At 40.2% G+C, this 144,179-nt stretch overlaps 2 long non-coding RNA genes across 3 annotated transcripts; one reads left to right on the top strand and one right to left on the bottom strand.

Moving 5' to 3' along the window:
- Positions 1 to 44,569: 44,569 nt before the first annotated feature.
- On the bottom strand, positions 44,570 to 46,086 carry LOC137841859 (uncharacterized). 2 transcript variants are annotated; one of them, XR_011088802.1, is made up of 4 exons: positions 45,970 to 46,086; positions 45,627 to 45,694; positions 45,113 to 45,270; positions 44,570 to 44,749 (listed from the first exon to the last, which is right to left on the bottom strand). It is a non-coding gene; the product is annotated as an uncharacterized lncRNA (long non-coding RNA). The 2 variants fall into 2 exon arrangements; XR_011088803.1 differs by having other exon boundaries at positions 46,045 to 46,083.
- A 90-nt stretch (positions 46,087 to 46,176) lies between these two features.
- Positions 46,177 to 103,953, top strand: LOC137841858 (uncharacterized). Its single transcript, XR_011088801.1, has 3 exons — positions 46,177 to 46,321; positions 61,210 to 61,355; positions 101,699 to 103,953. It is a non-coding gene; the product is annotated as an uncharacterized lncRNA (long non-coding RNA).
- The last annotated feature ends 40,226 nt before the right edge of the window (positions 103,954 to 144,179 follow it).

The raw sequence follows: 144,179 nt of genomic DNA, 5'->3' as shown, positions 1-144,179 counted from the left end.
TTATTAGCGGTTAAAAGGGGAGAAGCTGTAATATTGGAGTCTGATGTGGTCCCACTTGTTCCTAAAGAGGGTTAATTTTTTTTTTCTTTTTTTTTTTTTTTAATCGTAAAGTGTAAAAAGCAACTTGCAGCTTTCTTTCTCTTTCTGACAAATCATAAAGATCTTTAGTGCCCTCTACAGCCACATTGAATTCATTCATATCCAGAGCAGTCAGCTCACTTTTTGTATTCTTGATCTTCTTTCTGTTTCTCAAGTGAGCTGCAATGTACAGTCCTTTAAACGAGCTTTCAGCACTGCATTAATCACACGCCTTAATGGGCAAATTCAGCTTTTTTCTTGCTAATATATTTGCATGTTCTTTACGTAACAGAAAGCTAAAAAGTACAGTCTGTGCAGCTGGAGAACTACAAGATTATTTCATTTCCAAACCAACTATGCTGCATGTGGTTTATATACCGAAAAGAGAAACAGAAGGCACAATTTTCCTCCCTGTGCACCGACACTCCATCTCTTCTGCTTGTAGCCAACTGCCTCCGATTGTGGACAACGCATGGAAAAGTCTTGCAAACCCCAAATTACTTCACAGCCTCATACATTTACTGTGAGTGATTTACACAAAGTGTAATGGACCTGTGTGCTGTTTTAGAAAATAAAAATAAAAAAGATGAAGGCATCTTGACTGAGCTTACGTAGTAGTTTCCGCGGCCAAAGAGCCAAAGACTGATCAAGCTCTCAGGCCGGAGTAAATCAGGATGCTATGGTGTGATCTGCAAGTTTATGCCGAACCTGGCCGTAATCGTAACATCATCTCACCCAGCATTTCATCCACATTCTTCTGTAGCAAACACGACATCTCTTCTTAGGTGGCTTGCCTTTAACCGCAAACCGAGGTTTTGTGTATTTAGCTTTGCCCCACGGACAGCTGCGCTGCTTCCCACCCAGGAGCAGCTTCCACATGTCTCCTGTAAATACAGCCCACATCTGCTGACCTGCCGAGGAGGGTTTGCCTAGTGAGGCCATGAACTGTCACAGCCTTTTAAATGGTGCTGCTCTGTCATTCAGGGTGTCCCAGCGCCTCAGCCTGGAGGCGTGAGCCTGACATTTTGGTTAGCAAAGCAGCCCTGAGGAGCAGCTGGTGCTGGAAGATGGCCTTGGGCCACCTTGTATTCGCCCACACAGATCCTTGCGGGTCATGCTCCAGCTTGACCCAAGTCACTTTAAAATTAGCTCAGGTGTGCCGCATATTTATACAAGCTGCCAAAGTGTTCCTGGATCACGGAGGAGACAAAATGGCAGGAACAAGGACAGCATCACTTGGAGGCTCTGCCATAAGCAAAGGGCTCAGTACGGTGCTCAGTGCCACACTGCTGGCCACTGACCACAGCAGTTCACACAGGCCATAAGGAAAAGGGCAGCTGCCCCACCCCAGATGAACTTAGGGGCTGTGAGAGGGGTTTTCCAATTACATGCACTGTTTGCTAATGGCAGAAACATTGTCCTTTCATTACTTTGTTAGCACAGCCAATATCTCCAAAGTACCATCTGTAGGAAAAGTTAACTGATAGGAGCTGAGCTATTACTTCATCAGCAACCCTATGACCTGGAGAACTGTTAAAAACCTAGATAATCACAAACCTTTTATTTATAACTAGTAAATTATGCCCATATGTTTCTGAGCAGATACTTTTCTCAGCAGATGAATTAACATGCCAGAAATAATCCATGTTAATGCACATATTTTTCAGCAACCCCTGATACTTAATATGGCTAACAACCCTTTGGTTTCATTATGTTTCACCCTCGCTTCTCAACTTCAGATTTTCCTGGAAAACCCACTTATTTATTTATTGGGGGTGGGTGTAGGTGCAAAAATAAAAATTTCCAATTGAAAATATCATTCCCCTGTGGTGTTTTCATTTCAAAATATGTTTTGATTTCATGTGTGTGTGGATATAAAATAATATATTGAAATGAAAACCTGTGTTTCATTTTGAAATGTCAGACTGAAAAAGAAAAGCATGTTCAGCTTAAGATGTCATTTTATTCCTATATTTAAAAATATAAAAATAAGACCCCATGTTTAAGTGCTTTGATATTTTATCATATAACTTCTTTCCCTCATTGCTGACTCTTATCTCCTCTGTATTCCCCAACCATCCTTTTTTATATTGGAAAAAGACAGAAAAGGCAATAAAGTAGTAAAATATGGTAGAAATATTATTTCACTTTTTTATTATTCTTTTTTTTTTTCCAGATAACATAACTTTGAATATTTTTTTCAGTTTATAAAAAAATGACAATTTAAAAAATAGGATATTTTTACTTTTTAATGTTTTCTGACATTTTCAGTTTTTACTATCTAGAATTAAGACCTCAGTTTTGAAAAGTTATAAGGAAGACAATCCCAAAATAAAAAATAAAGAAGAAAACTGAATAATCTCACAGTATTTCAGAAGAAAAACCTGGTCAACACTCAAGTTGAAATCAAAATTTGAAATAAATAATGGAAAGAAACCATGTGTTTTATACTGACATCTTGTTTAAGAAAACTACATCTTCCTTTTAAACTTTCCAGTTTGATTTGCAAATAAATTAATCAGCAGAAAACTTCTGAAATCTGCAGAGGACAACAAAGCAATACAAAACAAAACAAAATCACCTAATTTAGTAAAACTCTGCTTTCTCATCAGAAGCTTTTCATCCTTCCAGAGTCAGGCTCGGCAGGGGTCTGACAAACTAAATACAGAGATGCTCCTCCCCAAGGGTAATGTTGCACGAGGTTTTGCTGCGCGAGGGGAAGGAAGGGGCGAGCATCCAGCGACATCAAACGCTGCGCTGCCCCCTCGCAACGTTCACACGCACCCTTAACCCAGGGTGAAAAAACCTGAACTCAGAATGAGATGCACGCTCAAGAAGGGGTTCCTGGGAGGCAGCACGTGCTGCCTGGGCTCCCGCAAGCCTGAGCGAGTCCTCCGGGACCTCACGTTCACAGGGAGGTAATGCAGCTGTGAGGTCCGGGCTAGGAGAGATGCTGGTGGGCACTCCATTTGCCAATAAAGCAAGCCACTAACACCTTCAACCGTCCTCGCTTGGATAACAGCACTGTTTGTCTAAGGCTGGGCAAACTCCTGGAAAAAAAATATTCACCCCGTTAAATGCTGTGGGCTGAGAATATCAGCCACACGAAAGCACTAACATTCAGGATATTTCCAGTTGCAAGCTGGCTCAGGGCATGCAGTGTGTGTTGTGTGTTGTGAAGGAGCACAGTCTGTTACCATTTACAGGTTTATGCCGCACACACACAGGCACACACAAATTATGATAAAGGATACAAGTGTAGAGTAGCTGATGACAATAAAATAGGATTAGACTGGAGCCTTGTCTTCACTTAGGGATAGAAAGGGAAAATCTCAAAAAAAGACAAGTTTAATCCAGCTGTGAAATGCTTTGGGGGCTCTTAGACACATATCATGCACTGAGTAAAGAATAACAGAAACAATAAACCCATGATAGACACATGCGAGTGCTTTGAGCGGCTGTATAATCACTTTATAGTTTTTAGATGAGATGCTGATTTTATATTTCTGTTACTTCACATGCACCATGAAAGCAAACAGCAAATCCAGATTGATTTGAGAAGAGAGATCACCAGGAGAGAAGTGTTAGACTTCAGATTAGTTTTCTACCCCATAAAGTCAGCTTTTCCATGCTTCTGTGTTCTTTGTCCAGTTCTACACACCCGCCCCATCTAAATGTTCTCTTGCAGAAATAAGAAATGCATTGCTCTTGGTAATGCTTCTCATTTTCCGTCCAGTTCTTAAAATATAAACATATTCTTCAATTTTGCGTAATTGATCTGCTCGGCTAGAAGCTGTTTTCGTACAGTGAGAGCAGCTAACTCCGAGCTAACCTAGCTGTTTGACACAGGGACTGAACCCAGCTACAAGGAGACATGCTGCAGAATTATAGACAAATTTAGGACAGAAAGTGCTGATGGTAAAGATGAAAGGCTGTTTTTAACAATTAACATTATCTGGAAGCTTAACTCATGTTCTTTTTTTTTTTTTCAGCTTCTCTTTTGGAGTGGATAACGCTGGATGGATGATTGCTTTTATCTACTCAGCTTTTGCTATGCTACTACAGAAACTGTACAGAAGCTGTGAGCAGTGGGTATGGTGAAACCAGGAGGAGAAAGTTCAGTTGCTCAAGGATGCAGCTCGGTATCAGAATTGTATTTTTTTGTCTTTGTGAAAAACTCCTTTACTCCCCCATCCCCGATCAGATTGCTGCTTCTAGGAGGCAACGTACATGAAATCCATGCAAGCTCCCCCACTGTGCTGAAGAGTGAACAAGTTTCCAAATCTCAGGAAAACATTTGCAGTGCAGATGAGAAGTGGGGAGTTGCTGGATGTTATCGGGCAGACCCAAGGACGTCATTTTCTGTGGAAAAAGTAGGCAGAGGAAAGAAAATTAAAGGAGAAGCTTGGAGCTCTAAACTTAGCCTAGGTGAACCAGGGAGGATTTCTGTTTTAATAATCATTAGTCTATCATTTTGCAGATAGTGAAATGACTCCATAATTCATTTATTTTGTGCAGTTTGCACCAGTCCAGTTTCCTGTCTCTACCTCTGGCTATTGCTTTTAGTTGCTGCTGACTCGGTTTAACCAACCTTGACACTTTAAGGCCAAAAATTAATCTTCCAAGTAAAAGATGGCCAAGATTACTAAATTATGTGCCTCTTCATTATCTTTAGGTACCTCCTTAGGACAGATGAATTGCCTCAAAGTCAGGAAAAAAAATCCTACAGGGAGAAAGCAAAGAATAATGTGCAAATACTGAATGAGAAAATGAATCTGCACCAAAGGAAAAAGGGAAAAACACACATGCAATTTTTTTTCCCCCACTCATTCTGTTTCCTTTATGTTCACTGGTTCAGGGCCGCTGGTAGAAGATGGAGACATATATTAATTCTCCATGCAGAAAAGTAAATAGTGATCTCCGTCCTCTGGGATTCAGACGTCTGGTCTCAGCTTCCCGGAGGAATCTTCCTCCATTGCCTAATGGTCTCTGACCATAGCAGATCCATTTAAGGGATACCATATCATTTTCTAAAGCCTCATTTAGACTCATACACACACACACACAAAAACATCACCCTGTCACATTGAAACGATTTCAACCCTGTAAACCTCCTTTTTCTTTATTTCTCGTAACTAATTTAAAATGCAGGGATGTATTTAAGAAAGAAAAGGAGAGGTAGAGGAAGGAAGGAAAGGATATGGCACAGGAGTTAACTTTCCAAAATTGCATTAAATGATGGATTTTAAAAGTCCATTTTGAAGAAAGTTGTGTAACTTTTTTAGAACAAGTGCCTGCCATAAAAGAGAAAGAGGGGAAAAAGACATTATCTGGTCTAGTAGTTTTCAGGAAGTTGTGGTCCCAATTCCCTAAAAATAAAATTTCTTTATTATCATCATTTTATTTATTACTTCTCTTAGAGTAGCACCCTGAAAACCTTAGCAGCACTAGGATCCTATTATAAAAACAGATTACTGGTGAGGAGATTTAATGTTTGACGAAATTTTTAAAAGCAGCATTAGTGTAAATACAGAAATTTCCTCTGGAAAAATTTGGATTCTGATGAAAAATGCATACATCATTGTTATTTGTGAACGCAACTATTTAAGAAATATTTATTTTGACTTTATGGAAATTTTGCACTGTGACAAAAGCAAACATTTTATTTTGACAAGCCTGTGTCATTTCAAGCTACACATTAAAACAGAAATCACAGCAATAAAAAAATTTGCCATGAATGATTTGACAGAATCAATACATGTCTGTGAACCTTTCTGGTTAACATGAGAGGGCATTTCCTGGTGGAAAACCTTTCTGTATGAAACTTTTCAACCAAATCAAGTCAGATTGGAAACTGCCCCAGGACAGACAAGACTTTAATGGAAGCTCATAAAATAGGAAGAGACTTGCTAAAGGGCATCTTGTCAGCAGGGCCAGGAGCAGAATGAAATCTCCAGCGTCCTTATTCACAGTGTAGTTTCATCTTTAACTGTACATGAATTTATTCCTGTGCAGCAGTCCTATCCAGCACACCTCACAATTGCCAGCATGGGGAGAAAAATCAGCCCATCTTTCTAGCAAATGACTGATTTCATGGACCATTCTGGTAATGCTATTAAAGACGATATTTTTGAACAATAAGTAATCTGTTCTCTGGGATATTTCTACACTGGAATTCCTTTCTGTGTCCTATTTTTTATTTTTATTTTTTTAACAAAGAAAACTAAATTGCTATAGGTAATCTAAAACTATCCCAAACAGTTTTTGGTAGGAAATGTGGTTGGTAGAGAACCCATCTCAGAGAATTCTAATTTTGGGGGGTCAGAAATTTGGTAAAACTTAGCACAGTTCTGAAATCAGCAGAGTGAAAATCTGGCCTTATAGCTTCAGGAACAATGAAATACTTTATAGTGTATCAAACACTTTTGATACCTTCAGCTAAAATGAGTGGAGTCAATCTGGGTCTCTCTTAAATGACAGTTTATCGGATGCTACCATCTCAAGGCTTGCTACACATCAATATCATCAACTGCTTCGTTAACCAGACGATTTTCATGCTTTATGGTCTGACTGGAATGAGATATTGGGGTCCTGCTTGGCCCCACAGCACCAGATGACCTGGGCTGAACTGACCATCCTCCTCTCTCCCAGCCCCAAATCCACGGCGAGCAGCATAGTGTGTTAACGCAGTGCCCTCTGCTGGGAAAATTACACCTTTTTACCCAAATTTCAGGAGCCTTTAGGTCATACAGACTAGGAATTTTGGAGTGGAGCAATCTATATTTTGCCCCTGTTGTTGCTGTAGCTTTGGGGAGGCGATTCTGCATACTGGGAGGCTTGGGCAGCTGTTGTGTTTCATTGGATTTGTTATTCATTTTCTCAAGTTTCCTACAAAAGGTTTTAAACCCTTTCTACAGATTGTAGTTGGAGCTCCTTGCTGGAGATAGAGCATTTCAGACTCTTTTCAAAGGACATACAATAAATAAACAACCCTGTAGCTTAGAAGAAAGGCTATGGAAAAAATAGCTACATCACATGTGTACTTCTACTCTGTAGCTGTATGGTTCCAATTTGTTCCCTCTCTATTGCTCTGGAAGGCAGATCCCTGGCTGAAGCTGCCATGAACTTTGGGGATATGCTCATCTGTGATCATTTGTCAAGAAAACAAGACAAGAAAAACAACAAGAAAAAAAAAAATGTTGCTAGTGATATAATCTTCCTGCATGATCTAGAAGTGTAGGATACCTAAAATGAAGATAAAGACCTTTCTTAGAGTACATTTAGCTACCTCAGATACATAGCAGAAAGGGCATACCAGGACATTTTTCCAGCTCCAGTCAGGAGACAGACCAAAAAAGCTACCTGTTCAGCCACGTTATCCTACATATAATACAAAGTTTTGCCTTGCATCTCTGGCTCAGCACTGATCTGTGGCTTCAGCACTTTCTGCACTGTGTTGGGCATCCACCCCTCCAAGTGGGTGTTGTCCTTCCGGTAGGAGACATTCAACCGCTGGCAGTAAAAGGATCAATCTGTCAGACCTCAGAGGAAGAGGCAGTTTGGGGAACAAGTCTTTTGGATGCTCAGCCAAAACTGAAACAGCACTTCAGTCTTTTCGGGCTTTACTCGTTCCTGTGTCAATGTGTTTGCTTGCTGGAACATGACTGACAGAGGATTTGGTCTCATTTAAACTAAGGTGCATAAGGTAATTTATAAAGTTATTAAACTTCTTGTCTTAACAAAACAGATACGTGCAGTGCACATCCTTTGATTTTGTTTAACTATATGTAACAACTATAGCTTGTATTTCCGGATTTGTTTTAGTGCAAGTTACTCTTTTACATTTGTTGAGACCTTTAGAGGCAAAGGGATCTCAATCTACATGAAATGGATTCTCAATCTATGTGAAGTGACCTGATACGTATTTCCTTCTCAGCTCTTAAGTCAGCCCTACATACTGTCTCTTTAGAAAATAAATAAATAAATAAAATAAAAACTGAAAATGCCAATCAAGCTATAATTTCCATCCAGTTAGCTGCCAGGTGCGACCTGGTACATACTGAGTCTAAGCCTTCAAATGAGAATAACACTACCATACAAAACCCCATTAGAAGACTTGTGGCCCATTATCACCACAGTCTCTTTATGGAAAAGCCAAACTTACAGGCCTAGAAGCAACAATAACATCTTACATATACCTTTTTGAATGTAAATGAGTTGAGATCTAAAACTCAAATAGCTGTTAATTTCAGAAAATTCAAGCTTAGAAGAAGGAATCTTTTCCTCTTGGATGGCCTGTGTTTATTTTAACCGTACTCCAGTCTGTCTGATTAGTGCAGCTTTCTTGCACAGGATATGGGGAATTGCAAATGTTAATTTTTCTGACACACTATAATTACTGTGGACATCAACTGTTTTTATGCACTTCTCCAAAAATATGGTCAATAGTGTTTGCACAGGAAATTCTGGCTTGCAGGGAACGCCCTGGATTTCATCCATTCTTGCTCGTAACTCAATCTCTTTGAAAAATCAGAAAATACCTGGTTTTACTTGTTTAATTTGTAAGTTGCATGAAACCTTGGTTTTTGGTCTAGACATTGCTGCTATATCCATGCTGACTATACAAGTTTTTCAGAAATATCTTCTTTACATCTTTCAAAATGTTCCTAGCATTCTACTCAAACTAAGAATATATTTGCAGATCATTTTTGCTGCCTTTTTTTGGTATGAATAGGGAATCAAAAGAAAGTCACAGGCTAGTATGTTGGAGAGGGAGAATCAGGACACTTGGACTCTAAGCCCTCTTGTAATGATTTTCCATCACTGTACCGCCACATCTGTAATTAGTGGTGGATTTGAAAGCAGTAGAGGATACTCATGGATCACAGTTTTATGCAGCACTACTCAATATTTTGCAAACCACATTTCAGCACTAATCACTGGGCAGATGCCACTTGTCCACCACTTTTGTTCATAGTGCAGTATTTATGGCAAGGCAAAAAGCAGGATGGAGCAGGCGCACATTGTGCCTACAGTGATTATGTTGTCTCGTTGTGCTCTGCAGTGATTATGTTTTCAACCTGCCTTACTGTAACTGTATAGACAGTGCAGAATTTGGTCAAACTGAACACTGGAATCTCTTTTGTCTAGACATCCAACACCAAGAATGTCTTGATTTTCATCTAAAAAAGGAAAGGGAAAGAGAAGAAAAAAGGCAATGCAACAGCAGCCATATCTAATGAGATTCCATCATTTTGCAGCATATCTATCCCATCTCGACACGTCTTTCTGTAGTGGTGTCTTTCCCTTATGGAGAAGACAGGCAGCTTTCACAATGGATATGCCTGAGTCTTTTCTTACCGTGTCATCCAATGAAAGATGTTTTAAGAAGGACTGCATATACCCAGACCCTGTAGCCTGTGTGTTCATGTCATTGTTGGACGCAAGCCCACATCTTGTTATTTAAGACCAGATGCATCACTGCTACCAGCTGAGCATTTATGTCTGTGGAGTAACAAGACCTTAAGTCAAGATAAAAATGAGAACAGCTCAATTTCTCAGGCAACCTTTACCCAAATATCAAATTCAGTGTACCATGAGTAGTTCACAAATATTTGTGATCCTGATCTGGCCTAGAGGCAAGAATACTACTTACACAGAAAATAGCTGCACTGCACATAACTTTTATGAGATGCTATCCTGCCAATTACTGCCTCCGGAAACATATATTTGCATGCTGAATATGTTGGTTGTGGAGAGATTTTTGTTTGCTTGCTTTGTTTGTTGTTGTTGTTTTGTATGTGCAATGTTGGGGAGTTGTTTCCCTTTGCACGTGTGTATCTATAGGATTGCTATAGATACCTATAGATATATTATATATCCTTTGGATTGTTTGGAGTAGCTAGACCAACTGTGGATTACATTTGTCTGGAAAATAACACATATCTAGTGCACTTGGACTGAAAAAAAAAAAAAGAAAAGGAAAAAATAATAAAAAAAAAGGAAACAGAACTAGCTTAATGGATCTTACCTTAAGCACTTCTCTAGCTCTCCACCTAATATCTGGTTACCTCTCAAATGGGAATTCTTCAACACAACATACTTTCATTTTAAAAAGAAAGATGGCTTGTTGAAAGCAAATGTTTTTGTGGAAACGGATCAACTCTGACAAATTTTTTTAGAAGAATTTCTTGTGTGTAGTTAACAAGAGATTGCCAGAGTAGCCTGGGTAGCTAACAATCCCTTGCAATGTGTATTGACCTCAAGCTCTATCAGAAAGATGTAACTTCCAATGACAATTGTATGAAAATCAATGTCCTATGTCATGTAGAAGTCATCTTTAAAATTTCAGCTTTAGATCCTCAAGAATATACATACATGTAGGAAAAAAATTAAAGCCAGAGGAACATCAGTCTGCCTGTTCTCATGACAAAATGGAGGAAATCTTCCTACAATTCAAAGCAGTATTTTGTGACTAAGAAAAGGTGAAAATGAATGAATAAATTCTGTCAATATCAGAAGGTACATGGTGCACACCTTTGAGGAAAGAATGCTGAATGATAAACAGTTCCAGAGAAAAGGAAAAAATAATAATAATAAAAAAGGTGTTTAACTCAATCTAATTTTGTGGAAAAGCAACAGTTGATGACAGCCAGCCAGTCAGGGCACATTGCAGAAGGTGTTTTTCATGGCTGTAATCTAATGTCATAGTTTTTGCAGAAGTGGAATTAAAAATCTTCAATTCTTTGTGGTGAAGACAGACAGATGCTTTCCTGCTTTAATTCCTGAGTGGCCATAACACGTTCGTTGACATTTCAACTTGATGTTTTAATTGGCTGATTTGAATAAAACTCAGACAGGTTATGTTGCTCAGTTTTATTTTGTGTCTCCCAGCCCAGAAGCCAACAAAAAGAAGACAGCAGGACCAGGAGGGGCAGTGACTTTTCACCTCTCTGATTCTCTCAGTGTTTTGTTTAGCTCTTAATATATTTAAATTCATGCCTTGTTAAATTAGAACTGCATCCTGGAGGGATTGAAGTCAGCCACTGCCGCCCAAAGAAAGGGTCCCCGACATTCCTCCCAATTGTCCAGGAGAATGTTTTCTTTAAATATTATTATTATTTTTCTAATGGAGCCATTTGCAGCTCTAAAAACATACACTTTGCATACTTCACCACACATCTCATGGGCGTGCTGCAACCCTGGAGCCAGAGGAGGTGGTTCCTTAATTTTTCCAAATTGTGGAGGCCACTTGCTGGGGTGGACCACACCTCCCCATTCCTGCTGCCCAAAAGGGAAAGACAATATCTTCTCTAGAAAGTGTCTCTCTAAAGGCTCACAGACTGCTCAAAAATTCACTTTAACCCATCAGGAAAATGGAGCCATAAAGAAAAGAGCACCGTGACCTTGCTAACATGGATGCCTGCAGAAACCAATCCAGCCCTGGGCAATTCCTTACTAGGAAGGTAAGTCAAGAGGGAAAGAGGAAGACCAGGAAAGCAAGTGCTTAGTGCACAGGCTGGTTTAGCTGGGGTTTCTCATCTAAGACTTGTTCAGGACCCGCCTATAAATCACTGTTCCTTGAACACTAAAAAATTAGGTGGAAATCTACTCACTCTTTATATCTGGTGAATACCTTATTACAAATCTTCACTGGCATCAGTGGTAGTTGCTTTCACCCCTTATTTTTTCTCTTACTTGAGAAAAGTGGCCTATGGCCTATACTAATATTTTGTTTCTCTATACATACATAAATGTGGGTCACATAATATGCATTTATGCAGTTTCTGTCTTTTCTATCAGCTTTCCTATGTAAACAAATGCTACACTTTGGTGAGCAATTAGAGCCCAAGATTAGTACCTGCAGAAACAATGCAGCTTCTTATCCAAATATTCCTGCTGATTATAACTGTGCATGTGTGTGCACACATGCATGTGCTCAGGCTCAGTGATTAGCCTTTGCCAAGGAGATGATGATGGGTGGAAAATGAGGTGTTTGGTGTATTAAGCAGCAGGTAGCTCAGGTACCATGGATGAAACCCAAATCCAAGTAGGAAGAGGGTTTGCTCGTCCCAGGTTAGTGCTTGAGGTGGAAACCCACAGCACAAAGCCGCCACAGCCCATTAGCAGAGCTGGGCATCCATCTCTGTCAAGGGGAAGGTCAGGGCTCAGTTAGCATGGAATCTGAATTGCCTTCACCCTGGAGAACCAGGCGCACTCGGGTGGGACTGAGGTCACTGCCAGGGCAGCAGCGGACTGCTGCCTTCCAAAAAGGGATTTCAGCCTCATCTTTATCACCGTCTTTGCCCCCAAAGAAACTTGTATTCTCCTTCCGTAAATTCTCCTGTTTCTCAGCATAGAACTGTCCCATTGCCCCTATTCATGTTCCTGTTCTCCACGTACACCCCACATAGACCCGATGTCTGCTTAGTCTGCCTGAAACTCTACTTCAGATGCCAGAAATAATCCAGTAGTAATAAATCATTGTCTCATCTCACTGCGGTAAAGAGTGCCTTGATTATGGTGAGCAAAGTTTTATTGACACAAAGGTAACTTTGCTGAAAAAGAGCAAATCAAAGTAAAGTTTACAAAATTTAAAAGAGAATCAAAATTTGTGGAGCAAATCCTGAGCACCTGACATCAGCCATGTTTCCATCACAACTAGTTCTTTCATGATTACATAAACTCAGACTAGGCGCAGGCATCAGCTCAGAAAAGAACTTGGTCCTTCATTTCTTTTAGCTATCTATCTGCTACCCTTGAGTGCTGTCAGCATGTAGGAGGCTCCAGATGTGACATATCCTTGTGCGTAAAGGGACTGGCAGTCCTTTGCTGGGAAGCACTCTTGGGAGGGACGAGCCAGTTCTCATTGACATCTGCAGGTGCTCACACCTGGCTGGGCTCTCATCCAGATGAATCTTTGCCTGCTTTTATTAAGAACTGCCCAAAGCCCAACTAAAAATATCATTTTTAATTTGATCTTTGGCTAAAAAAGCAAGGAATATGAAGAAAAGCAGTAGAATTAAAAGGCTCTACATGCTGACCTTGATAAATTTTGGTTTTGGATGAATGTTATTCAGAAAGCTTTGCTTCACTTGTCTTCAATTCAAAATTCATCCCCCCACACAAAAATCTCATCAGCTTTGGTACGAACATCATATGTGTGCCTATGGACAGAATTGGAACATGTGGGCTGATACTTTGCAAAAAAAAAGAGACATTTCATTCATGTAGCAGAAAGGAAATTGTGCTTTACTGTATTGTTTACTCTTCCCAGTACTTTAATTTTCCCTTTGTTTAATATTTCAGCAGAAGCCATTTATCTTCCCTGATGATCAAATAAACTGGGTGGTAAAATAACGGATATGCAATTCATTGGGAGAGGGAGTATGGTATTATAAGGTAGACCAAAGGGATATAGTTTGGAAATCCAGTAATGTGTGATTTGCTACCTCATGCTTGCCACAGTGCCCGAGGGAAAATATTGTTTCCTCGTACTGAGCAAAGATATGGGTTATTTTTTAACAGCACTGCAGCACAGGAGCTTGCAGCTCTGAAAGCTGATACCTGACTGCTTAAAAGAACCACAACTGATTCAAAGCAAGATCTTTCTCCTCCACAAAGATAACGGGCAATGAAGGTAGCTATCAAAATTTGGTTTTCTAGGAGCAGGAATTGGGAAAATCCTAATTGGGAAAGAGCCCATGAGGATGAACTCCAGCTGCCAGGAGGCTAAAGTGCCAAGAAGAAAATGACACTGCCTGAAAGACAGAAATTTTTCTTTGGTGCTCCAAGACCTTGATCCAAGGCCAGCAGAAGTCTTTCTACTGGCTTCAAGGGGATTTCCAATGCAGAAGACCCAACTGAACCTGACCCCCAGTATGGCCCTATAACAAATGGGCTTCACTGCCAAGTCAGCTCTGTGAGATATTTCACCACTATGGAGACTCGCTACCAGAAGACAGGAAATTTTAGACTATTACTCTTGATGAATCTTTTTTTTTTTTTTTTTTTTTTTTTTTTTTTTTAGAGGCAGATGGCCAGGATTCACTTGACTTATCTTTCCATCAGTAGTCTGTGGAGTGGAAATGCTTATCGGCCTTTTTCTGCTATGACAGTCACTTAAACAAAAGGCATTAACATTTCCTGTAAACACAGAGTATGGCTTTGTGAAAGAAAGAGAACTGAAGAACTTCCTGATATCATTTTCAAGGTTTATAGAGGGGAGAAATAGGAATCCAATAGCCTGATGTCTTGTAACAGGGAGCTATTTGATTGTAAATAACATAGGAAAATTCACCTGTTCTTTTTAATCCAATTCCTATTCAATTTTTTTCTTGTGAGTTCTGTGTTTGGTTTTCAAGACACGCAGGTTTTAGATAACACTGTCAACAGGAAAACAGACAAATTATATAGAGTAGTTATTTCATACTTATTTTTTCAAGATAAATTGCTAAAAGAAAATTAATTAAGAATCTGCTATGAGTATTAAAGTTCTTATAAAAACACATTCTTTTTTTCTCTGATCTAAATTTTTTTGCTTAAAGATGGATTAACCAAATTAAGAACAGGAAAACACAACATGACATGCCTTTGAGGACCAACCTTAATTTTTCCAGCATATCTCATCTAACCACATGAATATTTTTTCCTGTGAAGTAGTATTTAAATATTTATTTTAAAATGCTGAAGTGCTTTCATATAAAGACACAAATAATTGCTTTATTTGGCAGACTAAAGATCAAATAAAATACTTAAATGTGGTTCAGATACTGACATTTATTATTTTTTATGAGAAAAAAAAAATTACCCTGAAAGAAGTCCTCAAAATACTTGATTATTTTAGGGATCAGACTGTGGGTCAAAATATTTTATTATTTTTTTATTGCTATGTTATATTTAAAAAAAATAATAGGTAAAGTAGACAAATATTCAAAAGCATATGCATGGTCATATATTAGATATAGTCTCTTTTTTTTTTTTTTAATCTTAATAGACTCAAAGACTTGTGATGTTGCTTATAGTTAGGGGAACATGAAATTCTGCTTATATCAGTTTTATAAGTACAGTGACTGAAGCATCAGTTTTCGTTCAATCTTTAGTACACTTTCAATTGAGGAATTTTTTTTTTCTCCTTGATATCTCTGGAACCTAATAATGGTGTCAAGATCCCATTGTCATCTTGGCCTTAAGTGGTGTCATGTATTTTGGTATCTCTGCTATTTTTTCATTTTCATAAAATAAAATAAAACAAAATAAAATATAGCATCATATCTAGGACTTCTACAGCTAGTAAAAAATGTGCAGAATGTTAAAAAAAAATATTGTAGGCAAATGGATCCACCTGCATGCAGATGCATACACAGACTGTAATTATTTCCTAAGTAAACTGAGCTAAAAAAAAATGTTGAGAAGAATCAAAGGCAAAAATAACATATTTGATTCTCACAGAAGTGATCTAGCCAGGTTGAATCCAAATTGTGCGACCTCAAGTTCTTTTCCAGGAACTGAAGGGTGACTTTTTTCCTGGTATTCATAAGAAAAAAAGTGACTTTTTCCTCATTCTCTCCTTGATTCTTTGTAGCAGAAAGGATAAAATTTCTGTTATAAGATCAAGTCTTTCTGTTTGCTAAGTTTTGGTTTTGGTTGAATTATTACTCCTTTATTTTTATTATTAAAGGACCCTTTTAAAAATATGTATATTTTGTTTTGAGAAAAATTCTAGACTAAATCAAAAGACAGCTACACTGAACTCTACAAGCATTATCAAGGCATTGAATGTATATTTATATTTAACATTTTTTTTAATTTGACATCTTTAATTTAATAGATATGACAAACACAGACTCCACTACAAATGCTTTCTCTATGTGTAATTTCCAAGCTTGTTATGATGGAAATTTCTGTGGTTTTCTATCCTACGTGAAGTGCCTAGGAGAAACCTGCTACTAATGAAGAAGGGATGAAGAGTGGAGGTGACCTGGAGGAACTTTATCACAGAGTCCGGGAGGTAGGGGAGCACATTTTCACCAGTGAAGCTGAAGCTTTCCCACCTGGGCTTACTGTAAAGCCTCCTATACAGGATTACTGAAGGAGACTGCAGTGTCCTGGCCTTTCACAAGTTCTGGATGAAGTCACAGTGAAACAGCATGACCAAGTAGTACAGCTGACTCTTCCACTCAGTTTGGATCAGTATTCATTGACTCAAAAAGCTGCAGGTTTCTGACAGGATAGTACTGAGAAACCTTCCAGCACTACCGTTATTTTGTCTTGCTGAGAAAGGTGAAGCTCCAAAGGATCTCATTTCAAAGCCTGGGCTGTGTTTCCATCATGTTTTCTGCATGTGGTTAAATCCTACCTTTGACTTTAGGCTGGGTTGATTCCAACAAATCTGGCAGCAAACACTGCATAAAGGCGATGTGCACACCGAGACATAAATTAGATTGCATGAGATGGAGCTGGTAGATATGCCAGAAGTAAGATGGCAGTCAAGCTGAACTAAACACTACAGCTTCATTAACAGCCAAGAAGCCTAACTGAACTGTCTCTGCACAATAAAACATTCTGCATTTCTGAGTTCAGGAAGGAAAACAATTTATAACATTAATCCCACATAACTAGAGCAATTCCTAATGATGCCAGCCTGCCCAGGCATGCTCCAGAGAAAAGTGTTCTCTCAGTACTGCCAGATTTATTGTCTATTCATTGCTCCTCTGAAGTAGAAGAAGGAACATTCAATGACAACTTGTTGATCTGATGGACTGTAAATGTTATCACAGAGAAATTATTTATATTTAGAAACCTTAAAAAAAATCAAAGATGACATTGTACAGAGATCAGTTGCATAGGTGACGTTGTCACTTAGGAGTATTCATTCATATTTATCAATATGAGCACATAAAAGAAGATAGAGATTATATTGATGCAGGCTGCTATGAAAATTTGCTCTGAAATAAAGGATGTTTATCTGGTAGAATACCTTATGCCATGTTCCTTTACTAAGATTTTTCATTCAGTAATAAAGGTCCATTCTGAAAAAGAAAACAAACAAAAATTTAAAAAGGCAAGTTACATACACAATAGGCCACTATTTGCTAACAATGCCTGACAGGGAAAGCAAATATGGCTTTCAGAGCGTTTGTTGCAATGAGTGGGGCAGTGAGCAGAGGACTTGGAGCCAGGCACTGGAAACACGTCCACAACATGCCCGGTATGATTGATGAAGCAGTTGTTGACTTGGACAGATTCTGCTCAGAGGGAGGTGGCAAATCAAGGAATTTATCATAGAAAGCTGTAAAGCAGGACATTAAAACAGACATTGGGTTTAAATATACAACAAAAAAGAGGTTAATTTGTTTTCATCTGCTGGTTACATTCCAAAAGGTGAAGTTTGTTTTTTCCTCTTGAACTAGCTTTAGAGAGGAGATACGCACCATATGCCACCGGTTTCTCTTGCAGACAGAGCTGAAGCAAGATGTTTGCCAGAGGTTTGAACTCTGGTGAGCATGGCCTTTCCCTCCCAACATTCATTTCCAGCTGTTTATTTGAATGTGACTTCAGGCTGGTGAAAACGTGCTGGATTAACAGGCCTTAAAAATTAAAGGCTTCTGAGCCAGGCAGCAGGTAAAGCAGAGGCAGCTGTCTCTCTGGCATCCTAAGGTGGTAAATATTTGGAGGCCAGTGGGTGACCATGGTTCGTAACACATTTGAGGCATTTTTGCCTGGCTTTTGTTGTAGAAACTTGCACACAGTGTACATTCCCATGTAAGAAAGACAACAAAATATTTCCACATTCAAAGATTTGTGCAAGTCAGGGCCAGAGGGAGCATGGTGTTAATGTAGTTAAGCCTCTGACACCTATACAGGCCAGACAATTTAACTCGATGCCTTCTTCAGGGAAGGTATTTGTTCAGTCTCTGGCAGCAGCAGAACCCTGAGTACACAAAAACGTGCCTGAAGGAGACCAGGCACCCTGTAAAACCATGCCTTGTTTTTAAACTATTGGGATCCTTGACATCTTTATGAGTTCAAAAGCTCCAGAGATGTAGTCACTCCGATGCTGGTGGGGATGCAGTCAAACTTGTCAAAGACTGCCTGCTTGAAGAGGAAGCCAAATCTGAACAGGACAATACCGCAAAACATAGCACGGACGTGTGCAGCAAGGCTGGGTCTGTCACTCTCTATCAGTCAATATGTACAATCGCTCAACTGCCCCTTTACTGCTTTGTGTTTTCTAATATGTCCCACTCTGAATTCCACCAATAGGCATAAAACTTCCTATCATACCAGTCACAGAGACAATTATATAAGAAAGTTTTGTTTTGTTCTCTCCCTCTCTCTTGATTTCAGTTTAGAGAAACAAAGAGGTCCATTCATTCAATTTGCAGCTGAGTCTCTCAGGTTATGTAAATTGTTAAATCATCCATGGTCTTTCTTTTTAACCATATTGCAAGCAGCGAATTTCCATACGCAGTTTAAACTTCAATTGATCTATCCCAGCAAACACAGAGTGAGAGAGATTCATTTTTTCCCCTTCCTTTCTTCTTGTTAAGCAATATGTTATACTTCTACTGAGAATAATAAAAAGAAATCTAAAGTCTTTCATGAAAACTAAGTGGAATAAAACATTGTGATATAATTAGAAGATGCCTGTGGACTTCCTTTTAGTTTTATTCATTTACATCAAGGCTTAATCTAGAGCAGAATGTTCAAAGCACAGCCAAGCTCCTATTCGTCCTTGAGTATTTTGTTTTAATTATTACAATTTTTACCTTATAATTTAAATTAAATTGAAGTTTCAGATTATGATATCCCTGGGAAAGCTGCTTCTTCTGCTCAGGTATTGATACTTACATTGACTTGTTAAGATTGTTGTAGGATTTCTCTTCAGCAGGAAATTATAGTAATATTAGAATTACTCTTCCTCACTTAATGGAAGCATTTTGTGCACACCTCAGTTCCCCCAGAACTTTCTGTAGCTCATTTTCAAAAAGGAAAAGAAATCAGCCCAAGATGCAGAACATTTATACTTAGCTTTTGGCCAGGGAGCACACCTATTTGCACAGGATCAGCAAGCTTTCCTGTCCTCCTGGCTAAGCAAAGTTCTGGTCCTCTGCATTGCTGAGACTCTACCCTTTGACTTCTAAAGGCCTGGCCGAGAAGTAGGCCAAATGGCTCTGCACTGAGGCTTCTGTTAAGGAAAACACACATATCTAGTGTAGCTAATAAAAGAACGTAGTTCTTATCTCTTCACAATAGTTATAGATAAGTTTCATCTCAACTGGCTTTATATAGAGATTTCTTCTGGTTAAAAAAAATCAATGTCTACCTGCACAGATGAAAAAGGCAATAGCTAAATAATAGGAAGCAAGGTGCAGAGTTAGGCAGACAACTGATGGGAAGTACATAAACACCTAGACTAAAAAACAGTGTAGAAAATAATCCCATTAGTGCCCATGCAACTTCTGCCTTTGGTGAGACAGAAGCACTGAAGCCTGAACACATTAAAACAAGGACTCTGGCATTGCATACTCTGGGTGGGCTTGAGAAGCCTGGTATCCATTAAGGCCCAACATTCTGCCGAACCAAAAGATTAATTCTCTTGCAGGGACCTGGGCAAACCAATAGCAGCAGAAAGTTAATCAAGCACTGATCCTCCCAATCCACTTAATCACAGCCAGCTGCTACTTAAAGCCCATGAAGAGCAACATCCCCAGGGCAGCCCTTCTGGGGGGAGGGGGGAAACACTGTGGGGAGAGCACCCTGGACTGGAGAAGGGCATTAGAAAGTTAATAAAATAAAAGTTAATTCCCTCAATCAAGGACCTAGAGAATAGTTCTGGGAAGTTCTAAAGCTTCCTATATTAATTTCTTCCCACCTTCCCAGCTGCTTATCCCTGGAAGGCATTTGATTTGTACTAAAATATTTGCTCATAACCCAAGTTTCCTCCTGGAGTATACGCAGACTGTGCAATGCCTGAGACTTGGCTGTGTTTTTTTTCCCTCTTTCATTCCAAGTGTCTCTAAAATCTTAAAAACACGCACCATGCCAATACGGTTTACATTGGCTGGATAATCTTGTCTTCATTTTCTTTTGAGGTATGTATGGTCTCTTGGCCATGTCATCCTCTTAATATAAAATTTTGCCTGTTTTAACAAATGTGTTATTCCCCATTTGAACTTTATTGGACTGGAACATTTTGAGGGGTTCTGACAGGATTTTAGGTGTTTAAGCTTCCATATAGGAAATCCCTAAGTACATCGTAGAGGCCTCTTTGCAAAACACTTGAACACTTCATATGATGTAAGAAAATGCTTTTCTTCCTGAATTCACATTGGGGAATCTGAGATACTGATGGATTAAGTGACCTGATAAAATCACCTGGCGTGTCTGTGACAGAGTTTAATTCACCATCTCTGAGTACAGGGTTGAAGCCAGTGCAGCGTTGAGGCCCTGTATCCCAGTCAAAGATCGTGACACTTAATGGTGGAGTCAAGAGAGCATTTTACAGTCTAAGCTTGTGGAAAGTCATTTCATTAAGAAGAAAACTGCATTAAAATTTCAGTTTGGTCGAACAAGAATGTAGGAAGCCAATGCACTGAAAACAGAATTTGAAGACTGTCTACCTGATTATTAAGATAGTTTTTTGAGTGATATAAATGTAATATGATTAAAAAACAAAACAAAAAACAAAACAAAACCAAAAAAAAAAAAAAAAAAAAAAAAACAGCCTTTGGCAGTAATAAAGTTGTTTTGTCCAGAAGCTGGAACTTTACTGGACAAGTGCACAGTCCTGCATCCATAAGAGCTCTCACACTAGAAAGAGCTGATGTACCTGTGTCCTGGAGGACACACATGGGCATGTGATGGTGTTAGCATGGACATCAGCACCCCCAGTGTCCACAGCAGGAATGGACTAAGCAACTTGATAAAATGACCTGGGGTGCACTGTCTTCAGGCTCTCCGTGTGGATGGCAATCCTGGCTCAGCATGGCAAAGCCTGGGGCAAATTACAGCTGTTGGCAAATTTCCTGTGTAATTACAGTATGAAACAAAACCCCCCTTGGTTCACCATTTTCACTTGAGTCTGCTATAACTGGGTTGTTTTTTGTAAGGAAAGAAAGTTGTCATCAAAAGGAGCTCCATTTAGTTTCACTGGTTTCCCTCTTTTTCATGAATCTGCACAACATTTTTAAAATGCGAAGTATTGGTCAGCAGTTTCATAATGTTGGTTATTATCTTTGCCATGGCAAATACATTCCATAATTCTTCCCCTAATATTTAGTTTTCTGAAAAGTTTTCCACCAGAGAAATATTCCTGCATAATAAAAACACAGCATACTGGACATACCACAGACTTTCACTTTTTTTCTTAGAACAGGAAATGTCAAAATTTTAAACAAATATTTATGTGTATATATATATACACATTCACATGCACAAACACACATATGAAATCTCAGTGTACCCTGATAAGAAAAAAACAACCTGGAAATTCCATCAGCATCCTGTTAAAAAAGCATTGCTCTTTTGAAGGTACATAGCTCACCTTATAAAAATCAGTTGGAATTTGTGTTCTATTCTAAAGACATTTCCATCACTTCTGAATTTTTTTGGTAAGCCATCAGCAAATATTCCCACTCTCCTGTTTGCAAAATAATTTAACTAGAACAATCTTTGGTGGTATGAAGGTCTCCACTAATTTCTGCAATTTTCTGTAATATAACTTGACTGACGTTTTTAAGTTAATGCAGATAGAATTTTCCATGTGGCTAAAGAAAAAATTATTTAAAGTAGGGATTTCTGTGTATTGTTTTTATGTTTAGCAATTGCTGTCTAATAAATGTGCTTTCAAATTATTTTGTTTTGTTGCCACTGGTTACGTTGCTGCCCTCCCCAGCTGTGTGCTCTGCAGTAGTTCTGTGCTCCAGATGTGCTGTGCTCAGCATCCCCTGCAAGCTCACTCCCAGAGGGGCTCATTTCCAGCAGTTGGACACCAGTGAGGGACAGCACAGTGAAAAGGCAGTCTGGATTTCTGAGGAGAAGTTCTGTCATCAGTCACCAAACACCAGGATTCTCCCCCATCATTAAAAGCCAAATGGAAGAGAACAGTTTCAAGGAGCTGAATAGAGTTTTCATACATCATTAATGAGATGATTTAGGTTGAGGAACATTAAGGAGATCGAGCGATGCTCAGGAGAGACCTCAAACATTAATGGATGCAGCTTAATTTAAAACTCCCTTCCTAAGGCCATTTCAAAAGTGATTTATTATCATCAGACACCTGAAAGTGTCTGCAAGGCATTGCGTTCCTGTAGCCAGATTCAGAAAAGCCATTAAGCACATGCTCAAATAAACTCATTAACCCAGCACTGCCTAACTCTTTGAGCAGGGGAATCATTAATGAATCCCCCACGCTATTTTAAACCTGGCTGTGTTTTCTGTAGCAATACTCACTCCAGCCCTCATATTATCCATTTTCTGCCTCCATCTTCTTGCATATACCTGCAATTAGTAAACAACTCCAACCCAAAGTGGTGAAGAAAGTTTGTGGACTATTTTTAAAATAGTCCTTTGATGGAATTACTAAAATCAATAATGACTGTTGGCCTGGGAGGGGTAGCAGAAGCAACTTGCACATCAGGTAGTGGACAAGCCCCAGCTGCAGTGTGTTTCTGGTGCTCGGTGAAGGAGGTGCCAGCAGGGACATGGACCCCTGGGATCCCCAGAGTGGGAGCCTGAGGTCTTAGCCAAGGAGGGCAGCCCCATCCCTCGTGGCGATGACATCGTTCTGCAGTGTGAGAGCTCCGTGAGATCAGATGGAAAAGTTTAACACTACCCTTGCAAGGTTTTGGTGCATGAAGGATGGAAAAAAAACCCCTGAAGAACATCCTTAAAATGTAAAACATCTTGCTCCTTTAATAATCCCATGCGGTATGTTTTCACTTTAGCAATAATTGTATTTTCTTTTTGCGTATTTTATTTAACAACATTGCAGGGCCCAGCTAATCTGTTCCATCTGGTGAGGGAGCTAACAATGTGCTGAGCACAGAAACCACTGCCTTTATCAGGCTGCCATGGTTTGCAGAAGCAATCTAACACCCTGAATTATTCCCCAGGAGAACTCGCACTCTCACCTACTGTGGACACTGCCCTCGTTGCTGCTATCAGTTACCAAGTGCACCAAGTGCAGGTGTTACAGAGGTTCAGAAGTGTTTGGTTATAACACATCAGTGTAACAGCAATTGCATGGAGATAGATGCAAGTCCTGCAATGAAAAAAAAAAAAAAGTGGCTTTTCTAAAGCTGATGTGAAGATTTCTAGTGGCATGCTTGTACTTTATATTCCAATTTTCAAATCAAACAAAGCATCCTAACCAGATTAGGAGGTGTGACAGCTAACATTTAACAGTCACGCTGTAGCATCTTCCTCAATCCATCAGGTGTGTGATGCTAAACAGGGAAAGAAATACAGCAGCAGAAAAAAATCCTGTGTTCTACTGCACGTCTTGATTCATCTCAGAGCAATTCTCTCATGGCAAGATCCCTCCTGGCTACCTCCACCGTGCAAAGGATGGTGTCAAAGTGACTGGTCCCTCTGCAGCCCGCAGACAGGGAATGAGCCCAGCTTGGTGCTGTGCTGGGATGAGCTGGATCCTCCTGGGCAGTTGCTTTGATCCTGCAGAGAGGACGTGGTGCCCACCGAGCCCACCCGGCTAGCCCTACCTTGGCAGAGCCAGCCCAGGATGCTCTGGTCCTTCTGCAGTGTCAGCGATAGAAAGCAGCTGTCAAACAACCTGTTCAATTAGCTTAAAAGCTGCTTGCTATTTCCTGAGCGGTACAAACCAGCCCAGGTGTGAATCCAGCTTTCACGAGTGTGCCTCCAAACTTCTCTGAGCCCTGTGAAGCTCCACGGGAAAAGTAAAAGTCGCTGATGAAATGCAGCACTTTCTGGAAAGGATCATCCCCCGCTGTTTACTGTGCAGTGACACAGGGGCTTAGCACAAATATGTGGAGATAAAATCTGGGACGGTGGGAGCCAGACAAACAGGAGAGATGGAGCTGCCCCAGCTGACGGGCAGCCCTCCGAGCTGAGCAGTCGCGGGCAGTCTCAGGCTTCAGACCACAGCTTTTAGCTGACAATGATGCAAAACCGAGCTTGGACTGTTGTGTGCCTCAGGAGAATTTGGGGGTGGAAAAGGAGCAGAAAAATCAAATATTTACAGGAGAAAAGAGGAGACTCTTATAGTAGCAACTTAATTTTAAATCATCCTGCAGCTTGAATGCAAGCAGCAGACAGTATTATTGCAGCAAGTCCAGGGAGGGGGGGCTGTTGTGGGAGAGTGCTAGTGAGGCATTCATGTTCAGTGTTATTTCATTTATGATATTGTTTGGCAGTTTATTCCTAGAATATCTCATCTGCATACACAGTATAGATATGTCACTCTTCTTTTTCCCTGGCATATCTAAAGTATCATGTTTGATTTCCTCTTCTTTATCTTTTTTGTGTAACTGCAGAATTCCCACACTTCACATCAGAAGTAACTTGAATAAAAAGAAAAAAAGAAAAAAAAATTGAAAAGAAAACAACCATACACGGAAGCCACAGCTTTGGACACGATCAAGTTCTCGGTCTCTGCTGACGCCTGCAGAGCAGCTCACATTTATTTGGGGTAAGGACACACTGTTTGGTGTGTAGTGTTTGTTTCTCCACCAAAAGCCTTTCTGATGTTCCAGCGTGGACCATTTGGAGGGGAGTAGTGAGGTGGTGATACAGCCAGTGCCAAAGACAGAAAGTTGAGCACCAAACTCTGATGACTGGAGCACAGGGAAGAGAAGGCCCCCTTTCACCCCCAGCTACACATCTGGCCTTGGGCAACCTTGTTCCTACAGAAGAATGGCCATTCTGTCCTATATACTGAGGCAGATCGAGAGGCACATATAGAGATCCTTCTGAACATACATGGGAAAAAAAGTGCCAACTTGGACAAATGCAGAAGAGAAGTGTGGTTTTCTTCAACAAGCTAAATAAAATGGTGAAAAAATGTATTGCTGGGCATGCCTGCAACCATGACAAAATCCACCTACTCTCTCCCTACCCGGCCCCCCGAGAGAAGAAATTGATTTCATATCACATTTCACACTTCATTTATTCTGCCTCCCCCAGAGAAAGGCCCCCACACAATGACACAAAAGACATCAGTTTTATTTACTGCCCATCTACTTGTGTCTTTGTGTCCCGTTGAGTTGCAGGAAAGCAAACCAGTGTGGGAACCTGGAGGATTGAGATTGTTCAATGAAGCTTGCCCAGTGGATGCTAGCACAGTAAATCATGCCTGACAGACTATTGTTGTAAGGGGGGCTTTTGTTTTGTTTTGTTTTTCTGGAGTGGTGTTGGTTTTTCCCTAGGATGGCTTTGTAGTCCTGGAGCAAGGGTGGGTGCTGGGGCTGGGAGAGGGGCACGGGAGGCATGTGCACTGCAGCGTGGGGGGGAAGCCCTGGCACAGGGCCCGCCGCATGACAAAGTGCTTTGAATGTTCACATTCCCTTTTTTGTTTTCCTTTCTGATTATCCTCTGGCTCTAAATATGCTAATGAGTTTGGCATCTCCTTCAGTATGACTCAGTAGGGCAAGAGCTAAGATAGCTCGTGGGCCTCCAGCTCACCCAGAAACCTTTACAGAGGAGCTTCTGAAGGGTCCTTCATCTAGGTTCCTCCTTGGGTGTTCCTGTATGTGGCCCACTGCCCTGGGCTCCCCCATGTCTCATGCACACATCATTTAGGGCAAAACTCGGACCTCATAATTTAACCGTTGAAAGATCTGGGCTTGGTAACAGTAAACTGGTACACCACGTCAGAAAGAAAAAGAGTTATCCATAGAAAGAAATGCTCTAAGAAATTATTTGATACCTAGGAAGAGACGGATTGTAACTCCTTTTGTTGTGTGTCAGGTCTTCCTGAAGTTATACAATGACAATATTATACAATGACAATGAAGTTATACAATTCTACTTCACAAAGTTAATACACTTACCCCACTAAGGCAGAAAAAGCATCTCTCATAAGAGAGCCGGCACACATTTGTGTCCTGCAGATCTTATTCAGCTTTGAGTGGTTCTCATACATGTCAGGCTATTCACTGCTACATTGAAATTCAAATATTATAAAGTTTTTAAATGGCAAAAAATATTAAGTATATATGGTCATAATAAAATCACAATACTTTAAAGGAAAAAAAAAAACAAAAAAAAAAAAAAAAAAAAAAAAGAAAACTAGGATAGACAAATATTATGAAGTCTTGTGCAGCAATGTTCCAGAGGTGGATGCATCTCTGGAGATTTAAAATGGCTGCTTAGCAGTACAAAAAGCAGGTTACAGAATGACAAATAACTATTAAATGCAGGGAATAAACACCATTAACTGGTGGAATAAAAGAAACTGCATAAATGTGCCCTTCCTGTGTGGGATCATTATCTATGACCATAAGTGTTGCAATAACTGTACTGGTGCTGAAGTAAAGGAATTTAGCATTGCTCCCACAGGAGATGGGGTAGATAGCAGACACTACTGGAAAATGACTGTGTGTAATAGTGGGAAAAGATGAGGGAAGGGTCAATTAAATAATAGAAAAAGATGTTCAGACACCAAAAAACATTACCAAGAAAAGCTGTGGGATCTCCATCCTCAGGCTTATTCAAAATTCAACTGGATATGACCCAGAGAAACATGATTTAGCTTTGAAGCTGCATGTGACCGATGATGTCTGTGCCTGAAGGTGCAGGCAGAGCAGACAGACTCTCCCGACCAACATTATTCAACAGTTCTGTGGTCTCTCCAAGTTTGACTGAATGGGCTTTTTGCACATGGGTTGTCTTTCTCTGACCTATATATCACCATCTGAATGTTAGAGTGAGGATCACAAAACTGTTTTGCTAGGTCTCAGTACCTTCCTTGTAGAAATGTCTGAATCAGCCGGCAAAAAATTTCAAAATCTTTGCTGAGAGTGAGGGATGAATGACTGTCTTTTAGCAGGAATGTTTAATGGATATAATCAGAATTAATCTGCATCCCAGCCTATGAACTCAGATCCCTAAGATACAGCTGAATTCAACTAGAAATCCCAGATGGAAATTCCTCTGTGTTAAACAGCACTGTCCTTTATGAAGGAACAAGCTGAAACCCTACTTCCAGAGTGCCTGGCTGCCCTGGACAGGTTGGTCCCTTGACTTCCCATGCCCACTGAGTCTGCTCGATTCCACTCCTCATCTAGATTACCACATGTACTTTCACCCCACAATGAAAGCTTTCCTTTTTTAGTCACCAGACTCACAAAACCAACCCGTTTCTATGAATGGGTTCTGTTTTGATGAATCAGCATTTCCCAGCAGTAAGCTTTGAAAATTCCTGGCTGTCCTGAGCCAGACGTCTGATCCCAATATTTTTCACTGTTCCTCAGAGCCCATGGGGAACTCTGAGGCAGTGGTTTGCCTACTTCCCCCCAGCCAGAACAATTCAGCAGTGACACAAAACAGAGTGCCCAGCAAACACAGCCCATTGCAGCTGTCACCTACTGTCACTTCTTTTTATTCTCTCACATAAAGGCAAATTCTTCTGAGCAGGGAAAACATTGGAGATTTAGAAACAACTGTTATGAGGTAATGCCTGGAAACACACTTACAGGGCAGGATTCTTCCTGCAAGTATTTGTTCAAGCAAAAAAGCCTGGCTGACAATACCGTGCTTAGCAGTTGGGTCGACAGGCATGGAAAGTCAGTGATCCTGTGAAACAGCAAGGTGCCAAACATGCCACTTAGACAACCCATTGTCTTTTTGGCCTGAAAGAGAAAGGTCTGCCACTTGAAGCATGGACAGAAGCAATGCTCCACCAGCCAACTGAGCACACTCTTTGTAGTGCCTTCTCAGTTTGAAGGGTCCAAGGTCTTGGCTTTCTTTTTTTCTTCACTGTCTTTGTCTGCATCCCATCTGATACAGGTTTTTCTTGCCTGCTCTCTTGGCTTAGATCTCTTTGCTTCAGCTGTGTGTCCTTCCTCTAGGCCTGATGCCAAAGTCACAGATGTGCAAGATGGGAGAGGAAGACCAGGACATGGAGAAGCTTGTGATTGAATTTATCAACAAGCACTTGACATCCCCATGGTGCTGTTTATTTCACTAAAATCCCACCTGTGCACTGGAGATCTTTCAGCCAAGCCCAGCTGGGAGTAAAGCCAACAGCTGAGGAGAGCTGTGCAGGCTTTTACACCTTTCAAGTGTTCCTCTGTAATTACAGCCTGACATAAACAAATGTATTTGTTTCTCTTTCTTTTTTATGATCTTCTACGTGAGACAGTCACAAGGTATTTGAAGCTGATGGGTAGTAGGTCTGCATTGTCTGCCCAATAAACTGAAGAAGCTCAAGAGATATTAGGAGATCACAAAGAAGACCAAAGTAGTAAAGCTTTGATAGCATGGATGTGCTTTTTCATGTGGCATTTTGTGTCCTCTTGGGACTTCTTCCAATGTCAAATCACCCCCAAGCATGCAAATCTTATCTCTCAGGGGTGAAACTGAGCAAATATTTAGGTACGTGAAATGCACATGAAGAGCTAAATAAACTGCTGATTTTCAGCTGATGATAGTTAGAGTTTCTGCAGATGTAAAAACAATCCACCTGTGTCCTTTCCAAAAGTAAGTCATTTTTCAGGATTTCCCACGTTCATGATGGGAAAGAAAAGCAACAGATTGCATAGCAAGTTGGTATCTGCAAAAAAAAGAAGCCTAAATTTTCTTTTTGTTTTTGACAGGAAAATTTCTCTGTCTAGAGAACCAATAGTACAGCCTGTCTCCTGCAGTTTTTCTGGTAAAGCATCACCAAATCCAAAGAGATACCCAAGAGCTTTGCTTTCTCAAGGAAACATTTGTTAGTGGCTGAAGACCAGGCCTTAAGTAAATAGCACCTAAGCCCTAACAGACATTTAATGGCCATGTTCTGCTAGTAGTTACGGTAGTAGAAATGTAAAACAATGACATACAATGACATTAAATAGATTTGTATGATTTTTTTTTGATTCTTTTAATTGTCTGTAGTAGTGTGACAAATACAAGAGTGCTCCAATATAAATTAGATGCTGCCCATAAAACTAATACTTATTTAAGGCTATTTCTTTGTATTATAATACTTGCCAGAAAAGCCACCAGTTGTTCCAGGTATGTCCTTTTACAGCTATGGATGATAGGGCATTGCCTTTAGGAAGTAACACGAAGGAAAACTTACGGAGTATTATCAGTGAGGAACAGAGAAAAATAATGAGTTATAATAAAATAAAGACAAGAAGAAATTAAGCCTCTGTGGTGGGCTGTGCAAAATATTTCCAGCCTTCTTTCTTGAACAGGAAAAAAATAGCTTTTCAATCAGCTGAAATTGTTTATGAATGCCTACAAACAAAATTTGTTTTGTTTCCTCCTGCTTTTATTTATTTTTATTAAAAAAAAAAAAAAGAGGTTAAAATGTCAACTAAAAGATAACAAACTATTCACAATCGTCATATTCTATTTTCAGCAACAACAAGAATTATGGCTTTGTGACAGCAGATCAGTTATTTCATGGAGAAAAAATACAAAGTACAGGCAAAACATTCTGACCATCCTTGGCATGAACAAGCATAGACCATGCTCAGAGTCTCACTGTGGGAACAACAGTCTTGGACAAGCCATATCTGTCTGCAGTCATCAGTTTCCTTCTTGTCAAAACAAATGTGTTTATCTCCTTTGTAAATGCTTTGAAACATGCTGTATAAGAAATTTTATATGCAAGGCTAAAATCACACAAATCTAATCACTTACATTTTTACTGAAACAGAAAGACAAGAAAAATGTACATCAAGTAAAATTTTTGTTCAGCTGGATTTTTTGAAGGGGGAGCAAAACAAAGCATTTGGTAGCAATTAATATGCCCCCTACATTTGCAGTTTTAATTCCTGTGCAGATGCGTAGTGTTGTTATTCTAATAACTTCCTGTGGTGCTCCCTTTCTCTGTAAACCTCAACGCCAATTAAAATGTGATCCATCACCGAATGCTTCCGAAACAAAAGGGAATGTCCAACTTTCTGATACAGCCATGAAAAATCCCAGTCAGTCAAAAGAAGACCCATAAAAAAAAAAAAAAAAGCATTCAAGTCTTCCCATTTCTGTAAGAAAGAGTGGAAGAAAATGTTCTTTTGTGTAAGTCTTGTAATAGAAACAGACTGAGGGATTTAGACTATACTAGGAGAGGCCAGCCAGACTTCCACTCAGCAAAAAAGGTTGATTAATAAATGCATCCAGATTCTTGTGCTGAAATGACAATGTCTGGATATTCACCCTCTGGGGGAAACCTCCGGGATTGGATGGTACAAGCAGATGTATCTATGGTTTCGCGAATAGCTGAAGGCAGCTTTCAGGCAGGAGCAAGTGAATGCCTTCCCTTCTTTGTCTGCAATGAGGAGAGGCAATGTTGTAATTGTGCAGAGATACACAATTGTGCCGCCAAATAGAGGCTCAGAGCCTTACAGTAAATAAAAGGTGGGCAGCTCGTTGGTGGCTCACTAGCTTATTAAAAAGGTCTGACTTGCTTTTTCTTTCCACCCTCAATGTTGCAGCTTCCTCTGTAATGCAAATCAGCATCAAACAGAGGCTCTGAGCACTCCTGTTTGTATGCAGGACACAGCTTTGCCACCAAAGACAGTATTTTTTTCATGGTTCACATTGCCAGGCTGCATCCCAACATATTCTATGGTCAACATTAAGTAGGATTTGCTCAAAGGGCCTAACCTGGCTTCTCCATGGAAATGCTGAGACCTTTCTTGTCCCCTTTACTGCTCTAAGAGCACGAGTCACCACCTCAGGATGGACACTCAGTACCTTGAGAGACACTTGGTGTTCTCCAGCAACACTCTCACTGACTGCTACATCAGTGCTGCACCGTGTAGTATAGAGTTTGTTAATTTTAGCTTTGAGTTATACCAGCTGTAGAAGTCTTCTTCTGGTTCTCCAAGAGGATTCTCAGCAGCTGTGGAGAACATATTCCATCATATTTAGTTGCATGTATAAACACTAGGGAAATGTAAGTTTAGGGTGCATGGTATTTCTGGTCTATACTCAGAAACCTGGAGCTTGACTCTAAAATAAAAGACAAAGAATCAATTTCCAATGGAAACACATTCTCATTCACACCTGAGTTTTGCAGTTTAATCCTGAGACTTTAATTCAGAGGGTATGGCAGAATGAACATCTCCCCTTTGCAGAGCTGCTGAGTGCATGCTCTGCCCCCCATTCAGGAGCAGGACTGTAATAAAGAGATGTAAATGATTTGCCTTTCTCAGCATGAAATGAAGAAGTCACCACAGCCAAATTGCAAAGGACCAGACAGATGTCCTCCTGGAGTTCAAGGCAGAGGAGGGACTGAAGAAGGAAAGGAAGGTTTTTGTTGATTTGTTTATACCTTCTCTGAGCCTATTTTCTCCAGGCAAGGATCCTTGCCAAGTCTGTTTACAAAGTTCAGCCTGGGGATCGTGAGAATTGCAGCTTGAATGCAGCTCGCGGTCCGGTGCTCTGCATCCGCCCTGCCCCAGATGTGCTCTTCTCCCTTCTGCTCTGCACTGGACCTCTAATCCCATTTCAGGGGAGGGAGGCAAGGATAAGGAGGACACAGGAAGAATATATAGTAGTGAAAATATGTGCTAGTAAAAGTATGCTAAAAACTTAGTGTCTTAATTGCTGCTTGTCATTCAGATTCCAACAATGTATTTCTTATCCTTTATGTATTTATTCACGTGAAAATTCATATAATTTACAGATTTGAACAGTAAACTCTTTCTGAGGGCCATGGACATGAATCTAAATTACTGTTTTGCCTTAAAAGCACTGTTTTTCTGGCTATGATACCTGTTTCTATGTTTCACTGTCATCTTGCTGGCATCAAACTGTAGTTCATGAACCAGATCTGGAAGCAACATAAAATGATGCAGCTCTGAGGACCTCACAAGAAATATGCTACTTAATCCTGTTTAAATCTGCCATATATATGCTCATTAGCTGGTTAGCCAGGAGTGTGAGAAGTCTAAATTGTCTTTCAGGAAGGCCTTTGAAATTAGTGGTTTAATTTTAATGTAATCCAGGCATGAATTATTGGGAGACCAAACTCATGATCTCTTTGCAGGAAAAACTACGTCATCTTTCTCCTTTGTGATTTAAATATACTTTTTAGTGTGAATGTTAATTTAGAAACAAGAATGGTATTCCTTAATCATCCCAGTATGTTTGGATATGCTGTTCTCTCAGACATGGTAGAGGTTTTTTCCTTGATCTGATTCATTGGGGTAGGTCCTCTGCTATTTATCAAGAGCTGCAGACTTTGAAATCTCTGATGAGGGAAATCTTAAATGCATCAAGGCTCCTAGCAGTCTCAAGGATGACTTAAGTGGCTAAATATGCATGTGACTAAGATGGCAGCGATGAAAGTAACCTTTAATGTTAATGATTGTGTTGATTTTTGATATTGTACCATTATTGAAGACTAGAGGACAACCATTACTCAGCTATACCACACTATGTCTCATAGGCATTTAGGCACAAAGAGATTTCCTCTTGATGGATGACAGTAGTGGAGATGAGCACCCAGCTACTACCTAGGGCTTCTCAGAGACCAGCATAAACCAACCCAACATTGTAGTGCTCACAGCTATGGGAATAAGACACACCTGGCAGCACCGGAGGCATTTATGGCACGACTTCAGCAGTGATATTGGCATAGTGTTGAGGAAATGAAACGCGACAATCAACACTAACAGAAAAAAAGGATGCTTGGTGGTTTCCTATCATTTTCCCTTCCTGATCTCTTCTTCCCACTGAATGAAGCAGGTGCTTAGCTCCAGTTAACACTTAGCTGTCACTGACTTGTACTGAAACACAAAACAGCACAAAACAAGAAATGGCAACCCCCACGTCTGATACACTCCGCAAGAAGTAGTGTGGCAAACTTGTGGGAACAATAAATTACTCCAGTCTGTACTGGCAGGATCTTTTTGAAAAGACACATCTGAAAAGTCTTACACTACCTATATCACCCCATCTATGTGGTCATAGAAATGGAATAGAAACAAAACATTTCTTACATATACAAAGAGCTCCTTCGTCAGCCTTACATCAATCAACATCTTAGATCTGGATATCTATTCCTGTAACACTATTTTGGAGCAATACTAATGCTCCAAAATTATTCTCAATCAGACATGTATTCCCTGTTTTTACCATATTCTTTTCTTCATGTTATTATAGGTAAAAAAAAAATTATGGTTCTGGTCGCCTCTAAAAGTAGTGGAGCATTTGTGCATATAGACAGAAGAAGGAATTTATATTCATTCTTGTTCATTCACAATAAATTATTTATAGAAACATCATGTCAGAGTCTCCCACATGTGGGTTAGGAGATTTATTGTGCAAAAACAAATCCTGAACTTATTGTGTTAGGGTACATGACATGGAAGTGTCATCAGCAGAAGATGAGAAAAATGCTAGCAGTTTGTGTAACATTTTTGCCCTAGTTATCCTTCGGTGTCATGTCTTTTATTCCTCTCTAGAACTGTCATCCTGATTTACTAAGGAAATACCTTATTAAATCCTCTTTCTTAGAGGAAGATGGTGTGCTTCCCTCAGATTCTGTATCTGGTACAAGATGGAGCTTTGAACACAAGAATTGATTTTCCTCTTGACATAGGACAAGTTGAGAACAACAATTTCTTCATGCAAATATTAGGGGGGCTTCTAAAATGTGTTTCTTGAGGAATCAGTCCAAATCCATCACACGGGACTTACAAATAAGTTGATTTTTTTTCAACATCTGATCATGAATCACTCAGAAGTCATTCTCAAGAATATTCTTCAGTACACAGAAGAGCAAAATTTCTTGCCCCAGACAAAGAAGAAAATGCTTTCTTCTGTCTAAGGAGATAAAGCAGAGCTTCAAGGATTTGCAACAAGTCCCTTCTGAAATCTCCCCCAAGGTCCTGTAAAAATCACCCCTCCCCAGTAAAAAGCAAAACCAAGGGGATTCTGGGGAACTGTCGAATTGGCTAATTTACCCTGGTGTATACACCATGAAAATATAACTAACCTAAGAAAAGGCCTTTCACAGAATCCATTTACAGGCACAACATGAGGTCAAGTTGTAAATTGTTCGGCCGGGTTTGTTTAGCACAGCCTTGATGGATCAGGAATTGCTGACGTTTTCTGCAAGGTCCGTATTTGCTCAGATGGTTCTGGAAAGGTAAGCAGTGATTTCCATTGCAAAGGGAAAGGTTTTAAAGGGTATGGCTGCTTGGGCTTATCCGTCCGAGCGAGGAGCACAGGCATGCATGCGCTGCCTACCCCGGGAACGTTAAGTGAACCTGAAAGCCTCCCAACATCTGGCTGCAGCTTGCCTTTGTTTGCTTTAGGCTTTCCACACAGACGACCACCCTGGCTGAGAGCACAGGGATGAACAGGGCGTCTTCACGCATGGCTGGCGAGATGTGTGGAGTTTGTGTACCAGCCATGTCTTTGGGGATGGGAGAGAGGCTCCAGCTTCAGAGCTTGTGCGCACGTTATCCTTCCAAAACGTGTTCCTGGCTGTGTGAGGCAGCTGCTCTCAAGGTGATTTATCTCCCTCTTTCTCTAGGGGGTCACCTGCCCTGACACACTTCAGGGTGCATTAAGGTTACTTAAGGACCCTTCCAGATACACCATGACCTTCAGATATCAGGGTTCTCCTTGGACATTTCAGCTGGAAATGAACTTTTATGTCCCAAAGCCATTTGCTTGAATTTGGAAGATGTTGCCAGGAAGGAATCTCCTTGTCTCATTTCAGGAATTCTGCTTCTAGGTTTGGTTGAGAAGGGAGACAGGGAGAGAAAAGGAAAAATAAATAAATAAATAAATAAGTTGTTTCAAAATTAGACTACCAAACACCAGCTGGTTTCTGGAAAGCAGTATCTGTTCCTCCGAGATTTGGTGCTGTTAGTTTCTATCTCATCTTGTGATTCAGATTAATATAAAATTTAGGTTTGGCAGCTGTTATTTTATTTGGTTGTTTGTTTGGAAAAAAAGATGTTCAATGGTATTTTGTTTGTTATCTTAATGCTCCATGGAAATAGATAACATCAAGGAGCTGCACAAACGATGAAGCCACCTAACTTCTACTAATAACAAGGCCCTGCCATTTGGGACTCTCCAGATTCTCTTTATGCCATGTAAAACATTTGTGAGAAGTAGTATCTATTATTATACCCTGATATGGGTTGTAGGAAAAAAACCCTTTCAGAGTCTCAGCAGAAGCCTTTTCCAGGTATAATATAAAAGTAGCAACCTTCAAGATTTGTGCAAGGTTTTACCTACCCCAAGATTTCCCCCCTTCCCCTTAATCTCTATTACTTGTGCTAAAAACTATCTTGTAAGCTTAGTATATATCATGCAAACTTTGTGTATACCTTTAGGTGATTGTAGCTGTAACTGTGTCCTAACTTCTTTTCCCATAGACAAATGTCCTTATCATGCTGGCACCAAGGCTACCCAGTGGATGGTTGAGAATTTAAGATGGCATAATACCAAAATATGAATTTATGTTGCTTCCCCTTGTGTTCTTTCTGACTGAGATGCACTTTTCACTGTAATAATGGCATTTTAAGCAGTTTCTATTAATGTTAACAGAGCTCCCTCATGTGGATGAAGAGGAGCCTTTGCTTCATGCTCCAGCTCAGGGGCAGCTTTCGTTGTCCTTCAACAGGTCCGCTCCTGTGAGTACTTCCCAAATGGCTGACTGGATGATAAACAGAAGGGAAACAAGAAAAAAAGTAATTTAATTTAATGCTTACCTACCGACCTTTTTTCATGTTATATTACAGCATGCATCTTTTGTTCAAATATCTTTCAGATCACCTCAGTGTTGGGAAGTCAGCTTACTCCTTTCACTTGGAAGGTCACCTTCACTGATGACAAAGGAAATATTCTCATTTTCCAAGGATGTGCTCTGCCATATAATAATTTACACAAGTTTCAATTCCAGATGCTTGACAGTCTGCATGAACTAATATTGCATCATATGACAGAAACCTGTTCTGCTCACAGGTAGAGAGCATAACCTCCCTTTGCAGGTGACATTTCCCTCTGCTTGGGCCTCCCTCATCTGAAATGGTCTGTGCCAAATGCAACAAGTATATTCAGGGGTGTTACATGTTGTTCAAGCTCCACAAGAGATAAACAAAATTCACAGGATGCTTTGGGATAGAGTCAAATTTTCCATCACAAATTCTTTCTTTTAAAGCAGAAAAGACATATAATGTCTTTAACTTACTATAAATGCAAAATAGTGGCTTTTTGGTGTGTGCCCATGCATGAATCCTATTATACACTTGCTGAAAGTGAGCTCCATTCACAACTTTGAATGAAAACTTGACTTGAGAACTAGTCTGGAAATTCGTGTGACAATATGATGGCATTTTCTCAGGTTGTTTTATAAAGAGTGATATAGAAAAGCATAAATCCTTACTTCATTTCAATACAAAAATTAAACCTATCCCTGGAGGATAAAATAAAATAAAATAAAATAAAATAAAATAAAATAAAATAAAATAAAATAAAATAAAATAAAATAAAATAAAATAAAATAAAATAAAATAAAATAAAATAAAATAAAATTAAATAAAATATAAATAAAATAATAGACAACTTGGATCCAGGGCCAGAGAGGAAATAGAGCACCCTGAGGTCATTGCCCCTGTGCATGCCTCTTCCAACAGCTCCGAGGACAACAAGGGTTCGTGCAAACCCAGCTGGCAAAAGGCACTTTAGAGCAGGATCCAGGTATGCCAGGACCTGGTTCGACGCATGGTGGCAGTAAGGGACTGGCTCTGCGAGGGCTGCGAACCCCAGCACAGGGCAGCGCTGCCCTCAGCACAAGGACACGGGGCCTCCTGAAGGAGAAAAAAAGAAAAAGAAAAAAAAAAAGTTTTCCTTTTTACATAAGATCACGGAGCAAAGATGTTCTGTTCTGAGATGTGACTCTGCAGAATGGCATCCCAGCAATGTCCCTTTTCTCTCCCATGCCCTCAGCTCTGCGGGCCTGGCTAACGCCTTTCCTTTTTATGCTGTACCAGCACTTGTGGAGCTGGGGGCTGCTTCACAGGTTGTTCTGTCTTCAAACTCATTTGAGTAGCCCCAGTGCTGGAAAATCAGCTCTTGTACATTCTCACAGAGTGCCTGTGCTTTCTCTGTATTAAGCACTTGAACTATGAAAGGACAGAGTTATATAATCCATGGGTGTTAAGCTGTATCCTTGGAAATGTTCCTGTCTTACATGAGAATCCGTATCACAAGGCTAGGTCACCAGTTTGCACCTGCTCAGTCCCCTTAGCTCAAGGACTGCTATATTATGATTTCTGAAGTGCAACAACATCATCATGAAATACAGCTCAGTGCTACGACATTGCCCTGGTGCTGCTGGTACAGATGAACCCCATGAGGCAGCAGGAAGGATGCAGAAATGGGCATGGTGACATGCAACCCATGACAGGGGCAGGGCACGGCCAACTGCTGTGTTCAAAAAGAACAAAGTCACCACACCCTGCTTTTAAAGGGGAAAAAAAGAGAGAGAGAAAGGGGAAAAAAAAAGCAGCAGATGACACCAAGGGGAAGGACGTGAGTGCTGCTCTGAGGCAGGTGTTTAAATCCCCAAGGTATGGCCATCTCAGCAGCATTTCCTCTTGGTTAGCCTAGATAGTGCTACACAGCGGCTGTGGGATGCTCCCCTGGAGAAACAGAGGACGAATGCCAGGAGGTGACACCTCAGAACATGGTGTGGTGATGGTAAAATTCACAATTTGTATGAGGCTCCAACCAAAGGCAGTCCTCCTTTGATACCCATGGGTGGTATTTACCCAGTAACATATAATTCCTTTACCCTACTACTGCAGATGGGAGTTGAATCAATCAGTTTTTTATTCCCTCCACATCATGCTTTAAAGACTATAAAATAGTTTCACTTTTTATCCTAATTTCTGCATTGCTTTCACCAACATTTTATGTGAATATGTTGCTCCAATTTATAATTGCTAATTGAAAATTAATGTAAAATACTTCTGGTAGCTCACACTCCACTTATCTTCCTTTAACCAGTTCTGCCTTGCTTGCAACAGCCACCACATATCCAGAGAAAGAGTGGAAATCCTCACTTTAATCAAAGAGAAAATAAAATAAAATAAAATAAAATAAAATAAAATAAAATAAAATAAAATAAAATAAAATAAAATAAAATAAAATAAAATAAAATAAAATAAAATAAGGCTTTTTTGTTTGTTTGTTTTTACAGTCCAGTGGGATGTGGACACATTTTTTTCCAAAATCACCAAATGCCTTTAAGTACAGTCCCAGTAATTAACAGGTGATTCCAGCTCCCACAGAACAAATCTTCTGATTCAGAAAGCCAGCCAAAGTCATGGCAGTAGTGTAGGAACCTGAAGGTTTCTGTTCTCAGGTGTTTAGTGCCACTTCTCAGTATTTCTTTATTTGATTGCTCAGCCCAGCATGCATTCCAGACCTGTCTGTGTTGTCATGACCAGAACTGCTGAGCTTGGGCCAAAATTTTGGGAGAAGCCAGGCAGAGAGGTGAAGGAGTCATTCACATTAATTATCTTCAGACCACCTTCACTTTCCCCATCAGCAGCAGCCACCACCAGCCCCTGCTAAGCCAGGAGAGGACATGTGGCCAGAACAAACAGCAGACAACTTTGGCTTACTCTGGGACTGAGGTTTCCATGTCCTCTCTTGCATGCTCCTCACCCAACAGCCCTTTCAGCCACAGAAAATCCAAGCCCATCTCCTGCCTGCCCTTCAGGAAGACACAATATCCTTAAGCCCAAGTGCTGCGCCCCTGTCAGCTGTCATATAAGACAGCCCAAGGCAGCCCTGGCAAAAGGTCACTGGATAAATATGTTTTTCTCTGCTGTTTCCAGGACACAACCCAGGCACCTTTTGAAGTCAGTGCTCTGGCATGTGCTCCACCGGTCCTTAAGGAGTTGGGTTACCCGAAGCCTTGGTGGCCCTTCTAAGAGTGCTGCCAAGCTGAAATGGAGCACTGCGACCTCAGCTCCTCGTGGTCCCATGATGAGCGAGACAGGTGGCAGATGACGGGAGATACAAGCGCAAATCAGGCAGCCCAGAGCATGTTGAGCACATTTCACAATTTCACAACCCGCTTGATTAAGGTTAATGAATACCTGCCTGTTTCCAGTCAGGAATCTGCAGCCACAAAAATACCAAAACCCTCCTTTACTTTTCATAATAAGGGTTGGCTGGCTGCCACTGGAGGGAAATGTCAGTAGTTCAGTAAATGAGGAAGACAGATCTACGCACCACCCAGTTACCTAATGGAAACGAGCAAACAAGAAACTGATCTCTGATTAATACACTCATTAGCTCACAGAAAGGACAACCAAGAGCCAGACGGATTTAAATTTTGTCCGAAGACCATCTGTGCGTTTGCCTGACTTCCTCCAATTTGGATAATCATTTGGGAGGTGCCAGTTAAACATGAGCCATCACTCAGTGCGAGCAATGATGCTGGCTGTTTAGCCCCTGATTTCACTAGGCATGAAATGAAACTGTCTTGGGTGAGATTTTGTTTGTTCCAACAAAGGAAAGCCATGCTCATATTAGCATCTGGTATAAATACTCATGGCACAAGCTTCTTTTCTACAATGGCTTCTAGCAATCTGGGAAGTCACATGATTATTTCATATTTATCACATTGTAAGACAAAAATAATTATCTCAATAAAAATGTAACAACTGCTTTTTTATTTTTATTTTTATTTTTTTTTTTTAAGAAATATAGTGTAACACTCAAAAACTTTGGATTTAAGACCTTGTTTACAGGAATATTTCAGGCACAACATCTGTTAGTCATGGGTAAGCACATCTCCCTTGCACGTATTTCCATTTAGGGCAGCAGAAAGATTTATCTGAAATTAAAAAGCCAAATTTAGCTATAACTGAATAAAAGAGCCAGCTAATATTTTGTGTATTTATGGAAGAAAATAGGGAAATGAGGCTAAAGATTACTTCAGACAAAAACAAACAATAATAACGATAGTGAGTTTGAACTAAATCATCTCTGTCCTAGGGTATTCCATTATTTTTATATTGCTGTGGTTTAATGAGGCCTGTATCTTATAGTACAACTATACATTTTTGTATTTTAACTTATATGAGGACCTTTCCCCAGTGTCTGTCCCCATGCACTACTGTGCCCATATACAGTAGAAGACTTGCTAAGATAAATTAAATTAGTTTCAGCACAGGGCAAGATCTCATTGAATGGGGCTAGAATGCATTTCTGAAAGTGATCTAGTTCGTCCCATTTCCTAACATCTGTTTGCAAAGGCTCATAGGACCTATTGGGCATCATTAGTGCTTCCTGATTTCCAACAGATGTGTTTTTGGTTTCTGTTTGCTTGTTTGATTCATATTATGTGGTTAAACACAGTTTATTAGAAAGAATATGAAAAGAAACAGTTTTGATGCCCATTGACAGCTAGACACTTTTCCAGACCACCAACAAAACAGGTTTGTAAGAGAGAAGTAGGTTTTGTGAGTGGGTTGATCATTTACACAAGGCTTGCACAGGCCAACTCTGGGCATGCTCTGCTATCAAGGAGAAAAAATAATAGAAATTATCTCATACAGGTGTCAATGAATGGGATAATGAATAAATTAAAGCTGCAGCAAATCATGCAAGGAATGGATTCTGGTGTTGCTGGTGGTCCCAAATAAATACGTCAACCCCAAAGAACTCTTCATCTCTTTGAAGTTCAGGTGCAAACCTTAGTAGCTCTGGATTATGTCCAACACTCCTTGCAAGTAGCTGAGATTTAGATTACCTGGACTTTGCTTGGGGTTGGCTGTCAGATAAGAACTCTTGGTTCCTGCAGTTTTGCTAGGCTTAAAATAAAAAAAAAAAAAAAAAAAAGGCAAATAGTGCTCTCAGCCTTTTGTGCAATTGGGTCTTCATACTTTGGTCCCTAATAAAAGACGTTCTTTCTCAGCTCTGTAAACACTCTACTCTCAGCCTTTTATTGTTCTGTAGAAAGAGAAATGTGGCATAAAATGTGCGTAGGCAGGGTATCAATTTCCTTGTATTGATTTTTGAATAAAAGAATTGTTCATTTAATATTTTTGTTTGATTGCTTTATTAAATGTATTGATTTGCAGCACAAGCTTACAGAAGAAATAGGATGCCCATGGCTCACAGATATTCTTCAGCAAGAATCCCCATTAGATAATACATTATATGAAGAATTACAGCTGCTGAGGCTTAATTGTGATTAATTCATTCCCTCCCTTAGAGTGGATTAAATTTTAAATTTGCAAGTGTTTTAATCCTTTCTTGATAAAACAACTCTGAGCCGTCTGGAGTATGGCTATGTTATATATTATGGTAGGAATACATCTGTTTTGCTAAGGTTATGTTATAAATGACAGGAAGAGATTACTGTCAAGTAGTAGATTAATGTTTCAGAACTGTATATGCTATTATGGGATATGGAAGTGAAAACAGTCCTGCAACCAAATCAACACAAGTACTTTTGGAAAAGAAAATCAATATTATTACATCTAGTCAGCAGACAAAGAAACAAGTAGAGAAACGAACATCTTGGAGACTGTGAGTGCCAGAATTTGGACCCTTCATCAGTTTGCTCTCCCCTTATCTCTGCCTTATTGCATATACTAGTGCTGGGGCACGAGCAGAACCACCCAGATGTCCGTGCAGAGATGGTCCCTCTATGTACAAACAAGCACAGATGGCACTGTAATTTTCCTGATCCAAACCTATGGATCAGAAAATGAGAAGCTTTGACACAATAGAGATGTTGGTGGCTTTGATGTTTGTAGTGGTAAACCTGACGTCACATGGGATAACAAAACATGGAAAAAGGTAGCTCTTTAAAACAACTTGATCAGTTTGCAGAGCAGAGTATATGCCAGTGTTTAAAATAGGAGGAAATTTGATTTAGATTGCTAAAGAAACTCTCCCAGTCCTCTGTTCTCACACTCTTCATTAAAATACTGAAGTAGAATTTGAGTTACACTAACACCTACTTCTCTAGTGTTCTTAATTAAAAGCCTTGGGGGAAAGAAGGAAAAGTAATAAATAAATATTGCCTGAATCCAAGGATCATCCAGCTTCAGCCTTGCATCTAAATTTTAGCCTTTATGACCTTCATCCAGAATTAGGGGCCAGCCAACAAATGGAGGAATTCACAGCTATTTCTGCAATGTACAGAGGTGGGCAGAGAGTGGGTAGAGTTAAAAATTACAAGCAGAATTTGTACTTTAGGAAGCCACATTGTTTGGGCATTTTCCACCAATTTATGCTGAAAACAGTTCTCTACATGAATATCTTAAGGCAGATTTTTTTTCTGCTTCTGCTATTTAAAATGCATTTAATTGCTAAAAATGTTTCTAAAATGTTGAATAAGAGAATACTGCTGGTATAAATAGGTAATTCAAGCAGAAGTTTCAAAAATCAGTACAGTATAAAAATCCTGAAAATTGAACCTATATTTTACCATGTTTATTGAAGAATGAAACGTGCACAAACCACAGTACAATATTCATTTATAATTACGTTAATAAATCTAATAAATGGACTTAGGAGAAGCAGAGAAGAGAGCAATAAGAGGGGGGTCAATAATAAAATCAAACACTTCAGTTGAAGAGTACCTCAACAAGACTATTTAGTGCCATTCACACAATCACGTACATTTCTAAGCACCAGGGTACTCCAGCTCTGTTAGAAGGCACAAAGAGCCCCAGCAAGGACACTGGACTTGCAGAGCCCAGTTACAAACCTACTTCTAACAACACAAGAGCCATTTTTACAACTGCAGGTCACTCAGGGATATCTCTCAGTGCTTTCTGAGGCTTGTCCCAAGCTCTTTTTCAAGATCAGGTTGCATACATGGGCACTGAACCAGCAAGCCTGTCTTTGGGAGGGGTAAATATTACCCTGGGGCGCAGGGGTCCTGCATACCCAAGGCTGATTAGCACAGGGCCAGCCACAGTGGGCTGGTCACAGGCAGCTCCTGTCATCTGCTCCGAGAGCAGAAGGTGGGATATTTGCAGGAGCTCCTGCCAAAACCCTGCTCAAGACACCCAGTGTGGCTGTGTTCGAATACTTCCTTCCACACCGTTCTTGTCCGTGTGATCTTTCCCTCAGTTGCCTTGCTATCACTAAATCAACACCCAGCTTTTGGTGAAAAGGTAGTGAAAAATTGTGATTTTGCAGCGGGCGATGTAATTCGGAGCTCAGGGGTCCGGCATTGACATGCAGAGCAGGACCAGCTGCCACGAGCTGCAGGTGCTTGCTGAGGCTGGCGCCCCTGCAAAGATGACTCATTTTCTTTTCCGCAAAATTTTTGATTTCTAGGGAATGATCTATTCACTTGCCTTTTATACAACCTGTAGACAATTTGCTTTGTGTCCTGTCTATTTTTGGTCCATTTGTTTTCTTTCCATCTGTCCCTACCCCAGGACCTGATCTAAAAATAGAAAAGGAGTTAGTGTCCTCTAACAGGGGAGAAGGATCCTGACAAATGTTTCCATAGCTGTAGTAAAACAGTATGCGACCATCAGCCATGGAAGTTATTCACAACAAACTGACTGATTTATTCTTTATTTATCCTGAATAAATGCAGCATATATATAGACAAACATTTGTTTTAGAGCTGCTTCTGACTGCATCGTTAGGGATGGAAAGTTCTTGATGAAAAGCAATAGTCTGGAGAGCACTGCTGAGGTATCATTTTTCTGAAGGTTTCCATTTTCTGGGCATTTGAAAGAGCTGCAGGAGAAATTACTAACATTACATGCAACGAGGGTGATCCTTGGTTTGAGAGCATAGAATATAGAGCAATAGATGGATAAATCGCACATGCTTTGTCAATGAGAAATTTTATTCAGTTGCAAATCAGGTGTAACGAATAGCTGAAGACAGTGGCCTGAGGATGGACCTGAACCCTCACAGTTCACCAGTGAGCAACCCAAGCACCCTTAGTCAGGGAGCCCTGCAGCAGAGTCTCCCTGCAAGAACATCGAGGCACACTGGGGGATGCAGCAGTGAAAAGCTGAACAGCTGTTGCCTATGCTCAGTCTATGCTGTGGATAAACAAAGATTTAATTTTGCAATAATGTTTAAACCAGCATCTTTAGAGTGAACATATGTTTATACTCATTATGCATATGTTTATTAGAGCCGGTCATAATGTTTTGACAGAAAAGTCCAATGAGAAAATACAGTTTTGTCAAAACTGAAATGTTTTGCTGGATTGTTTCAATCTCTTCTTCTCAGTAATAGTAAAATATTTAACTTCAAGGCAGTAAACATTTCACTTTAATTTTCCTATCACAGTAGAATATTAATATTTAGTAGAAAGCTTCCTTATTATTGAAGCAAAACATGTCAATGTTTCTGATTAACCACTTTTGGGACTCTTCTTCTCTAGATTTTTTATTTTTTTTTTTAACATTTCATCTTCAGATTTGGAATTATTTGCAAAATTCAGTCTGCCCCCTCCCAGAGAGAGGAGCAGCAGTCCAGGCTGTCACTGCAGAGCCTCTACCTACTGAGCACACAAGACATGGGAACAACCACTCCATGAGGCAAAGCTTGAAATTATGCTTCCTGAGATGAACAGTCTTGCTAGTTCTCATGGTTTTTATCAGAGGCATACCACTCCATGTTGTGTTTTTTAAAGCCAGTTCCCAGTATCTATTGATTTATATTAAAGTCAAAGTAAAGAGGAAACAATCATCAGCATGACACAGACATTTTCTGGCCACTGTGGTTTTTGAATGAAAATCTAAAATACGAACCAAGAGGCTCAGAAACCAGAAGTCAAACAAAAGTAGCCCAAATGGCTTTTGAAAAGCCTTATGTTTTTTCCTAAGTCAGTCTCATGATTTTTCTTGGCTCTGACCAAGTATTTCCAAGGATCAGAGGCTGACAGTATTATAATCTTCCTTCTGTTTCTCTCAATGCATATGTTATGTTCAAGGTTTTTCTTCGCCTTAAGATGCTCCTTTTTCTGCCTTCTGAAGTAGATGTTTTTGACAGTCAAATTCACCTCTTCTGCTACTGAAAAAGCCCATTTTATGGAAACTGTTATGCTCATTTTCTCCAGATCAAAGGGAAGACAAAAATACAACTATTTGTGCACTGAGTTGTATCATTTTATTAAAGCTTGACCCTAATAAAGCATGGTAAAAGCTGGCTCAGAACGAGAGATGGATACCAACAAGCAAAGGACAGGCAGAGTGCATTAGGAACAGCAAAAATGAAGGAGCTCTTACAAGAAAAGTGCAGCAAGATTTGAAGATGTTGCAGTGTCTAGCTTAAGTTTTAGTAGGATTTGTTGTTCTGAAGTACGTAGTGTTTTTTTCTGTTTACTAGATATAAGTATAATTGAGAGACTTTCATAAAGTAAGACCTACCTTTATCTTCCCTTTGTATAGTACCCAGCACCAAAGAAACAGGAGAGCAATCCACCCTATTTACTATACTTTAACAAGTAAGAGAAAGGTAAGTCAACATTGAATTACAGTGCTAATCTTGAAGTGTGCTCAACCAGAAGAACAAAGGCAGCCCAGTGCCTCCCACTGCCCCCAGGATCCCAGTACTGTAGCCCCCCCATAGCTGTAACTGCTGTACAGAAGAGCCCAACCAAAGCAATATTCAGAGTGCAAGAAAAACTACACTGTCTAGAAGCACATAACATGAAGAAAACAACTGAGAAGAGCAGTATCAGAAGCCCCCACCACAACAAAGGTATCACACCTTAAAGCCTCCACGAGCTGACTACAGTTATTAAAACATACAAATAAGAAAGTTGATGATATATCCATACACTACCTACAACCACTAATGCATAAAGTCCCCAGAAGACATAACTTTATGCTAAGCAAGCCAGGACAAGAGGAAAATCTTAAATACCACTCATATTCCACACCTGATAGGACATTTGCAGGTGTCTGCGGTGAGGATGCAGATGGCACCAGCTGGCATTGCTCTCCCATAAGAGTATTAAAGCAGATGAGAAGTCCCCAACATCTTTTTTTTTTTTTTCTACTCAAAGTGGTTGCTGAAGGGCTAGAGCCATGGAGGTGTTCTTCTGCGGGTCCAGCACAGAGTAAGTTTTTGCAGAATTAATCCCTTTGTAAATGTTTTCAAGCGTTTTGCATGTGTATATTTGGAGAGTCTAGAGCTGTTCTTGTTGTTCTGTGGTATAATTCATGCAGTTATCTTTTTAGTAAAATACAAATGCAATAGAAATAAATTTTACTGTCTATTATGTAACTTAGTAAAATATATTTAGGCTATGTAGAAAGTGCTGTTTTTATTTTCTTTGAGTTTGACATTTCTTGTTCCTCTTGTGCTGTTGTGAGGTCAGCCACATACAGCAATTGTTTTAGCTACTGCTATTTATAATGGATGAGTTCATTTAAAAAAAAAAAAATGCTGTTTTGTGTCTTTCTGGCTTTTCTAAAGATAAAATTGGGCATTTACTAAGTGTCTCAGCTTACTAACTGTTCCTTGGACTCATCCATAAGCTATAGATTTGGCTAGGGAAAGCTGCCCTAACTACAGAACATACGAGGAAGCATGTTCCTGTGCAGCAACATAGGAGAGCCTAGTGTTATGGTACTGTAGTGTTTGAACTTTTATTTTCTACAAAAAGTGAAGGTTAGCATGTAGAAACAAAATTGATTTTATAAGACCTAACGTTAATAAAATGCTCTGAAGCTTTCAATGTCCTGAGAGCTGGCTGTGTTGCTTGTAGACGCTGGCTTGAGTCTGGCAGGGCTGTGAAGAGCTGCAGTGCATCAGAACTGGGATGGCAACCTTTGTAAAAGAAAAGATGAGAAGTTTCCATACACGTATCTATGTGCTTTAGACATGACAATGGAATTTCACAGATTTGAAGCCAGTTACCAGCTGTGCAACAAGGGCTGGAAGACACTCTTAGTAATCTGATAGACTTGAACATAAAGTACTAATTTTCCTTTCTTGAGGGTATATCTGTTGAAAGGTACCCTCTATAACTTAGTGGTTAAAGATAAATTTAGGAATGTGTGTGTGTATATATATATACATACTATTTTCAATAGCAACTGTGATGGTAGTAGAACATGTGGTCATGAATCCGTTTAGGGCTTACTTCCAACTATCATACAAGTTTATTTTTTAATGTGACCTCTTTGTCTTTCTCCTCTTTCCCCCCTGCCATATAATACTTGGCTTGAAGACTGTAGTTCTCAATGGGGCTATTTCTACTGTTTGTGATGGGGTCTGGATCTGACCCAAGGGGAGGGTGTGTAGAATAGAATAGGTCCCCAGTGGATAGGGTAAGAGTGACTTCCTTTCTTTCCTAGCAATCAACAAATAGCCACCTCACCTGTTTGTTTTTGCTCTTTCACTCCTGCAATTCAATAGCTATTGTCAAGCCCTAAGCTCAAAGCGTGCGAGCTATGTATGAAACTGTGCAGATGGGTGAAACAGATCTGATATGATCGTGTTTTAGCAGCTAGCCAGGTGGACCTCTGAGGCAGAATGAAGTGCTGAGAAACAGCTTCTCCATGATGGAGTCCTAGCTGGAAAAGGTCTCGCTCCTTAAGGTAGCCTGGCTCTGCCTTTGATGCCTTTTCTGGTTATGAGGTCCATGTGGGCTGCCCTACAACTGTCCTGCTTCCTCCCTCTTTAAGTACCTCCTTCCCTAGATCTCAGCTCTATGGGCAGCTCTGGGTTCCTACTTTCATTGTTAGGCACATGGATGATGCAAAACAGTTTGCATGACAATTGGTAGAAGAAACATTAAATTACAGATTATTTTTTTGTTTGTTGTAAGAGGATACAGTCTGCAAACAAGCAGATTAGGAATTTCTTTTGCAGGCTTCAGCTAGCTTCTTGTTTAATCTGCCTTTACTTGAATAGGAGTTATTCTCTTCTGTTTGGGAGAAAAATTACTCTGTCAGGATGGTGTATGGCTTATTGTAGCCAAGCCAACATACAATGACAAAGCAATTTGATGAAGTTAACTTAATTGAAATTGTGCATTGATGGCATAGGGAATCCATCTACAGGGCTGTATGGTTCAATTTGGAAATGATCCTGACAATCAGAATGTGCTCAATACTCTGATTGGGTATTTGGTCAGAGTTCTTAACCACCATGATAAATACTTTAAATAGGTACAGCTTGTGAAATGTAAATACTGACACGAGGTTATTTACAAATAGCCTCTGGGTGTCCAGTGACCTGACTGGTATTATAGCAGCCATTCCATCTATTTCATGCTGGAGGACTGCAAGTGGTATGGAAAGAGCAATTTGCTCTGTTGCAAACATTTTGTATTTTTTAGTTTCAACTTATGTCAGTGTTGCTGGTTGATGGCCAGCTGAAGACCTCTTTGAGCAGCAGCTCCTCATTAGTACCTGCAAATGTGCTGGTAGAGCTGTCTCAGGTGGGGAAAGCCTGTTGTGTTCCCACAGCTGGCTTCCACTGAGTTTCTTTGAAGATCCTCACAGAATATTTACCTGTCTAGGATACAAGCACGATATTTTCCAAAGCATATTGAGTAATTTTTGTGGCTTTAAACAAAGAATGGGGGAGTTATCTTCTATAATCAGAGGGCTGTGTTGCCCCCTAACTGGGAGAGGCCCAAAACTGCTGGAATACTAGCTGAATCAAATTGGTTTGGCTGATCTCTGAAGATTGAATCTGTTCATTATCCAATTTGATGGTACTTCTGTAAGAGTCCTTATATGTTTGTCAAAGAAGGCAGATCTGAGAAATTCTGTAACAGCTTTGCTGGCAAGGCATTTCATCTGTTAGAAAATTCATATAGCTACTAATCTGTGCATTCAAAATATTTCTACGTACAATTTAAATTACTCAAGTTTCAGAGAAAAACCTTTAACAGATTGAAAGTGCTGATCTTACAGACTGTAAATAGCATAAACAACATTGGATTGTCTTTTGTGTGAACAACATTAATGATTCACAAGAGGATGAATGTGGATCACTTCAGCAGTCTTGATGCAGATTCCAGGTGTCTTTTTTTCTAATAAAACCTATACTTTATATATATGCTTATAACTATATATAGGTTTCTATATGCGTAACATCACAGAACATATTTCTTTGCTTTATCCTGTCAGTAACTCAAGTTCTCTTGTCTTATTTGAAAGCTCAACATTCGGTTTTATTTTGACTTATAAACTGTTTGAAGCAAGACAAATGACAAGGCAGCTGAGGAATTTGAAGGTAGTCAACTACTCAAATTGCATGTAAAGGTCAGGGTCCAATTAGCTATGCTAATGTGCTAGCCTGTGCCCTCCTCTGACCAGGCTGCAAGTTGCTGACACCCGATGATTCTCCTCTACAGAGGATGGGGCCTCTGAAGGTTCCTGGTGTCAGTGCAGAACAGTGAGAAATAAGATGAGGTACTCCAAATATTTTTTCCTATCCATTCTTCCTGCTCTTAATCCACACCAGAGTGGGTGATTTCCTAGAGCCAGGTGTGCCAGGAAACTTTGAAAAGTTTAACAGCACATTTACAGAAAGGATCTTTTGCCACTCCAGCAATGAAGAGTGACCCTAACACGACTCACCAGCAGATGTGAATGAATGCCAATAAGAAGTGCAGGACAGCCTGAAATGAGCTGACCTCTTCTGTCTTGAGTGTCTGTGCCTGTGAAGTGTCCCAGACACTACTGTCCCTTGCTCCAAAGGCAGAAAGTTGCAATTAAAAGTAAAAGCAGCAGCAGCTGAAGGCTTATCTGGCATCCTATCATATAAATTAGGATATGCAGGGGCTCTGGCTTTAGCCTGTTTGGAATGAAGTACTAATTTGTTTCAGGTTTTTGACCAGCTTTGGCAAGAGCTGGGCACTTGGTGAATATATACCAATAGCAGACTCACTGACCAGTGTTCTATTTTTTTATTTTTTTTTTTACTTCTGGAGGTGTGCTTTATAGCTGCCAGGTTTATGCTCAATGTGTCTCACTATAAAGAAGCATATATTTATTGTAGGATAGAGATGCAGAACTATTTATATAGATGGCATGTTCTTGGAAGGAAGTCAGTAGTGAGACTGAATCAAGAGGACTCCAGATAAAAAGAAGAAATAACTCATCTCACTTCTGCATGAGTCTCCTAATTTCTGTTAATTTAGTCCCTGTCAAAAATCAAGATACTAAAGAACACTGTGTAAAAGGTTATATGGCCTTTCCAAAATTCTGACTACTTGTGTATTCAGCTAACATGTATGAAGGCAAGTTAGAAGCCTTTAGAAAACAATCTCTGTATACCAAGGTGCAGACAATCTTTATAGCTTTTATTCTACAGCAAGTCTTCTGCAAAGGAACCTGAAGCACTCTTTCACATATCTAATTTAGAGATTTGAGGCCTTGCTCTTAGAGGTGCTCTCTACTGTTATTGCCAAAAAACAATGAATCTGTCCAAATAACCTCTCATTCACCCCACTTTTAACCACCTGTTTTAGAAGGTTTTGGCATTTTATGAATTTATGTAGACCATGCCAGGACAATAAGAACCTAATGTTCCTGGAACACTACTGGTTCTCACTGTGATTTTCTGTCCTGGCCAGTTGTATAAGAACTGGATATATTTTGAAAAAATTGTATAAAAAATGCTGAGGAATTAATAACACTTCATATAATTTGCAGAAAGGTTGAATTAATGTGACTGATCATCAATTTGGTTTTCTTCCAGTTACGTAAAAATGACTGCAGTGATTTTTGTCCTATGTGATGTGAAGACCTCAGCTCAGCATGAAAAAAAACTCAAGAGATGCTTCAAGTTACGTTTCCCTCTTTTCTGTTATGACATCTAAAACATTAGCATATGTACATGACTGCTCAGCAGTTATTTCTGATCCTCTGGTTTAAACTTGATGCAACTGGCCGATCTCTTTTTCAGAGCCAGTTAGCAAACAAAAACATTGTTTTCAGAGTGGTTCAGATATGTAAAAATATTTAAGAATCAAATTAATCCAGTCTGGCTGCTAACTTTTTCCCCAGTTACTTTTGCAGTTGCAGGAAACAATCACATTTATTTTACATACTTGATGTAAAACCGCAGTATCTTTAAATACAGGAGTTGTATTGCATCTATGTATGGATGTATTTCAAGCACTGTAAGGTGCACTTACAGTACTGCAGTCCCTCCATCTGCATTCTCTTGGGAGTGATTGCTTTACATTGTGGAGTTCTTCTCTGGAGCAGAAACGGGTATTTGTACACTTCTTGGGTGGCTGATTGAAGTCTATTCTCAGTTTATCGAAGTGCAACACTCATGGATTTCCAGATGCACAAGACAGTAAGAAGAAAAAAGATATATATAAAAGTTATCTGAAAATTTCTGATGGCAGAGCTTCAGTCTTCATAAATTGTATGTAAATTGTGCGGCTGGAGTGGTAGATGGTGAAAGGATTGTGTTAAAGGCTATTTTCACTGAGTGTGGAATTGTTAGATTATGCTGATGGATGTATTGTTGTTTGAGAGGTGAAATCTGGAGAATCACTACCTCAGTACAGAAAATGACCAATGACGCACAAACCACTGGAGGATGCTGTTAGCCGGTCTCTAATAATGAGCTATTGATAATGGTTACATTGTCTTTTGGCCAGGATACTCCATCCTGATGATAAAAGCATCTAATAGCAGAATTACAGCCTTAGCAAACAGGTGAAAGCTAGAGAACACTTTTGAAAGCGAGTATAACTCTTCATTAAGAACAAATATTCTCTTCTAAAAATAATAGAATAAAGGATCTAGAGAATGAAGAGTTTGTTTTGCTTCCACCCATTCAATGGCCTTATTTTGGTTATTCAACACAAAACAGATTCACTTTGAGTATATGGACTGATGGATGATTCATTTTAATTTTGTTTGGAGAGTACAAAGAACTTGATATAATTGTGTGGGGAATCTGGGTGAACCTCAGGTCTGGCTAAAGCAGTCAGTCTGGGTAAATGTGACTTAGGTGAAACTCAGGTCTTTTGCAACTCTGTTCCCATTACCACTCAGTGTCATGTTGGGTATTGGATTCACCCCTCTAGCTTTTATAAATCTGTTGGTCTAATTCTAGAAAAGGTACAGTTTGCTTTGAGATGTATGGATGACATAGACTAAAAGTGCATAATTTCTACCATGGTAACTCATCCAAGAATAGTAAAAATAAATATTCTGTTTAAAAAAAAAACAAAACAAAACAAACAAAAAAAAAAACCACAGCTAAAAGTTGTAGCAGCAAGCTAAGGTATTAGCTTATAAAAAATGGGGTCTTCTGCTACTGAAATTTTGATCAAACAAGGCTTTCCTATTTTTTAGCAGTACCTGAAGTCACCTTACTTGAAAAGCTATTCTGTTTTTTTCCAAAACTTTTTTCCTTTCAGAAGCATACAGTAGAACTTGTCAGACAAAGGTTCTTTCAGAACAAGAGTACTTAATTGTTTCTGCTTTATAGCAGCAGTCTGCATAAAATGGAGAAGGAAATGAGAACATGAGCAGTGGTAGATGGAAACATGAATGAGGACATAGCAGAAACCTTGCGACCTGCGATCACTGCAAATTTGCTTGGTTTACCTCGAATCATTATTTTTCATAGGTTGTGCTGTGTAGAGAAAGGGATTCAAGGTCAAACTTCTATGGAGGTGACATCTATTTTTAAACTGCACAGATGGCATGAGCCCCCTCTCTAGAGCTCTTCTCCCTGCATGTAAGTTCAGGATGTGTTGGAGTATAACCCTAGCAGCATGCTAATCTGGTCAGCACACTACATGTTTGTACTAAGCTTTGTACCCCCAGCAGGCCAGTCCCTGACATGCTGGGAAGTGAGGTCCCCTGGGTCTGGAGACTTCACCTGCTCTCAGGGACAAATGTGCTTGTTTGTATACACGCAGAGGGTAATGAAGCTCCATTGTTTAAAAAAATAAAAACAATTACCCCCATATACACACTGTTCTTAAAGTGTATTGGTTGGTAGCTCCATTTCTCTAACTTAAAAACACTTCCTAGAACCCACACCAAATAAATCCAAGCCCAATTAATATGTGCATTACTTTTTGTGCTGGCATACTGCAGTTACAGTTAATTCTGCTGCTTTCCTGCTTCTGGAATCTATAGGAAGCAATAATTCTTTCCATTAACTAAGGAACTATGCTTTTTTAGGGTATGTCTGGACTGTCAATCTGTCTTGGACTCTGTTGGCAAATGCAAGCCAAGTGTGGCTTGAGAACTCTTCAGCTGCATTAGCCTAGTACTGTGTCTTAAGCTAATATGGCTTGCTAAAATGGATGGTTTGGTCAATCTGACAGTTTCCTGTGTTTTCTTTTCTTAAATTTTCCTTCTGTGCACTGCTTGAAAAGCCTGGTGTCTTGGATTCAACCCAGAACCCAAAGACTTTCCTGATGCCTTTATACAGGGCATGCTGTGCCTCAGCACTTTTCTGCACAGCATAGGTGTGCTAGGTCATGATTTGATAAAGTTTAGCTTTGACTAAGTTCAGAGTGTTACATTAATAATTACATAATTATATTGAAGATTTCCATAATAACCTGCTGCTTATGACTGGGTGAAAGACAAATGTTTCTTAAACTGTTATTGTTGTATATTTCCTTAAGACCTTCCCAAATGAAAGCTTTCTCCCTTGCATAAACTTTTGAGTAAACATGAAATAAATTCAGCTCGAACTTGATTTTAAACTGTTCATTTTTCTTGTGCTCCCTGGAAACTGTAAAAGGTTTTTAATTTTTCTTTAACTTCCTCTTTCCTTTTCCTCCCTTTCAGCCAGTGTCATTTCTGTAGCCTGTTTAGTTACAGCTGTCCCTCAAAGCTGCTGCATGAAATGTGTTGGATGGGGTGTTATTGATTTTGCAGCACTGGCTATGAGTGATGTTGGATAATGTAATGCTGCTGCTGAAGAGATGAGTTTCTTTAACCCTTTACATGTTTACTCTGTGCCTGCTTGAGAGAAGGTGTTAAATGTGAGAATTGCTTTCTGGGGCACTGTAAGAGAACACCCTGTACAGTTTGCTGGTGTATTTAAAGAGCTCTTCATGCTCTGTGGATAGTACATGGTGCTTGTCAGTGATTAGCAGCATATAGTGTTACAGGTGGGATTTCACTGAAGGAGATTCTACAGCAGGAAAAAGGGAAGCTTTTATCTCTGTAATATGGGGAAACATTGCTTGCTTTCATTAAATGTTTCTATTTTAAATGGCATATTTTATTCCTTATAATTAATGTAAGGTATCTGAAGAGTATTTGAATATTATTCAGATCCTGTTCTGACTTCTGTAGTCAGTTACTTTAATTTCTAGCGTGCTTATGGTCTCGTCAGTGGTTGATGAGTGCTAAATGTAATACTAGTATCATTTGCACTGCTATGAACTATTGGAAGTGCAGCACAGATGCTGCAGATGGGGAAAACTGGTTTAAAACCAAGGTGGAAATGTAATGACAGGCAGCACAAAAGCAATTAGTAAAGGGTAGATTCATGGAAATAGAAAAGATTCTTGGGAGTTGGAACTTGTAGCCTCATTATGTGTTTTGATTAGTTGTATATGTGGCCTGCCCTGCTGCTTCTGTGTTTGTCTCAGACCAACTGATCATCCTAAAACTGCTTAGGTGCTATCCTGGTAGATGTGAAATGTGTTCACCAGGTTGAAATGGGCCTCATATGGGAAGGTCCCTCAGAATTTGGTGTTGGGACTAATCCTAACCTACTTCAGTTTGCAATAACTTGTCTGAAAATGTGAAAACAGCAGGATTTCTTCTGCTGGAAGACAAAATGTTTGAACAGTTTAGAAACAAACTGTTCAATTTAGTCTATCCTTCCCTGTGCTCCTTTTACCCAGCCAGTTGTTTGTCTTCATCCCAATATGAGTGCTAATCTGTCATATGGGGGCCCAGTAGGAATTCTCTTTGGATGGGAAAGATGACAGGAAGGAATACAGAAAGCCAAGGGAGAACTGTTTTTAGTGGCAATGCACTCTGCTAGCATTGGGGGGGCTGAAGATGATGGCTGTTATCCTGGGAGAACAGTTCCAAAATGGGGTCAGAAAAACTTAAGCACCTCATAAAACCTGTTATTTTTTCTGATGACTGCATTCTGTATCTATAAAATGGATAGCTCAATTGAAGAGTTCCTCAAATTTTACTGGGTTCAGTGTTAAACTCTGCCAAGAAACACTGCATGGAGAATTCTTGTATTAAGCACAGTCAACCTCAGAAAGCATTTTGTTCTTGGGTAAAACTAGAGCAGGGCTTTCAGTTAAACACTGGCATCTAATATATCTGCAAAGCTGTATTTAAATGTTCAATTTTAATTTAAAATTAGATGCAGGTAACACCAAATTTTTCCACCTGGTAAGTAGGCTATGCATACATAGGGTTCCTTTGAAAATGATTTTCTTCAGTAGGTCAGAAGAGGTCAGCCTGGGACTAAGGGAGTTTGCAGAGTTAGCATTGAGTAAGTTGTCAGTCTGCCTAGCTGGGACATGGCTAGAAAGTGAATTTAACTCTCACCGTAAATTTCTTGTCTTGAGTATCTTGAAGGCAGAAATGTTTATCTTTAGAAACTGGTGATCACAGTGGTATTCATAAAGTAATTATAAAATATGAATATGCTTTAGAGTCCCAAACCCTGAGTTTTTCTTTTCTAACAACATTCTTGATACTTCTGTTGATATGTCAGTGTCTTGAATAGGATATCTGGTTTACAATTTGCTTGAAACCGTTAGTTTTCAGCCTGCCAATTCACTTAGCCAGAAGTGCATTGGTTTCCATCAGACTGGCTTTCCAATTAGAAATGCCATTGGGTAACTTTTGCACATTAAAACTAGAAGGAAAACTAAAGTGCTGTACAGAGACTGACATTTTGTATACATGATCTTCCTTTTTCAATTTAACTTTTTTCCATGCCATAAAATCCCTGAAATACATGGACACAGCAAGGATGGAGTCATTGGAATATCATGAGCCAGAGATGTTTTCAGTGAATGCAAAACATATGAGACTGTGATTTAGCTGGTGCATGTAAGTCAGTGTGCCAATACTAGCAAACTATAGAAGTTTTCTTGCAGTACCCGGTCTTATAAGTTCTTGGACCTTTATCACAGAAGCTGAAGGTCTGAAATTCAAGGATGGAATGAGCTAGAGCATTGTAATGTGGGATTGATGGGCCAGTTGCTTGAAAAGCACTCTGCAGATAAGTATGAGTTGTATTTCTATTGCAGTGCTGTCTCAAGCATGAGGCTCAAACAGAATTAACTTCACTAAAGCTTAAAAGAAATCAAGTTAATGTGACGTTAATCAGGATTTCTGTTTTCCGCATGTGTAAAGGACCATCTTGCTTAGCGCTGGCTTATCTCAGAGTGGAGGAAATCTCCTGAAACATTTTAGTGTAGGTATTGCTGTTTATGTGAAGTGATGGCAGGGGCTGAGGGTTGATTTTTACCAAAATTAACTGTCCTTTAAGAATGCTTAAATTCTCTGAAAACTTAAAAGAACTTACACAGTTCTCTGAAAATGTGACAGGTGCTTGGCTTCCATTCTTGTGTAGAACAGAACTGTATGAGCAGTAGGAATATTTGCCTCATTAAACTGTAAAGAATTTCTCAGGGAAAACTGTGGTTATAGGTACCTTCTAAAATGTTTGCTTATGGTGTCAACCAATATTAGCTGTAGAATTAATAAATTCTGTTGTTGACCCTTCCACCAACTATCACTTTTATTGTAAAAACTCATTCCAGGGATTATTTCATAATTTCATAACTTCCAAGAATAATATCACTTGGATGCTTTATGCTCTAGACAAGTATTTGAATATGTCCCGGGGGGAGGGGGAGAATCATAAAATTATTTCTATTTAGTTTCATAGAGGTCTAAATTTGTTGGACTGAAGAAATAAAGGAGTTGTCCATTGAGCCCCTTCCAGCATTAACAGCGCTGTAGAGCTGGTTACTTTCTTTAAACATCTGGATCTGAACTTAAGACCTCATAAGTAATAACTCTGTCTAAACTGCACTACAAGTTCTGAGCAAGGAGGATTTATCTTGCTTTAGTGCAAATGAAAGGAGAGGCTATTGCTACTCAACAGTTAATGAACCAGTAAAACATCTTTAAAACCAATATAACTGATTCTTTTCTGTGTAGTTAGCTTTGGCCAGTGATGCTCTCCAGCTGTGGAGGGGCTTGAGCTATAGCTTTACTTGATTGTGTTGTGTTCTTCCTCCTCTATCTTAATGTGGAAGGTTGACAGGGGAGATGAAGGTTGATTATTTATGGTAAAAATGATAAAACTTTTATGCAAATGAGTTTGTCAGGTGTTAATAGCCTGAAGCATGGTAGCTTGTGGAGGTAGGAGTGAGATCAGGATTCTTGTGTCTGGTGCTGGAGTGGGTAAGGTGCAGCTCTGTTCTGCTTCATGTGGAAATGGAAAAGGTAAGACTACACAGGCTGGCAGAAGTTTTATGGGCAAATGGAGGTTGATCATGATTAAAGATGCCTTCCAGCAACATCTGGTGGTTGCAGACGGGTTTGTTTGACCCACCACCCTCCACCTGTTTGTCTTGTTTCTGCAAGAAGTTATTGTGCCTGGAGGTGGGTTAGCAGAAGTGAGCTGATTCTCTGCAGACATCAGGCTGTGAGCTTAATCAAACAAAGTGGGTTTAGCAAATATTCACTTATAAAAATGCACTTACAGTACATGTAGAATGTATGCTTACTGCCACAGCCACAGACCACTGTGGGTCCTGTCTGTGTACATACACAATTTCACTTCTTGCTCTTCCTCAAATGCAATTTGGGCCTCTGAGGCGTTCTCATGTCACTGTTTTGCCATCTGTGGTGTCTGGCAGAAAGTGCAGGACGACCTTGTTGTCACTGCTTAAGGAGGCTTTGAGCTTTACAGCATCTTTCATCTGAGCTCTCCAATCACATTACAAAGATGACACTGCCTCGTGACACCAGGCAGTGTTTAGCACACAGCCATTCCTTTCTGAAGGTCATGAAAATAACCAGAGTATTAGTAGCTCCTTGGTAGCTATAACCATCATTAACATGCAAGGGGATGTTATTCCATAGGCTAATAAAAGTGTCATTAAGTAAAGACATGACAACTTGGTTTCCTGCTCTTCCTACCATTATAATCCCTGGCTGGGGATGTTTCCTTAGCACATAGCAAACTATGGAAAAGCTGTGGTTTCCAGTCTTTTTTGTGCTTTTGTTCTGAATACTGATGGATTACTCGGTCCCTGCATTCAGACCAGATGATTTTGTGGGAAAGAGATCAGGCAGTGCAGGATATCTGCGCTGTGATCAGAGCCTGAACACCAGGGCTGTCTGGCCTGTCCAAGGTGTGGTCTTGGACTGCACAGGTGCTAGGGGAAAATGCAGTTTCAGAGCATCCTATAGAGCTGCAATGTAAATGGCAGGGGGCTGTAATGCTGTAGGCTCCTGACTGTGCAGCTTCACTTGAGGGCCAGGCTGGAATATGATGAACATTCCTCTCCAAGCAGATAGCTGTAATAATAACAGAGGCAGCAAAGGTTGAGTTTGGCACACTGAGCTGGTGTATAATATAAATGTTCTCTTCTTTCGATATCTTTGTGCCAAGGGACTGAACAAAGTGTCCATTAATTGAATATATTTCTTGCATATATTTTTGCTTCAATTTCATTTTTCTCTCATATTTTGATAAAAGCCAGAGATTCCGTGTTATATTATGAATATGGATTTGTAGCCAGCAGCTATGTGGAAAAATCAATACATTTCCAGTTCACTCCCAGGTGTTTCTACTAACTGGGAGGGCAGTGTCTGCTGCCAGGAATGTATTATGCTGCCTGCTGATTAAAATGGATCAGAGTAAAATGGCTAAAAACTATTGCAGGTTTAAGGAAGTTGTGTTCAGGGGGGTTATATATTGCCTGAATTAAGCCTCAGTTAAATCAAAGATGAGCTCAAATGAGGAATGCAAGCTATGCTACTTCAGAGCTAATTAAAATATACAGTTCTATTAAAATTGTTGCACACCTTTAACGAATCTATGTAAATCAAGTCAGACACTTTGTGACAGATCAGTGAAAAATGACCTACCCTAAAGTGATACTCATTGCTCAGCTACTTGTCTGCAACTGAGTCCTCTAATGGAAAACATGTGAAATGTATTTACTGAAGGAGCAATGTAAAGTGATAGCTAAAAGTGTATAACAGACAAAGCTGAAAAGAATATAGAAATAAAAATGAGGGGTTTTTTTGAAAGCTGTAAACAGTCTCTGATCAAAAAAATCCCTGGCAATTGTGCAAAAAAGAAAGTGATAATGCTTGTCTGCATTGCAATTGCAGATTTCGTTTTGGACATGATGAGTTGGGATGCTTCTCTCTAAATCTGAGCCAAAGGCTGTGCATAGTTAGATTTAAAATAGCAGTCTGAAAACATCTAGAACTCTCTTTTGCTGCATGCTGTCACATCTTGGAAAACATGCTGGTTAATTAAGAGACTGCAAATGAAATGTTTGCTAAGTGAAATTGAAGGCAGTTGTAGTAGCAAGCTGCTTGGAGTTGTATCAATATTATTTGAGATAATTTGGGTTATGATTCATTAGTAGGTATAGAAACATATATAAAAATACAGATATAGAAAGCTTATGTTTCAGGGATGAAAAAAATATTAGTCATATTATTTCCCAAGAGATATCATCCAACTGTTAATGTCATCAATAGGATTCCAACATCCCTGGGTGTAATTAGCAAAGCTCTGGCTGAAATCACTGGGTAATGAATTCATTTCTGTGCACTAAGCATCTTATGGCTGGGAGCTCCCTGTCTAAGACTTGATAGTGTAACACCCAGACCCATCTGAGAATGCTACCTGCACCCTGTGGGATTTTTTCCTAAAAAGAATATTGTAAAACAAATTCATGCTGTTGACTTGTGTGAATATTCACTGTGGTTCTTCCATGGTACAACAAATATGTTCCTTATTTAGAAAAGCTATTGCATGTGTTGAAGTTTTACTGCTCCTGTAAGGTCCTGCTAGGTATAAATGCCCTCACTGTAAGTTAAGAATGTATTTTAACTACTGTTGGGCTTTAAATTAAGAGAAAAAAAAAAGACATGAGTTTTCTGGCTCAGATTGGATTTTAAATAACTTTTAAAAAGTAAATGTGAAGTGTTAATTGTTCAAAACTGTACATATATGCATGGGTCAATTTATGCTATTTGATCTCAGCTTTGGATGTAGCAAGACATCTGTACAACCACAAGGGCTATATAAGCTTTGTTCTAGGTGTGAACAGCATTATATTTGCAAAGCTATCAATTTATGCTGCAGCAAATGGGATCAGAATGTAGCCTAGTCACTGAAATTGATAGAGCTGTGAAGATTTATGCTACCTGTCTGCCTGTCCCCATAGAGCTGGTCTCTTTTCATTGCTATAGGTTGCACAGCATTTCTGCAAGTGAATATAATTCACCATGTGCTCTGGATTTGAGATCTAAGCTAATGACTTGTTCTGACACTATCTCTTGCTGAGCTTAGTTTTGTGAATCTCCTGTTGCTTTTTCTATTCATCTTGAATAAACCAAAGGTTATAGACTAGAAACAGAAAAAAGCTCGAAGGGGAGAAAAAGCAAGAGATCCTGCAGAATTTCTGCTGACAGTGCTTAAGGGGGAGCTTTAGCAGTGTTTGATAGCTCCCCTGATTTATGGGGTGGCCAGCATCTTAGAAACCTTCCCTCCTCTGTTTGAAAACACTTGTTCAGAGTACTTAAATGAAAAAAAAGTTGAGGTTTGGCACAGTGTTTTATCAGCCTTCATTGACTTAGACTCTATAGGAATGTCATACTTGTTTTAGAATTTTGTACTTTTATATTTAAAACTTGGTATTTTTTGTATTGTGTTGAAAGATGTGATGAATAAGCAGATTTTTCTATATGGTTAGTTATAAGGTACTTCTAAACCTTGTCTTAATCTTTTTTGTTTTGTTTTGAGGGGGCCTGCAAGCTCTAAAACAGAAGAAATGTCTCTTACAAGAAGTCATTCATTCTGCTGGCATCAGTGGTCATCCTATTTAAATCTACTGCCATCTAATTGTTAGATCAGAACCAAAATAACTGAATCTATGGGAAAATGTCAAGGCAAGTATGACATTTATCTAGAGGTTGCAGCATGCTTAGGAAATGATATGTAAGTGCTGAGTAGGGCTAGAAGAAGGAAAGTAGTTTAGTTTCACTTTTCTTCTAGAAGAAAAATTAAAAATGCTTGCGGTGTTTTCTAACCTGTTAAAACTGTAGTCTTGTGTGTGGTCACAGCAGCTGATAGAAAATGGAGTTGTGTGGATTTGTTACAGTAGGAAAAGAAGGAATGCTGCCAAACAGATGCCCAGGAACTTTTCCTGACTGTGCCAGAGAAGCTGGTGCCTGGGGAGTAGGGTCAAATGCAAAGGGTAAATTCCAAAGGTCAAACCCAAGTAAGGCTGGAGGAGCTTGATGGGCAGAGAACAATCCACACCAGGCTGGAGGCTGTGGGGACTTCTCACCCCCTGTCAATCAAGCTGCCCTTTACTTTTATACTCCACAGAGGCTGTGAAAGATAGTAAAAGGAAAATGCAGGCAGAGATTGACAAAGCAGAGAACAGTTACACAATGCCAATGTGTTCTCACTACGTATGTGGCTACTTTAAATTTATGCTTTTGCTTAGCACATATTAGAGCTGCACATTAACTCCTCTATGCAATATTCCTTATTCTGGTATTCTTGTGTAAAACATCTGTTTATTTTATCACAACTATTACAACTTCCTTTCTAAAGCAATGCTTAGAGGGAATTGATCAGTCAGCACTTTGTAGTTCGTTTCATTTTGTATTGCATTTGAAAAATGTTTAAAATGGAGTGTGTGAGATTATAGAAATTATCTGGCAATGCTTTCTGTATTTGTTTAGCTAATGAAAAGGATTGAGTGGTGACTTAAATGTAGTCATTTTCCCTTTCAGGAAGAATTTTGATACTTAAGAGCATCTTAATCTGTCAGAATATATAGTATTGCATTGGAACTGAAGCCATACAAATTGAAATTAGAGACTGGGCACAACTTTAATGCAGTTTATTGATTATATTCTGGAACAAATTGTCAAGGACAATGAAGATATTCAAAGGCTGAATCTATTACCCTAAGAGTAGAATGGTTGTTAGCCAAACACTAGCTTCTGCTTAGTCAACCCAAGTATATTCAGCACAATAGATGACTGAAATTAGTCTTCTGGTACAGAGAACAAATTTAATACTCTAATATGCTTTTCTGATCGTAAATTCTACAGCTATTACCAAGCAAATATTACCTGAGTCAACATTGGCAGCCATGTTTTTTCCTTGGTTCTGCATCTCCTTAGTTGCAGATTTTCTACATTTTTTTTAAGTACATGCATGTTATGAACAAGTGAAGGAGACATTTCTTGGTGTATTTCACTGGCTGACAAAGAACATGACAGCATGAACTGATTATGCAGAAGATGAAAATTATTTGAAAATCAAGTTTTAGCTAGAGTAAGAATCTCATTACAGAAATTGCATGTTCTGCTTGGTTCTTAAATGTAGGTGTGATCATTGTAATAGGGTGTAGTGATTCTGTGACTAAATATTATTCAGTTCTATCAGTTTCATAACAGCTATTTACTGTGTTTTGGGAAAGGATTAGTACTTAATTGAAATGACTTCTTGAATTCCACTGTTTTCATCCCAAAAAATCATTGAACACCAGTTACCATTAATCACTTTCAATAGCTAATACTCATGTGTTTAATTTTTAACAAATATAACAGGGTTACAGAGCACTTATCAGGGAAATCTGCAGATTCTTTTAGTTAATATTTTGGGTTTGAGTCCTTACTTTGTCTTTGGCTCATGACAAAATGTGAAATATTAAGTGAGATCTGAAATAATTGCTGTGCTGGACCCTTTCTTGCAGGGCTAAATTCTGCCATATTGGGAACATTTGGTGCTACCTTATAATTCAAGATCTCAATACATGCTCACTTCAGGGTGAGTTGAACTCTCTTCCCCTGAAACTTCAGAGTTCATAAATAAAGTCATAAAATCCTTTCATTGGGCTTTTTTATTTTGATACTACAGAACAGAAAAGAGAATTTTCTATTGAACTAAGAACAAGTTTAATGTGCTCTGTCACGGTCAAAGTGTTCCGTTGTGGATGGGATCCTGTCTTGCAAAACAACACTACATAACGGGCAGTATTGTGGCCTGTACTGCATACACAGTACTTCACCCACAAAGGGAAAAAGTCAGCCAAGCCTTAGCTAAGAACCGAAATCAAGCTGCAAGCAAAGCAAGTAAACCCTCTGCCATCCACCACAGCACCCACTCATGCCTGACCAGTTGAAGTGTTTAATCTTGTTAGAACTTGTTCAGTACAGAAGGTGGGGAAGGATGCTCAGTGTTAGAAATGGCAAATTCAGATTTTTCATTGCTGTTGTGGTCAGCATCTGATGCTTTGCAGTTGGGAGCACAGTGAATGCTTCAGAACCTGAGTGGTTGTGGGCACCCTGTCTCCATCATCGATGACTTCATTCCTGAGAAGATATTTGAAAATATTTCACATGTGGAGCCTAGGATAGGAACTGCTCCTGTTCCACTTTCATCACCTCTCTGATCTATGCGTGTTGCCCTGAGGTAATCCTGAAGTTTGGCACTAGAGAGAGAATATTCCATGCTCAACCTCTAGGAATTGCCCATGAAGCCAAGTTGCTCTCATTTTAAGGATAAGTTTTCTGTGTAGCAAATCGGAACAGAATTGCTTCCCCATAGCTTTTTGGGTTTTGTCCATGTGATTAAACAAACCAAATCACAGAATGTCTGAGGTTAGAAGGGACATCTGCAGATCACCTAATCCAACTCTCCTACCAAGCAGGATCACCCAGAGCACCTTGCACAGGATGGCATCCAGGTGGGTTTTGAATCTCTCTGGAGAAGGAGACTCCACAGCCTCTCGGGGCAAAATTTTAAAGTGCTTTGTCATCCTCACAACAAAGAAGTGCCCCCTCATACACAGCTGGAACCTCCTGTGCTTCAGTTTGTGCCTGTTGTCTCTTGCCCTGTAGCTGGGCACAACTAATAAGAGACCAGCTCCATCCTCTTGACACCTTCCCCTCATATTTATACACACTGATGAGGTCTTCCCTCAGTCTTTTTCAGGCTAAACACGCCCAGTCCTCTCAGCCTGTCCTTTTACAACAGGTTCCCCAGTCCTCCAATAATCTCTGTAGCCCTTCTCTGGACATGCTCCAGTAGTTTTATGTCCCCCTTTTGCTGGGGAGCCCATATTTACTCTGCAGTATAGAAACAAATGGCCAGTTTAGCAATGTCACTGAGAATGATACTCACTATACTGTAGCTTTTTCCATGAGAAGAGATGTGGATGCACCTCACTATGTAGGGCAATGATCCTGTGCTTCTCTATTACATAAGGAACCAAGACATGTGGAGATGCAATTCTGCTCTGGCTTTGCTGCTCTGGTCCACGGCCTTGGCTGTGTCACTGCTGCTGGGCTCATGTTTCACTTGGAGTCGCTTTGACTTTTTAGACTTCAAAGTATGCCTCGTTATGTGTGTCTGCACTACAGTGTGTTGGATCCCTGCAGTTAGGTGTTGCTGGAACAGGTGCCTCTATATATTACTGTGCTGCTGTTATATAACATGGCAAAAACCAGGCAGAGCAGCTGCCTGCTGCTTTCCCCAGTTCCTTCCAGTCTTTTCCTTCTGCTCTTGAGGTGAGTGAGTTCTGAACTGGCAGCTTTCTGGCTTGCCTTGGCCACTGTCAGTGCTTGGCCCTGTTCTGACCTGAGGGTTAACCAGATCTAATTATTCACAACTGAGTCCAGGATCAGTCCACTACACATGATTTAAAGGCAGCTCTCAAAAGCATTTGTCTGCTTGAAGAATCCCAGAACACCAACATGCTTCTAATGCATGCTGTCATTGAATAAGAGCTTGACAGAAGGCAAAGTTAGTACAAAAATCTTCTGTAGCTGTTGCTGCTTTGTGTGGTACCCGAAGGAGGGGTAATCACAAAGTAGGCCTTAATTTCCCATTTTTTCATTGCAAATTGTTTTAGTCTTCCTTGGAAAATCAGGGTTTTTTAATGAACAGGAGGGAAATGCGTTTTTATGGATGGGATTTAATAGGAAGATGGGAAGTTCCAGAGCATCAAGAAAGCTGAAAGCCCCAGATGTCAGTAAACAGATGTTCTGCGTTGGTCAGCTACTGCCAGGCCAAGGCCATAATCCTTTATTAGTGATTTAAATTGTCTATGGATCTCTAGCTTGCTGTGAATGTTAAAGGGTTTGTTTTCAGGGATACTTTTCACACTTCTCAGCTGGGGCTTGCTGCTGTTAGAAACCAGCAGGGGGGAATTTGGGAGCAGCAGCTGCAGCTCTGCACCCTTGGCCAGCTGAGATATTTACTGCTTCAGGTGGAGCTGTGGGCAGCAGGGGCTACAGATACCTGTCCTCCAGGGCAGCTGTGGCTTCTGCTTCCCTCTTTTTCTGGGGAAGGAAAGAATCACCATGGTGCTTCCATTTCTCCTCCAACTCTGTTTTCCTGAGATCTTTTATATGCACAAACTTCCTTTGTGCTTTTTACCTTGTAGTTCTACCTGGAAGTCTATGGAAGTGAAATAGAATCAGGCTCCTTGCATGTCTGGATAAGTGGATTTGAATTCCTGGTAGTTGCATAACCAAAGGCTGGATTTCTTTTGTGTGCAGTCTGCAGGCAGCTAATTTCACCATTTTCTTGTGATCAGCATGACTTTGACGCTGATCTGGCTCATTTGTGTATGGCAAGGTGTGGTTTCAGGCTCATACAGAATTTAGAACTATTGCTCAAGCAAGCATGTTATGAAGGTAGGAGGACCTCCACACTTGGCACCTTCAGGTTTTTTTTATAAGTATGGGTACAGCAGAGTCCATCCAGGACTGTTTTTCTACAATATATAGTGGAATCATTTTTTAACAGGTGAGTCCTGTGGAAAAGGGTTCTTGCATTTGAAAAAAGGTTTATGTGCTTTACTTCTGTTAACTTCATTTTAAAGGGAGGTACTAAAGCAAGTTAATATTCTTGTAATTTGAGGGGGTTTAGTTACTGATAATCACTGGCCAAATTCTTTCTTCCCATCATTCCAAAGATAGCTTTTTCCTCTCCCTCTTGAAAACTGTGGAAGGAGTACCTGGGGAAGAAAAAACCTATGCAATCTGGTGCATGCATGAGCGAAATCTAAGATTTCTGGGCAAATCTGAGTCATATGATATAGATAATAGGCATCTGTCTCTTCTGAAGTATATTTTCTGGTAATAATGCTACAGGGGCAGATAGTGTCACTTCAGGAGAAGACAAGTGCAAACATTTTTGCACAATTGGATTTGTAGAAGAGTGAAGTTCTGCTTGCTGCAGTCCATGCACACATCTTTACCAGACATGCTGCAAGCAGCCCAGCTGTAGAAGCACAACATCCTGCATAGGCTTAGCGATGGTACCCAGACATGTTGCTAAAAACAGCCAGGGATTAAGCTGGGGTCCTTTATCTCAAAGGCACCTCTAGAGCCTGGCTAAGGGCTGGATGAATGGTACTGATAATTCACTTCCAGTATGATTCTCGTTGTTTTTTGTATTCCCCTTTGAATTTAGTAATGTTTTTTAAATTGTCTTTTTTTTTTTTTTTCATTTTCTAATGAATCTGAAACTTTTCTAAGAATAGCTAAATAGTAAACTTTTCTGAAAGCTTATTGATTCTGTATGGGCCAAGATTCTCTGTCAGGTTTTACCTGAACACGTTAGCTCTGATCAAGGCCAATGCTTTCTCTTAACTCATCCTGTTCTAGTTCCAAATAATGGATTTGGAGATAAAATAAATCATTAGCACAGATGTCTTCCTAGTTCCTTTCTGTTGGTGGGGTTATTTGCCTTTCCTGGTCAAGCATCAGCAGGACTGGTGTTCATTTGTGATAAACAGGGAATTTACCGCCTCTGTTTTGTGCTGGAAATCCGGTGAGGTGTAATTTGTAATGACTGGGATTCCTGTATTTCCTGGGGTTGATTTGGCAGGAAACACCATCATTTACTGCCTCTTTGTGTTGATCTTTCTCTGAAAACTTGAATGAATGGACTGGAACATGAAAGTGCAAAATATGACTTCAGGATTAATAAACCAACTTTGTATTACTAATGTGCTGTCTTATCTACAGTGTTCACTTTCTTTAATTGCAAGTTTATTAGTCTGTGAGGCTCTTTTGTGAAATGTTTTTCCTTTCAGCTATAATGCAAGAAGCAGATGAGTCTCAGTCCCTCCAACTGTTAGAGCTTTAGTAGTTTATGAAACCTGATGTGTCTTTTGCCTGTTATCTTCATGCTAGCTTAAAGGTCATGGAAATCGAGGGAGACCTGGGGTTGTACAGTGAGAAGGGAAGCTAAAATGGGTGGATTCATCCTAAGCATTATGTCCAGGCAGACAAAGTTGTTAGCCAGTGGTCCTGAGTTGCTACCCCATGGTCTGTGAGATCCTGTCAGTCCCTGTTCTAGCCTTACATAGAAAATAGATTTGGAAATGATGGATCAGGTAGAAAGTCCTTCTCCACCTCCATGTTCAGTGGTTAAGTGACCTCTGTACCTCTGCCAGGGCCCCCTGTCCCATTGCAGGACAAGTCACCTGTCCTTAGGCAAAACTTTCTTACTTTTGAATCTTTTCTGTAAACAATTTAGAAACTTTATTTGTAAACATTCTTGTTAGCCTTCATACTCAGAATCAGATCTGACATAATAGGTGACTAGTTCACATCCCACTCCTTCCTGCTTCATCGTGATCTTATTTTTACAGTTTACCATCCCCATGGCAGTTACTGGAATGCTGAGTGGCAGGGGATGTCCGAAGCTTCTCTAACTCTGCACAGTTAATTGAGAATATAATAAATTACATCTGAGAATGGTCACTTAGGGAATCATAAAGGTACTATGAATGTCAGTGGGAAGGGGGAAAAGAATCTGTGCTGTGGTGTAAGAAGCAGCAGTTGGCAGCAAAACCCTTCTGAGCAGGGAAAATCTAGTAGGAGCCACTTATTAACCTTGTGCTATTTGAGTGTTTCCCAGAACATCTCCTTGGTGCTTCTGACTTTCTGCCAGGACACCAGCTGTGATCACTGTCCAGCCTCCTCTCCCTATGTGAAGTGTTACCATGACGCTCCCCAAAACCACCCCCTGCCCCGGAGGCTGCCTGCTGGCAAGGCCTTTCTGCAATGACAGGCTCAGTTGCGAATTTCACTGCAATTAGGAGATATCTAAGTGCAAGCACATGTGGGCATGTTCACAAGCATAAGTGCATATGTGAAAATAATTCCTCCTTTGCACTTTATCTACCTGGAGCAAGTGTTTTTTGTCCTTTTGGTAGTTTGAGAAATTTGTCACTCTGTCATCAGCCTGCAGTAATGGCTCAAGACAGATCTTCAGCTGATGGAGGCTGGGCAGCTTTATGGAAACTGGCAGGGTGAGGCAGGCTGATTCATGCTAGCAAGTGGACCGTAAATTTTAAGATAATCTCTTCAAATAAAAACAATGATCTTCTTTTTTCCTTTTGGTCTACAAGATGAAAATGGAAGCACCGTTTCATGAAATTGTCATGGGGGCTTGCAAGTTTGTTTTTGTAGAAGTCTGCTCAAAACAATATATTTTTCTGCTTTTTCTTTCTAAATGTTATACTCCTCTGGATGCAACTTGCTGAGTAAGTGCTGTTATAAACTGTCCAGCACATGAAGTTATATTTGCAGGGATGATTCCACAATAAATATAACCCATGATTTTCACCTTTGACTCCTAGCACATTTGTATTTGAAAATTGGGCTGTTTAACTTCATGGGGGTGACACCTAGGGTCTCTGGTTCCAGGGTGATTATATGATTGCAATAACCAGAGGGCTGAGTAACACTGTTCTAGCAACATTTTTAATATTAACATTAATTGCTCATTCCTACGAAACTCTGAAGGCATCTGTGCTCATCCTATAGTGATTCATTATCTGTGTAATACTGTTCTTGGGAACAACACAATAGGGAAGTTTCTATTTTCTTTTAATAGCAGATTTTAGTTTACTAGAAGTTCTGATCCCAGTCAAACTATGGGAGAGCCATCTTCCCTGCCAATGTTGGTGATATTTCTTTTCATGCAAAGACAGATTAATCTTCTCACACTGCAAGAGATTAAATGCACAAGGAAGTGCCTCAATAGTTTATTTTCTTAACATTTTTCCCTTTATAGCTAAGCATTTGATTACAAATGTAGATTGTATGTCTTCTGGGAACACCAGCCCAGCCTCCTTGTAGCCTGCAGGTGTGCAAGGTCTCCTTCTGCCCCTGGACTGAGTGCTGGAGCCTTGTACCTGTCTGCTTGGCATCAGGCAGAATGTGGGCATGCCTTGGGACCAGTCTGGCATAGCACAGCTGATGTAACCACTGGGGCATGTCACCTGGATGGAGAAAGGACAATACAATCTAGGCTAGACAGCTAATTTCTAGCTACCAAAAAGATGCTTAATTTTTATGTAGGTCCTGTCTCCAGGAAAGCACCTCCAGAGGACCAGTCAGTCTCTTCTGGGTGGTTATAGATCCATATGCTCTGACTAAAAGTATCTTTTTAAATATTTAATCTCTGCTAAAAGGACCAGAAAGATAGACATAGCTGTTTGCATATCTGTTTGCCAGGGGAACAGTTTAGGACTCATTTTCAACATGAACTTCAGCTTATGGCCTGGAAAATGATGTATACTGCATGCCAAGGAGCTTGTGGAAGACTCATGAAGCTGAGGTGTTGTGGAATAAGTGATGAATTTTACTTGTAATGGATAGGTCAGATAGTGATGACTATCATTCCTTTCATTTTCTTGAAGCTGTGGCCAGGGGACAGGGCAAGAGCTGAAATCAGTAAATCTTTTTTTTTTGATGGCACATGATGCAAAGGAAAATGGGCTATGTAGCAGATGCATGTACAAGAGCTCTGTTGTGACTGCATTACAGACTAGTGATCTAACTACTGATTTATTAGTGATACTGAGGTAAAAGCTGGAGAATCTTTTTTTTAAAAAAAAAAAGTCAAAACTTCACCTCTTCCTGAAATTAGCAGAAGCTGTATGTCCCCTAGGCTACTCTAACAACTCCTACCAGCCTGGCAGCCAATATTCTCTCTTGCAGTAGGAATGCTTATGGACACCCCTTCTCAGTATTGAATTAGTAAATGTACAAATAAAAATAGTAATTATTAAACTTCTGAGCTTCAACCGCTGATTTGAAGTCAACGGATTCTGACAATTAAAGTAATTATTTGGCTTACCCAGTCCCTTCTACTTCCAACTCTTATTCAGCCCTTGATGGTATCAAATAATTTCCTGAATGAAACAGCAATTCTGCCTCAATAAAATATTTATGGTTGTGTCAAGTGTTTCCTGACTTCTGCTTTGAGCTTGTTTTTGCTTATTTGAGATTCATATTTCTCTGTTGCTCTGGGATGAAGAAACCAAAGCCCTGCTTGTTAACGACAGAAATGAGCTACTTAACTTGAGGTGTCTGAAATGGCCTTTTAGCTACCTTTAGCTCTCTTCCTCAGGCGATATCTGTTTGAAAGAGCTAATCCTCAGCAGTCCATTTTTCTAGTGAATGAAGCTCTTAAATTCTTAAAAAAAAAAAAAAAAAAAAAAGGCAGCTAAACAGATTTAAAATGAGTATTATAAGTTTTGCTTTTTGTTGTTTTTTTGTTTGTTTTTACCAAAAGCCTTGATTCTCTTATCAAGTTACAGGTAATCTCTCCCCTTCCTCCAGATGAAATGAAGCTATAGCTGTGGATTTTATCTATCATAAGATTTTTCTTAACCAAACATAAGTCCAGTGCTGAACTATAATAACTCAGGATATAAACATAAACATGAAATCTGAGACAGCCAGAGCTGTTTCTTTGGGTTTTATTATTAATTTAATAACAGGCTTGTGGCCAACTGGCATTTATGAATATTGTTGTTTATGAAGGCTAAAATGGAATTGACCCTCAATAGATGTTTTCTTAATGCTTCTTTCATAACTGCTGCCAGACAAGGTGACTAAATCTAATACTCCATAAACATCTGCTGGCTGAGCTTAACTTTTATTTTCCATTTTGTTGTTTACCTGTCAGAAAAGGACTTCCAAATAGGAAGCTGCTTGTTGTGCTCTCTTTGGGGAGTCTGCATGTTCCTTTCCAAATAGTTTTTGATTTGGTTTGGAATATAACTTTGTCTGAACAAATGAATGCATCACAGCTGTTGTTATTACTGCTTTGTTTTTTAAAAAAAAAAAAATCTTGCTACCTCATTAGAAGTTTACTGAGACTCTTCAATGGGTAGTAGTTTGTCAGATTTTAAACTAATGGAGGACTCAATCTGCCCAAGGATCATACCAGCTACTAATCACTTGAGAAAATTGGGGCAGATTCTATTATAGTGGAGCAGTTATTTCCTCTGTAACCTGAAGAAACCTTCAGGAAGGGGATAGGAATGAGTAAGTAACTTTGGGGAATTATTTTCCTTTCAGAGCATCCTGCTTTTGTGCAGGAATACATAGTGAAAGATGCAATTCAGGAGAAGTTTTTTGGAATTGGCAGAAATTTGACTGTTTGTTGGGGAGATAAGGATGGTAATGCCTTGTGCTGGATGTGTTACAGCCAAGATTGCCTTACAGCAGTGGAACCCAATGGCTTGATGAGCCTAAAGAATAGAAATTTGAAGGAAGGAGACAAATGGCATTGTATGCACAGAAAAACTTACTGCATTTCCCCAGTGTGATAACTGAATTTGGTGTAAATGAGTCTCCAAGGTTTGTGTTCAATTTCCGTAATGGATAGATACCCTTTCCTTATCTGTGACTTGAGGCTTGTATAGCATTTCACATTTAGGGCTGTTGTCTCATCTTTTTCTTTTTAGCCTTGTAACAATCAGGTGAATGTCTGCCCTTGCTGAATTAAGTCAGTTGTGTTTACAAAGCCATGATTCCTGGAAGGGTCTGGCAGCAGTTCTGAAATTCTCTTTATTTTCTATCAGATGTGTAGAGCCTGATTTTTCTCCTTTTTGTATCACATAGATAATTCATATCACAGCTTTGTTCTTGCCTTGGATTTGGGTGTGAAAAAAAAGCCTCTTGTACCTTTTGAATGTGGACAGTGAGTCTGGCTTTCTCTTATCGAAGTAGAATGCCACGGCCACTTACCTCATCCAAAATGCATGAGTGGAGCTGAATGCCACCAAAGGCATTAACTTGTAAGTGTATTTCGGCAAGGTCAATCTAGCTACCAAGATATCTTTTATCTTTCCTAGAAAAGAAAATGAAATAAAACCACCTTTTTCTCCCCCCTGCATCCACAGGAGGAGCAAGGCACTTTGGATAAAAGTAATTTTTGGTGATTACACTTCATGTAAATTGGTTTAATGATTCTGGTTGCCACCAGTCCTGCACTGGAGAGTTCCCAAGTGTGGCTACATAAGAGGAAGCTCAACTGTTAAGCTACCACAAGATGAGGGATGGCTCAAAAATTACAGTCACAGGCCTATGGAGCTTCATTTGGTTTTAGAGTTCTGCTGCAGCTAGGAATGTTGAGCAAAGTCAAATGGCACAGGATAAGGATAAACCCAGCTCCACACTCACTTGCTAGTTTCAAGCTCTCTGTCTTGTAAAGTGTTGTAAACATCTGGGTTACTTGTTAAGCTGGGATGAAATCAAGTAGTGGTGAAGTGGAGGGATGGATGTCATGACCCAGATGCCAGGCGGTTAGATAACGGGCAGCACTGTGTGGCTCTGCCTTACAGTGGTGGTGATTGGCAAGCAGGGCTGTGACTCTGCTCTTTCTGAGCCTGAGCAGCAGGTTACAGCTGGAACTTGTGTGTTGAGCTGTCTTGAAAGCTATCCATATGAATAATATACAGGGGAGATGGAACAAAATGCAATGCATTTACCAGTGTTCACTTTCTCATTCTTCCTTTCCCAAATTTTACTCTGACTAGCACATGAAGGTTTATCATGGCCCGTAATTTTCCATGGACTGTAATTCTTTCACTCCTCCAGATTGCTTATCTGTTGTCACCTTTTCCCTCCACCCTCTCAATCTCAGTTTTGTCTCCTTTTTGTTGTTTTTCCTCCTCTTCTGAGCAATCCCACCATCCATGGTTTGTTTTCATTGCAGCCTCCAGAATTGCTTTTTTGCTTGGGCAAATTAATATTTGCTGACATACATGATTCTCTTCCAAGGAGCTCATTGGTTTGGGCAAGAGTGTTTGCATTCAGCTCCCTTTACTGTGCTTGAAGTCTCTTCTAGCTGCCTTTTATTTTATTAGTTTAAATCTTAATAAAAATGAAAGATAAATAGGAATCCAGCCATGTATCTTCTAAAGCAGATTTCTTGCTGATAGTTCAGTACTGAACTGTAGTCAAACTTTGACTTATTTTTCTACATTAATCCCAAAATGGCAAACAGTTCTGGCTCTGTACAGTATCTTAGCAGGCAGCTGGAGGCCAGTGTAAGTATGCAATGCCTGAGTCATGGTACCATTCTTGCTTTCATAGGTGGAATTATGATTATTTTTATTGGGAGTGTGACTGATTATTTACCTCCACTTTGGGTTTTTAAATTCAGTGCAGCTGTCCTGTTCTCTTTGAACAAACAAAAAGGCAGCAACTGTCCCAAAGAGCTTAGGAGCTGAAAATAATGCCAAGGTGACAGATGGCTGTGGGCAGATGTGGGAGCAGACAGACACAAGTTCGGATGCTCTTCTTACAGTAATTCTCTAGCAATACACACTTTCTCTTTAAGAGAGCAAATAATGATGTGTTACCAAGCCAGAAACTCCAGAAACTGTAGCAAATTCAGATGTGTATAGTGTAAGGGATATTTTTTTGCTTTGTATTTGTGGGTTTCTTATAACAGGAGCCAAAATACCTGCTGCTGCCTTCTGAATGTAATCTCAGGCAAGCAGACACTTGATGCACTGTGTCTGCTGAAAGGGTCTGTGTGAGTAAATATTAGTATGAGGTAAGAAATACAAACTGAAACTCAGTCTGGATGGGGAAAAAGCATTGAAGCACCTGCTCATGTGGGACACTGAAAACCTGAGGCCTGATCCTGCAAACCTGGCTCACCTGGGGCCAGGTTCCTGCAGGTGCCCTTGAATTCAGTGGGATTTCATAGGACTATCACTTTGGCTTTAAATTTGGGGAAGATGTAAGTGCTTCTGATGTGACCACTGTCAGCTCAATGAACAAACACTGCTGGAGCTGCTCAGAGCTTTATCACGGAGGGACATTGCAGTCTTTTAGTACCAGGGGGCTCATAAATTTAGGGAGTGTTACAGCAACAAAACACCTGTCTGTACAGGATATAATACAGATGTGAGGTAATTTTCCTACTTGTACATCTCTTTGGGAGTTAATTCTTTCCTATGTGCACAAGCAGGCAGTGGAAGAGGTGCTGTTGCCTTGTGACTGTGGAGGGTCGTGCCAACATTATGGGATGATTTAAGTAGTTCCCATTGCAATGGAGGGGGAAAACTCTTAAATATTACACTACAATTTTTCAAATGCAGCACTAAGAGTAAGTTGTTTCTCCTGCCCATCGCTCTGTGCCAGGAGCACAGTTTGTCTGGACTCTGAGAAGTATCAAAAATGCTTTTTCATAGTTGTCTTGCACTGTATGTCTGCAGATGCACAGGTATTTTGAGGCTTGATCCTGCTCTAGGCTGAGGTAATGATAATTAAAAATTGCAAGGGGGCAGTGGGAGATCTCAATTGATTTCAGTGAGCCGAGAGGGCTGCCTTTTAAAACCAGATGCTGGTTATTCTGCCAGTCACACCACTGGCTGGCATGAAAGAGCTCAGAGGGTAACTTGGCAGGGATGTTTCCTCTGCCACCATGGGGATGGGGAGTACACCATGAAACAGTGGTATTTTGGTTTTGATAGACAAAGGGGGAGAATAGTGAATTTACTCAGTCAGTAATGGCTCTTCAGAGTCTGAAGAATATTTTCCAGTAAACAATTCTAATCTTTAAACATTAAAAAGTTAAATAATGTAAGGCCACGTTTTGGAGAATCTGAATCTTCCATTTATCTAAAAAAAAAAAAAAATTGTAACATAATGTATCCAGACACATTTCTAATAATATTCCTTTTGAACAATGTACGATGTGTTCCATTTGAAATACCTGGGAACATCAAATTGGGTCCTATGAGTCTCATAAAAATACAACTGATAAAAATGGTGATCTAAGAGAACACCATTAGCAAGAGACATGGCTTTGATAAAGCAAAAGAGACATTTAGCTTTAATGGTAATTGCAAAACCAGCCTCCTATTAAAAATATTTCCATCTAAATTGTCAGAATTTACTTTGTAGTATGCTGAATAAAATAATTAGAAATGTCTCTACAGTGCTGGGCTTTTTGTTATGGGAAAGTATATTGATTTGTTGCCAGGCTCCAGTTAACAGAAACCAGCAAATCATGCCACTATCATTGCATTAGGAATTTTGTATTAATATTTTCTAATTAGGACCAATCAGAAGTAGTACTGTTGTTAGTCAGATAAACATCCCACTTATTAAAATAAGGACTGTGACTTCTTCTGGACACTTGGGAAAAAAATGCAAAGCCTGGAAACTGATGTGATACTTCCACTGTGTGTGCATAAAAATATGTAAAGGCAGAGCCTTTGGGTTTGGCCCTTTTGCATTGAAACATTTGCTCTGTCTTGTACTTCATACTGACCGTTTGTGCATTGCATTTTTTTAATTTAAAGAAATTTGGGGAACAAAGAGTCCCCAAAGTATTTCAGATTATTTGGCTTGAATATCTGACTTAGAAAATCCTGGACCAAAGTCTTTTCAGTGCTAGTATTTGTTTTTTTTTTTTTTTCCTCCTACCTCATTTTCAGTTTCAAAGCAGGATGGGGAAGGTGCTTGGCAGAGCTGTGAGCTCCAAAATAAATCCTAGGACTTCAAAGATCTGGTGTAAAAGGCAGTGACCTCACTTCCATGCCAAGGCAGAGTATGAACTCCTTGGTATTTCTCCCTTGATGTGGTCTTTATTTTTAATTGTTATTGTTGTATTATGTTATGAATAAGTTAATTTTTGAGTAAAGCCTTTTGTCCTGAACCACTTCCATGGGGTGAGGCCGGTCACTGCACCCTTTCCTGAGCTACTGCTTGCTTGGTGGCAATGAGGGGAAGAGAAGAGATCAACTGCTGAGCTTCAGTTGCTTGTAGGATGCATGAGAATTACGAGGCACTGCTGCTTGCCCCTTGCAGAGGCTCAACTTGCCATGGTGTCCTATCAAGATGCTTTAAGAACTAAGAACCTCAAGGTCTAGGTCACTGATAGGTGGCATGCAGCTGGCCAGGCTGGAGTGATTTCTGCTGTCTTCCCCAAGTTGCTTAACAAGCAGGTGTCTTTGTCCTGGATGGGTATCTTTGAAGATGAAAAGCTGTGTTTTCAGCATCCTATTTCACTGATGTTTTACAGAAGCCCATCCAAAGACAAATTGAGCCAACAAAAAGGCTCCATTTCTTTTAAAGCATTTACGTAGGGAGCAGTAAATGAGCTTTTATGGAAACTAAAAACCTTTTGTTGTTTCCTGGGTACCCAATATCAGAGGGAAGGAGGTAGCTGTGTGATACTTGAGAGCATGGCTTCAGCAGGCCTCCTTTCTATCAAAGGAATTGGTCTTTTACTTATCCATATAGTAAGTATTAATCCAACCTCTCAGCAAGACTCTGCTGTGGTTTTGACTAGTCCCCAGTAACTTCAGAAATAAAACAGTCTGTTTGGCACAAAAATCACATCTGCCAGCTCCTTTTGACAGATCACAATACAGTAAGTAAATTCCCCATGGTCAGTAAGGCTGCCATGTCAGATGTGTGTGATTCCAGCAAGTTTGTCTTTGTTATGTTTCCTGAAGAAATTGGACTTCATAGCTGCAGAGCAAAAAAAAAAAAATCTTTAGTGCTTTTTCACACCTGTTTGTCATGTTTGGGGACTTAATTTTCAATTGTTTGTTTTTCTAGTGGGAGGTGGGAGAGAGCAGAGGGGAGCAAGAAAATGAATCCAATTTGGCAAGCTTATTTTCTTTCTATCCTGCAGCCAAAGCAGGAAGGAAATGTCTTGCAGTTGGCTGCTGTCCTTTCTGGATGTGTCTTACTGTTTAAAGTAAAATGTGATGACTTTGGCCACCCAGGGTTCAATGCCAAATTTAAGACTGTCTCACTGCGAGGCAAAAACAGGTGTGATATGGTGATGTTTTCAAGGGGATGAAGGGATGAGAGGATGAATAAAGCAAGTTCTCTGCTAACTGAATATAATATTCTGAATGACAGTGAGGTCCAGAAAATATGTATCATGTGGGGTGATTGAGGATTTAGTGAGATTACCCTTAATCTTCATCAGTCAATAAAAAAAAGAATAGATCCTTTCTTAGAAATACAATGACATGCATGTTTGCTAGAGCTGGAAAATTGGCACAATGCATTTCATGTCATAATATTTAAATCCTTATAAGTTTAGGCACTAAAGTTTATCTGCTTTATGCTAGTGCATCCATAGCTAAATGTGTTCTTCTGTAATGTTGTGAAACTCCATATCTGAGGGCTCAAACTACTCTGGTGACAGAAATAAACATCGTTCTGTAGAGATGCTGTTGGGTTCTCATTGAAAAAGAAAACTTTAAATAGATACAGGCTTTATTCTGATGAGTTGCTGTCTTATTCTTTTGTCACCTCACTTTTTTTTATCTGTGTTTTAAGTAAGAAAAAAATGTATCAGGGGAGGTCCCACTTGCATTCTTTTTTGAGAGCTAGGAGATGCTGAATGTGGCCTAGCACTGAGGATGCTGGACAAGGCTGGAGAGACCTGGATTAAATTTCTTATTCTGTCAGCACTTTGAGGTCTCCAGAAGAAAAAATTCTATGCTAGAGCTAAGCAATAATAACAATTTGTCTCTGTCTCAGATCCCCACTTCAAAATTAGATAAAATTACTTCCATATCTTACAACAGTTCTTAATACATTAGAGGTTGGAAGGTTATAAAATAGTTTGCTGTGGATGTATGGGACCTCTAGGATAAAACATTAGTTCTTCAGGGATTTCTAATTAGCAAGTAACATAGCAAAACCTTGGCTGCTTTTATGGTGAGAAATAATCAAAAGAATCATTCATGTGAATGTTGCTGATCACCCCAACCTGCATGGCTGTGGAGATCAGTTCTAATACATGCACGGGTTAAGGTGTTTATGTAGAACCTACTGATGTGCCACGGAAGGAATGTTCTCTATTAGATCAGATGAAGAACAGTTAGTCATGCACATGGATTTAGTGTGTGGGCCCCAAAGAATGGGCAGAGCTGCTTCACAGAAAAGGGAAGAGTTGTATCAAACAAAGTTCATGCTGACTCAGAGGAAAACTGCCTCGGTCAAGCAAACCCTAAGCCTGTGGGGTTTTGCTTGTGAGAAGAGTCCCATCACAGTTAGTAAGCAGTGTTGAGACTAAAAGCATGCTGTAAGTCATTTGGTTTGGTGTTGAGAATGATGCCCTAATTCTTTGAAATGAGCAGGCATATGCAGTCACTTTGACAGCTGTGACTGCTTTCAGGGCAGTAGCTCGAAGACTTTAGTCTGAATCTCAAATGTAACTTGCATGCAAGCTTATGCTATAATCTTAAACTTCTGTATTCCTGTATCACTTACCAATGTGAACCAATCATGGGTGAAGCCCAATGATAGTGTACATGTATAAATAGTCCTTTGAATGACAAACATGAGCTCCTGAAGAGCCTGCAGTCTGCCTCTAAAATGAAGCAAGGTGGGTGCAGGAAAGGGAGCAGACCCATGTGTGTATTCTCCTTGGTACACTCAACAAGGCCACAGGGGATTGAATAAAATAGGAAAGTACATCCTGCAGTTTGAGGGGTTCAGTTACAGTCAAGGTACGTCGCTTGAGGTTACACTTTCCTAATACATTTTGAACCAGTATTTATTTTTTTCATGTTTGACTAAAGAATGCAACACACTCGAATTTAGCAACCTTTTGCTTAGGTGACAAACTTTAGCTTCCGTGCTTTGGAGTAGATGCTCTGGTCTTGCAGATAGATCTTTCCTATTTTTCTGGTACTTCAGTTCAGGAATTATACTGTTCTGGTAAATGTCAACTATTTTTCAGTTGTAAAAGTTTGTTGATGAGTATTCCATAATAAATCATTCTCTAAACAACCGAATACTCTGTCTGGAGACTGGCTGCTACAAGCAGTTTGAGCAGCATTTGGCACCAGGATTCTGTGAAATTGTCAGTTTCCACCTTTTTGAGTGTTCACAAAAGTTTGCAAAGTTAGAGAGTGACGTTTCTTCTTTTTCAGCCAGCAAAAGTGGCTATTTTGTGGTTAAAAATATAAATTTAGTGTGAGCAAAATGTTATGGTATTAGTGATTTGCCACACATGGAAATACATTAAATTGCAATGTTATTTTCACCTTTCTAGAAAATCCATCTGTCTTCAGTCCCATTAAAAAAAAAAAAAAAATCAGATGGAAATACTATAGAGAACAACAATTCTTCCAGGAAAATGTCAGCAAATCTGTTACCTGCTGTATTACTGTCATGTAAATACTGATCAATTCAGGATTTATATAGTACAAAATAAAAAGTATATGGAAAGAAATTGAGAGAATTGTAAACCTTATGTCTCCTATTTTGCTACAACCTGATGAACGTTTGTGATCCGTGCTACTAAAAGAAAAACCTTCACTCTTTAGCTGCAGTTCGGCTCATAGAAATTTCCATGGCTTCAGTAATTTCAGCTGAAATATTTGAGCTTACAACAGCTCAAGACTTGGCGTTAACTTTGTGCAAGTGTATATACACTCACAATAACCTACTTGTATCCTACTTGTATAAATGGTTGTGAATAAACATCCATTCATTGTTTGACTATTTTTCATTGCACTTGCCCGCAGTGCTGCAAAATTCAGGAATGCATTGGGAGGCTTTTTTGATCCTGGAGCTTTATTGATGTAGCTGAAACACCCCATACACTGGAAGAAATACTAGAGATATCTAAAGATGAGCTGTTTTCTGCTGGGTGTGTAAAGCTTGCCATCTGTCTGGCCTGAGAGGTACAGTGCAAAGTGCAGTAGTGTAAATGTGTATCTGCTGACTCCTCAGCTTTACAAATGATTTCTGGTGTCGATGCTGGCTTTTCTTGCTTGCAATCACAGCTGCATACCACTCCATTGTCACAGATGCTTTTTGGCAATTAAGCAAACTGTTACTGCTCACAGCAAGTCCTGGCTCCCCAGTTTTATTTGGAAACCTTTACCTTAAAAATGGTTAATTGGCTTCTTTCAATCCCTGTGGGTTATTTTTTTTTCAAGTTTTCTAATTTACATTGCCATGACTGGGCAGCAATAAATCAAAGCCCAGCTGCAGCTACTGATCTCCTATAACCCTTTTTTCTCTTAGTTGTAATTTCAACTATAAGCTCAACAATAAGCCCATCTCTTAATCTCAGCATGAACAAATGGAAAATGGTCAAATGACGCACAATTTTAAGCTTCTTGCTGCATAAATTAGACAGAGTGCGTCAGTTCACTGGAATACTCTGACCTTTTCTCCTTAAAAATATTGGGGAGGGGGAAGATCTGGGTTGAGCTCTAGGTTTAGTCTTCTCTATTTACGGTGCACAACTGCCTAAGCATAATGTACCAATATGTACAGAAGCTGGTGCTTAAAATATATGGGGAAATGGAAGCCAGGGCATATAGAGAAGAAGAGTGCCAATAAAAGCCGGACTGTTACTAGCTTTCAGCAGCTAAATTTACTATAGTATTTGTATAGGATAGTATTTCCTATCCTAAGTTTAGGGAGTAGGGATATGCCAACTACCTGAGGGATTTAAAACTGAATTCCTAATCATTTTCACCAAAGCATTGTCCTCCTTTATTTCAGCTGCGATGTGAGCCAAATTTGGCCCTGGTTCCCCCCGATGCAGGAGGCTGTTGAAGCCAAGCGAAGGCAGAGCTTGGCTGTGCGTGCTGCGGGAAGGGAAGCCAGGAGCGGTGCTGACATGTGGCCATGGGAGCCTGTCGGCACCCCCTGCTCACCGCAACCAGCGTTCGAGCAAGTCCACTGCACTGCTGAGGGATAGCTCGAGCATTAATCTTGCTCAATGCAACCCCTGGCTGTAAGCGTGGAGCCAAGTGAGGTTACAAATGGATCTATTGCAAAAATCCCATTGTTTTGGCAGCCTTACGGGGATGGGTTTCTTGCCATCAGTGCTTACATTGTTATTGCTGTTCTGTTGTATCGGTTGGGTTTGGTTTCAAATTGCCTGCTGCCATAATGGTGATCAAGTCATACAAAACACCCAGCGTGCTTTATAAACTCAGCAGGTGGGTGATTTTTTCTATATGGGCATAGTTCTCTATATGCAATAGACAACATTTGGAAAGGATTTTTTAATTGCATGTCACCTGATGTTCAATTTAAAAGAATTATGGCTATAAAAGGAGCTTTTTCAGAGTTTCCAGACAAAGATTCACATTATGTACTCATTACTTTTTAGAGAGAGCCTGTCTTTCAAAGTAAGTGCAACCAGTGCTTATTTGCTGTTCTGTTCTCAGCAGTTTCTGTGCCAGCCCTGCGGGGCCAAGCTCTGAGCTGGCCAGTGGGTCGTTTCTTGATGTCCTTTGCTTCAGCATGGCTGTAGGTGTTTATGTGGAATTAGTTGCTTCACTATTAGTGTCTGCTTTTCTTGGCCTAAAAGAAAAGGTTCAGAAATGTGGAGAGATAAGGGAAAGGGAGGAGAAAACAGGACCTGACTTTAAGGACAAGACTCGATTTTTACCTTTCAGGGCTGCCCACAACCTGAGGTGTGTGAGCTGAAACCACGAAAAAACTTTTCACAGCACTTTATATCAGTTAAGTTCTCAGTATTTCTCTGAGATAAGAAAGGAATCACTTGGTAAGGTTGAAATGAAGCTGCTAGAAAATGTTTTCACACCTGATCCCAGTCAGTCCAGCAATGGGTAGTTTGTGATGTTAACAGCTCCTCCACCAAGGCTGTTCTGCTGCTTTCCTGCAGGACAGTGCCCCTTCAAATATTTGTGCCCATGCCTGAGGTGCTCACGGTCACTAACCAAGAGGATACAGAGGCACAGCTATGCCATGGCCCCAGTGCTCCTTATTTCAGTGAAACCAGGAGAATGGTTTCCAAAAAGCCTAGAAAGCTGGGGCTGTTACTACTGGTCACCTTCTCCCCAGCAGCAAGGACTTGCTGTGAGATGTGTTAACATAAGGCCAGGCAATTTGCAGATTGTTAAATGAGTTTCTAACAGTGAAATTCACAGGGAGCAAAGCTGCTGGAAAAATGCACTGGAAAGGGGGAAAACTGATGGAAAATCTCCAAGTGAGGCTCTAGATTATTAAAGATGCAGGACTGCTATGAGGGAAACTTCTCAAAATAAATCCAGCATGTACTTACGGGAGTGAAATGTCCATGTGTACCTGGGGTCCTGCTGCCCTACCACTTGAATTGAGTGGGATTTGGTTCCAGGCTGCTTCAGATCTCCCTGCCATCCCCTAAACTTAATCATGTTCATACAGTGTGCCCATATTTATCAACACCATGTTTTCATTTTTTCCTTATACACCTTTCTTAATTCACCTACTTAGTGTGGGTAGCAGAGCCATAGGACTTTGCCATCTGATACACATAGTACATGAGCTCATTTTAAGAAGGCTCAAACCTGCTGTTTAATGCATTATTGAAAGCTGGTCTTTATTTTTAAACTTTCCAGGAAGTTAAAAATAGACCTGATCCTTTTCATTCTATTATAAATAAAGAGCAGATCAGAATTATGCATTGAACACTGTATAATCCATTGGTTAGGGATTACATCTGGTGAATACATCAGAGTTAACTGAATCATGTCTATTTAAGTTTCTTAAAAAAAAAAATCCAAATTGATTCTTGGCTATTTCTATGCTGTCAGAATTAACAAGGTGGTCTTGATACTCTTGCTTAGCCTAAGTGTACCTGACCATCTTCGGTTTTGAGCTATGTATTCTCATTTTCATCCAGTATCTGCAGAAAGGGCAGAAATGAGAATGGAGTCTCAGTGGAAATGCCTTGAATTTGTTCTATTTGTGGGTCTATATTTTCTCAGAATATTATCTGGGTGAGAAAGGAACATTGCACAGAGAATATTAAAAAAAACAATCTGTTGCTTTGAACTGAATAGCATTTAGGAACAGAACCCTCTAACCTGTCTGTTATTGGAGCACTCTGCCTTAAAGCCTTGCATTTTGCTGGACCAGAACAGGGACAGTACAACCTCTGAAAATCAGAGCAACCTTTAGAGATTGGTGAAAGTGATCTGGCCCAGCATGAAGGTGCCTGTGAGCTTCCTGAGTACCAAAATCATTTTTTCAGTTTCTGTGAAAATGACTGCTGCTAGGTATTCAAGCCTTAAACAACATTAAGCAGCATAAATGCAAGGAAAAATCCAATCAGTGCTTAATTTATTGCAATGAATTTTCAAAGAGCCACAGGGGGTGGTATGTGATGCTGTGAATAATTAGTCATTACAGGTGGGATTTTCAAAAGTGCTTGGGGCTAGCTCAGCCACACTAATGCCAGGAAGATGGATGGATGAATGCTCTAGAAAATCTTGTTGAAATACTAATGATTAATGCTAACCAAGGGCTTTTTTTATGTGTGCCCTTGTCTATGGTCTCCTTTACTGGAATTTTGGGAACTGTAAAAATAAGAATCTTGTGCAGAAAATTTTTATTCAAAAGATAATTTCTCATATCTTGGTTTGAGTTTTTCTTCCAAAGGAGTTTAAGAAATCATGGAAGAAGAAAGATGGGAGGAAAAATCAGCTAGTTTCACCAAAACTGTCAGTAACTGATAAATTGAGATAAAAAATTGTGGTGATCATTCTGCTTGCCCAAAAAAAAAAAAAAATACCTCTTGCGTACAAAAATACTATGGACACAATTGATTTTTTCTTATGCCATGAATATTAAAGGGAGGTGAACTCTCAGTTCACATGTTTTGTAATCCATCTTACATGCACTTTTAAGGTGCAGAAAACTGCAAAAATGCCCAGCTCTGTAAGGATAAACTCTTATTGAAAGGCATTTTTTGGACGTAGACCTACAAATAAATTGTTCTAAGACAAGCTACAGAGTGAATTTGTAATGAATGCTACTTTTCCAGAGAAAATTATTCCTGTGTGTATATGCTGTTAAAAGAATGGGCTGAGCAAGCTATCCACCAAGAGATTCATCCTGAACGGAGTGGAACAGAGAAAGTGATTTTGCTTATGCTCCTCAGATCTCCTGCAGAACCATTGCCCACTAATTGGAGGAGCTGTTAGGGCCAGCTCTAGCATGCATTGCAGCCTCATATCCCATACTCTGCTGAATGTGATCTCCATATGTGAGGTGTAAAATATTTTGTGTGTGGTCAGAATTGGTGTCTGCTCTTTGGGCTCCAGCTTTTTCCACCCGTAAAATGGAATACTTACCCAGAGAATGGAAAGGTTCAGAGAAGGGGAACTTTTTGTTGCTAGAAACTTTCCTGCAAGGTGTTCCATATCCTATTGCTTATGAACCCTCTGATCTATATTTACGAATGGCCTTAGAAAGGCAGGTAAGCAAAAATAGTGTTGGATGAAAGGAATATTGCCAGCCACCTGGCTCACCGGCTTAGTATCACATTCAAGTCTTTCAACCTTGCTAGAGCCTCCATGAGGGGTGTTACAGCTCGGGGGATTAGAAGGAATGAAAAGCACTAATTCAGCTTTCCTCATGGAGAGTAGGTTACATCCACTGCTGCCATCAGTTGCAATATGATTTTCTGTTTTCTAATAAAGAGAGGAGTTGGCTGGGGAAGCGGACATGCTAGCTGCGCAAAGACAGCGGTGGCTGGCTACCTCTCAGAGCTCGCGCTGTATTTTTGGAAAGAGATTCTGGAACAGTCGATGGAAAAACGACAAGCTAAGAACAGTGGCCACCATTTAAAAGTAATCTGGAGATGTGTTTGTTCTCAAATCACTTCTCAGGCTTGCAGATGGCAAAGTTTAAAGTAGGGTTTGTGAGTCCAGGATTTTGTTAATGCAGGTATGCTCGTTTTATAAACGGCTGTCAGAGCTGACCATGTTGACAGACAAGGTAGGCGACTGCTGAAGGAAACACGTTCTTCAGCATCTTGGAGATCTAAGCAGATTGTCAAGGGTCAGGGTTCCTGCTCAACACAAGTAGGAAAAAATCCTGTCTGGAATTGGCCCCAGATCCCCACATAGCAGCCACTGATTGCCTCTTGTTCTTGGGGTGACAAAATTCAACTTTCTTGCTGCTGTGCAGAAACCTGGAGCCAGGCCCTGCTGCGGCTCTGTTCTGTCTTTTGGGGGAAAGGCAAGAAGCAGAAAAGTATTTGCACATAGGCTGGGTTATCAGGGACTCCTACTGCAATATAAGAGAATTTGAGTGGAAGTTTAGTAAGGGGAATGTTTCTGGCCAATCCTCTGTTTAAGCTAAGTGTTAAACTACTTCAGTCCTTGCTGTCTTGAGCTTCTGCCCATGTATTTTCTGGTCTGTAGCATTTTTTTCCTGTGCAAGTGTAGCACCACCACTGGATGACACCATTCTTGTTCCTGGAGACACCATCTATTGCAATGAGCCACAGATTGCTACACTGCAAAGTATTTCATTTGGATTGTTTTCTAAGATTCTTATTCCTTGACCTATGTGAATTTTCCACTTTAAAACAGCTGATTAATACTCATGCTACAGCAATCTTAAGTTCCCAGAAGCAGCACAACTTACCGACCTCCAACAAAGCTAAGCAATCCCAGCTGGAGAAGATTAGGAAAGGTCTATGTTGAGATGTATGTAGGCTCTAACTGCTGTGTGTTGCTCTGGTTTGTAGAGCAGAATTCAGCTATTTTGTGAGAGAGAAATTTCTGTTGCAGTGCTCTAAGCAAAGGAGAGACATCACCAGGTTTATTTAGATGCGAAAGGCTGACTTGTGTTCTTCATCCTGTGTGCTAAGTGAGCAGCTGAAGACACTGAGACTAGACCAAGGTCAACGATCAGCACCAGTTGGAAAATGCATTTTCAGTAATACTTTTTCCTGACATTTTCCTGACACACTGCAAGTACCTACTCACAGCACTGGTTCTCTACTGATTGAAAAAATTCCGTGAAAATCTCTTTATGTTCAAGTTTCTATTCTTACCTAACCTTGAGAGGAATCAAAAGGTTTGATGGAAATCTGCTCAGTTATGGCTGAATTAATAAAAACTAGGGCTGCTTCAAGTTTATCTGCAGATATTATGATGGCTTTTGGAGCAACTATTCATTAAATGTATGCAGAAGTTTTGTGCTGAAATTGATGCCTCTAACTCCAAAGCCTGTTTGGAAGGTATAATCAGCTCTAAAACAACAAAATAAAAATAGTCATAAACATGATTTCCCCTAATGTAACAGCCGCAAACTGTACTGATTGTCTTAGTATTTTCACATTTTTTCTAAATATATTCTGAGAAGAAAGCACAGTGCAATAGAGCACTTACTGTCATAAAGTGAAGGCAGAGAAGCAAAGAAAAGTGCATTTGAGCTTACAGAGCTTTCTTGTGCACAAAAAAAATCAAGTTTCTTGTACAGAAAGGTAACTCTCAAGCAAGCTGTCTGTGGAAATATGGGTGTGTACAAGTGGGCTTCATCACTTACTAAGCTGTAAATGATTAGGTCTGTAATGTTAAGTGGAAACATAACAAAAACTGCTTAAAAATAAGCTTTCCAATCTAGAGATCCAGGATTTTATATTTATTTTTTTATGGATGCTATTTTTTCTTTCCAATACAGTCTATCATTGGTAAAGAAATTAGATGTCTATTCTACTTTGCAAAGATTTATTTGCTAATCTCTATTAACAGGTGTTTTCCAGGCACATGCATACCTATCCCTTTGTTAGGATGCTCTGGATCTGCTTTTGGGACTCTTTTCTTGTCTGCTCTTAAAACTCAAGGCCAAAAAATTTGTATTTGTCTGCCTACTGTTAGGTACCTAAATCAGTTTCATGTGTCATATGTAGAATAAGAATAAGAAAGCATGCTTGTAAAGGGTGATTGTAAAGCTAAACTTGTACTCTATTAATGAACTATTTACAGAATGCAGCAGCTCAAAGTCTGGCTGAACTGATAAAATGGCTTTACAGATCCCACCTCTAAACTCTTCCCTCTGTGACTTCTAAGGAACTTAGAGAAAGAAACAAAATGGTTATTTTTCGCCATTAATCCAAGCTTTCTGTTTTGGTCCTGTTGCTTGTGTGGCCACCAGCTCCATGTGGGAGCAGTTGCCATTGAGTTGTGTGAACAAGTGAGCCCCTTTGCTTATCAATTGCTACTGATTCCCTCTGCTGTTCCAGAAGTTCACTCTTCAGCTAATCAGAAACCTCTGTGCATGACAAGTGACTTTTTCAGCAAAGCTTTTCTTTTTATTCAACTGTTTTCTTCCTTGCAAGTCAAATGTTCAGTTCTGTGGCTGATGGGCTTCTTGAAATTTCTAACATTCACTGTTTGTACAAATACTGCTGCAGGGGTGCAGAAACATGTCTTGGATGTCCAAGAGGGAAATTTAGGTAGAGGAAACATGGTCATGGCTATAAAATTAGTTTTGTGGCAAAAAGGGGAACCAGAATTTGACTCCTACAAAACTTTTTTTTACTGCATCTGTCTTCTCAGTTTAGGAATTATGTGTGAATTAATCCAAATTAATAATGTACCACCAACAGACCTAAAATAAGATTTATTTACATTAAAAATGAGTAAAACTGAAACTTCTACCTATAACTGGAAATGTGTGGCCTTTTCCAGATTGTAGGTAAAAATTATCACATAAAGCAGTGACATTTTTGTGCACTTTGCTTTTCTTGGTCTGGAAGGTCACTGAAGTGTCATGATCTCTGCTGGTATGAGATCTTTCAGAGTAAGAAATGAATTGGGAGAGCCTAAATGGTTTGTCCAAAACTACAGATCAAGCCTATAGAGAGGTCAGTGCATCTGTGATAAGGCTGCTGAAAGGACCCAGTTCACAGGTGGAATGAGGACTCTCTTTTTTTCAGGGAGTCGAGGTGAGGAAATTGGAAACTAGGCACTGATGGAAAAAAATAACTGCCAGGTTGTAGATAAGTGAATAAAAATACACTGCCAGAAAGCAAGGACAGCTGTGGTGCTACACCCAATGGCAACTGTGGAAAAACAAGGCTGTAAAATAAATATACACATGGGGAAAGGTTAGGCAGGCCCTGCTTTCCACCCTACTGTTACTGTAACCCATATAACACAACACCTTGTTTTCAGTTGTGAACACAAGAACAGAGAGCCATGTGGTGTTAGCTAATGGAAAGGATGAGTGGCAGTTTGGGTTGTTCAGAATTCACTGCGTTGGTCTGTCTGTCTCTGCAGATCTGTGATCCTCCCCTATAGGACAGAGGAACTGTAACAAATACCACATGAGAAGTTTGCAATTAATTGCAAAACTGTATTTCAGGGAATAAATCTGCCTCTAGTGATGAGAATTGGCTTTGTTTTGTAATGACTGCCTGTATAAATACCTAGCTGAAGAAGGGTTTTATAGGTCTGTTTTCCTCCAGAGGTGCACAGGAGGCTTTCAACAACAGGATGAGAAGCTGTTGTGGTGGGGTGTGCAGCTGAGAGAAGGGCAGGGTGATGGTGTGGATCACAGCTGAGATGAAAGGAGGGATGGTGCTGTGGTACTTCACTATAATCACAGACTACATGCAGCTGCTGAAGCAAAACAAAGTGGAAGTGTCCTGTCCCCCAGGACAGACATAACTGCTGTGGCTGCAGATACTGGAGAAAGGCTGAGAGCTCCTGGGCTGATTACAGAAGTAATCTTAGTGATACATCCATATTCATCACAGCACTAGAGATGGTAATATCTTCAGAAGGTGGTAATTTCAAATGCTTGAAATCACACTGAGACAACATTCTGTTTGAAAATGCTCATAGCTATTGGGTTGTTTGAAAATTCTTTCCTTAGAGAAATCCAGTCTGAATTTCAGTACTTTGTGGCTGTGAAAAGAGTTAATGCTGATATTAAGCTTGTTCTTTAGTTTGGGAATTAATGGTTTTCAAAAGGTTAAAATTATCTAAATGACTCCTCTTCTGTTATTTCATACATGGCTCTAAGACAGTTTTTGACTTTACCTTAATTGTATTACTCTACCTGCAGATTTATTTCTTCATTATTATATTTATACAAGCCCAACACCAGGCTTTAAATACATTACATTTTTGAGTACACTTATTCATAAGAACGTACTGTATTTATCCTAACATGGCCATATCATCGTTCTATCAAAAATAGGTACAAATCAATTCTGCCTGCAGCCTTAATTAATGTAAGGAACTCAGCGTTCATTCTTCACTAATAGAAGTGTGTGGCATGAGACAAAGGTCACTTGTCCCTGGAATAAAAATAGGAATCACTATAACTTCACAATTAGTTCCACCACCAAAAAATATTGGGGTTTTTGTGCTGTTCTAAATGGGAGCATTGTCAGATTTTCTATAAATGGACACAACATCAGAGGTCAGCAAGCCACAGTTCAGAAACTGGCACAGAAAAAGGTAGAAACAATACCAATGCTACTTTTGTAATTGTTTGAGGACTTTGGCTTCATGTGATGGGGAATTCTAAGCACAATCTAGGCAAGAAAGAAAGAGGCAATTTCTGAAAGCTTTCATTTCCACAGAAGATCTGCAAAACAGTTCTGGCCATGCTGTCTTCCGTTCATTCTGGTGACATCTGATAAAGTATTTGGCTCTTTTTCCCGAGGTTTGCAGGTCTAAATATTGGGAAATACTTCCAAAAATCAGTCACAAATATTCTAGGCACAAAAAAAAAGGCAGGAAAATTGCAAACAAGTCTAACTTCTGTATACCAGGATTCCTTCCCAGCAACAGGCTGGATGAGGGTCATTGCTCAAGTCTCCTTCAGTCACACAGGTTATTATTAGTGCACTGTTGGTGGTGCTATTTAAGAATTTCCAGTATACCAAATGGTAACTTCAGTTAGCATTGTCAGAAAAAATACCACCTATAAACTATTTTAGACTTAAGCACATCAACAGTTACTAATACAGTGCTTTACAAGGCTCAGTAAGTTATGGAGCTAAGCTCTCTGTTGGTAAAATAAAACCAAACAATATTTAGCCTGCAACTGTGCACATACAGCATATAAAAAGTTACTTAATTTTCCATAGGGAGAGAGAGCTTTTTATGCTGTATTTATCAGGTAGCAGTTGTTGTGCTTGCAGAAATGTATTTGCCAGTTCAACAAATGCATTTAATAAGATTTATTGTTCAACATCTGACAAAGACATGTTTGTCCCATTGTAATTTGATTATTTCATGCATACAAAAGCAAGCACTATATTCATAAAAAGTTGTGCTAAGTAGGCTGTAACAAGTGATGCTTATACAAAAGGCAAATATGTACGAAATGAAACAAGTAAAAATTAATACCTACACTTATGAGGATCACATAGGAAAATGACTAAGCAAATAAATATGCAAAATGTCAGTGTCAGAATAAAAAGTCAAACAATAGAAAATGGCAGAGTGATGTTTCTTCAGAAACGAAGAAAATTAAGTGTCAATCTGTCTTGATTGTTGAACTGATTATATTATTGGACTTAACTGAATATTGACAATTCCAATTTCTCCTAAACTTTTTCAGATCTGCCTAATGACATACCAAGGGCTGTAGCCAGTGTCTTTGAGTCTGGTACTGAATCATATAGCTTACTGCAAAGTTTGCAGATGCCACAGGCAAGGCCTAATTAAGAGGTTGTAATCAAGCTGTATCTGAGCCTTGACCCAACATTCACTGCAGTCTGTGATGATCCTTCTGTCAACCTCGAGCAGTGATCAGTCATCCACTTTACAGCAGCGACATATTGCACTCAAGCCACTCCTTTACTTAACTGTGCTCCTCCAGGGAAGATCTGATTCTGGTGGCTTTTTAGAATTTCCAGTATTCATGAAGAGCTATCAGGTTGTTAAAATTGTTTAGGATCACTCTGTACTGTACATGACATCTTGTAAGCTTAAAAACATTGCTGGCATTTCTTTTCCAGTAATCACTGGAGAGTGATTTGGACTAGGCTCTATCCCTGCCAGATTCAAAGTTGAGGAGCCTTACTGTTTTGGCAAAGAGTACAAACAATTTCCATTGTGCTGCTCAAGCAAAAAATATATATATAAAAGCTGTTGAATCTTGCACTTTTATGTGTCTTCATTTGGCAAAGGAAAATGTAATCATTAAACAAATATATTTACCTAGCAGGTCAATTCTGTATCTTAGCAAGTAAAAGCTATCGTTACTGCATGTCTGTCTCTTGAGTGCGAACTCTTAGAACAAAGAACAGAAAGCTAATGCTGCCAATTAGATTTTATAGCCTTTCAGTGTCTTCCAATACCTTTGAAAGGAATTTTTATTCTCTATAATGTACCTCTTCCTAATTTACCTTTGGAATCACCCTCCACTTTATTAAAGTAAAAGACCTTTTCATTCCATTATGATTAGTCTTGGGGCAAGTCGATGTGATTTATGGAAGGCAGATACAAGCTCATCCTACTTCTTGCTTCAGCCAAAAGCCACGTAGGCCTGTAGTTATCCGAGCCTGGGCTCAGCATTGTGTGCACAGCAGCTGCGTGCCGTACGTTTTGAAGATCCTGCTGTCTTGAAAGGCTAACAGGCTTGTCTCGCACCTCGGCAGAACATGAAGCAAAGCCTGATGTATTCCCAGTGAGTGGCTTCCAGGTTCAGTACCATCCTCTGTCAGGTTCTTATCTGTAAATGTCTTGCAAGTTGTAAGGCTGTTTTTGATAAAGGTGTAGGGGGGATGATTAGGTTACTTATGTCCAGGTGTAAATAACAGCACAAAAGAACCAAGTGTGAGTGCTGTTAGTGTTGTGGATGCAGTTTTCCCACAAATCTTTCTTTTACAGCTCTTCCTTTTTAATGAGTTTCATATCCTACTAATCCACTTTCTCTCTTGTTTTATTACAAGCTGGAAGTGTCCAAATCTTTCCCCATCCGTATTCTGACTGTACAATACGTTGTATTTCCAGTCCAGTAAAACTTAGCATTTATGGCATTCCAAAAGCTGTTGCCCATTAGCAGTTTCTCAAGCTCCAGGGTGTTTTGCAACATAGCAGTCTAATGATTGAGGGGAAAACAACATAATCATGTGCTGACATTCCGAGTTATTTTATAAGCCACTTTTATCTCTGACACCCTTTTTCTCCCTGTCGTGTTAGTCTAAATCTGCTCCATCCACTGCTTCTTCATTCAAGTGTTTCTGCTGCTGAGCCCAGAGTTCCTCCTGCAGCTTCTTTGGAAATGGGATCTTCCATACTGTAGGGCACAAACCCCTCATGCACCAAAAGAGAAGTGATTTTAGCTACTTATCAGCTACCAAGACTCTACACCAGAATTAACCTTACACACATGTTTATTGTCAGGTTTAATTTAACATTAAGCTGTGTTTAGAGGTTTTCCTGCTTTGGACACTGCAAAACAATTTTGGTTTCCTCCCAAAGGTGTGGGTGGACAATGTGCCACAAATGCAGCCTCTTTGAAGGGGTTCAGTACAAACTGACTCCTTGTGGGTGTGTGGCTGAGCTTCCCTCGGATTTCTAAGTTCTGGTAGACTTAAAGGTTATGTACATTCTGTGTACGATGCCTCTCCACACCAGCCTGAGCAACTGACGGTGCCTCACAATTGGAATGTGAAGTTCTAAACTGGCCCAAGTTCCCTGGAAAACTTTAAAATGGTATTGTTTTCTGAGTAAACAGATGGTATTTTGTTGTAACTTGACAAAACTAGTCAAAAGGTTGCATTACTTGGGCTAGTTTTTACAGAAACATCCTAGATTTCCTTTTACTGAGCTGAGATTTACCTGTGCACGTAAAAATCGAGTAGTAATCTCTGAAATGAAATTATGACTTTTCCCATAATCCTCAGAGAAGAGGGGGAAAGTGTGAAACTGAAATCTAATAATGTGCTTCCTCTTACACAATACAAAATTAATAATGCAAAGTAATTTAGCAATGTTGCTATTTCCTGCTTGATTTCTTTAATCCCTCTAAGAAAAATTAGGGAATCAAAAGTGATACTTACTTTCAACATGGAAAGTTTGAGGCAGTGGAAAATCATTTTTTTTTTTTGTCAGTGATATTTATAATTTGCCAATTCACTGACATTTTCGGCAATTGCTATATATGCCAGTAAATACCAAACACCAAAACTTGGATGTAAGGCGTGAGGATAGGATAGTAAAATGATAGGGATTGTTTTATGTGTGAGCCAAGTCTGTTACCTTTAAACGAGATTGATCATTCTTAAGATAGATCAACCATTTCTGTGGGTAAAAGTTTTATAAAGACTATTGTCTTGTTAAACTATGGAAGAGGCAGAACTTGAACTCACTCTTGAAAGTATCTGTCCAAAACTGTACAGTTCTGTTTATGGTTATACACATGAGGCCAAACCACTGTGACTTCAAAAAGAATTTTCAGAAGAAAATAGAACTCTCGTTCATTCATTCCAGAAATTAAATTTAAAAATAATTAAGTAAATTGAAAAATAAGAAATTTCTGCATTGTTATATGTTCATAGTTTCCAGTGTTTAGATGTTAAAATTGTGGTCGTTTTTCTTGGTGGCTGACTAAAGAAAGAATAGAGAAAGGAAAAAGGTCCAAAGGGGATTTAATTAAAGTATTAAAAGTTATGAGGGGCACAGCTGTCTGATCACTTCATTGTCCCTCAGGGAACAGTCAAAGGGTCAAGATTAATGACAAATACATTTAAAGCATGTCAAAGGGAAAATATCATACATGTTTAAGCAGCCTTTGGAATTAACTGTTGCAGGAAGCCACATGACTATATGGTAGAGCTTGATTTTTTTTTTTTTAAGAACTGGATTATTTTATAAACAGTAATAGCTAGGAGGTAATATTTATATCTTGATGTTTGACAGCTCTAAACTGAGCTATGGTGCTGGTGCTGAAGTTTTACAGGCTCTTTGCACAAACAGAAGTGGGTATTGCTGTCCAAAACAGTAAAGCCCTACAAAAAGATAAGTCACAGAAATATAAACAAAACATAAGCGTACATAAATTAACTTAGAATTTGGGTCAGCAGATCATTCATCTTTTTAAAGAGTACCTGTTGAGATAGCAGTCTGAATCTTATATTCTGGGACACTGCTAAGTCTTTGTACCTAAAGGTACATGCAGTAGGTCTCACAGATTGCTTGACTGCCGCATATTTATAAAGAAAAAAGCAGAATATTAAAAGTTCTGGTCAAATACAACTTGTATTTCATCAGTTCATTCCTATAGCAGCTGGGATGCATACCCTTCCCAATAGTCATTGAATATCTGGGGCCAATTTTGCCAGAATTAATTCCCACTGCTTCTGCATCAACACTTACATATGCCATTAATGAAGAGGCAACCTTCCTAAGATACCTGTAAGCAGTGAATAAAGTGTCACCTACTACATTATATTGACTCAAAATACAATGTACTACTCCTAGCATTTATTCTGTAGTCTCGTTTGGCTCCTGAAGAAAATCTGTCCATCTCTCCACTAGCCAGGCATTATGAGTCAGTCCCAGGTTTGCAAATGATTCACTTGTCTATCCTTCATTTATTAATAGCATAGCAGTTGCAAGTTGGAGCGAAAACTGACAAAATGCAGGGAAACTTCTTTCCCCTCAGTCCTGCCCCCAGCCTGTCTCTGCAGAGGATCAGCCTTTGCTCAGCCCTCTTCTATTCTCATTTTTTTGGCCTTAGTCTTGTTTTCAGAAGTCATATCACTTGACGTTTTCTCCTCTCTTCTCATGTTTGGCTATTGCTGTGATGAAGCCAGTGAGCTGGATCACAGCAGTAGTCATCCAGCTTCACTCCTCTATATGATGTTCCCACTGAAGATCACAAATTTCTTTTCCAGTAGCCACAGCTGTGCTCTCTGCTTACTGAGCATTAGAAGCACTGTGAGTGACTTAGTCTTTCTCCCCAGCTCTCTCTCCACCTCCTGGATGGACAAAGAAGGTGTCCATATTTTCCCTAGCCCTAATTAAGGCATGCACTACTGTCCTTCATATTTAGGATGAGATGCCTGAACACCTGTCCCTTCTATAAGGCGACTCAACAGCCATTATGTTACTTTGAGTCAATGAATTGGAAAAGTCATATAATAAAACCTTCTTACAGCTTATAAATAACAAACTACTACCTCCTTGTAGGTCTTTGTGTTTTCTTTATTGTAAAGCTGCAACAACCTTGAAAGAAAAAAGTTATGCAAGTTCACATTAACTGAAGACCTGACTGCCTTTTATTAAAGTTGTTTCTTTTCTGTTTAATATTAGGAATGGGAAGGAAAATTTAAGCATTTAAATAAAGTAACCTTGCAAAATTCTAGCCAAACAGCAGTGGGTTTGTTTCAAGTGTATTGATGTTTTTTTCTTCAAGCATCCTGGCAAGCAACAGCTTCAAAATATTAGCAATTATGTTTGAATCAGAGTTGGCTGAAAGTTCGCAAACATGAACAAAATCATTGCAAGCCACTGTTAGTGTGTATGCTATCGCCAGGTTGGAATGAAAGCTCAGTGCCAATGCATTTGAAGCTTACCTTAAATATTCTCAAAACTGCTGTCTGTGACCCTGGAAATTTGATGCAAGTTAAAGGCTGAGAGATACCATATGCTGGGCATGTATTCACTCCCTGACTCCTCAGACAAATGGAAGGTGGACAGAAGGAGACTGAATACAGCTTTCTCCCATCTCCATCAGACTATCTTTCAAGGGAGGATACAAGAGGAGAAGCTGAATTAATTGCAGCATGCCACGAACAGTTCTGGAAAGCATAGCAATGGAAAACAAAGGGCTAGTATGTCAGCTGCTGCAAATTAATAGGGATTCACTAAGCCAAAAGAGTTGTGCCATTTTAGCACCAGCTGGGGAAGGATCTGGCCCACTATCTTTCACTTACATGAGTTAAGAAACAGAGAGATTCAGTAACATGCCTCTCTGCTGAGTCAATAGAGTAAGAACCTTTCTTTCCATGTGCATTAGTTTTGCAGCTATGGCAACAGTGTATGCGTGAGGAAAGAGATGGCTTAAAATAGGCTCCTGCTCCTAGTTGGAAAGAGCTGACAAGCAAACACGTGTGGTCACCCGAGAGTAAAAAGGGAGGCAGGAGCTATTCTCAGTCTCCCTTCAGGTCATCGGCCTCCTGCTGAGGGAGGCTGGGCCCGGGAAGGTGGATGCGCGCGGGTGCAGCAGGGACTCTGCTGTGCCTCAGCACCTTCTCCAAGGCTCTGACGTTTCCTCCTCCTCCTTGTCCCTTCCCGCCATGCTGACTCATCTGCCAACAAGCTGAGATGTGTTCAGCAGCAAGAGGCTCGAGCCAGGCTGGGCAGCCGTGGAAGAAATTGTTTACGGCTGGTCTTGTCCACTGAAGTATTGTAAGGTCAAGGCAAACTCCTTAAAAACTCAAAGGCACAGCAAAATGCCTGCAGCAATGACTAGGTGCTATAGGATGTCCCTCTTCCAACTCTAGCTCTACTACACTGCAGAGAGAAGGAGAAGGCGAGGGAAGTGGAAAATAGTAGCTTTGGCTTGTAAACTATAACCTGTTTTGGTCTCTGTTAATTAATTTGGCATTGGCTGTATTGCATGCTATTATTAGTCTCTCTCTTCCCCGCTGCAACAAATTAGGGCTTTCACATCTGCCTAAAAATAAAATTTTCCTGTCTGCTGGCTAACAAGCAAAGCCAGAATGCAGCATATGTGTAATAAAGATGCACAGCTGTTCTGTCTGTGAACTCAGGAACGTGGAAGGGGGTGTTGTGTAAGGATAGCGTAGGTACCCGACTGCAAGAAAGAGTATTTCCCAGAAACTGTTGGAAATAAGGCATTGTAGAGAGACGGTTACAAAAGATGAAGCCAGAGGGAAGCATCTAGGAAGATTACCAGAACTTAAATGGAAAAATGTTAATTTGTTTTAGTTCTTTCTTTAAGCCAGCCCTGTAAGGTGACATTCTTGATTAAAGAGAACTGGGCATAAAGGACAGGGTATAATTCCCCCATCTTTAATTCCCAGAATCCCCTAAGCTTCAGAGTATTCACAGTTCTCGTTTCTTGCCTCTCCAGTCCAACAGCTTGTAACAGGCCTCGCACCAGAGCCATGACAACTCTCCCTTTAATCCCATGGCACAACACCCGCTGCCACAGTGGAGGAGTGGGCACCGAGGCACCTTCCCTGGGGTACACCCTGACCCCAGGCACAGCCCTCCTCTGTCTTAACCTGTAAGCTGAAGGAGAAAAGCGTGCCTTACCAGGGCTAGCAATGAGAGCAGCACCAAGGTCATAGCTTCTACATGTGTTGAATATCAAAGCGTTTCACAGTATTTTTTACTCTGGGGAGCCCCTGTGTAAGACACTGCTCACCTACCTGAAAGCATCATAGAGCAAAAGCAGTAGGGTTGGTAGCACGTTTTAGTGTCTCAGCAGCCATGTGCTTAATAAGACTTTTGTCAGCTCCAAACTGTTGCTTTTGCTGCTTAAAGTGCTCTAAGCAAGGAGTGATATGTAATACAGTATATGCATTTTCATTCTTTCCGTGGCTCAAATAGGCAGGCATCTTGGAGAGAGCAGGTTTGAGCTGGTCTAGCTTTTTATCGCCTGACACATTTAGATATGCTCTTTAGATAAGGTTAGCTAATGAATTTTCTTTGACAGTGGTATTTACTCTATCTCTGCATTAGTTACATTTCTGTGATGTAGGATCCTTGCTTTGCTCTTTTTCATTCTGTCTGCATGATGTATTAATATTGAAGTCTGTTATGTAGACAGTAAGCGTGTTTTTTTTTTTTTTTCAGAAACTGGTTAAATGGAAACGATCTGTTTTACATTTGCATTTGGCCTCAAAGTGACAGCATAGAGTTGTTAAGTAGCAAAACAATGGGTTGCAAGGCATTTTTTGAGATAAAATAGTGGGGGGAAAAAAGTCTGTTAATCAGATTAATATAGAATGTACTTACCATATTCATACAGATGTGTTAAGAAGAGAGACCGTAGTAATTAGTACATTTAATTTCTGATTTTACGTACAGGAAATAGTAACTGCTCAAGCTAGGGAACCTGATTCCAGGGTCATGCGGGGTATCCTGCCAAAGCTCTTTCCCCATCAACAAGATTTTCCTGGTACCTGAAGGATTTTCCTGAGAGGCGTCACTGGAGCCCAGACTCCTGATTACAAGCTACCAAGTCAAACTACCAGACCGTGCAAGAAAAAACAGAAATAACACTCTTGTTTTTCTCCTTTTCTTGTGAATTACATGACATTTCACAGAAATGACTGCAAAAGTTTTTCCATTCAGTCCTTAACACTGGTTTGGTGACACACTTGGTAAGATTAGCAATTTTCCATGCATTATAAAAGAACTGTTTCTGAAGCTGACTAAACCTTTCCATTCAAAGACGCATTTTCAGGTTTTTTACAACTTTGCAAACCTTAAACCTTGGTTTAAGGATGATATTTTCTAGTCCAGGAATCCTCATCACGATTAGACACAGTCAAACACATTCAATTTTACATTAGCTGGACTGTCATCCATGGCTGTTTCTAGCTATTGTTGGCCCCATCGTTTAATCTTTTTCTATGCTTATTTTCCTGGCTTTATCTCACGACACACTTCCATGCATTTTAAAAGTGCACAAACAAGATAATGCTCATCAAAGAAGGAAAAATCCTGAATTTTTTAAAGTATTTGTGTTTTGCCTGTTGAAAATGAAACATTTAGAACAGTCCATATTTATAATCAAACAGATTTTGTAAGGAAGGATACATTTGAAAAATGTTTTTCTTTTTAAAAAAAAATTAAATAAATTTAAGTTCATTAAAATTTAATGTGCAAAACATGAAAAAGTTCCTGAAATCTGTTTTCATGCGCTAAATTGTATGTGCAAAAGCAGATCATTTTTCAACTAAGAAAAACATTTTGTCTGAAAAATATTGATCTGTGGTAATACCATGCATTGCCAAATATGCCTTGTCTTATCTCTCCTGACTTCCACACCTTTATGATGATAGAAAAAGCAACAGCTTTCCCTGTTACTAATGAAGATCTAATTTTCAGAGCCAATGTCAATAGCAATCTATTGCTGTTTTCCACCAAAAAAAAAAAAATTAGTACTTTATTTCATCTTGGTAAACACACGTATGAACAGAAGCAAGACTTTAAAGGCAAAACTGGACATCAACTTATTTCTGTTTTTAAGCTTCCTAACCAGCTATAGTTACTAAAACTCAGTAGTAGAGTAAAAAGATATCATGAAATGACTCGGTATTTGTAAGAGATTTCTGAAAGCTATTATTAACATCTATTAGTGCAGGATATCATGAACTACAACAGTGACTCATGCATGTTCCCTGAGCCCTGTGCAGTTTGTGTAGGAACATCCTTTCTCAGACACAGCTCCTGCTGAGGGAACAAGGAACAGGTGGTGATTCAGCACGGAAGAAAATCTGTGCAACCTTCTCTGTGCTGAATCAGAGAACCAGCCAAGAGCAAACCCCTGCATGCGATGACCAACACTAGGGCTGGTAGCCTGCTGGGCTTAAACACGAGTCTGGCTTTGTAGTGCTGAGCAGCATAGGTCATTGATGATGGACTTGAAACCTAGTGTCCTTTAGTCGGCTTGTCCTCTGTCCAAATGACTCAGCGATGAAGCTGGAAACCCTGCTTGGGGCTTGCAGAATGTGAGTGAATGCGTTGGAGAACAAGTCGCGGATGGATAAGACAGTCTGGGACTTGCTTCTGGCCAAAGCATGGACACCAATGGTGCATCATCAGGCAGGGGCTCAGCACCACATGCAGAAGGATGGAAAAGTCACCGGCTGCTGGTATCTCCAGCAAGGAGAAGCATTTTGGATAGAGGAGTGAGTAGCAAAGCAGGGGTACAGTTCCTGCAAGTCTGAGTCTTGCTGTTATCTCCACCAAATCATGGGCTGACGTGTCACTTCACTCTGTGGTCCTTTGCCTCTGAGAAATGTATGTGGAAAAGACCTACATGGTTTGATAGAGATGGAAACTGGGAACTAAATCCAAACCCATTGAAAAACTCCCTTTGACTGCACTGCATTGTAGAGTCAAACTTTTTGGCAAGTTTGACAGCAAATGATAAAAAAGAACATGAGGCAATCTTTTTCTACATCAATAAAAATTCTGTAGGGATCCATACAAGAGATGCAAGCATCTGTGAAATAATAACATTCAAACAGCTTCAAAGCTAAAAGAGAAAAAAAAGCTTTAATAGAAAATCAGTTTTTTTCGTGCAAAAAAAAATAATGATAAGGGGTCTTGATTTCAGAGGTTAGATCTGTCTTTGTCAGTTAAAAGCTGCTCCGCTCCCACAAAACAACATCACTAGTGGGAAGAATTATACTGCCTGTTTGCCCTTTCTGACAGTTTTCTTAAAGATGGATTGGCCTGAGAACACAACAGAGCACATGGACCTTGCTCTGCTCCGTTTGATGCTCTCTGTATCAAAACAAAGTGCTTGGTTCTCAAGCAAGACCACCTCATGTTGTCTCCATCATCACCTTGCTGTTATTCAAATACTTGGGCTGATTTATGTTTTCCAGTGTCTTTAGATAGTTGTTTCAGGCCCTGTTCCTAATTATTTTTTTAATGGGGGTATTGTCATGCTATAGATGTATTTGTTTAAATCCTGGCTGACTTTACAGGGACAGTTTTTTAAAGGAAGAAGAAAACGAAAATCAGAGAATGAAAATACATGCTAGCTTTTTTGGGATAGGTGCCAATCCAGTTTTAGCTGGCACAAGAGTGAACAATAACTGTGGGATTATCTGCTCCTTTTTTAACCCAAATAATCACCGTTTTTTATTGCGTGATATTTCACCTAGCTGCTCTGTAGTTCATAACCGCTCTCTGCCCAGCAGAAGAGCGCAGGTCTTGTCTTTACATTCAGGCACTGGCTTCGTCAGCTTGGTTCCTAGTGTAGACAGATGGAATTAAGGGTAAAAATGAAACCAAATCACTTGAAATTTCCACCCATAATTTACTCCAAAAGAGAGCTGTCTCTCCATATTGTCACCTTTATAATTTACTCTCCTTCTGTGAAATGAGTGAGTGGAGTTAGAATAGCAAGTATTTTCCTCAATATTATGAATTGTTACCTGTCAAATTTTTGCATTTAAACCAGTCTAACAAACAACGAGGGAGATGGTACCAAGCTCTTTTTTTTAGATCTTCCCATATTTTTTAATTATCCAGCATCCTGAGACTTCTGAAGAAGAACATTTAATTGGACATTTTCACAGGCAGCAGAGTGGGGATCAAAACGGTGATTCCTGAAAATGGAGCTAAGGTTTATTACTGAGCATAAGAGAGGCGAGTAATGGAAGGTGGCTGGCAGAGAAAGTCATGTTTTAATAAGGACAATTAGGGAAAACTCACATTTAAGTAAACAAGGATGATTCTTGGATATATTCTCAACCAAAGACAAATCATCAGCCTATTTCCCCAGGTAGCTGCTTTGATTAAATGACAGCAGCTGAGGACATTGCCTATAGCTTAGCTTAGGGCTGGGTGAAAAGTCAGGACCCGGGGATGGCTGGGTCTGGCAGTGCCCAGCACATCTCAGCACCTGCCTCTTCACCATGACTTTGAACAAGCAACCATGGCCTCCAGCACAGCCAGAGAACATGGGAAGGAAAAAAAAATAAGGAAGAAAAAAAAAAATTCCTCTCAAACCTTGACCAAAACTGTTCAAGTTTACATTCTTTAACTTCTAATATTGGCACCGCTACTAATGCTTTCACTCTGAGAGTGCTGCATGCACAAAAAGAGAAAATAAAGAAAAAATGACAGATGGAAAAAGTGTGCTTTAGCCACAGCTGTTTCCTCCTTCCTTCAAAAAATGAATTAAGTGCCTTATAACCTAAGGGAGAAAAAATGATGGTTTTCTAAGTGAAATATGTCCTGTCAAAATGTCGGCTATAAAAATGCATATTACTCAGTAAGATAATCTCTCAGAATTATTGCTTAATGATTTAGGATTTGGGTTTTTCTTAACCAATCATTCTTAATATTTCCATTACAGAGAAAAAAAAAAATAGTCATTGGTGACAGATTTTATGAAAAGAAAAAAAAAATGTAGAATAGAGTAAGGAAAACAGAGAAAAAAAAAATAGGGATTTCGCTCACATGTGATGGTGTGTCTAGTGTAGATGGGAGGAAAAAAAATGTATAATCAACTGCTCTGTTAATTGAGGAGGAGATTAGAGCACCTTCCCACCTGAATCTCTGAGTAGAAGTTTCTGGCTGAGATTCATCCTCCCTAATATCAGATATTAGGTTTGTCTGTTAAGACAGAAAAAAGAGAGATGCAGTGAATTATTTGTGTTTTAGGCAGACTGAATGATTCTTCAGGGAAGTTAATTTCTTCCCAGCTACCTGAAACCCTAAAAAGACTGTTCTTAACACAAGTATTGCACCTTGGTCACAGCAATTAGGTGGGACAATTGTAATATCAAATGTTTTACAGAAAGGAGAAGAGATCTAAAAGCAAATCTGGTTTTAAGCAACACCTGAGCTTCATCTACCCCATTGCCACTTCAGAAAGCATTCATGGGGAGGGCTTAAAGCTGCTTTATTGTACCTGGGGACAAGTAGTCAATACAACCCAAAGAATAACCATTACTTCAAGATCTGGTGAGGTTGTTATGGGATGCTCCACCTGAAGCTTTCTAAGTGACAGCATCTGTATTAAAGGCAAAAGAGTGGAAAGGACCCAGCTTCATACTAACAGTGATATAACGGCATTGGTCATCAGACAAATAAAACTATTTCGGTCTGAAAACTGAGTAGACTTAATATGGAAACCAGTAGGAAAGAATGGATGGAACCCTGGCTTTACGTTTCCTCATGTTCCTGTTCCATAAATGTTCATATTTTAGCACACAAATGTCTCTATTTCCTTTTATAAGGTAACTCAAATGCATAAAGCCAAGCATATTTGGAAATGGTTGCCACACATGGGTCTAAAACAAAATTTAAATAGTCCTTTAAGAAATCTGCAACAGAAAAGTAATTTGGAATTGTAAACCATTGCTGCTTGGAATAGAAGACCCATGTCAAAACAAAATAATCTGCTTATCAATCTTTAATTGAGTTTTCGCATGAGACATGAGACATCAGGTATTAACAAAAATAGACAGGTTTGAAATAAGAAGCAGATGGTCACCCAACAGTTCTTGTCTTGGAAAATAAATGAGAGGAAAGAAAAGCAAATTGACTAGCACTGACGGTTTTATATACAGTAATCTGGTCAGAGATCTGGAAATAGTTGACAATTAATTGAAATAACACATTGCAAATTGTCACCGTATGATGAAAAATCTTCAGGGGGAAAAAAATGTTGTTTGGTCTGGAAATTTGGATTGTACTAAAGTCATTGTAAGGAAAAAATGTAACCCAACTCAACCCAAATTTCCACAGAATTTTCCCACCCAAAACATTTGCAGGGATTTTAAGTACAAGCTGGTATTTTGTGTTGGACTTTTTAACCATCAAGAGGTGAAGGTGTCCTTTATCTTGTGTGAAATGCTGACTCCTTCTTTTAAAAAAAATCTTTCTTCAAAGTCAAATAAAGCTGCCTGAGAACCTTAACCCTGTCTCCACCAAGCACCAGTATCTTACTATCCACTTCATGTGTACAAAAATAGTTTGTTCCAGTTCAAGTCTTAACCTCATGTCTCGTTCACATAGGACACTTATCAGAACATGGCATTCAGGCCAAACAAGCTCTTTTATAGAATATGTTCTGCTTTATCTCCCTCATAAATAACTCTATTCTGCACTGGAAAAGAAAAAGGAAAGAGGGGAGGGAAATGCCACCCACAATGAGGCATATAAGTAAAAGAAATCAAACAAAACAAACTGAAATCTCCACATTGCCTGATTTTAGCATGAATTCAAGCAAGAAGGACAAGTAAGTGAGGTTGGTTTTGGGAAGAAGCCTATGTGCATGGAATTCTGTTGTCGCTGCAATTCCTGCGTTATCAGAAATTCCAAATCAGCAGGAGAATCAGTCACTGAGTTGCAGACTTCCTTTGCCTTTGTACATGCCCTGACAGCCAGCTTGTACAGCAGTGAAGTTGGTTTTGCTCCTCAGCCTGCAACGGCTCAAGCAGGGGGCATTTGTGCCTCCCACCCCAAGTCAGAGGGAAACAGCACAGAGGACGAGGGGGGATTAAAAGAGAAAAAAACAACCTGGCTGCAAAACCTGATTCTTGTAGCCAAGTGGGAATTGAAAATATCTTCCTGTTACATTCTTTCCACATCTGCAAGGGCCATACTTAGATTTCATTAAAAAATATTTCTTCTTATCATGAACAGGTTCTGACACAAGCCAGGTATTTTTTAGTCCTAACACACTTTCTCTTTTAGCTGGTTAGACTTTTCCTGTGAGATCTTCTTGTTCTACAATCCCTTATGTTTGCAAAGGGGGCCTGCTGAGATGTGTGTCAGGAACTCTGGGGGAAGGTATAGTCCAAAGACAATGTCTAAATCATCCTTTTTTTTTAGGACAATGTGTGCTTACTAGCAGCAAAGAATAACTGTAAATGTGTAAATTAGGAGTGTGCAAATAGAGATTTGCACCGTGTGTGTAAGGACCGTGAACAACCCAGGCAGGCTGTGAGCTGCTGCTTTGCAGCAAGACTTCTCAGCTGTGTTTTCCTGCCTATTAGCTTCACTCTCCCTCTTCTTCCTGCAGCTAACTTCTATCTGCAGCTTTCAAAAACCTTTCTAATTCATTTTGTCTTGGATAAGGGGGTTCTGTTAAACTGGGTTGTCAATGATATTCTTTTTATTTCAGCAGATTTTTGCCCATGTTAATCTTTCCTATAACATGAAGTCAATGGGAGTTTCACCACTGACTTTAGTAGAAGGAGAAAGCAGGTATTTAATCTGCCTGTGCAGTATGTTTTGCCCTGAATAGATAAGGTGTTGAGGAAAAGAGAGAGGCAGCAATGATAACAATAAAAGGAATTAATTGCTTTTGCCAGGCTGTGAAGAGGAAGCTGTTCTCTTACCTTCCTCTATCTTTCCTTAACCAATGAATACGTGTATATAATTTGCTCATGTTTGAGACTCAAACTGGTCCTTTAAATTGTGGAAGAAAAAGGAATGGCCTTGTTTGCTGTTGTTGATGTGAAAATGGAAGAGCTGCAAAGCTTAATGTAGCAATATGCTGTGACCTGATACACATAACATTTTCTCAAAAGTCTATGTGTGACACAATGGCTATGATTAATCATTGCATTATTAAGCAGTGATTGTTTTGTTACTGGCAGGGGTGAAAGTGAAGAAAAGAACCAGTGACCTTTCTTCTGAGCCCTCAGATTGTGATGTGACCTCAAATCATGTTGGGGGAAGAAAGCTTCTAGAGGAAGAGGGAGCTTGTGAGGACCCCAGGCAGGGCACTGGGGAGAGCGCATGGGGTACTGATGTGGTACATCACCACATCCCAAAAGAGGAGCTCGTTGTGGGGAGAGGGTACAAAGCATCCAGGGAATGGGGACTCTCTCCCAAGAGGTCATTAAATGGGATTGACTTGTTTTGCCTAAGGAGAGAAGTCTGAGGGGAGATCTGACAGCTGCCTGTGAGTGCATCAAGGAGGCAAGCAGCAGGCAGAGGAAAGTTATTTAAGAGAAGAGACAATGTTGGCACGAGAAGAAATGGGTATAAATAGACAGACACTGGAAATCCCTTCCAGTAGAAATAGTGAGGACACATGAGGAAAAAAAAAAAAATCAAGCCAATTTTTAAAATGAAAATCATGAAAATTGATTACACGCTTTCTGTGGCAGCTGGGACCTCTTGCACAGGAGGTCCATCCTCTGATTTTACAGAAGTAATTTTCCTTCTTCTGTGTTTAAATTTAAAGCTGGCATCAAATACGGTGGTGCCTCTGCACCATCCAAATACAGAGAGAGTGAGCTGGATACAGGACGTTGCTACCAAATATCTGTGACTTTAGATGCTCCCTCTGTGTGACGGAGTTGGATTCGGCATGTAGCACCAGAGCCCATCCAAGTGCAACCCAATCCAACTTCTGCTGCAATGCATTTCGCCAGCAGAAATGAGATACTTTCCTGAGTCTGAAATGTCTTCTGGTGTTGTGTGAGCTCATTAAAAAGTCGAGATTATTTTTGTCTTTCTAAGTAAAAGGAAAGATTTAGTGTGTTGATCTGATGACCTGATGTGTTTTCTGGACCCCGCAGAACTCCAGTCTTGGAACAAACGAAGATGAGCGCATCTATGGTTTTCACAATAGCATCTTTTCACTGTGGCACTGGTACAAATGTTGTAGCAGAAGAGATTTGGAGCGTTGGGCGGCTTGCTCCAGACAGGCAGAGGTTTGAATGATCAGGAAAAACAGGATAGGAACAAGTTCCTTGCACACATCTTTGCTGTTACCCTTGTCAGTAAGACTGGAGATGTCATAAAGAGTCTTCACTTGTTATTCCTTGAGTTAGATTTCTGACCTTAGGTTTTTGGAAAGGTTTTTTTAAAGTGTTGGTATTTTTTGTTTGTTTGTTGGTTGGTTTTGTTTTGTTTTGTTTTCCAGCCCAACTAATGAGTTGGAAATGCACTTTGAACTGTGCTCATTTGCTTTCCTTTTAATTTTGGGGTGAATTGCAGTAAGCAGGCAACCCTCTCATGGAGAGAGCTTGATCTGGTCCAGCAGATGCTTGTTCAGATTCTACAATGTAATGTCCAGTTTCTGCTTTGAAAACTGGTATCTTTTAATAAAGTTTTACATTTGTTTGTTGTGGGGTTTTTGCTTCCTGGTGTTAATGTTGTATGTGCAGTTAAATAAAAATCATCACAAGCTATTTCAAATGAAAGAACCCTATAAGCGGTCACTTTAATTCATTGTTTTTTCACACATGAAGTGTTTACTCTTTGCTTCTCCCCCTAGTAATAACTTCTTCTACTGAAAGATCATATTTGCCTTGAGTTTTAAACTTCAGTTTCAAAAACGATTGAGCAAAACCTTTATTATGATGTTGCTAAAACAAATCTTAATATGTAAGATTGTCACTTGGCAACCATTTCTGAACAAAGGTCATACCCAGTTCAAGAGCATGGATGTTGGCAGTCACGAATGCAGCGGGTCTCGTATTTTCTCCTCTTGAGCAGTTGTGGCGGGAGGAGGAACAGTGACGTTTGTAGCTCAGCAGGAAATATCTGGCTAACCAGATGTACTGAGAGCGCCGCAGCAAAGATGACTTTTTCCAAACCTGCAAGGCTCCTTGTGCTATTTGTCCTTTTGCACCCCTTTCCGTGACTTCACGCTGCAGACATGAGCTCTTTGGTTTTCTCTTTGAGGATCTTCCTGGCCTGCAGGACCAGAACTCTATTTCTGCCTTGGGCTGATGAATTGCCCAAGTCCTTGCCTGTACTCCCCATCATTTTCTCTTTGCAAACAATTGCTGTCTCCTGCTTTACGCAGAAATGGTGCAGGGCAGCAGCAGCCTCATTTTTTCCTCTGAAAGTCTTTCTACCATCAGGTCTGGATCTCCTATTCAGTATCCTTGATACAGCAGCAATACAAACAAACAGTCGTTTGTAATAACCAACCCCAATTCTCCTGCATGTGATGAAAGACTCTTGTATTAGAGACAGGTCTCTGAACTTCAGTTCTGACGTTAGAATTTAAAATATTCTTGAATTGAGAAAAAGCATAAACTCTTATTTTTACTTTTAATATAAAAGAGATGCTCCCTGAATTAGTCATATCTGATACCCTGCCATCCTATGAGTGTCCCTGGTGTCTCTGTGTCTTTTATCAAGGGCATAGACTTTTTTTCTTTTGCTGTATCTCCACCGGATTTAGTACACATTTTATCTTATTGCTGTTACTTCATTTATATTTTTCCAAGTTTAGGGGAAGTCATCCAGCCAAAAAAATAAAAATGAAACAAACTGGTAGACTATTGTTTTCTGAACGTTTGTTGGGAAAATTAGAAGCTCTATACAGAGGCTTAATGCTATTGATTTTTTTTTTTATTTTTATTTCTTTTGTTATCTCCACTCCCTGCAAAGGCGTTACAGATTGACGTTTGCTTAGAAAAGGATACTGCTAAGAAAATATTGGACGAGTGGGTGGCGAAAGCAATAAGCTGCAGGTCCCAGGGCAGAGCCTAGCAACAATGGGCTGACTTTGAGCCAGAAAGATTAGCAGAAGGTTTCAAGGCATCGTGACCTCAACAGCCATTTAAAAGCAGCTGCCGTCTTGGAGTGGAATCGAACTGGGTTTTGCGGAGCACTTTTCTGCTCAGTGCTGAACAAATGCTGAGTCTTTGTTACAGCTAGCCAAAGCGGGAAGCTGGAAAATTAGACTCAGATGGCTTTGGGGATTCCACGGGCTGTTGTGGCTGGACTGGACCTTGTTCTGCCCTGTTCCAGGTCACTTTCTCTATGCATATTGTGAATTCTGTGTTTAAAGTACATCCTCCTGCCTGTTAAAGAAAAGGTACATTTGTGTGAGCAATTGGAGCACTCACTAGCAGATCTCAGAGCCCTCTCTAGGGCTGGTGTTGGTGTAGCAGGGCTGGTGAGGACTTTCTCCCAAATTCACCTGCTTCAAAGCATTACTGGTCCTAAACATTTATTTTGAGGTCCTGAGCACTGCACCCCATAGCACAGGAGGGATATGGCAATCAGGAAGGCATTTTGACTAAAGGACCTGTGTTTAATTACCAAAACAAATGACAGAAAAATGGGGGACTCTACCTATGTCTTCATAACGAAATGGCATGTTATTCATAGGTTTGAGATCAGGGTAAAATATGATAATGAGGTCATTACCAAAAACTTGGCTTTGACATAAACACTAGGAATCTATTTAAAATAAATTAAAACACCATTATAATATTTCTTTCCTTGTGTTTGAATTGAATTTCAGTCTATGGCCACGAAGCTCACAACTTAAATGTTGTTTCAGAAAATTTCATGGAAAATGAGTTTTAAACCACATGGTTTTCCAAGAGATGGCAAAAGACTGAGTTTGGGGAAGATGCCTTCCCCTGTCCTCACCAGAGGGGAGAGCAGAATTCCCTCAGGGAAAGCTCCTCCAGAGCAGTCCCTGCAGCTGTGCAGCAGTTGCTATGGCAAAGCAGTTTCATTGAAGTTTTTAAAGCAAGATGCTGGGTTGTACCTGACTCAGATGGCAGTGAAGACTGTGGCTTTAACAGCGCCACTCTCTTTAATGCTGCTGCATGGAAGTCATCCTCCCAGTTTCAGCGATGTCTGGGTTTAAGAAGCAAGGGCTTTTGAAAAGCTGGGTGGATGTACTGCAGAAAACTGCAAAGGGCTGTTCATTGGAGCCTGGGAGGTCCTAGGAGCATCACGAGTATCCAGACATTGGCAGCACAGCTGCTAAGAGAACTATGGTTTAAGGCAGGCTAAATAATGCCTCTGTCCCCTTTTGATTACTCTACATCTATGTCGAGCTCAAAGCCTCTCTTGTTGCATTTCTCCCAAAGGCTGACAGATCTCATTATTTAAACAAAATCCATCCACCCACCCACCTTGGGCATGCCTGCCAAATGGCAGGTGGAGAGAGAGGCCTGCCAAGGACTATTGACATCTATACAAGAAACCAAACAACCAAAAACACGTGAAACATCTCTCCAAAGTGCAGCTGCAAAAAGTATTTTTGCTAGGAGCAGTTGTAGCTCTTAATGACTGCTGAGCCCTGTGCACTTTTAACTCACGTAATCCTTTTTCCTACAACAGCACCATCTTGGAAGAATCAGCCAGGGACTGTGAACATATTTTCCTAGGACTTGCATTCTTGCCATGCATTAATGATACCAATGGAAATGCATGGGGAGTGGGAATACAAATACCGCTACCTTACAGTTCAGATACTCCAGAGGAAGGTTTCCATAGGGATCCAAACATTTGGACACTTACCAGGAGCTGAAATTAGCTTAGGATTTTCAGAAGAGCCCCTGGGGGTTAGATGGTTTGGGGGACTTAATTATTTTAGGTCCTTTGAAAATCCCAACCTTAAAAAGGAAAAGCAAGGCTCCATGCACTCACGTACCAGCAAGGCCTGAACTCATCCCACCCAGCTTTAGACAGCTATTGGAGGTGACTACGTAAGGGAACAATTACTTCTCCAGACAGGGAATGGAAGGACGCAGATGCTTCCCCCAAATACTTTTTTTTTTTTTTTTTTTTTCTAGGAGGCAAAGCAAGGCCTAAAAATGCAATTTTCAGGACTCAAGTAGCAGCTTCCAAAAGGCCATAGTGGTACATCAGCTTTCAGATGTCTGTTGTAGCTGATTGCTGATAAAGTTTTATGAGTTTGCTGACTGAGTAGATTGGCCCAAAATATGTAAAAAAAAAAAAAAAAAAAAAAAAAAAAAAAAAAAAAAAAGTATTATAAATAACAATCAGGGAAAATCATCTAGATGAGCCAAAAAACAGTGAGACAAGTGGCCTCTATATTCTCCTTTCAGTGCTGGGACTGGCATTTAAAAGCAGGCTGCAGTTACACAGGGCAGTGCACGAGTTGGTGGGACTGCTCCCACCTTCCACCCTCTTGCCCTGAACACAAATAACACACCGTGGCTGGCACTGGCATGGGTTCACTGAGAAGGTGAAAGGACCACATCCCCCTTTGGACAGCTGCTCACTGAGGGTCCTCACCTGATAAGGAGGAAAACACTATCTTATTCCAAAAACACCATGCATTGAATCCGATTCTGGCTGCAACTGAGAGAAAGAATATAAATAAAATTAATTTAAATTTTCTTAAAGTTATTTCTTTTCCCATTTTTTTTTTCTCCCTTGTATTTAGATCTGAAATTTGGCTTTGACCAAACAGTTAATTATAGAAAGAAGTCAAAGCTGTGAAATGAATGTGCACACAGGGCTGGCAAGAATTTCAGGCTGAGTTTTACGTCAAAAGTGGTGCAAAAAGACTTATCACGAAACCATTCTGATTTCATGTCTGCATCCACAGCCAAGGCATAGTCTCCACTAATATCCCGTCTATAAAGTGCAAAGGCACCACAAACACAGTTAAGAACTCCACTGCTTCGTCTGCCAAAGATCCTAATATCTCTCCTAAGCTGATTCATTCAACACTTGCTTAATGAAAAGTTTTTCAGTTTTCCTTTTTATTGTCCTTGAGAAACGATGCCAGGTTTCTCTCCAGCCAATTTCATCAGAGATGACTTGTGGAAAGGGATAAAATTTCCTAAAGGCATTACATGCAGCCTCAGGTTCAGTTGTGATAAATTTCTCCAGCATAAAACAATCAGAGGAGCCTAGGACTGGAACAAAAGATTATTGCAGTATTTCAAGGAGATATATAGTTTATATATATTTGATATATACATATATTTAAAAAACACCTGTGAAACCTGCAAACAGGTGGGGGGGGGGGGGGGGAGAGCTTATTTCTAGTTGCCAAGGCAGAGCAAATCAGCCATTTTATTATTTCACCCTATTGAACTGGTCTGTTCCCACCTGTTCACAACTCCACACAGTTAAGGAGAGTCCTCCAGCCTCTGCCTATCCCGCCAGAAGTCACTCACCTACCTCCCCTTGAGGGAACGTCTGGGTATCTTGGCTTTATTTAAGATGGACAAAGAAGGGCTTTAGGGTTTGCTTTGGAAGTGATACATGCCTCTTGCAGGAGGCAAAGATGTAGCACATTACAATCCATTTCTAAGAGCTCTGGGAAATGGATCTAGGAGATGGGCCTTTCTCCTTATCTTTGCGGATACAAAAAGGTTCAAATGGATTTTGGACAATGGCAGGAGCTTCTCAGCACTCAACAGCACATTCCTCGAGGTGTGGTGTCATTTCATGGAATTCATGTGCTGCAAGGCTCTGCTGTGGTGTGTAACTCTGTTCTGGGGTTGCCTGGGCACTGCTCAGGAGTGATATTGCTGCAGTCAAGGCACTGGTCTGTGGTGAAGCCAAGACAAAACCAATAGGGGTGCTGTTGTGATTGCTCAATTTTGTGTTTCACAGTGATCGAACAATTCACCTGAAAAAGGCTGTAAGCTCTGATCCAGGATGAAATCCTAACATCTCCTGTAGCTTTCTGCTCTTGGCTTCTTACTTCCTTGTCTTCTCGTTAGACACAGAAATGTAAAGCACCTTGCAGAAATACATGTGTGTACATGCACGTGTATATATATTTATATACGTGTGTGTGCGCTCAGTAGTCAGCTAGAGGGATGGATGGAAAATGTCTGCAGTTCAAGGGTTAAAGGGCAGCTGATGCTGTATGGAAAACTTCTCAAATATCCTATTTATAACAGTTCTGTCAGAGGTCAGATTTTTCTGTGTTTTACTTCCCTGAGGGTATTTTTATGCAGAAGGATATTTTGTCAGTTTACACCTGCTGATTAGATGACCTCATAGGAGGTTTTTGGAGGTTTAGGGCCATTTAGGATTCCTCTATTTGGGGGGTCAGGGGCTGCCTATTCCTCTGTGCTCACCTACTAGAGACTGTTTTGAGTATTTGTAAAACAGAGTGCAATAGCTAATATTAGCTAGGGACCACTTATCTCTCTGAGAATTTTTTTAATCTGTAAAAATTTCTACATGTGGTTTCTGCATGTGCCTGTTGTTAGGTTCTAAAATGTTGCCTTAAGGTCATTCCCTCCTTACCTACATCCCCACCCACCTACCCTTCAATGTCCTTCTCTAATAGCAGTAATGGCAGAAATTCATCCATCTGGTGCTGTAACAGTGCACTTGGACTATGGACTCTGAAACAAGCTGAGCTTGAATAATTACTTGCCTGAGAAAGACCAGCAGTTTTCATAAGTACAAGGAAAAGTTCCACAAAATTCTGCTGCAGAAAGCTTGTGTCATAGCATGGAAACCAGTAGCCATGTGTTATCTTCCTGCCTGAATGTTGAGAGAATTCACCGGATCCATTCTGTTTAACAGAAATGTTGCTTTGCTAGGAAAAAACAGACAGGATCCTTCATCTAAGACACATGCTCAGTGTGGAGAAAGAGCGGATAATCTGTAGATAATCCAAGTGTTTGAAGTGTCACCTTCTTCTGTAGAAAGGGCTCCTGCTGCTGTTTTCTAAAGGTCTAGCTGACTGCAGCCTCGACCACTGCATGTGTTTGGGCCACGGTGGGTGAGCGTGGCACCCTCTGCATGGCCAGGGCAGTGAAAGCTGTGCTGCAGCCTGAGCCCAGCTTTGGCTTTTGGTTTTGGGTTAGTTTTCCCATTTCAATTTGTGTAGCATTAGAGCCTTTTGTTCTCATATGAAATCTGATCAAAGTGGGATTTGAACAATTGCTGTAGTGAGTCTGGCTTTGTAAAATCTTGCAGACATAATTATTCCATTTGACTTCTTTTCTGGGGTTTGTTTTCTTTTTTTTGCTTTCTTTTTTTTTTTCTCTCCCTTCTGAGGAACAGGAAAAAGCAAAATTATAAAATGGTGCTATCTTTATTTAACTCCAAATTAAGATTCCTTTGAAATACATCAAGCAAAATGAAGAGTATAATGATCCATTTTTAATTGAAAGTACAGAATTTCTGAACAATTAAGACACCCAATTGCCTTTTATTTCAGTTGAAAAGCAGCTCTTGAATCAGGCTTAGCTGAGTCCATGATTAATTCAGGAGGCTTTTGGGAGCCTTGAGTGCGCCTAAGATGCTTTCCCAATTCACTCTGCGGGCATTTGCGTAGCTCTACTTGCTAGGGCGTGCAATTTGTGCAGAGTTTGCATTTTTTCTCTTCTCCAGCTTTCCTTTGAACATTCCTTCCTTGTGATCACTCTGACACATTCTGTCCTTTGGCTTAGCTAATGGCACTAACCAATAAAATCTAGTTGTCATAGAGGTGTTTTGTTCCCTCTGCCCCGCCATGCTTTGCTGACATTTTCATGCATTAGCATTTTATTGAGGTATCCAGGAACACTGATTTGGCTAAGATAAGAGCTCATGTGGCTGAAACTCAGGAGAAAAGTCATACAGAAAAAAGTTGTTCAGGTTGAGAGGTTGGTGAATGATAGGGAACCAGGGACAGAGAAATCCTTGTAGAAATTCTCAGGGATTCTTTGTCTTATTTGAAACCTGTGAGTCTGTTCTGTTGAGCTGGCCAGCACAACCAAGGAGATAGATACAATCTGTGCCCACGATGACTCAAGACAACAGTGGTGTAATGCTGAGGATGAGATCTACTGAACCTCTGCATGTCAGTCCTGGGAAGAGAGCACGCAGCATTTGTGGCCCCAGAGAAAGCAATGAAGGCACCACTGTGATGTCTTAGCCAAATTGAGCAAAACTCAAGTTCAACTGCTTTCAAGCTTTTTTTCCGTTCAGTTTGAGGGCACATTTTTAGGTATATAGCATAACTTTGTTGTTTCTGTGGCTGCTTTTAGCAGGGGGGGACAAGGGAACTTAGGACTGTGCCAGTCTTCCCCAAAATCTTCTGCCATGTTGTGGCTGGCTGGTCCCTGGTGTTCCAGGACACCTTCACCTGTAGGTGCTGGCTGGTGTGGGAGCTGATGACATCCATCAGTCTGTGAGATGGGCATATGATCATGCAAAATGGTGCTTTCACTGCTGCAATATTCAACCACAGACAAAAAATTCAACAGCACATTCATTTTGGACTAAATTAGATACACTCTATTAGTGGAACCACTTGATATTTTCAGAGATGCAAGGAAAAGCTAGCTGTGGCTAGAAAACGTACAGGATGACGTGTTAATACTGAGTTAATTTCAGTTTCAGAAATAATTTTGAAAGAGCTTCTGCATCCTGGCTGGCAGCTACACCAGTGATCGAATCCTGTCCCAACCTCTTGGCAGGTTATACAGTTGAGAGACAAACAAACTGCCAAGTTCATGCTTAAGGGCTGGGAAGCAGTGGTTCTTTTCTGTCAATCTGTTTTGATTTGGGTGGGTCAGGAAGGAGAGATTTCCTGCTTTTACTTTTCACCGTGGGTGAAAAAGAAAAAAAGATCTTTAGGAGCCAAAGTAAGTGCTAAATAATATTAATAATGTTCAGCTGATCATCAGCTTCAGTGAGGTCTGAAGACTGGTGTGGCTTTGACTGTGTTTGGTTTTGAAACCTAAAGGAATGGAAATGCCCATCTTGGCATTAAATGGGGGAGGAAGAAATTACTTGAGAGTTTCCCTGAGGCTTGATATCAATATCAGCACTGGAACATGGTCATCAAAATCTTGAAATGTGAAGGGGCAGGGGGATTCTCTGCTGAATCTGCCAAATGCCTTCAGCTGCTCTTGAAAGGGAGAGTACAGGCTCTGATCACCCAGCAGACAGGAAAAGTTTCTTGAGAATTTTATATGTGTGTTTATATACAGACATATATATGAATCTCTATATATAAACAAAAAACACTATATATGTAATTTTTATGCAGAAAAAGCTTAGACTCTAACTGTAAAGCAATGCTTCATCCTAAGGATAGCTATCAACAGAGGAACAGTGCCAAGAAATTAATGAAGGAATCTACTGGTAAGCTCAAGAGACAGTGAGATGCAAGATGCCAGTCTTGCATCTTACCTAATTTTTTTCTTCAAAGTTAAGATTTTCTAGTTAATTGTCTGGGTATTACATCTTTACAGGTTCTCTAGTACTGACGTGTCTCAATATGAGAGACCAAAGCCCATGACAATAAAACAGGAACTTGTAATGAAATTCCAATCCCTGACAGTTTCTTAATACTGCTTATCCTGCCTTCCCTCTACAGATTTAGTCATCCTAGATTTCCTTCCAAATGTGAATGAGATAGCTTAAATCAAACCGTAAATTATGCTTCCACTTATTATTTGTTTGCTAATCAGGATGGAAATGAAAAGAAGTTGTCAACTGGGACTCTTTCCCACAATATCCAGGAAAATATCAGTATTTGGTGATTTAACAACAAAAGGAAACCGGATTGCACCTTGAGGAAGAAAGAAATAACCTGCTAGCCAGGAAGAATAGAGGAACATAGACTTTGCCAAATAAGCTTAAAAAAAAAGATACTAATAATTAAGAGGGCCTGTGAGTGAAGCTGGTGAGGACAGAACTGTGATGCTTCCTGTTAGTAAATACAAAGAATAGATTTAATAGGACTCCAGGGGAAAGCAATAGCTTGGGAATAGCCTTGGGAAGAAAGACAAACATACACAGAGGATGCAAAACAGTGTGAAAAGTGATTCATAGGGACTCGATGCTGTTCCTAATTGTTAAGACTTTATTGTATTAACGCATTCCTACAAACTGAACAAAGACTTTTGATTTCAAAGCAGTTTGAATTGCATGCCCGGAGCCAGCCAAAGCCCGCGGGGAACACCTGCTGGGGCATGCAGAGCAGAAAAAGCTTGGATGAAGGTTAAGGCACATGCAGATAGGCAGGAGAGCCAGATGACTTACTTGGGATATCTGACACAAGCCCTCTTTTCAAAATACTGCATTAGCATATGTGAATGAATGGTCATGTTTACCAGGACTTGTGATGAAAAATATATTAACTTCCAGCTATGGGGTTAAGTGCACAGAGCTATCACAAAAGAGCTGGACCAGTCCATGGCTTGGCTGGTATTGCATGGAAAAGCTAAGCTGGTGTTCATGCATCCTGCTGCTTCCTATTGGAACCTGCTTTCTTGTCTAAAGCTGCTTCTGTACATCTTGAGGTCTCAATTTATGGACACCTAAATCTTTTCCAAAGTTGTTAAGGATTCCTGTGAAGGGAACATAAAAGCTACTGGCAGCAAAGTTAAGCTTCTTTAGACATGTTTTATTGGTGTCCTAAACTAAAGGTGCCTGGACCACCACAGACCAGATTAAAAATCACTGCTGCCTTCCAAAGTGGAAGAGCTTCATACTTAGGACGGGATTAGGACCTTCTTCTCTTAGATGAGAACTTGAGAAGCAGAGTGCAGATTCATTCATTCCCGGTGTGCCCAGGTGACCAGCACTGGGTGGATCCCTGTGCTTAGATCTGGTTTGGATTCCACATTGTTTTTTGTTTGTTTGTTTAAGCTCTTAGACTTATACTCCTCAGGCCTGTTTATCCTCATGCTACACTGAATTTTCACTGTCAACACAGCTTGTGTAACAAAGACTGCAGAATTCATTTCTGCAATGAAATTGAAGTTGTCAAGGAGATATCTGGAGAATTTGTCTTTGTAAAATTCATTTTCAGCCACACTATAACATCTGAGCTAGAAATCAGTCCTTGCTTGCCACGGCTTTCAGGAAAATGGAAGCATTTTATGTTCATTAGCTCAGATTTTGTGCATTGACAATTTTAAACAGATCTTTTACAGATCAGATCTTTCTTACTTTTCTACCTTTGTTGCCAATTGACTTCTATGAGCTGACTGGCAAGAAAGATCAGGAGAGCACATACTGCGAATACATTTCAGAGATTAAAGGCATGTGAATAGTATCTAGTCCAGTATTTTTGAACATAACTGGCTATTCAGGTAGAATGCACATGCAATATTTTGGAAGCTTTGATTTGGAAGCTTGTATTTGTTCATTAGTAATGGTATGATTAGGAAAGCAAAGGACCTGTCTTGGCAAGTACTCTGTAAGTAAAGACACATGCCAGCAGCTGGGGAAAGTTCTCTGGGTGGGAGGGAAGTGATTGAAGATTGCACCCTGGAGTACAATCTTCTCTGCTTTGTCTAGTCTGATTACAAATGATTCAAGTAATGAAGTTTCTACTATTACTCCTGGGAAAAATCTGTGGTTTTATGTTACTCGTGACTTGGGCCATTCTTTAAACCAGGGAGTGAGGAATGTTCATCATTCATATTTTATTAGTGTTCTCTGAACTTTCAACATTTACATTTAAAAGTGTGAAAAGAAAAACACTGGGAATTTGTTTTCAGGAATAATGCCACAGAGACACACACGTGCCTTTACAACACGCACACAGTAACCCCTCACATATGCTGATGCACTTCTCTGTTCAGACCCCGTAGATAAAGTTGTTACTTCTGACTGGAGATTTTTTAATCAAAGTGAGACAACCAAATAAAACCAGCTCAAACAGCATAATTCCCACCAGCCCCATTTGTAACCATGCTTCTGAAACTTGCTATGTAATTCAGCAGGTCAGAAAAGAGGTGTGTGTGTGTGTGTGTCCCAGCATTTGTGTCTATTTTCATGCCTTGATTTGAATTACTGGTGTAAAAAGCAGTAGCTAGACCATCAACCATCAAAACCCCTCCAAAGAACATCTCTCTTTCTCTGTCATGTTGTGGGTTGCTTCCCAGAAGGGCAATTTAACCAACAAATATCCTAACATTAGCAGGTTCAGGGCTCATTTTAGAAATACGGTGACATCTGTCTCCCTTGAAAATCACGTATGTTAGTACAGCCTAGTGGTATTTCTCTGAGCTGGCCTCTGCTGGGTGTGGAAGCAGAAGATATGGGAGCTAAGAAGGTTTGAAGCAGAAACACCACATCCCAGAATGACTCACCAGCCTCAGCTGTGGGTGCAACAATTAAAATAAACTCTGATCTCTTTCATTTTAAGAGTGACACCTTCCCAGCATTAGTTGCTTTGCAGACCTGTGGAAGCTAGGAGGGCACGTTATTGAGTAGAGCTGAAGGCTTGTTGCTCTCTTTTTCTTCAAAAGCAGGGTGATCACCTAGATGGACCTCAGAGCCACCCTGTATGTCCATCCAAATGAACAGTGGTAAATACCAGCAGTCCCAGTACATGTGGCTCCTTCCCAGTGCACTTGAGTCACTGGTTTGGCTGATTTCCTTGACTGTAGCTTCTTCCTTGCCGGGTGGCTGAATTAAAGCAAATAAATTAAACATCATGCTGCTTACAGTATAATAGACTGTGTGACATGCACTCGTGCTTTCGGGGAAAAGCAAAGGATACACAAAAGTGAGTGAGAAATGCTCTGTTAGCAGGTTTGATTAGCTGCTATCTTCCTGTTTGGCATAAGAATAGTGAAGTCCTGGAGGCACTCAGCCTGCTGGAATGATCTGCTGTGTTAGCTTTTTGTTACGGCTGATCAGCTTGTTTCCAGCTTGGACATTGAGAAACAGTTTTGTTGCTTGTTTTTAAAATAGGTAATCTTGCCAAAGCTTTTATTTCTCTTCTAAGAAGTCTCTTTTGACCCCTCGATTCCTTTCTGTGCTCCTGCTATTATGAGCAGCATACTGTTCTTTCCCTGCTTTACACTGAATTGCCCACAGGCTAGGAGCCCTTCAAATAGCTCAGAGGTGACAGAGCTGACCCCTGCACAATTAACTGAAGAGGTCTCAATTCAGTTAGGTGTCTTGGCTTTACAGGACCTGGGAAAGATAAATAGTCTGAAAAATAAAATCTGTCATAGAAACTGGGGGAGAGGCACTGGGTAGGAAAAGCCCTGCTGCTCAGCCCTCTGATTTACCCAACAGGATTGTTGATGTGTCACCCTGAGTTGATACCAATTTCAAGGTTGGAACAGGATTGCATTTCAGTTTTTAAATAACAATAAAATATTGGAGCTGAGTTGATTGCCCAGCACTTCCTGGGAGATGAAGCAGTCTGCTTTTGCTTGGACAACAATGTAGTGGGTTACACATCTGTACAGAGACCCCAAAAAAAACGAAGCGTTCATGACCTTCATCTGTCCATAAGTCAACGTTTATGGGCCATGAAAACTTGAGTCACGATGAAGCATTGGGTCTCCAAAAAGCATACTGCAGAGATAGCAGCATGGCCGGATAAACGTAATATCGTTGGCTTCATGGATTTGCTTATGTTAAAAATACATTTAAGTGTCCTGCTGGGCCAGGGCTCGAGTGAGAAGATGTAATTTGTTTTGCGGTCTGATAACACACCATCAAACCCAGGACCATCCCAGGCAGTGGTCAGCTGATACCAAGCCAGCTGATGAGGTCAGGTTTAAATATGTGAGCTATTGCGCAAAATGCACTGAACGAGAGGGCGGATGAGTCAAATCAGCCCTGACAGCTGAAAGTGAGAAATGCTCCCTTGTGCTTTTGCAACTGTCACTCCCGTATTTATATGGAGAGTGTAAACTCTTTGGAGCAGGAGCAATTGGTTCTGTATTTGTACAGCAGTGGCCATGACTATGATAGCTCAGGCTCGCTGAAACACAGGTATCTGTTATTGGGATTTTCTGGGTGGGTGAGACCCCCTAGGATTTCCCCAGATAAACAATTATTGAAACAGAACCTTTCCATAGCAACATTCTGATTTGGGGAAAGCATCTTTTGGCAAAAGTTTCCAGGATGGAATTTCTCCCCCCAAACATTATGGCCCTTATGTGGGATGCAAAAGCATGATAGAGGAAGGACACAGGGGTCACCCCACATTTCAGGTGACTACCTCAGCTCCCAAGCTATGCCTCACTCCCTGCTGGGCTGTCTGCTCTCTCCATTCACAAACACCTACTTCTTCTGAAATCTTGACTTTTTTTTTTTTTTTTTTTTTAATGGCAGACAAGATGCTTTATCAAAGTCCATGAAAATTTCATGGCAGAAGAAAAACATATTTCCTGGGCAAAACTGATAAAGTAGGAAAAGCAAAGCTTCCTTTGCTCTGTGGTGCACTTCACAGGTGTTATCTGTACTCAGGTACCAGACGCTTCAGGGTTGGGAGCGGTCAAGGTGAAAGCAAGCATTTATCTCCACCACTAGCTCATTTTTTTAGGTTCTTTCTGCAGTGGTTGAAAAGTAGAAAACCGAATTCCTCCCTCTGTCGCAGATCCCAAATCAGTGAGGGAAAATACCCATGCTCAGAGAAAGAAGGGTCAAGTCCAGCATTTCACAACCAGTCCTGGCTGACACAAGAGACATCCTCACCTTGGCTGTGTCCATCTGACTGCTTGAGGCTGGTCTTTTCTGTTGTTTTTTGTTTTAGCCACGCTGTGAACTTCCCCAGATGGGGTATTTTGAATGGTAGCTGTTGCTGTGCTGCCTAAAATGAGCAGTGCAAGAATAGCCTGCTCCCCAAAATATATGTCGTCTTTCAGTTCCAAGTCTTATAAAAGCTCTTTTGCCTGTGGAGCACATGCCAGATGGAAAGTGCCCCTCTGATTTCCTCTGAACATTCATGCAGCTGTTACTGCTTCCCCCTTTTTTTTCCTAATGAAATTTTTAGACCTCACCTGTTGACACATGCATTATAGGGTTGGGGGGGGGGGGGGGAAGGGGGTGTCTCTTGTGTGTTTTGATTTTTTTTTTTTTTAACTTCCCTTATTCTCCTAAAGGAAAATGACTTGAGATGTTCTAGAGAAATGACACAGAGTAGGAGCTGTGAAAATACCTTTGACATAGTTTTAAGGGTGGGAAATTTCAGATACCGGCAAGCCTTTGTGCCCACAATACTGTGCCTGGCTGGAAAGAGTCTTTGTTTATAGCGTGCTTTATTTTGTGAGACAGAAGCTGGAAACTGCCCAGGTCTTAGGGGGAATACCAAGCATTTAGCTTTGACAGAAATAGAGCCACAGCTTAGGACGCTGAAACAAATGGAAGACAAAGTGATGACCCAGATCCAAGTTATTAAGGGTAAATACATATTGACAAGATTGTGGATTAGGTGGAAGGTACTTACTCACTAAAGGAACTGTCTACGCATTGTGCATCAAGTAAAGTTTACTCTGCAATTTGTGGTTTTCTCAGAGTAGTCGAATTTTCATTTAAAAGAAAAAAAAAAAAAAGAATGAAAGAAACAGATTAAGGAGAAAAAAGCTACTTCTCCCTCCAAGCACCTACTGTGTTGTGAATACGTGACCAGCACACTGAAACATCATGACAAACCTGGCAGGAAAATGTTTGTGCCTCTCTGGTGTTACAGCTGGGCTTGTACCTCGTAAGGATCTGGCTCGTGGTGGTGTCTTAGCTTACATATGTCTCCTTCTCTGCAGGAGCTTTCGTTACTCAGTTCACCTTGAAGCGCCCCTTTTGCCGTGGCTCGCAGCTCTGTCTGCTCATAGGCTTAACAGCTCCTTCTGCGTCTGATGATGCTATTAAGAATGACCCAGGAAAGTGGAAAAAAGAGGTGCCTAAAATAGGGGTTGAGGGAGGACAAAAGATTTTCATTAGCCATTTTAAGAACCTGAGTCCTGTGTGAATGGAGTTAAAGAGAAGGAGGCAGCAGGGAGCAACAGAGGGCTTGGAAACAGGTGGAAAAGCATTCTCAAAGGAAAAGATAATTGTGGCTGAGCAAATCTTTCACATCTCTCAACTGGCTGATATCTCTAGCAGAATGTGAAGACTGAGCGTTAAGCAAATAATAATGCTCCGTTTAGCTGCTGGTTGACGCTGATCGTTTTCTTTTAATGGGTTGTACAGTATGCTAGTACAGTCAGGTGTGTGGTACACATGCTCCGAGCATGTGCTTTGCTCCTCAGTTGCACCTGGATGATTAGGTGTGCTTTTATTAGGACAGCAGCACCGCCTGCTATCATAGCACGTGACAGTCACGACTTAAAATGGATGTCAACAAAAACCTGAATCCTTCAACTGCCAGAGAAACCCATGCTTTCCTGCAGCATGCCATATCAGGGAATGTTTTGAAGGGGGCTCGGAACACACGTTATTTGGTTATATAAAGCCTAGTCTCTTGGAAACAGTGTGAGATAAGAGCTAGGAAGCCTCAATTCTTCCTCAGCTGGATTAGCTGACAATATCCTAGGTCAAGAAGCACGTTGGTTTAGAGAAAGCCTCCCGGCATTGTTAGGGCTATATTTAAGAGTGTTTAAATGCTTAAGGATGCAGACAGGTCCTGAGGTGTGCGCCTGGAGATCCCAGCAGGCATCCTGAGAAGGGGTACAAGCATCTTAGTTTTGTTTGGTTGGTAGGTCTGGGATAAAGGAAAGAACAAGGAAAAATTCTTCACATTGTGTCATGCAAACTGAATTTTGTTTCAGCTTCCAGCAACATAGAAAGACTAAAATTTATTTGTCCTGGTGCAGAAGCAGATCATTTGAACTGAAATTAAAAATCTTTCAGACAGAAGGGATGCTTTAATTGTGCCTTAGTTTTTTGCTTGGTTGGTTTTAGGGAGAGATTTAGTAATATTTAAACAAAACTTGAACCTTTTTCTGAAGTGAAAACTTTCCTAGAGTAGAGATGAAATTAAAATATATTTTATTGTGGTACTCTGTTGTTTTTGTTTTGTTTTCCTGACAAATTTTATCATCAATGTTTAAACTTGCTTTATGAAATCTGAAGTCCTGTTCCAGCAGTTTCTCTCACATGCTACAGAGAACATCAGATCTTAGTTTCAGGTTGTCATTATTGTTGGTTTTTGCTATACTGAATTGATCCAACTTGTCATCCTGTAGACCCATAAGCTTCTAGAGAAAAGGGACTGAGATGCTGAAGATAAATTTCTAAAAGTGATTTGGTAGCAGAACGACCCCCACCTGGCTCACTTTGCCGAGAAATTCACTGATAATGCTCCTTCTCCCAGCTGTTTCTCCTTAGTTAATATTTCCGTGCATTTCTTCTTTATTTATCAAACAGCCTACCACCTCCAAGCTCTTCATGTTCTGAACTGCCAGATAGGTGCAGCATGGGGACACCTGGCACATGGGGGGTGTTTGCAGCCACCCCCCAGATGTTTGCCTCCTGTCCCCACAGCTCCGTGCTCGGGAATGAAGTGTTCTGGAGGTCGCAGCACTAGGGGACACGGAGCTATTTTCATACCCACAAACAGAGGGTGTTTTCACAGGAGAACTAGCAGGAAGTTATTGTTGCAGCTTACCTTGAATAGACAAAGGGGAAACCACCAGCAATCGCAGCACAAGCTCCTGCTCCTCCAACATTCAACCAGCACAGGAGCTTCGGGGGCTTAAAACAAACACATAGGTCCGCTCCATTGTTCCTTGGTTTTCTATAGCCCTTGCTTGTTTAAAAATGATTTAGAAAGCCTGCTAGTGCCAAGCCAGGCTTTGTGTTTGTTGCATGTGTTATTTCAGACTTGACTTTGTTCAAATTGGAGGATTAGGAAAAAAATAAAAATTAAAAAATCCATCGTTATTTTCTTGCTTTGGGGGTGTATGGGGTGGAGGAGGGGGTTGTTGTTGTTGTTTCAGTTTTTAGTCAGCTTCCTGTGTTTACTTTTTTCGGCCCGCTCTGGTGGTGTGCTGACTTCTTGTGTTTACTGGGCTGCCAGCTGCAGGCCCGCCGGAAGGCCTGGCCAGCTCTTCCCGCGCATTCCTGGGCCGTGCCCCCGTACCCCCTCCCGCGGCAGCAGTTCCTGACCCGCTTCTCATGTTTTCCCCTTTCCCGGGACAGTTACTGGTCTTCATTACGTACACAAGAGCATATTGCAAGTTGTGTGTTTGCCAGCTTCGTGGAAAGAAACTCAAAAGTCCTTTTGGCCAGCAACCCGATGTGCGCACCTGAAGCTGGGGTGACACAGTCTCAGTTTATTGTACCCATCTGCTTGATAACTGCCTGCTGCTTTTCACCACTGAATTACATTCTGCTAAGCTCAACTACAAGGTGCTTTTCCACCAGGAGCCCCAGGGGCAGGAGGGTGCATGCACACGCAGCCCAGCACCAGCCCTTTTGGCTGCAGCAATCCTCGCCTGCAGCATTTTTCTTGGTCAGGACTGTGCACTGTGCTCTGATGCTCCCGGATATTTAAAAGCAGGACCCAAAAGGGTTTATTTCCTGTGCTTCTGTGCCAGTTTGGGTTATTTTGAAGGATGTAAAGCAGCTCGGAGCCCTATTATAAAAGCGGCAATAAAAAATAAAAAGAGCAGTTTGCATTGTCTCAGCTTGGATGCCTCTTTCGCTGGGGAAGCAGCACCACCTACCACCTACTCCCACCCTCCAGATGACAGCCGGGGAGGGGGGGGGAGTTATTAACTTGCTTTGCTAAACTGGGGCTGATATTACCAAACTTGGCTCGCATCCTTCTGGTAGCAATTTCTTTACAGTCAAAATTATTCTTTCTGAATGCAAGCAAACTCCTTTAGCACTTTTGGAAAGAGGCGAGCAAACATACATACAGGATAGGATTTTCAGGGAAAAAAAAAAAAAAAAATCTAGTCTAGATTTATATTTCCATTGTTTTAAATGATGTCAGCATAACCGGAGGGATAACCTATTCCCTTTCACTTGTGCTAATGTCAAATCACTTTTAGCGGTATGGCTTATTCCAGTTTGCAAAAGCAAAATAAGAGCTGTCACCAAAACTGCTGATCTTATGGAATTCCCTTGGCTTTTCCCTGGCTAGGGGGTAAAAGCCGTACTCCTGCCCCGTGTGGTCATGCTCTCAGAGCACTGAAGCTGAGGCAGCACAATGCCACCTTACTGAAGTGCCCTTAAGTGCCTGTGACTGTCCCAAACAGAGTTTTATTTTCACAATTTGCTTATGTTTCCTGAAGGGTGTAAATAACCAGCAGAAGGACTGCTAAAGCACCGCTTCACTGGAAGACATGAGAGATGGGTGTCATCAAACAAAACCAGGAAAGAGGGAGAGGAAGGGCAGTGTTACGAAGGACAGGAAGGTGGATATTAAAAACAAGGAAAGCATGAGAAGGATAGACACATCAGACTGAAATAGCACACGTGAGAAAGCTCTCCCAGCAGTTATGCGCTGCCCTAAAATGAGAGATGGGGACAGGAGGAAGGGGAGTGGGAAACTGTCAAGAGACCCCTGGTATAATCCCCATCTAGAACCAGTTAAAAAAGGAAGGAAACTGGAATCTTTCACTACAAAATTTTGAAAGTCCAGGTTCTTTTGCAGCAGACATGGCACAGAAAAGATAGAGAGAAAGTTAGTGTAAGGCATCATGGCTCTTCATCTCCAGTGCCTGCAGGCTCTGAAGTTTCTGTGCCTCAGAGGCTTTTCTTTTATTGATGACAGCAAGGAATTTAGAAAATACATGAAATGCCACTTCAGTTAAGCTTTAGTTTTATCCTTTTGTCTGTATTTTTTAACTGTTTCATTAAAAAGGGGAAGAGAATGAGGTGACATAAAGAATAAGTCAAATACTTTGGTTTCTTATCAAAATGGCATAATTAAGCTATCACCTTGTTACTAAAATATTGCATAGCTGGAGTCCGTGTTATGGGCAGTTATGCTTTGCAAAAATTTAAATAAATTGCTGATTTTGCAAGATGAAATTAAAAAGCTAAGTACAACCCAGGTATATGGCTGTAAAAGATGTGGATTTTTTTTTTTTTTTCCTGAACGGAAGACAAAATGTAAATTGTTCTTTGGAAATTTGCAGAAGTGTATTAACTTACCTACTGAAAGATTTCTTTTTCCCTTTGAGATTTAGGTTTGGGTTAATTTTAATGTTTATCAGAGCAGTGACATTTAGTGTCTTTCCCCTTTTTAATAGCTTTGATTAATATTATTTTTTTTTTAATAATTTGCTCATAAATCCACCAATCTGGGACCATTATACATTGTACTTTGGCTCAGGACCATAGAAAACAATGGCTTAAATCCCATACATGCTTTGGCATCCACTCAATATCTAGTACATTCATTTATGCTAAATTTACTTCTGTTTTCAATATTTCCAGTGTGCCCTAACCCTTTTGACCTACAATCTGCTGTAAATCCCTTTTACTACTCACTGACACGTGACTTTATAAATCATGCACAGGCCACAAGATGATCCTATAACTGAACCCAGTATTTAGACTACAATTGAAAGGTCATAATTCTGGGCATGTTTAAAGGCACAGCTCGTAACAGCAGTTAGCACATGCTTCAATCTTTGACCTTAAAAGCAAAAGGAAACCAAGGTTCCTGCCCCCCCACAACTACACACACATCATGTTATTTAAAATAGGCCATTCAGCTGATAGATGAAGCAATTTGAATTATTCATTCCTCAGAACCCACATCTTGGAAATATCTGGCACCAGCAAATGCTGCAATGTTCTGCAACTCGGAGGAGTCTGCGGGTGTATGGATTCAGCTGCTCCCTGAATCCTTTCCCAGAGGAGGGAGAGGCTCAGCATATTTTCATACCATATCTTTCTCACTGGAAACCTCAGGAAATTTTGCTACAAGGGCAGCAAACTGCAGATTTGAGGCAGCGCACCCAGTAGTTGAGATCTTAGGATTGTAACTGTGCTGTGTGAAACTGCCTTACAAAGTGTTTTAGAGTTTGGGGCGTAAAATAACCAAGTACAGCTTGTCATTGAAATCAGCAGGAATGTCCTCATTAGCTGCCTCATATCAACCCAGCACACAGCCTCGTCTACCCTAAAGGTTGCTCTCCTCCTCCCACTGAAACTGCGAGGACTCCAATGGAGATGTTTTCAGTGTAGGTTCCTACCCTTTGGGAAGATGAACCAACAGCAGCTGCTTAATTTTTGCAGGTCTGTCTCTTGTTCAGCAGGTTCTGAAGTTGCAGTTTCATCTGCTTTGTGTTTTCCCAGCTCGTCTGGTGGCTTTCCCCACCATGCCCAACCACCTGAGAGGCTGATCACTTACAGAAACCTTTCCCTTATCATTGCAGGAATAAAACTTGTTGTATGCGGGTGTGAAAACCCAATGTAGAGCAAATTCATCTGTGAGCAGAAAGAGAGCGTAATTCTGTGAGTAAAAATTATTGGCTCTGCTCTGCCCATCAACCACTTAGCAAGGCTATTATTTACCACTTGCCTTGCCTAGTACCCAATAAAAATCTGACTTGGCTTTTCATGCCCAAGGTTTTGGAAGCACTTACATCCGCACTTCAGGGAAAGTAGATTACAATGTTGTAGGTAAATAAAAAAGGAACTCAATCCAGCAGAGGAAAAAAAAAAAAAAAAAAAAAAAAAAGTCTTTAAAAGCAAAACAAAAATACAAACCTCTAAAAATTCAGAGCTTTTCACTTGGCAACTTTTGAAATAACAGACTAATGCTTATAACATTGCATAACATTAGAGAACATTAGTCATGAAGAAGTGATGTAATGTGACATCTGGTATTTGGAAACTTCAGCTATACGCTTAGCTATATGTTGTCTTGACTTGTCACGGTGCTTGCAAGATACTCTGTGTGTGGAAAGCATGTGTGTCAACACAGCCAATGTACAGCTCCCATGAGGACTGCATACCTTCCGTTGGCACAGGTCCTTGTCTTCTTCTCTTGCCCAATTTCAACTGATTTCCAGTCACCTTCTTCCTGCAGATACATATCTGCCAAGTCACAGCAGTTAGAGTTGGAAAAGGTGAATGGTAGCATGTCGGAAGAGTAGTACAGAGCTGCTATTTCTATGTGTGGAAACTGCAGCATGTAGAAATAATTCATGTATTCTTCATCTACACTCTCAGTTTTAAGGACAAGTGAGCTAAGTTAAGGCATATCATAAGGTTTTAACAAATTCTTTGCATGATGTTTTCCACCGGGCAGTGGCTGGCCATGCAACCATCCTGAATTGCTCACCCTGAAAGGCACAAGAAATGGTTTTACACTACATCATAAAAGTTAATTTATTTAAATTTAGTTAAAACTTAAGAGATATCTTCAAGTCCAAATACACCTGCTCTCCTTTCTGCAAACCTGCGAGCTAGCATCCAGTGTACCAGCTGCTGTCTGTGAGACGTGATGCTTGTGCATCAGCTCTGGTGGGACGCTGGAGTCAAAGCAAGCAGATAATGGAAATATAACTGGGACTTTCCAAAGTGTTCACACTAGGCTGAGTGTTCCCACTGAAAGCACGAGGGCAGCCTTGAAACCTGAGCCAAGCTTGGCAGAAATCAGAGATCTGTGTTCTTGCAGTGCTCGCTCCCTGCCTCGCTGCCTCGGTCTGCACTGTGCCCCCTGCTCCTCCGTCGCTTTGATTGATTTCCCCTATGAAACATGAGCTGAGGATCTCCCATCCTCTATTTTTATTTTGGGTTTGGATCTTGCTGAGCTTCCAGCAGGCTTTACCTCCCAGGTTGTATTACAGATACCGTTCAGGCTCTCTTCTCACCTTCTTCCCACCCACCTAAATCATTTTTATCATCTCTCTCTTACTTAGAGAGAGCGGGATCCTATTTCTGCACTGACCCTGAGGGAGCGTGGCTGGCCCAGCTCCTCCAGGTCTTGCAATAGCTGAGTGAATTGTCCAGGGCCCCACTGCCAGCTGCAGACCTTTTACCTCGGCTTGTGTTTGTTGGTTTGTCTCTCGGGCACTGCTGGTAAGAGAACACCCTGCGAACAACTGCACAACATGAACCGCAGGAAAATTCCACTGTTATCCTGTCCTGTCCTTCACCTATCACCCAAGGCAACATAGGGACTGGGAAGAAGAGGAAAATAAAAAGCAGGAGAAATATTTCCTACTGAAATTCACTTACACTCTGTTTCTTTGGACAGCGTACAACCTGAAAGGCGTAAACCCAATTGCAATCCACTTCCATCCAGTGAAAAACAGTTTCCGTGGGATAAAATTTTAGGATAAACAAGGCTGGTACTGGGGAAGGTTTAGAAAGCTCTCTGCCACACACCAAAGTTTCATCTGTTTAATGCTGGGAGGGTTTTATTGGTATATCTGCAGGGGATGTGGCCCAAATGTAGAATTAAAAAGTTGCCCTTGTTCTCCTTTCCTGCACAACCTATTACCAAACCGTATCTCCTCAAACCCAAGGGCTGTGGCATTTCACATTATGCCATTAAATTAGCCCTAGCTTTCACTAGTTTCTTGAAACATTGAAAGTTTGTGCAGTTTTATTTTTTTTCTAATATTTCCATATCTATTCATTTTATTTTGGAGGACTTTCTAGAACTTGCCAGTCCTAGGAAGGTAAGTTGTAAAGATCACAAAAAAGTCATGTACGTTTATGTTTCATTTAATGTAAATATAATAATAAATCACTTCAGGTTATACTTTTTTATACACTTCCATTTTCATCTCAGAAATGAACCTGAAAATAAGAAGCATCTTAGCAGTATGTGTGTTAAGTGACGTGTCAGCAAACCAGCTCCTTTCTCTAGTCAGCAGGTTATGGAGCTGCTTAACATGTTCTTCAAAAGATGTTAATTAATATGGATGCCTTGTGTTTTCTTTGGTTATAAATAGCGCAAGTGGGTGGTTGGCAATTGGTTCCTCCTTGCCACATAACTTTTTTTGTGTGTAAACTGCAGCACAGTAAGAGTTTAGCATATGATTCATAGGAAGCACCCAGTGAACGCTTGTAATAGGATAGATAAAAAAAAAAAAAAAACAAATAAGTAAACTATTCAGAACTGTAAAATGCCTAGCAGGTCACCTACTTTATTTTCCCCTCTGACAGTGCTGGGTTATTCCTTGTGATATTTACTTCTGTAAATTACTGCCTAATAAACTACATTGAAAAAAAGTATTTCCAGGGACCAGTCCAAGTGTTTACTATGCAGCTTTATCTGAATATTTGCTAACGAATTAAAAAAATCAAGTGGAAAGTTCATAGCACTACAGTGTTGGAAACTAAAGAGCTGCAAGATTTACAATGAACTATTTTCCATGTCTTTGCTCTCCTTTTTTTTTTTTTTTTTCTTATTTATTTATTTAATACTTGTTACAAGCTTTCTCTGAATATGTATCCCTATATAACCCACCTTGGGACTTTAGGATCCATTTACAACTGGTGATAATAATTACGTCCCATTTAAGATAGCTTAGAAAAAAAATTGCTCAGGCATGGTTATCATGAGCATAGGGGATAATTTTACATTAGAGAAAACTCTGTCCATTATATACGGAGGGAATTTCTTTTTATAATAAAAGAAAAGTGTGCTACTTTTCTCTAGAAGTTCAACAAGATAGACTCTTTCTGCATCCCAAATTAGTCATTTTCTTCTTGGATCGAGTTAGCCTTTTTTCCTTCAACTTTCCTTCCCACATAACCTACAAGCTTAAGTCAAAGAGATAGATGGAAAAGTCACTTGTCCACTAGAGAACGTTTACTTAGTTATGAAAACAGCACATTTAAACTACTGGAGTAAAAGGCCTGGAGGAAACAAAGTTTAGATTCCAGGTCTCCACACCAATAGAAATTGGTCACTAAGATACAGAAAGGTGCTAATGAACAGAGTTACATCATATGGGATTTAAACTGGAATTAATTTCATGCTTACAGGTTGTTTATTTTATTTTATTTTATTTCATTTTATTTTATTTTATTTATTTTTCTGTCCCTTCCATCCAGATCAAAGTCTGTGTATAATTTATTCTTGGTCTTCAACTCACCTGTAAAGAAAAAGAACAGTACTCACCATTACTATTTTTTAAATTTAGTTTGTGTATTTAAATGCACATAAGATTCAGATTATTTACTATCCATTATTTCCAATGAAAGTATCATAACAGGAAAAAAATAAGAGTTTACCTGAAGGACAAAAATTGATAGAGAGAAAAATAAGAATTATAGCAAATTATACTATCGATTCCTCTAGAATTCCACTGTAATTAACAGAAAAGATTCTATTAATGAGGGCATTTTGAAGAAAAAAAAAATAAAACTACATTCTGTTTTTCCCAGTTCCAATACGAATTATTTGTTTATCACTTTGCATTTTGTGAGCATTCAGTTTAATGTGTATGCACACACACGCTTTGGTGCTTTTGTCTACGAGCACAGAGAGTTTTTATTGCAATCAAGTGCTACCTGCCCACAGCTCCAGAGAGCACTGAGCAGCACTTAACTGCAGGTGAGGCAGGATCACGGTGTCCACTGCCTCCAGGCAACTCCCAAATAGCTGAAACTGTGCCAGCAAACATGCTGGGATCGGAGTTGTGAGAAACATGACTTAATGCAGTCAAAATTAGTCCGAGGGGGCAGGGACAGCAGGTGAGAGAGAAGGAAAACATTCATTGGCAGCCTTTGAACCTGAAATTACTCTTAGAGACAGTGTCTGGGGGCAAAGGAGGCTGAACTTTAGCACTTTGCCTGAAGAAATCCAAGAAAAAATGTTCTCTGGTCAGCCCTTTAATAGTCAGATCACCTCCTCAGAGGTGTTTACGTGCTTTGTGGAGCTTTGCAAGGGTTGGACGCCTGGAGTCTCCTCATCATGGTGAAGAGCAGAGGTCAGCAGAGGAGAGGGGCACAGACACATGGAGCACTGGGGTGGGAGCTACGAGAAAGGAGCCTGGAAACAAAGAGGGGAAGCAGAAATCCCGAGCTCTGACAGTCACTTGGACTCAGGCTGGGAAGTCATACATAATCCTTTTGAAGACTAGACATCCAAAGAAGCCATTGTTTGAGTCCTGGAATGATTTGTGTCTGTACTTACTATGGAAGAGTTTCTCTAATCATCTGAGGTCATGGGACCATGATATAATTACTGTGAATTCCACTGCTAACTAGTACCAAAGCACCAGGGAGGGGAAGGTAGCACAGCTGACAGCATGGAGACTTAAACCTCCCCAAGTCTATATGTCTGCATTCTTGCAGGAGGTTTGAGGTGATTTTTCTTCCTCGAAGCACCAAATCTTAGGGAATACACTTTTACGGAATGCTGCCAACTAGTATGTACTGGCCCTTGCTTAGTAAGTGATTTCTGACATGCACTGGGATGGTGTTTTAATTAACATAAAAAAAAAAAAAAAGAAGTAAAGAATGATTTTTCATTTCTTTGAAGGTCAAAAGGTGCTCAGGTATCATAGGAATGGATGTAGTAGGAGAGCCTAAAGAGGCAGAAAGACATGTCAAAACACTTAGATATCGCATCCCCTTAGAGTAGCTATTTTCTTTCTGTTATCATGTTAAATGGAGGTATTATAGAAATTAATCTCCTGTTCAGGCATGCTCAAAAGATAAGGCAGAGGTGGTGGTAGGTACTTCTTGTTCAGAGTGCCCTCGCTACGTTCGGCCAAAATAATAGTGTGCTTAAAATAGTTGTATGATTATTTTGTAATATTGTTATCCCATTGCAATCAGCTCTACAAATGGATGTCATTACTTTTTATAAAGGCACGGCACTCACAAGCACAAAAGGTTAATTGGATTGTTCTTTAGCCAAGCACAGGGCAGGGCATCTCACCTGTTCTTTCGGGGAAGTGATAGAAGGAGAAAGCTTGCAATGGGAAAACCTTTTGAACTCCAGTGCTCGTGCTTCTCCATAGCAGAGACCATCAGTCATGCTGAACTTTCCTGAGAGCTTCCCAATGCACTTCACATGAACTTTTAAACTGCTCGAGTCAGCTTTTGTTCAAGCTGGGGACCCCCAGATCAAACTGGTTTTATATGAAAGAGGTTGGTTTACCACAGGGAATCTCATCTGCTTTACTCAGACTGAACTTGCTTCTGAGCCTGCACATAAAGAAATAACCATTTTTACTCTGCTCAGAAAAATGCTTTACACCAAACTCTAAATGTGTGTGTGTGTGTGACTGAGCCCTACCCTTATGCTTCTGTCTGTGGGGAGGATGGACGCTACCTGGCTAAACAGCTTTTCAGCACAAAAATTAAAAATATGTAAAAAGTTAATTTGAACCTGAAATTATTCACCCATTTCAATTATATAAGAAGCATAGTAAAGCTCTCTCAAATGTGAAAACTTCAATTTATTACATTCAAGCTTACCTTGGATGCTATGTGTTAATGATAGTAATGCGATGCTGTTAAGTATGATCTGTCTTTTGAGCAGTTTTGAGGGATTCTCTAAGCTGAACGATGAGCCTATTACAAGCAAAAATTGAACCCAGCTCCCTAACTCTTACAACAAATCTACACACCTACAGGAAAGAATTTTTATCAAGCTGAATATGTGACAAGAGACTTTCAACAGCTTGAATGGTCTTAAAAATGCTGAAAATTGGTAATTTTCCAAATATATTTCCACATCCAAGGCAGTAGATCTGTTTAAACAGCTGAGGGTATAAAAGGCTTGCAAATAAAATGTTAAGTTTGAAGGTATCTATGACTGAAAGTGACTCAAAGGTTAAAGACAATAATAGAATCAAGAATAGCTGGGCTGTGATCCTGCAGGTTCCGTGGTGGCTTCACCTACAGAGCTGCTTCCATTTTGCTGTTTCTTTAGGGAAATGCTTTAAACTTGTCCTTCATATCCCAGCTGATCCTTTCCTATCTCTTTTTCTACCTCTTATCAGCACCAGTACTGACAACCACTGCAGATGTGCCAGTTACGCTGTCCAAAACAGATCTGAAAAAAAAAGGTGCTGGAGAAGGAGGAGAACAAGTCCCAGGCTGTGATGTGGCTGCATTCAGATCCAGCTGAGTCCCAACAACTGGCTGGGCACCTTGTTCTGAACAGGCGGCAATAAACAGGGCAGGAAACTTCTCAAAATGCCACCAGAACAGCAGTTTAGGACCGTGCCCTGTCTGGCCCATCAGAATATAAATTATTCTCACCTCATTGAGCATCTTGTTGGCTTAATAGTTAATATGCTCGCACTTCCTGAGCAGTCACGGAAGGAAAGGAGCTGTAGAGGTGCAAAATATCAATATTACAGTAAATTGCAGAGGGGAAGCACACTGTCATTTACACATAAAAACAAATTGGAGCTGTATGCTGACTAGCTGGTGGGTGGCGAGAGCAGCGTCGATGCTGTGATCTACAGCCTCCTGGAAAATAAAAATCTGCATGATTAAACTTCACGTTTCTCCACAGTGCTGAACAATTAGGCAGGGTGGAGGCTGGTTTCAAACAGGCATAAATCTTTCTTCCCTCTGCCTGAATCTCACGCTGATAGGAATAAGTTCTCTTATCGGCATCTGATGGTAAGAAACAAGGATCTAGATAAAGCTGTTTATTCCAGTCAGGTACTGGCATGATGTGAGAAAACACACTGGGAGACCAGATGTTCAGAAGTTGGCCACCGCAGGCATTTGCTGGGGAGCAGGAAAAACGATTTTCCCTCCTTTTCCCTGGCCTGGAATTGCATGTTATTGTTTCCTACAACCACCTCTGGTTTTTCTTTCGGCAGCCTGCAGACCCGTCAGAGCAAGGCAGGTTTCCTTCTCTTGTGCATGTTCCTCCCAGCCTTCTGCGGGGCTCTGTGTTTTCACAGCAGGTCCTGAGCACCATCAGCACACTGATGATAAATACTCCTCGGGATTTGGGAAAGCATTCAGCTGAACATAATGAGTAGGATTTAAGCACTTGTTTAGTAATCCCTTTGGCCACACCAGTAGCCACCAGTCTCCTACAGGACAGCGTTGACAGCTCATCTGTTAGGTAACTTCTGTCTCCTGAATATCAGAGAAATCTCCTGGCATTTACAAGCCCCTGGACAATAGTTTAGCTGGAATGGGCAATTAAGTTTCTTTAAGTCCCTATGAGTGATTTGAGCATAGTTGGCAGTGTGGGTTGGTGCAAACTTTCTTGCAGCTAGCTAGGCTCTCCCCAGATGCACCAAATTCATGTCTCTCATCCATGGAGAGATTCAGTCCCAGAATAGGACAGCATTTGTGGATGACTTTGTTCTTTTCGAGCTTGTTCGGCTTTTTTTTTTTTTTTTTTTCAACTAATGATATTTCCTCAGAAGCTAGACAGAGGAGCAAAACACAATATGAAAATGTCCTTTGATCTTGACCAAATGTTTGCTCTAATAAATAGCTAATTAAAAAAAATGAGCAGGGCAGTATAGTCTCATCTGTCTGCAAATTGTTTGTAGTCTACAAACACAATAGGAGATAATCAAATGTCTACATAATCTTCCCTTTTAACCTTTCAATAAGGAAGTTTTTCCACTCCAGCCATACCTGAAGCAATTAATAGCCGTGCAGTAGGTACATCTCAGCAGACAGGATCCCTTTTGAGGGCAGCCCATTGTATGCAACATAAAAATATTAGAAAGCACTTCATTAACCAATCTGAAATGAAAGTATTCAATCTTAATCCTGTCATCAAGGCCGCCTAATTAAAGGAATGGGCAGATTTATGAAGCTGCTATTTTTAACGAAGCCCCGGCACATTCAGTGCCTTGGACTCTCAGCGCGGCGGAAGTGATGTCAGTGGTTGCCCGAGTGAACATGAATTATGTTTACAATATCCCAGGAGAACTTTTGTATTTTTCAACTCCCACAGAAAACTATCATATTTAGCTTCACATAGAAAACCTCAGGCACAGCTCCAAGAGATTTACACAAGCTGAAGCTGCAGCTTTATTTTTCTTTCATATTTCATCTCACAATATACTTTCCTGATTCCTTTTGTTGTCGTAAAAGCCGGATCTGTTGCAAGTCCAGTTTAAACCAGTGGAATGAATTCTCTGCCTGATCAGACAGGAACAAGTTTTGAGGTTCCTGATAAGTCATCAGACACACCCCAGGTTTGTGTTGGGGTATGTGGTGACAGCATTCGGCCAAATGAGATTAGGGACTGGACTGTGGATGTGCTAGGACACCCGTAAACATATACATTCATAAATTTGGAATGCAACAGGGGATTTTTGGGGTTGGGCTCAGGAAAGAGAAGTCCCCACTCAGCCTGTTGGCACTGCTGGCATGATCTCTGCCTCTCCCACCCCTTAGAACTGCAGCAGTTTTTGAGAAACTTCCTCAAAAACAACTCATTCGTACAATGAGGGGTCTCCAGGAGCATCTGCAGAATAGCCTCAGCCCCTTGCTTCCACCCTCTGTTTAGAATCGTTGTCTTTCATGTTGCTACTGGGGGATAAATGGAAGGGGGAAGGTCCAGGTTTCAAACTGCAGCCTTCATGCAAAGACTGGTAATTAAAAAGCCCCAGTTTTAGAGGGCAAAGACAATCACCCTCACATTCCTCAAAAAAAAAAAAAAAAAAAAAAAAAAAAAAAAAAAAAAAAAAAGAGAGAGAAGCTGTTAATACAATTTACAGAGAACAAAACTTCATGCTCAGAGTGCCTCCAGTATTTTGTTCTTAACATGTATTGATGAAAACCTTTTAGCATTATCCTTATATTTAGCATCGTAATAAATGTTCTGCATCCCCACGCTGCCATCACTGCTCATTTAAAAGCCTAATAGCTTAATTTATGACAGGTTTTCTTTCTAATGCCACTGTTTTCATTCTCATGAATTATAGATCCAGCTCTATATACCATGTTGGTATCAGAGAAAAACTAATAACTTCTCTTTGTGAAGAGACAAAATAAGACAAAAAAACTGCAGTGTGACAAAAGACAAATGTATTGATTAGAAAAAGTATTTTCTGAGCCTTGGCTTGGAGCAAGCCTCCTCAAACCCTCTCCCAGATTCTGCTTCACTCGGTCTGGGGGGAAGGAACCACTGCCTTTAGCAGGAACTTGACTTCTTCCAGCAGACCAGTGAGCAGAATAAATGACTACCACAGCACTAAATGGGCCAAATCCCTATCCCCTTGTCTAGCAGAGTGACCCCTCATTTTCCTGTAATCTATCACGACCTCTCCCAAACTAAATATTCCTTTGTAAATCCTGACTTGGCCACTATCCCATCTTGTAGTTGAACATGTTTTACTACTATTGACCAGCATTTCACTCCTCTGTTTGGACTCCTCCTTCCAGGGGTCCCAATTAGCAAGAACCATCATTCCTTCTCTTGAATTCCTTCCCTCCCACGATAGCTTATGTTGGTACAAATGGGCAGACTTTTTATGTGTTGTAAGCCAATGCAACATGAGGCTCACACACAAAATATAGAGGAAGAATAAACTATTTAATTCATTCTTCCTCTTAACTTTAGAGAACAAAAATACTGCCAATTATCTAAATATCTTCTTACGTCTCTGCTTGTTCTTGAGACATTTCACTCTCTTCAAAATGAAATTTGTGAATGGCATGTTTTTTTATTTTTTGTTTTGCTATATACATTTGTGCCTGCTCATTTTCTCCCCTTACACAAGGAATCTTGCCAAAGATATCTTCTATATCTCCTACATCCCTATCCTCCTTTTTCTCATTAGCTGACAGGCTGTTAAGTCGTTATTCTGGCAATTTCTTTTGCAAACTCTTCATTCCAGAAGGAAGGAATGCAAAGGCCAGGTAGTCAAACATATCTTTGAAATACTTTAGGCTTCTCTTCCTCTTGTTAAAGCACCCTAAAATAAATATATTCTACACCTACAGTCTGAAAATTTTTACAAGGCAATGCTTTTATGAAAGTTATAAATCACAGCGGAGATAAGAATGCAAACGAATAACATTGTATATACAATTGAACTTCAGAGGTATGAGGATCTGGCAGATATGACCAAGACATTATTTTCTAATTGTTTCCTCACACAGAAACCATCTTCTTTGTCAAAACCTGAGGGACTTACTGGAATATAGTTTATCCCAGTGCCGTCTTCTGACATGAATAACTTTGCCATGCTGACCTTCTCCTCTAAATCCACTCAGCATGGGCTGGAAAGTTTTACATCCTTTCTTGCTGTTTACTTATATCTCTTCTGCCACTACAAAGCAGAATTATCACTGCTAAATGACAAAACAAATGCAATGGAGATAGTAAAAAAGAAGGGAGTGAAAGCAGCTTTGAAAACCAAAATATTTAAGAAATTCCCAACTAGTGTTGAAGAACATAGAAATGCCAACACTACTCCCAACCCCTGCTTTGTTCTGGAGGGCAGCAGTAGCAGTCCCAGAAGAGAGAGAGAGAGAGCAAACAAACAGAAATCTTGCAGAGGGTTTTCCCTGATACCCCTTTATCTATCATTGCTGAATAATAGTTTGCACCAGCCTGTGCTGTGCCTGTGGAGATAGCAAATTAACAAGGAGCTGTGCAACTTGTTAAATGTCCCAGTTTTATTAGTGCTCTGTAGTACTGTACAGCATACAAGCAGCATCTCTGAGCAAGATCCCTCAAATTACTTGGTGTGGATCGAGATGGTTGGTTATTTCTTAGTAGCAACTGCTGTAAGGTTGTTCCTGTTGCAGTGGTGGATTGCTTTGGCAAGTAGGCGTTGTCTTCTGAAGAGTACTGGGTGATCTTTAAAAGCAAAGTGTTGTGACTTGTGTACATATTCACTGGAGATGCCAGGTGAGCTACCAGAGTCCAAGAGGACTGAGGCTGCTGCCGTTTGCTTCTCTCCAGCACACACTGATGATACCGATACACTGCTCTTACTTCTGTGGGACACCGGGCAGTTGCAAATATTGACTGATTCCTGGTCTTTAAAATGGAACTTTTCAGAGGTGCTCACAGGGTTTCATCAGTTCCTTATAAGGGAAGAAGAAAGCCTAAAAACTGTATTTCTGGAAGAGGCAGAGGCTTTTGGTCTATCAAAGCCTCACAGAGCTCTTTCATGGAAGACCAAAGCTGTGCTCGAAGTCAGTCCCTGAGGCTCTGTGGAGGCAGCTGTCCAAATGAGAGCCCTGCTCCCAGCTGGCTGGGAAAGCCTCCTCTGCAAGCACATCTCACCGCTGCACCATCTCCCCCAGGGGCTCAGCTGGGCCCATGGCACCTTCTCAGCTTGGACCCGGCCACATCCACCCCCAGGCTCTGTCCGAGGAGCTGGTTGTCATTAGTTTGGCAGCATGTGCCTACAGGAGACAATGAATGGCTGGAGAACAAATAAGCTGACAATGTCAGAGATACTATTGGATGGGAAAACTGATATTTGAGATGAGCTAAATTTAATTATGATTGTTTAAAATTCTTTCTATGTCTTCTCTATATTTTCTCCTCTGGTTCTCCACCACCACCCGTGTTCCTATTTCAACTTTCAAATTGCTGCACTGGGATGAGCTTGGCAGCAGAGCCTGCCTGGGAAGCCCTCAGGTCCCCAGTAGCCCATCACGAATCTAGGCATGGTTCCATTGGAAGCCAGCCTTTGATTCACCAAAAGTTTGACATAGCCAAGATACTTCAGAAGAAGCAATTTTGGGTTTTCTGCAGAAAAAGAATGACTTCATGACTTCCAAAAATATTCAAACCAGCTCTAACCACTACATCTTCAACAGTGATGAGCTGCTACCTCTTAATCAACCCCAAGAATAGCTAGATTAGATATTTTGCTCCATTTTGAACAAATTATGGTATCCTCAAACAAATACTTGTGGGTAGCTAAATTAGTCTTTACAAATGTATAAACTAATTTGGGTTAATTGTCAGTTAATCATCTCAAAAGATGAGGCTTAGGCATTTTTCTAGAAAAGAATGCAACAAAACCAGAAAGACAATACATTTCTGATATTTTTAAGGTGAAAGAATAACAAAAACTAGGCAGACCATTCAAGAACTTTTAGCCTACTTTTGTACAGAATCAAAACAGCCGTAGGAAGAAAGAGATATGATGTTCCTCATTTCTTCTGGAAGGCAAAATCTTAATGACAACTGACTGTTCTTTGAGTTGGAACTCTAACATCAGCTGTAGTGAACACTGACGTGTGTGACTGACTAATCTGGGGGAGCAGAGTAAAAGAGTGAAAGAGGTTTGGGGGATTATTTTCAAAAAAGAAAATTGATATCCAACTTGCAGTGTGATAGGCACTTTCACGGTTGTGAAGATGATTGTCTTGAGCCCTGTCCTCTCTTAAGGAAGCAATAACATTACATTACTTTCTCAGTCCACCTTCATCTATCCCTATTTTATGGAAACTATGGCCATGTTCATTCTGAAAGTAACACTAAAGTGCAGTAGAGCAAGTAATGTTCCTCAACCATTGCCACATCCTCGGAATGAGTCATTAAGTCATGCACCTGCAACTCCAGGGAAGAGAAGTGCATCATCTGGAAGGCCATGGGGTTCACCCAAATAAGTGGCATTACAATCCAGCTGTTGCAGGGAATGGTTCTGGCAATTCAGTAGGTGGCACTACTCCCTTTGAGTCAGGACCAACATTCATGTGAAGTTAGGGAGCTTTGTGCAGTAGCATCTGGTATCCCTCAGCTGTCACATTGAAAAGATTCTTCTTCCTCACGAAACAGCACATCATTAAAGATCCCATGGCATGTTTCACAAGACTATACTCAGCAATGCTGGTGCACTGAGCAAACTTCATTACCTTTTGCCTCCCCGAATTCTGTTTCCATTAGAAGAGGTGATTTACTTCTTGTCAGATACAACTCTGGTTGTTGGCATTTAATAGATTACACCTTCTACACGAGAAGCTGTCTGCTTTCAGTGGAAGTGTGTAGCTGAAATTGTATGTTTTTGTAGAATAATTAAATACTTTTCAGGAGGGCAGTGTATCAATGTCAATTGGTTTCACTATGTTTCTCAAGCTGCTTTGTCCGTGGTACATGAACCCAGCGTTTCTGTTGGATGGTGGTGATATGAGCAGAGACTTCTTCATGACCAGAATTGAGCACAAGGACTGCCTGAGATAGCTACAGTATGATTATGTGGCATCTGTGTGAATTTACTGTGTTTGGAGGCATCTCCCCAGGAGGAGTGGCAATGTCACTGTAAGAGGTGAGATTAGGAGTGTCAGTATTCTTCCTATTACTCACCTAGAGGGAGAATAAATTCTGACTGTAACAGAGAAGCCAGACTACTAACAGCAGGGTTACTCTTATGAGGTGAATTTAAAGACCTCCACCTGTTTATCCCTGAAGTGAGCGTTCTGGAGGAAGGGTTGTGTAAATACACCTAGAGATAAATGCTAGAGGAAATAAGACTGTTTACACTAAAGGAAGCCTTAGCAGAAGAACAAATGACACTAAAATTATGATGGGTACAATTAAGCTGAACACCACATAACTAGCAACCTGAGCAAGAGGAGCCTGGAACCACCTTCTACCGGGAGCACAGAGCCTAACTGTTTTTAAGATAGAACTTAATCAGCTTATGAAATGGCTTACATGATGCAGCTGCTGAATACAAAACCTCTTCAACCTGTTTTTGTGGTCACACTCCAACAAATAACTAAGATCAGCTTCCTAAGTACATTTCCGCACCGCCCGTGCCCTCTTGCTATGTCTCCATCTGCTTATTGCTTGAACCTGTGACTTTGTCTGGCACGTGTGGTATGCTTTGTACTGTTTAGTACCTCTAATCCCATTTCTTTTTGAATCACACTTGATGCTATTTTGTGTAATGCATTACTGATGTGGAAAAGAACGAATGCACATCTTACACAAAAGCAAAAGTAGTCTCCCATTTCAGGAATGCACTGGCAATAATCCACCAGACAAAGATTTCACTTACAACTGCAAGAATGGACATAAAAGGTGAATGGTTGCCTTCCTGAAAGAGCCCAGGAATGCCACTGGGCCTCCAGTCATTGCTCACTCAGACGACAGCCATTACAAAGTCTATATGAAGCACAGGTTTTTACTACCCACCTTCTCCTCCACACCCACAAAAGCCTGTCAAGCCCCATACCTTTTATGCATAAGTATTATTGCCCTGGGTAAAACGGATGGTGAAAACCAAGGTATCGGTGGGCAGGAATTTGCTTCTCTAAATAGCAGCAGAAGAAAATGAGGAGTGAATGGACATGGTATTGCCTTTAAACTTGCCTTTTCAAGGAGGTCCTCCATCACTTTTGAGTACCTCTCAAAAGCAGCGCACAAGGCTGATGTCCCCAGATAAATTCTGTTGTTCAGAATAAAGACTTTCTCAATGCTTTACAAAACCTATCTTATATATATATTAAATAAATAATAATAAATAATAATAATAAAAAAAAAAAAAAAAAAAAAAAGCACAGATCACCAATGTTGCTTATTACCAATGTTGCTTATTTTCTTGTTTATGGAAATAGTGAAGGTAGAGTTAATGCTAGGTTCAGTCTGAGAGCAGAAACAACCAGTCAGAAAGTAAAATGAAGTAGCTATGTCCTCTGCATTGCATAGCCTGAAGAGTCCAACTTTCGGCAGTTTTTCCTTCTGTTTTTCCAGAAGCCACTAGTGATTTTTTTTTTTTAAATTTGTTTTCTTAAAGTATTCATAATAATTTGTCCCTCTTCAGATGCACGAAGAATGACGTTTCAACTCGCGCAAAAATCCAGCCAGCAGAGGCATGGTGAGAGCATTTATCCTCTATAATCCAGTCTACTGGTAGACTCTCTATTTTGGATTCAAAGAGACTAAATGCAATGTTTTTGTTGTTTTGTTTTTACTGTGGGCTGTGAATCAATGGAACTACAGTCTAACTTTATGATCTCCTGGGGAGCCTGAAATGCTTTTGTCTCTGATCAAACCCCTTTTCTTTGTCAGCAAAGCAGTCTAATTACTGGAGACTGTATCATGTTCAAACCACTCCGTGCTGGAAGCGAATGGGGAGTGTAGTAAGGCTGGGAATATAAACCCACCTGCAAACAGATCTCATCATGGACTGCGTGTAAACTGAATCATTCAAAAACATATGCCTTTACAAGGAAGGAAGAACCAAATATTAAGGGGCTAAGAAGAAAACATGGTCACGTTTGTTTGGATTTGGATTAGTATGGATTTTATAGCTGGAGTTGAATGATGTTGGCCATATGGCAAATCAGAGCAGTTTCTAGGGTGCTTAAAATGTGTAATCAGTTCAAAGAAACTTTGCGGCACACCTCTCTGAGCAATTACTAGCGCTAGTGCAGTTAGAGGAAAAAGACATGGCAAAGCAAGAACAGGAAGCTGGGAAATGAATTCCTGGCTTTATCCATCACTAAGAAGTGTTTTGTCAAGTGTCACTTAAGTTGTCTGCACCTTCATTTTCTCCACTTTAAAAGCCGTCTTGTAACACTGACCTCACAGTGCATGAGCTAATTAATTCCTATTGATAAAGTGCTTTGCAATAGCTTGTTGACAGGCACTAAAGGAGTGCCCAGTGATGATACTGTTGTTATGGCTGCTCTGGTGTGTTGGGAACCGAACTAGGACAACTTCATTTCAGCTGTCTGCCTCTGGCAAGTGAATCTTAAGTGACCTTGAGATCAATCA

This window comes from Anas acuta, chromosome 18 (genome assembly GCF_963932015.1).
Source record: "Anas acuta chromosome 18, bAnaAcu1.1, whole genome shotgun sequence".
In the NCBI taxonomy this organism is placed as follows: domain Eukaryota; kingdom Metazoa; phylum Chordata; class Aves; order Anseriformes; family Anatidae; genus Anas; species Anas acuta.
Note: the sequence above shows the minus strand (reverse complement) of the source record. Positions and strands in the feature narration are given on the sequence as shown.